We start from the raw sequence: 144,179 nt of genomic DNA, 5'->3' as shown, positions 1-144,179 counted from the left end.
TCAGCAGTGGATTTTACCCTTCTTTAAAAAAATTACTAAATAACACCTGCTCTTTAACCCACTTGGAATTCTAATGATTGCAGTCACATTTTCTGTAATGTCAGAAAAAAAAAAAGCCTCTTCCTGCAAAAAAATCTTCATCTTGAAAGATTCCTTGTTCTTGGTCGTCATTGTCCCCAAGAGATTGAAAGCCCTAAGTTAAATTCTTTGAGGGTGGGACTCACCTGACCAAAGCATATCTCCTTCTTCTCAACCAATGGAATCCAACATCTACTACTCTTCCCACCTTATTACAAAACCAGAGTATGGGTGAGGTTGAAATGGACTGCAGGTGGGTCATCTGGTCCAACCTCCCTAGAGCTCATTGCACAGGACCGTGTCTGGACAGTTCTTGAGTATCTCCAGCGCGGGAGACCCCACGACCTCTCTGGGCAACCCCTTCCAGTGCACAGTCATTCGCACTCATGGAAAGTAGGTAGGTAAAATGGCCTGGATACTTCCTTGGAGGTACCTCTTTCTCCACATTAACTATGAAAATAAATAGATAAACTACCATGGATGTGATTGTCCAAAGTACAGACATCCAACATGAAATGTATCTCATCCTTAGCGCTGGAAAAGCCTCTGACCTCACCAGTCACACACAAACCATTTTAAGGAGAGCATCAGAAAAATTTATGTCAGGCCTGTTTCCTTCAAATATGATTCTCAGGAAAGCAGTAAGTGATTTCTTGGAATGTAACGAGTGGAAATAAAAACGAATAAACAAACAAAAAGCATTGTTCTACCAAAATGTATCTCAGAAGAAATCCCTTGACAGAAAGAAGAATTGAGCTATGCTGTTCAGCACATTTATTCCCTATTCTGTAAAACAAATAATTCACTGCACTGGACACATTCTTTGCCTGGAGCTTTCCATCCATAAGGTTTAAGATGACTGTATGGAAAGCATTAAAAAGCACTATCATTTATCCCTATACTCCTTGCACAAATTGCCTCTCAGCCTCAAGAAATGAGGGCAAAGAGCCACAATGGTTTCAGATCCACTATGGAAAGAATATATACAATATATCATCAAGCCAAAGCCTTCCAGCTTTGGCTGGAGAAATTGAAGTGGATGAGTACAACAGCATTTTCCATTACAGCCATCTGGATAGAGGTTGTTGGCTCAATCATTTGAGGGAAAGAATTAAGAACACTCCTATTTCTCCACACATACCCTAAAAGAGAGAGAAAGGGCCCCAAAATACTACAGTACTGGCTGGGCACCGCCCAAAGTACTGGTTGGGCTGTATCCATGTGAAGGATACAAGCTCACTTGCTCCTCTGTACAGTTCTCTAGTACCTCAAAAGCAACATGGACACTGCCTCATGTTCAAGCCAGTCAGAATGGGTAAAGCCTGTTTCTTAAACTGCAGGTAGACACATAAACTCAGGAAGAAATAAAGCCTCCCCTTTTACAGTTCCTGTTAGTTATCTGGAACATCTTCTCTTTTATCCTACTGTTACCAACCTAAGTAGCTGTTGTAAACCAAATCTCAGTCCTTTTTGTTAGGTGTTCTGTGAACATCAATGTCTAAGACCAGCTGATGAATGCTGTCCTGTGTTCTTTTCACTGGGAAAGGCAGAAAAACAATAACTGTTAATAATGTCCATGAATTAATTCTACAAAAGCAAGAAAAGAAAGATGAGGTCAAGGTCTTTCCAATTAAAAAAAAATAAATCAGCATTTAAAAGGGGATTATTAAAATGGGACATGACAAAAGGCCAAAAATGGACACATTCCGTATCTGACATTGGGTATGTGAATGCCAGCTATGGTACTGTGCCCAGTTCCACGTGTACCCGCTGGAGGCAGCCCTTTTCCTGGGAATGTATCCTCTTCAGCCACATGCTTTTCCATTTTCCAAACACAAAATAAGAGAAGGTTTTAAAGTATTTCCTTTGCCCAAATTTGTTACTGCTCTACTCCATGGGGCTCTAATGGTTTCTCAATTTAAGCCTTTTAAAAGAAAAACAATCACAGAGGCTTAGAAATTAACTTCTTCATGCCTCCAAAAATTTCAAGTCCATATTAGACATACATTGTCATTCCTATGGCCCCCCAAAAGGCTATTTTTTTCAATAGCTGAGAGGCAGCATTTGTTCACCATCCTGCAAAGAATTTTTGCTTTCATTACAGTAACATAGGCGGTGGATGAAAAAGAAGTTAAATAAAGCCCCTTCTGTGCAATCATACATGTTTATTACAATACAAACCCACTAAAATCAAATTAAATTATACTAAATTGCTCAATTAAACTAAACTACAAATAAAGAGCTTCATGGTGTACAGTTTTATGGTTAGGAAAAGTAATTCAAAATCTAGTCCTCTTTACAGGGACTTGAAAAGAATATCAAGATAAGGAAAACGAGCTTTCACAGTGAAGAGCACACCACTTGAACAAAATCATGAGATACTACATGAATTCAAGCAAATTTTATTTCTCAGTCACAAACATTTGAATGTAACACTGGGTTGTGAAAATAATCAAGAACGACAAACCTTAAAATGCATGATGCTCTGCTAAACTGAACTGATTAGAAGTCTTGATTTAGTCAGCAAAATAAGGCCATTGGGACAAGAGGGATTTATCATTTCTGAGGACAGAGCCTCAAACGCTCAAAGTGAAGTCTGAAAAGAAGCTCCAAAAATGATCAGTTTTGCATAACAATGTCTTCATGGTTTAGTATTTTAATTGGGATGAACATTAGGAAGAAAATACTTCTGGCAAACAGAAGGAAATGACCAACCATCCGTTGTGTCCTGAATAAGCAAAGAACTGAAGTTCACTGTTGTGTTTGAGTACAAGTAAGTTTGTGATGCCCATAAGTCCTCCATTGAAGATGGAGTGTCCAAGCACACAGCTAGGGAAGACCTATCCACTCGACATGTACAAACAAAAAAGAAAAAAAAAAGGGTTTTTAATAAGACTTTAATATATTTTTTTTCTGAGAACAAGACTCAAAGTTTTTTACTGAACTGCAGTACAGGCCAGGCATTGAATTGAGTACAGAGTCCCCTTTGCCTTCAAAGGGCTCTGGATCAGCCCTTCATGCATCACTGCAAATTTTCAGTTGAAATTCATCAGTAAGTCAAAGCACAGAGGTCTGCTGCCAATGTGTGACAGGCTTCCATTTGTCAGTGGGTCCAGAAATGAGTAAAGCCAATTGCAAATCGTAAATGTAAGAAGAAAAAAAAAGTCAAAAAAAAAAATCCCAAGCAACAACCCACCAGGTTTTATATAGCAGTATTCAAATGTTAGGAATTATATAGAAGAGAAAAACTGAGGGGAAGGAAGGAAATAAGCTTTCAAAGGAATTTTATGTAAGTGGAAGTTAGGCATAGCTCTGGAATCTTAGATGTAAATTCCAGTGAGAATAAGACTTGAAAGCAAGAAATGAAGCCTCAAAGATGAAAAGTCAGTTCATTTTAACATATGCCTACAGAATTCAGTACCAGATTTTTTAAACCAAAGGAATGTATCACATGAATAGAAACAGTCTCTCTTTTATATTTCTTTTCATTGTAACCATTATTAAATTAGTAGTAGTGAAACTTGGACATTTTCTCATTGAAGTATTTTCCATTGCAAACCTGATCCATAGAAACATACAGTTTTCATGGGACCATACAGCTCTTCCTTGGCAGGAAAGATTTCCCCTGTTACATGTGGATTTACTTACCACAGACCAGAATGGTCTGAAGCTCAGTGTCGAGGTGTCCAGCAAGAGCCAGTCTGTTCCCTGCCTGATCAAAAACCCAGGCTTGAATCCCTCTGACCACTATGGTGCTGAATACTATGGGAAGGGGTCTGTGCACCACTTTCTATGAATAGCAAAATATCTACTGAAGCAATGAATTTAATATGGGGTCCTATACTGCAAATGAGCTCACTGGCTGTTAGAATATAGATTCCATCTAATTCTCTCCTGTTGGGCCTGCTAAGTTTTGTGATAATTAGACATTCAGGGAGATAGTGTGTGCAAAATATTTTGATATTTACTGTATTGGGAAGCTTTACTAATGCCCATCTATCACAGCAATATCTGAGAACATGGTCTGAGAACATGTCTGAAGGCAGTGCAGTACTGATTCCCTTCTGACAGATGAGTTACTAACTATTGTCACCTAAAACACTCCTGTGCAGTGTGAGCTTAGGTGAGACAGTGGTAGATCCAAACTGGAGGTACTCAAAGGAGACACAGACACAGAGTGCTGTCCCATCCTGCAACCAGGAACCAATCTACCTTTTCCCTTAACATACAGTTAAATTACTTCTTGCCACAGGAACACATACGACTGAGTGATAGCTTGCAACACTTTATAACACTGTAAGAATAAACATTGGCAGCATGATACAGAATACCACTCCGTGTGTAAAAATATAAAATAATCAGAAAAATAATCAGAAAAATTTACTATACTATATGCTCATCTTAAGCATCCTTACTTCTGCTGATGAAAAATGTCAGTGCCATTAAGATAAATTATTTTTATGTGCTTATTTTGCAGTGCCCTGTGTTAGCTGAAGTACAAAATATATATATACTATATTCTGTTTTGCTGTGGTAGGCACCCAATATTATACAAATGTGTAATATAGTATTCACCCACTTTTAACCAGCAAGATTCTACTTAAGTATGTTTGACACAAACATTACGAAATACTGTTTGGTTACCTTTGCAGGCTTTGTTTAAAATAATAAGAGACAGAAAATCATAAGGAAAAATAGAATTTGATGATCATTACTGAAATATTGCAAGAGAATTCCTGTTTCTTCAGATTTCCAGATTCAGATTCCTGTCCTAAAGAATGTCTTCAAGTAGGTGCTACTCCAAGATTAGGAAATATATTCCCAACATCCAAGCTATTAATGACAATGTTGAACAGAACCAGGTGTGAAACGATACATCCCACTTTTCTCCCACCAACACAACACAAGTGACTAACTCCCTTTCAAATACAAATGTTCACTGACTTAAATCTTAAAATGATTCACTGTAGAACTTTTTTTCCTGATTTCTTCAGAAATCTGAGACAATGTATTGTGCAGGAAAAAAGTAAAATTCATATTTAAAGTGAAAGTGAATATGTGCTGCATTACCCACTCAGATACTTTGTCTAAATATCAGGGAAGTGTTTTTTGCATGGAGCACTGATGCATTTTGCTATAAACTCCTGAAATTTAAACCCTGACCAAAACAACAATAAAGTGTCCAACTCCACCGATTTGCTTGAAGAAATATTTACATTAAGTGATGAAACATATTTTATAACTACACTCTGAATCTCACTAAACACTTTGAAAATCACTATCTTAATTCAATATGAGGATCCTACAAGGAAATAAAAGCACTTACCTCTTGATCACACACTGATGTAAAAGCAGCCGTGTACTCTGCCAGGGTTATGTCATTCACCAAGTTTTTCACCTCTTCATCAAATGCAAAGTTAAAAATTCCATGCCTGTGGAATTCACCATGCATCCTCATAATGAAACTGTTCCTTTCCTGGCACTTTCGGGTGAGGCAAGCCAGCTTAGCCTGTGTGGCATGAACACATATACATTTTATGATTCTATGATTTCACTCCCTGTTGAGACTGCAAGATTATATTTTGTGTCTGATCTGTAATTTCACATGTTTTGACCAAAAGCTATAGACTGCATTCCTATGTTTCTACGCCATCAGGTGCCTCTGAACCTTGCCAGAGCAAAATGTGTGCACAGATAAACCAAAAAGAGATGTTCCCTTTCCATGTGCAAGGCCCCCCTTTCGACAGGCTGAAGAATACCCATCACAATAATGTCAGCAAGCCCTTGCCTAGACCTGAAGCCCAGAAGCACACAGCTAAGTTAGGGGCAACTGCAGAAGGAGGCACAGGCACAGAAACTTGTGAGCAAACCTTTGTGTAGGTCCTGCACTGGTGTTCAGTAAAACACAGTACCTTCAGAGGAGCTAATGTCAACTTCACTTCAGACTTTCTCTTCTCAAGTTCTTTTTCCTGAAAGGTTGAAATATATCCTGCATTAATTTATTCAAGCATCACTTTAAGACATTCTGGCCATTTTTTGATATTTGTTTTAGACCTGACTCTGAGGTCTACACTTTGTGCATTTGTGTGACCCTGTATCACAAACAAGATGAAGCAGTGTAAGGAGTTGGTGGTACATAGATAGACTCTGGCACACAAACACTGCCCTACTCATATTAACATAGGTCTTATGAATTAAAAAAGCTTTTGGATGTTCTGGGTTGGAACCTTATTTCAGTGAGGTTATTTCATCAAAGCAGCATCACATTAAAGACTTGATATCCTTCATTATGCACTCGTGTTCCTATTTGTGAATCTTTCAAAACACTCTTTGGGGAAAATTTTCTCTTTTCTTATCAATACTATGACATAAAATTAGAGAAGTGAGGAGGGATTTTTCACATGTGTATTCCACTCTGAAAAGTGAACAGCAACAACTTTCTACTCTAACACAGCTGATGTAGGTCCTTTCTTAGGAGGTGAACCAGGCTGAGCCAGATGACCTTGTCTTACCATGTACTTAAAAGTATTCACGGTAAACCTGCTTTCTGATTCTGCAGTAAAAACACAATACCTTGCCAAGTAAAATCCACTTCCATTATGAATCTATACAGTACTATTTGACAATAAAATACAGATTCCTCTGCATTTATTTTGCCTGACAATTTGTATTTCTATAAAGTCTACATTAAATATATTATGTGCATCATAAAAAACTCCTTTATGAGAACTCATTTATGCTGAAAGAGATCATATGGTTCTCAGCTAATAAATTGTGGTTGGGAGAATCTGAGTAGGCAGAACAGGAGAGACATGTCTACATTGCACTAGCACTGAGAGAATAAAAGAACTGGCAGTAGGTCCCTGCACTGGAGACATTCAATTCTTGATGAGGCAGGGAACCACACATTTTGCTGATGCAATAAAACAATTAAGACTTGTCCATTTATACGGATAGTACATGTCACCTTTTACTCACCTACTATCTGACATGCACCATCCATCACTATAGACATCAGACACAACAAAACAATTTCATTTTACCACCCTTGTTCTTCTAAGAGGCATCCTAATCAATGCCTGAGGGAAGCCACTAACCCTCTGTACAGGGCTGGTTTAAAGTAAATCACAGCACATGACCAGGTTAGGAAAAACAAAACAAAACAAAACAAACAAAGCACCAGCAAACAAACAAAAAAGAACAAAACAAAACACAAAATTGTAGAACAGTTGGATTAATGTGGAGAAAGTAGGATGAAAATTGTTCCCAGTAGGGAGAAGACAATAATCTCTTGTGTTTCAGAGTACATACGGAGGAGAAGCATCAGGATATGAAGAACAAAGAACATTATTGAGAAAATGCCATTTATGAGCTGTTTCAGAGTATAGTGGGCAATTCCACTTTGACTCACAAGGCAACTCTCATCCCTTTTCAAAATATAGTTTCCAAGAAAATAGGAAAAAATCTAAGGAAAAAAAAGTCCTAGCAGGAATTTGTTTCCACTCAAGAGTTCAGTAGCTGTAATCAGACTTACAGCAGTAGCTTTAGTTTCACATAGTAAGGCAGCTGCTTTACAAATGTTAATGTACCTTCTCTGGTTTGCCAGGTGAAATATAATGTAAAAGTGTAAAAACTGCTTGGGTAAGTGTAATTGTGTATACATGGGGTTGCTCATCAGAATAACTATATCAATTACCAAAAATCCTACTCATACACCTAATTGAAATGTTAATGAAACCCTTAATATATAACCCTAGCAGCTGGAACAAGAAAAGTTAGGGAAAACTCTATCAAAATTCTATTACTAGCTCACTGTTTCATAATCTGATATAGTGCAAGAAGAGACTTGAGAATGTTAAAAGTCATGACAATTTAAGCCAAGGAAGTGGCTCTGTAAAACAATTTCAGCATCACTGCTTGCATTACACTACAGGGATTAGAGCAGAGACTGAATTTTTATGATAGTCTATCATCTTTCCATAATATCGACCACCCAGGCAGTTTATATCTTTTCCTTATTTCTCTGAAGTTAGGGGTACTTTCATATGCCTGGAAACCATTTAATTATCATCAGACTCATTCCCAGGACAGAAGACTATTTTGGTTCTCGCTTTTGAAAAGAAAGAGGTAGAATCTGAAGTCTAAACTGACGTTTAAGCACACAGAAAACAACTCTCTGATACCTTTTCACATAGCTGAGCCTGAAGGAGTTCCACTTCATTCTGCAGGTTGTAAAACTGATTTTCTAATGCAGCCTGGTCCCTGAGCTGAGCTTTCAAGGTCAGCACTTGCTGCTGTAATCTCATACTGGCTATTTTATTCACCTCTTTTTCCTGGATATCTTTCATGCTGTATTCAGGCTAGAGAGAAAATACACAAATTTTCAAATTAGATGTATAAAATAAAGAAAATATTCTCAATCATGTTTTAGAGTACACACCTTCTCAATTAATATATGTACATACCTTGCACCTCAAAAACAAGAAAGCTGATAAAAAATGTCTGATTTCAAACCTTCATAGACGTATAAGCCCTAATATCTTGCACTAATCTTAAAACTCTTTATAAGCAATGAGTACTTGGCCCCTGTGAGGGTAGATGTTGGACTGGGATTTCACAACATTCCTTCAAGTTAAGTATTGTATTATAATAATATAATAATATGGGGAAACTGGGGCCCAGACAGATTAAGTGACCAATCTATTGTCACACGAGTAAAAAGAGAATTCAGAAGTTACCAGTGTCCTGCTCCAACAAGAAGCTACATCCCTTGTTTTTCTACATATATTTATCTCAGTAAATTCCACTCTTACAGCTACATTTTTGTTCTGGAAGATTATTAGTAAAACTAATCAGATTTTAAGTACAAATTTCCAAAATATTTTAAAATAAAATACTTGTTATATTAAAATGTAATAACAGAGGTACACATTATGTGGAAACAGAAGCTTCTGAAATTAACTCCTCCTCCCCCACCCTCCAATTCTTTTTCTGCCCAATTTCATGCACTTAGATTGAAAGGATTACTGAGAGCTTTAGATTGATGGTCAGCATCATAAGGTCAGCTTCTAGAAGTGACACTGCCAGATTAAACATATATATTTAGAATGAGGAAAATTAGAGGGTGAAGAAAGTCTCCTGACAAACATTTATGCTACTGCAACCTTATATTAAAGAAAACACTGAGGTGATACACATAACTGGTCAAGATTTCTGATAACACAGTATATAAGCAAGTCTAAAAGATTAAGCTAAAAATTCCAGTCAGGCCCATGATACGCTGTGATAAAACCATATAACTTTCTGACCAAACCTGCAGGAAGATGGTTTGATTTTAATGGTTACAAACATTGATACAACTGAGAGAGGAGCTAATACTCAGCCCTGATGCACAGCACCACAGTGAAATTTTCCCTGGCTTCCTGACAGTCTTTCCAGTTTTGACACCCTTGGTGACTAAAACACGCTGAAGGCACAGTTTCATAGGGAACAGCAAACTGAAGTGATAGATCACATCACTCTGCCTGCAACATGCCACTGTAAACACAGATAGAAACAGAAACATGGCATTTTCACACTGCCTTTCCTAATGAAGCAAGTTCTCTATGCATGGCATTCGAGCAGGTCGAGCATGCTTTGTACCAAACTTTTTGGCTCCCTCTTGTGTCAAGAGAACAATAGGAACTGCTGGACACATCAAGATGGATTAGACCAGGGCTGCAGTGACAAAAGCCCGAAGATGAGTCCATGACATGGTATTTACCTCATCTTCTTTCCCACACCAAAAGTATGTTAAATACAAAATGGAAACATTCCCTAATTGAAGATGACTTATGGAAAAAAAAAGAGTGGTAAGTAATAGAAAACAAAAACAGGATTACCAGTCTATAAAACTGCCCCCAGGAAATAAAATTATGCTAGAAAAGTAGACTATGACCTTTTTTTGTGCCAAAAAGTCTTGGTCATTTTTTTTTAATTTAAAAAACTCAGGTCATATTTTAACAACTTCACACAAACTCCCAATCAACACCTTGGTGTACATTAAAAAATTTATTTTACAAGAGAATTATTGAAATAAAGTCACAACCTTTGCTAAAATATATCTGGTCTATTTTCTATCGTACTATTTGCTAAATTGAGCCAATAAAATCAATATCCTTTGGTTAAGACATAATGGATCTGAGTCATGCAGATAATTAGTTCTGCCATCAAATAGTGCAACTGAGGGATAAACCCAGTTCTGTGATGTACATATACTGCATCTTTGACCCTGGAATGAGACACATATTCAACAACTTGACATTAGTCCTATAAAGAAGTCAAATCCAAACCAAACAACATCACAATATTGCGCAAATATATACTACTGATCAATAAACACTAACTTGAAAACTTTATTCAAGGCATTTAGAAGTACCAGGTTTTTTCAGAGAAAGGCTATCCTGCACTTTTTCCAGTGTAAAAACAATCTGTCAAGGTTAATGAATTTTATTCCCATGTGATTAATAGAAATAATTAACAGTTTACTTCATTGACCAAGAGAATAAACGATAATTTCCCCAAACTCTCACCAAACAAAATTATTAAAGCTCCATTGGCCAAAAACGCCCCCAAAATCTTAATTGCTAGTTTAAACAGAACATCATGATACATTTCTTTTTATTTTCAAACAATTTGGGAGTTTCTTCTTGCTTGAAATAGATTCCATTGTTTCAATATTCTATATGCCAATACATCACAATGATATGAAAAATCTGTGCTTCCTTTTCAATTAACAGCCAAAATTCAGTTGTTTAAACATCAGCCTCCAGTGCCACATAGGGTGTACAAGTTAACATGAAATAACTGCACAGGACTTCCAGGAGGACAACTACACCCTCAGCCAGGATGCCTTGAGGTCTTTAACTGGGATAAACAGCAACCTTTAGGCAACTGATCCAATCCCAGAATCGTTACATTTTCCAGAATTTATTTTTATTTGCTTCCAAAGCCATATCTATCTAACCTATTCAAACAGAATTTGCAAATATTGTAGGTTGCTAGGAATGTACTTTTCCAGCTGGTAGAAGTTGCATATTTCTTTTTCACAGCTTTCCAGTTAAGGAGGACAGATTTAACTTCAGGGTTAGCTGAAAAGTCTTTATGAAAGCTGCTTCCAGAAGATTACTCAGTAATTAAAAATCTTTCCATAAAACACTTTATTCTAGTGGAAACCATAAACCCATATCAGGACAGAGAACCACCTGAAAATTAAACCAGCTCTCATTTACAGAAAACCAGAATTTCTGTGATATAAGCACATTCCAATGAGACTTTCCTCCATGTGACAGAAAGATTTCCTGGATTTTGGGGATACATACTTGGGCCACATGCATCTGTTAAAGACTTTGGCTCCCCATTAATCCACACCATCTGTTCACTGGCAGTGGAAGTTACACGACAAAGTGCCTGGCATCACGGATTCATTTTGCCTGTCCAAATCTAACAATCAGGGCTAGAAGGCCTGAAATCAGGGCAGAAAGTCCAAACACTGGAAACACTGGAGACTCCTCCACCACCGCTCATTAAGGTCACCTGAAAATGACTTTGGCTAAAGATAGCATATCAAGAGTGCTATAAAAAAAATGTGAGGTGTTTACAATACTCATGCAGAGCCCAGACCCTGGACTACCCTGTAGACAGATGGTCTACCCTGTATAATATCTTTCAAATTTATAGCTCCAATGGCTCTAGAGGATCTACATTTGCTTCCAGTCTATTCCCAATAACAATAATGAGTGGTTCTCCCAAGGAATATGCTTTCCTCCATTTCATTTGCATACGTACCATTAATTTGCAGTGCTGCTTTCCCAGCATTTTGTCCCCAGCTTCTTGTTTAAGGCGGTCTAATTCTGTGAGAACCTGCATCAAACGAGTCTTGATTTCTTCGTACCTTGTTTCAGCAAAACCAAGTTCTCTGTACCACTTCTGAGCCTAACAGGAAGAACAAAAAAGTAAAAAATTACTGAGTATAATTAGTCCAGCAGCAGTATCATTTTTCAATACCAGCTTACAGCCATGGATTTGAGGCTGATCTCCCCATCACAGTGTTTGAATTGTTATAAATTGATTTAAAAAATGGAATTACACAATACACTACAATCTTATAAGAAATTAATATGATTCTAGAAATAAGTCCTGTGGAATCATATCTCACTAGAGCTATGCAGAAAATACTAATTAAATTTATTTCTGAACTTGAAGGTACTGTGAGTATTCTGAAAAAAGTTAAAAGAATCAGTGCTGTATGCACACATGATTTCAGAGATTACATCTTTCAAAGCCCTCAGAGAAAAATGAAAATAAAGATTTTATCAGCTGAGGGGGAAAACATCTTCCTGAGAAATATGTCCTGGTTTCAGCTGGGAAAGAGTTAATTTTCTCCTTAGGAGATGGCAGAGTGTTGAGTTTTTGTTTCAGCATGAGAATGAAGACAAAAATGTCAAAAATGAAAAATGCAAAGAAGGGGAAAAAAAGCCCTTATCTTCACCTTTTAATTTTCTCCAGGGTGCTTTCATTCAATCAATACACATTAACTGTAGTTTTGAAAAAAAACCAAACAAAAAAACCCTAACAAACAACCAAAACCCATAAACAAACACCTCAGTAGCTCAGCTGGATTCCTGACAGCAAGCTCTTTCCCTCATATGATAAATCATTTCTCCTCCTGAAAGTGAAGACTTCACATTATTTTAACTAAACTGAGGCAAGTACTGCAATACACAATTTCCTTATAGTAAGGAATGCACAAAAGGATTAGAAGGACCCAAGATAATTACAAAATAAATAATAATAAAATTATCCATTCATGTTCAAATTGCAAGGTCAGAAATCCTTTCCTTAACCATCCATTGCTCATCCAAATCTTCCCCTTCATTTTAGTTGCCTTACCTGAATGCTGGGAAGTCTTATAAAGCAGCTATCAAAGGCCAATCATTTTGTACACCCACCATGGTAACCCTACTGCTCTTTAGCATACTCAACACACCTCTGGCTGCCAGTGGTTTGTCCACAGGGAGTCTGGGCAATGACTGTTATTGCATGAAACAGTCCCACAAATATACACTTGCCATAAAAGCAATACATCTTTCTTAGATATGCATAGGGTGGAGATTGATTAATAAAAAATAGGAATGTGAAAGCCAGTGCATTCGAAAAGGTACAACACTGAAAGTTTCCTCAGCTGGTGTTCAAACTGCAGATTTACTTCACTCAAGCACAGGACTAACCATCCAAACAAGTCTCCATGTAGGTGATCTTGGACTCAGTGTTTACTACACAGCTGTCGAGAGAAGGAGCAGCATAAATGCCCTGAAATGCCACTGGAAGTAGCAAAACCCCTTGACAGTGTCAGATTTTATATGATTTAGCTTCTCATTCAAAAAAACTACTTTGAATTTAGGTTTGCAGTAATTCTCAGTGCTTCTACTGGCTTCTGCTCCTCCATATTCCCAGTGATGGGGCGGGCTGCCCAGACATGGGAACAGCAGGTAGTTTGCTCTGTGTGCCTTTATTAAGCACTCAGCTTCTGTCAAAGTGTGCTGCAGTAATGCTTCACTTGAATGTTCTGGCCAATCAAGAGTGGTTGTGCAGTTCATCACTTAAAGATCAAAGAAGTACATTTTGGTTCTGCAGATCAGAGACTTTTGTGTTTCGTAAAAGAAAGAAGAACACCCGTGAAAGAAAACATGAGGTAAAACAAATCTGGTCCTCAGAAGTACAATAGAGTAGAATGTTACCTCTTTTTTTGATTTTTCTAATTCCTTTTGCTGTATTTTTAGTTCTTCTTTTGCCTTTTCAACTTGCTCTTTCATTGTACTGTAGCTTTCAAACATGCTGCCCTGGAAAGACAACAGAAAGACGTGACTTCTCTCCCCCGTACAGAATGGTACATAGATGTTTATAGAGCAATAGATGGTTTCCTCCTAAATTACTAAAAAATATTTGCATAAAATCAAGTTATTAGACATAAATATTTCCCTGTTGTTTATTCTCAACTGAAGTAATAATTCTGCATTTGCAAGAACATAGTAATCTCCACAGAAATTCGCTGTGGTATAAGATACATGACTACATAGGAAAAACGTGCATGAGAAATCCAACATGAGTAAAAATGCTGTCTTTAGGTATGTGTTTCATATGTATCAAAACAATAAAAAAATCAGACCCTATTAGAATACCAGTTAGTAAATGAACATATGTGCACTTTTCATTAAGATATGATGTTTTCACCATTATAACAGAAGTTTTCTTCTTCTGGTAGGAGAAGTTCTGGTTAGAAGTAAAAGCTTCTCATAAAAGCTTTTACTTTTACAATAAGATAAATAATTTTTAAAATGTCATAACAATGTATTCTTATGAGCATTATTTTTAAATTTCTAGTTTGCTGTATCACTTTAAAATTCTCTAACACAATATTCAGAAAAATATTCTCTGGCATTTTGCCTTCTATTTCAGAGTTGCCTTTAGCACCTCTCCAGCATGTGGGAGGCTAGGACATTTTCTGCATTAAAAATTAATTCAGCTTTGTCCTCCAAATGACTTTTATATCTCCCCCTTTCTTTAGAAGACACTGCTTCACAACACTCCTTCCTGTTATTATTTACCTCCTTCCCAGGGAAATAGTTTGAAGGATTTATAACCAGAACTACTTCTTCTTCAGTTTGTGTTACACTACACACTGTTTCAAATTTCTTTGGCTTAAGACCATGTTGCTGACTTTCTTCTTTTACTTTTACTATCTTTTTCTTTGTTCCCAAACTTTTCTCTTTTCTCAGCTCTTCATAGGTGAAACCCAAAGAAGACACTAATTCTTTCAATTTTTTATTTTCTAAAATAAAGTTTGTATTTGCTTTCTGAAATTCATCTAGCCGCTCTGAAGTTTCTTTCTTGATTTTGTCTATCTCTCTTTTCAGCACATATTTTTCCTCCTGTAAATCAGAAATTCTTTTATAACAGCTGGTTTTGCAGTCTTGGAGTTCTGAAACCAAGGTCTTGTATTTGTCTTGCTCACACTTTATCTCTGCTAAATGTCCCAACAAAGTTTCTTTTTCACGCTCTGAAAGAGCTATTCTTTGTAAATTTTCCTCTCTCTCCTGTATTAATTCATTGTATTTTGCTACACAGTTCTCCTTGTCTTGTAATAATTTAGCTATTTCTTTGAAGCATCTGCTTCTTTCTTCTTTTAGGTCAGAAAGTAGCTGGAAATACCTCATTTTCCTTCCCTTCAGGGATAGAACACTCCTGGAAAGTTTATTTGATGCAATTGTCGATGAGTCTTTTTCAGAATTCCTATTTTTCTCTTCAATACATGGGAGGTTCTTAGAGAAAGTTTTAACTAAAAATGTTCCTGGGGTCATGGTGTTTTCTCCTGATAAGTTACTGTAACATCCACCAGAAACCTCTTTCTCATTAAGTAAGTTTTGGAATGAAACAATGTTAGCTTCATCTGCTGCTAAAATGTACTGAAAATATGCATCCATCTCCTCTTCCAGGGCACACATCATCTGAGCATATCTCTCATTCTCCTGTTTTAATATACAGACTTTTTTGGAATAATTTTCATTTTCTTGCATGAGTAGAAATATCCTGTGAGAACACACAGTCACTGCTTTTTCCAGTACAGATATTTTCACATTACATTCATTACAGGCTTCAAGTGGTGACAGATGACAGAAACACTCATAAAAACTGCTCTCTGGCAGGAATAGTTTGCCTAGGCACACAACACTCTCCTGCACAGGAAACAGCAATTTTAGTGGATACCTCTCTTCATCTGACCAAAAGAAATTCTGAGAGTATGCATATTGCACGTTTTCAGCAGCTATTTTTTCATATGAGAAATTCTTCTCATATGGTTCACATAGTCCCAAGGTCTGGCCTTTCTTTTCTTTCATGCCAATATTGCTGGAGGGGTTGGTTTGGTGAGTTGGTTTCTGAGCCTGCACTCCTTTCTCTTCCATTTCAATTATATCTTCTCCATTATATCTCCTATTCACATCAGAGATGCAGTTCTCTGAGATGTTTTCTTCTTTCTCCATTAGTCCAAGACTCCCTTCAAAACACTTCTTTAAAATCAAGTCTTTAAAATCAAGAGACAAACTTCGGACATCCTGTATGCTACTTAGTCTCTCTTTGGCTTCCATTCCTTGCTTCTCAGGACTGATAAATTCAATTTTATGTAAAACTTTAGAACTTTCCTCAAGAACGCAGGTCACCAGTTGTGGCTGGGATTTCTCAGTCTGTATTTCTTCTCCTTTAGCTCTCCCTCTAGAGATTTTTTGGTGATACTTTTCATCATCAACAATTTTATCCAGACATCTATTTTCACTTAGGCTTTTTGGCAGAATTTGCTTGTTTTCCCAATGTCTTTCCATGTTGTATTTTTCTAGACATGCTGTGAAAATTTCAGTCACAGTGGAAGGCAACTTTCCACAAAGTACAGGAACTTTGTCATAAAATCCCCCTTCTGCAACAATGCAGAGGCCAGCAGACCAAAGATTAGTATTTGCCTCACAGAAACTCGCACTCCTCACTTTCTCCACAGTGGTGACAGCTGATGAGTGGCAGCTTTCAGGTTTGAACCAAGTAAGCTGGAGCTTCTTCCTCATCAAGTGTTCAACCACAGAAGCAGGGAATGTTTTTGTTGGTAGAGTTATAGCTTGTTCCTTCAAGAGAAAAATGGTTTCTTCACCTTTGGTTTTCTTACTTGTCTCATCATCAGATAACTTCTCAGAATAAGGGGAAAGCAGTCCTGCTGCATGATAAATTGGGGGACACCCAAACAAAGTGAAACTATCTTCTAGAGTTCCTGCCCTCTCTGTTCCAAGGGTGACCTGGTGACAGCAAATGAGAAATGTTTCAAGTTGAAATATACAGGTTAAAGTATGTTGCTAATCATAATATATTCTTTATTTCATCCATAAAATACTTGATTACACACAGATCAGAAACAAATATTTCCATACAAAGAGTTTCAAATTATTTAAAGATTTGTAATGAGAGTAATGATACAAATAAAGTTTAAGTAAGTCATTCATTTTCTTACTGCACATCTGTATTCATACTGTATAGCATCTGTAGCAGCTTTCGGGTAAAGCTACTTCACCTTTAAATGCACCAGCTCTTCACTCCATCTCAAATTTCCTTTTTTCTCACCTGCTCAGCCTCAGCTAGACCAGCAACTTTCACAAAGACACTGGAATTGCCTTCCCAAACTGGTACAGATTCTTCTGGTAGCTCCTCCTTTAGTCCATCATGACTACATCCTGGTGTTTCTGTTATGGAAAAGCACTGGAAAAATGTAACCTCACTCCCAGATAGTTGCATAAAAAACAAACTTGAAAACATCTGAGAAGATGTTTTGAACAGAGAAATATTTTAGTGATAGCATGCTCAAAATTACCTTCTTTACCAGCAGTATACACCACCAAAATTACCTTCTTTACCAGCAGTATACACCACCAATGATACAGACAAAAGCACAACATTTAATAAAAAAACAAACTTCACAAGAAAACACAAATATTGAGCTCTAAAATAAAGTCTATTTGGGGGTTGCCCTTTCCAGTTCTCAAAGTATTTAAAAATGGAAAATACATCTCATTACAGTGGGCAGGTGAAAACTTATTGGGTTAAACCTAGAGGCTGAAATTATTCAGTGCACATCTGCATTTGCATATACTGAAATTTGCTATAAAATTCCCATTAATTTATGTTGGAAGAATTTACCTGATACAATTTATCAAGATCAGAGTTTTCTCATTGAAAAGTAAATCTGCTGCACATCATTCCTGAACACTATACTTCATCCAGGACATGCAAATTGTTTCACCTTCCCAAGACACAGGTTACAAATTAGGAGGTTTTTTGAAGGTTTTACACCTTCTAAGTCATGCACACCTCATGAATGAAATCATCTTCACTTTAATTGCACATAAATGAAAGCAAAACCTCCATTTTGTTTGCATACCAGACTCTTCAGCATGTAGCAGCACAGCTGGAGTTTGAGTAGCTCTGCTTCTGAGTGAATCCAAGACTGGTCTCCATTTAAGATTTTGAACTTCATCCTGAATTAGGTCTCCATTCTTAACGGGAAAATGAGGAGGACAAGAAAAAAAACCACACGGATTATACACATATGGTGTTTGGGATATGAAAAACAGGCACATAAGCTTCCTTTGCTATTTTACATTCAAAAGGCCCATTGTTTCATTATAATTGCTATTGTTTCAGACAATTTTCTCATTCCAACATTTTCTAGTAAATGTCATGGATGTAAACTTTCCCCTAGTGTTTCCTCCATACTTTAAAAAGAGTTAAGGAAGAAAACCTGAGTCATAAGCATGTAATTCATCAGATAACAGGTGGAACACTATGACTAATTTATATCCTCATGAACAAAGAGAAAAGGTCCAATCAAGTAGGGAATGAGACTAACAGTTCAGTGCCCAGCTGCAAAGACAAATGTTTCTAGGCTGGAAGAATTCAAAGTTGAATAATCATTCTTAACAGATTTTTTTCCCATTGATAATTTAATTGTAAATTTCATATTCTGTTCTTGACATTTATCTTGACTCCCTGATTGAATTTGGAAATTGCGACACTTCCTGATGAAAAGCAGATACTCCTACTTCTTGACACACAAACCACATTTCACAGGCACTGTGCTCATTTTCAGTGAACGGAAGACTCAGTTTTGATTGTCTCAACAAAACACTTAATCAAGATGGTAACCAAAACAGCAACAGCACAGAAAGCAAGCCAACAAAGGCACTTTTGTCCTCCTGCACTGCTCTACATCAAATGCCAGCAGAAAACAAGTCTGATCCCTTTTGACTGAGCTGCAGCTTTAAAATTACATGTGGATGGGAAAGGCAATGACTTCCAAGTATTTGTAGTGAGTCAGAAAAAGCCACTGATTTTCCAGAGGATCACCAATGAGAATAATTTTTACTTCAACCCAAGTCAGCTACTTCATTATTGCACTCTGTTATGAGATCTTGACTGGGAGGCATCACTTAAAACCACAACACTTCCAAGATTTATTCCTTTATTTTCTCAGTAATATTGAGTCATAAAATGGTTTAGGTTGAAAGGTACCTTAAAGATCATCTAGTTCCAACCCCTCTGTCATGGGTAGGGACACCTTCATCTAGACCAGGTTGCACAGTCCCCATCCAACCCAGCCTTGAACACTCCCAGGGATAGGGCATCCACAGCGTCTCTTGGAAACCCATTTGAAACTAATGCCAATTAACTGAAACACTGATTCCTTTCCTGGAAGTTTCCTTTTATTTCTTCACAGATATCAATTCATTATTATTATGTGGGTACTGTCAAAAGAAAACTACACATAATGATGTAAAAGATACAACACTTGGATGGCCAAACATCACACTGTGAAATCAAGACCTCAGCAGTTATGTGAAAGCAGTAGGAAGATGCACTGCTTGGTGTTTCATACTTATCCTTCATTTCAACAGACCCCTAATGCTCACATCTAGAAACTGTCTGATAAGTCAAGGAACAGCCACGTGGAACCAGCTGCCTTTTTTTGTTTGTTTGGTGCATTTTTCGTGCAGGCATAGGCTGCAGTTGGAATACTGCAGACAGGATTCTGATACTAAGCTTGGAAATTCAAATTTTTGACAAGATTTATGTGCCTACACCCCTCCATGAGATTTAGTTCACCTTTTGGTGCTCAATTTAATTGGATATTGTATTATTGAATGAAGATCCAGTAATGACTAAGGCTAGTCTTCAAGAATAACTGATGTGGTCAGCATTGAATGACATGGTATTTATTGAGAAATCTCACACCATGTGTATTTCACAGGAGTCTGATAAGCCTGCTTTTTTCCCTGGCTGTGAAATAGGCAAATGATCCCATTCACTCATTCATTGAACAATGTCATACAAGCAGTTTTCTAGGAAAGTAACACCACAAAAATCTTTCCTGTGTTGCACAAGATTTCTCATTTTTAGAGCTGTTGATGGAGTATGATGAGCTCAAATAGGAGTTTTCTTCTAACTATTTTGACTTAAATGCTAAAAGATCAAAGTGATGAGATTAAGAAATTCTATTTTATTAGGTGCTAGTAAAATTACAGATAATGGGGAAAAGCCCTCTTCAGTTTTACAGAAAAACACCAGATGTCTCCCTCCTCCTTTTATCATAGATATTGAATTTTTTTTTCCCTGCTATCTCAAGTCATTTTCTACTAGAAAAAGCCAAGTATATTAGTAGCACTAGAAGAGGAGGAAAAGACAAATAGAAATGCAGAAGGTACAAGATTTGCTGCTGCTGCTACACACAGCATTCAAGGAACACTACCTATTCTACAGCAGACCAGAGTAAACACAAATTATGGCATATTCATTTATACCAAAGACTGGGTAACTGAGACACTGTAACCTCCTATGGCAACACAGATGTAAATTGAAAAGTACTTAGAAAAGAAGTGGTTAGAAAACTTTGGGTACAGGAAAAAAATAACCTTTTATTAGAGTACAGCACAGAAAGAAAGACATTTGATCCTTTGTCTTGAAGACTTTTTAGATTAGTCTCAGACAATTAGTCAGTTGATATATCGTGCTTTCACACCTTCAAATATCCCCACACTTATTTTCTCCTTTTCTCAATTCTATCAACCAAATAGTAATTCTTCACTACTTTTCAGGCTCTGAAAGGCCTCACTCCTCTTGATTTTAGCTGTGCAGTCCCCTCATAATGCATTTGCTTGTTGCACCTGTTTACAACTCAGTGCAAGTCCCTCTAGAAGTATCTTAAAATATTTTTAAATGGTATTCTTCCTTCCCAAGAAAAAGTGAATACACTAGTTAAAGGAACTACAGCAATGGTTCAGAGTAAGTGGTTGGTCTTTTTGCCACCTTGAGGCAGCTACAGAGACAGGTGCAGTGAGATGCAGCTTCCGAGCTCTCCACAAAGGTCACCCATGTGCTCCTGGTCTCTGCAGGATGATCTTACCACCCTTTCTCTCTCACCCAAAGGGAACCTCCTGGAGCTCACTGCTTTGGGGCTGTAGAACCACTAAATCACCATGCCTGCAAAAGTGCATTCAACTACCAGGTTAAAAAAATTGTCTTTATTTCCTCTAGCTTTTACAGACTAAAGATCCTCTCTAGCTTCTCCCAGTTCTGAAAGTACTCAAGTACAGTCAAATTGTCCTATTGTCCTCCTATATGAAAGGGATTTGTTCATGCCCATTACCTCTTGGTTAAATGTAGTTAAAATCAGGAGAGTTCTTGGGATATCAGGTCACAATCTGAATGAAGTAAGCTGAGTGTGAGGCTTAGCCGATTCAATTCAAATTCTCAGAATAAAAATACCCTTCACCTCAGTGGATAAAGAATAAAACTTTGTTTGAGTCCACTCTGTGAAAAGAATTGTTCCTTGTCAGCAAAATGAATTGGCAGAAGCTCAATGCCATATTACAGCATTTCCAGAGCTTTCCCATGCAGTGCTGGGGTGAAGTGCTTGAAGCAAACAAGTCTATTCAGTGTATTCAGGGCATATCACAATGTTACAGAGCTGCAAACCATTGAATATCTCAGCTCTCTCCCGGTCATGAACACTGTATCCATCTTCCCTTGTTTACCATTATCCAGAAAATCTCATAGAGAAGATTTATTGTCAACTGTGCTTTTTGCTTCAGCATTTGGGCATGAATAAAATGCAAAAACTCACCCAACCATACCTGTACTCCTCCATTGACTGGTATCCACAAGACAGAGGTCTCAGAAGTTCTTCTGGGTTCTACTTCTGTTGCCAACTGAGACCTTTTGCCAGGGGCATATCACTTAAACACTTAAGGAAAAAGGGTTTGTTAAGTGCCCTCAATGTGCACCTAATAAAAAGACTGATGCAATGAAGCTCCAACTACTGATTCCAGTGGGTGTGAATGAGACAGTTTGAAGTACGAATGCATAAACAGATATAAACAAAAAAAATTCAGGAAAGATAAAAGTCTCATACTTCCATCTTGATTGCACATCTAATGACAAGTGTAATTCAAGGTGATATAAAGAAAAACAAACAATTATATTTTGTCTTATTTTTACTTACCAGTTGACATACCAGGTCAACACTGTTGTCTCCATTCTCCAATCTTGCAAGTTGTGAGTCTTTTTCTTTTTTCTTTTTCAACATCATTGTACTGTGATCTTTTAAAGCTCTGTTTTCATCCAAAAGCTCTTCCATTTTTTCCTGTAGTTTGATTTCAGATAATTTCAAACTATAGACATGACAGGAAGATTCTTCCAATTTTGTTCTGAGGAAGTCTTCATTGTCCTGAGAGCACTGCAGTTCAGTCAGCAGGTCTCCCTGTTCTCTTCTGTTGTCCTCCTCTTTTTCCCTTAAGAACTTCAGATTTTGCTGAAATGCCTGAAGGTGGCTTTTCACATCATGCTCCACATTTTCAAAACAAGTTTTCCATTCCACTACTTCCATGTCAGGGTGTTTATAACCCCGAGTCCCACTGAACGTTGATTCCAGCACCTGCTGGAGATGCTGCACCATTCCCTCTTCTATCTCGGATGTCAAAACAGCAACATGGGAGCTAAGATCTAGGACTTGCTTTTCCAGCCTAGATACCTCACCCCGAAGGTAACATTCCCTCTTTCTCAATACTGCTGTTTGTTGTCTCTGTCTTTGTTTGTAGTGCTCAAAATATTCTGATTGGTTTTTTATTTCTTCTTCTTTTGTCTTCAGCTGCTCCTGAAGCCAACACAATTTTTCCTTTTGCTTCTTCTCTGACTTTTTTTGGTTTTCAACCTACAATTTCATTGAGTTGTATGGTTAGCATATTAATACTAAATCTCTTCTTCCCTTATTTATTTTAATTTACCAATAATTCTGCCCTTATTTTCTGAAAACTCAGGAATGACATAAATAGAATTTTTTCTAAAGCTAGTAAAATCCTGCCTTTAGAGCAAAACTAAACTGTTTTGTCATTTCAGCCATCACAGAAAACCTCAGTAGGAAACAAAACACAAGCTCACCCCCATCTACTACTACAAAAAGTAAAAAAAGTTTTAAAACGCATTTTTTTGCATGTTCTACAGTACATATTAAATCAAAATAAACCTTAGAATTGGAATTCATACATTCAGCTCTGATCTACAACAAACCCTTAATGCTGACAGTATTGAAGCACTGAGGTGCTACAGGCAGGGAAGCTGTGGCTCTGTTTTAGAAAACAGGACACACACTTTCCAGAGACCAAGCTTTTGTCCTTTGCCCTTCACTATAGGTGTCATCTGTCAGCTCCTCTTATGAACCTCCTGAAAAAGGAGGAAGGAATAGATGACTTTTGAAACGGCTTGAAAACAGGCTTTGGTATTTTCATTTGCACTATAGTGTGTTTGAACAGCGACATACAGAGGTGAAAGATGAAAGGCAGAGAGGATTTCATGAGTCCCGCGCTGCCCTTGCTTTCAGCAGACTAAAAGCCACCAGTATCACAGGGACATTGCAGCAACTTTGAAGTAAGACTTGAGAGTCTTGCCACACAGTACTATTGTCCCGTGAGAGTATTCAACTCTAAAATGCTGAGAAAATGAAAGTATATCTTATGATAAACAGAATCAAAACACATTGTTTCACTGAAGACTGTCCCTGAAAAACTTTCATTCTTCCTCCACTTTCATGGATCCATCCAATGAGCTGTGTAAACTAGGTAAAAATGCCTTTTGTATGGGCTTAGAAAGATAAAGTCTGACCTAAGGAGAAGGAGTACACTGAGTGGCTTCTGGGGAGAAAGCAAGAAATGTGAGTATATATTTCAAAGCTCAAGGGCCTGAATGAAAGAAACAATGGCAGTGCTGTCAAAAACAACAGAGAAATAGAAAGGGGAAGAAAAAAAAATCCAAAAGTTCTTCTGATTCCTATGTTTGTAGAAAAAGATAAAGGCTGAGATGATTTATTGCTTAAAAACAGAGAGATCACTGGAAATGAGATTGACTTATAAATTACTACCACAAAGAGAAAATAAACTAGGTAATTTGAAACAATATCCTCCTCACCAAGTTGATCAGATCCTCCTGAATGTCTCGCAATTTCCCTTTAACACGTACATTGGTATTTTCAACCTTTTGCAACTTCACATTGAGCTGATCAATCATCACAAGAAGTTTTTTGTGTGACAGTTCCAGCTCTTTCATCCTGTGATGGTGAGAATGAAGATTTTTGCTAAGTAAATTCCACAGTACACTTCCAGATAGATAAGCAGTCATCAGCAATGCATAAATTTATCTTTATTTTTTCCATTTGTCTCCCAAACATAAAATAGTAACAGTTTGTGGATTACTAGTAACACTTCATTAACAAGTCTGAGGTCTGGACATTACACTGGAAAGTCTCAAAACTATTAAAGACAACACTCATGTTCAGTCCCTCTCTGCTGGCTTAATATGAAAGCCATAATCAAACACATTTACAAGATTTTTGTTCAATGAAGCTTGGCATGCTATATGAAGTAACAACTTAGCATAAAGGCAACCACAACACCTCAGTCTCTGCATGTATCTGATCACAGAATTATGCTAGGCTCACAGTTAACAAGTTCAAATTTTATGATGATAGTAATTGCTTCCCATCAAAATTAATGTTACAGGTAACCTAGAAGTACCTGTATTTTATCTTACTTGTAACATACCTTCAGTGGGTACTGAAACCTATAATGTATGACTGTATTGACTATGTCCACAAGGCTGGATTTTGACAAAATACAGGTTTTGCTTTGCCTGTTTCTATTAAAATGGTAGTCTAAGATGAGATAGTGTGATCATAGAATCACAGAATCATCTGGGTTGGAAGAGACCTCTGAGATCATCAAGTCCAACCCTTGATCCAACACTGCCATGGTTACTAGACCACAGCATTAAATGCCACATCTAGTCTCATCTTAAAAACCTCCAGGGACGGAGAATCCACCACCTCCCTGGGCAGCCCATTCCAATGCCTGATTATCCTCTCTGTAAAGAATTTCTTCCTAATATCCAACCTAAACCTCCCCTGGCACAGCTGAAGACCATGCCCTCTTGTCTTGCTGATAGCTGCCTGGGAGAAGAGACCAACCTCCATCTGGCTCCAACCTCCTTTCAGGGAGTTGCAGAGAGTGATGAGGTCTCCCCTGAGCCTCCTCTTCTCCAGGCTGAACAACCCCAGCTCCCTCAGCCTCTCCTCATAGGACTTGTGCTCAAGATATGATATGTTGGGGTTCCTCTACACAGGAGGAATAATCTAAAATAATCTTACAAGAGCAAGCTTCATGTTTTCCTTAAGACTTTCCTTCCCTTTTCAGCCTACACATCAAAATTTTCTCAGTGCTTTAAGCAGCTGTGAATTCCAAAATAACCCTTACTTATTAAGGAGAAAGTTTAGAAGTCTTTCATCTCATGAGGCAGGTACTAGAGCCACCTCTTTTCTCATCTCAGAGAGGCACGCTTTACCCCCAATGTCTCTCAGGACCCTGCTAGTTCTTCTTTTAATTTCTTGATTCAACTTTTAACAGTCCTTCAATGAGTCCTTCAACAAACCTTCAGTGAGCTCCCCTGCTCATTTCTAACTTAAAGCTTTGACTTACTTCCCCTTGCCAAAATTTCCTGCTACCTACATCCCCACAACATTACCTTTACTCAAAAATCTCACATAAAGAAAATATTTCTGAAGAAACAGGATCAAGATAGAAAACACACAGTTAAATAAGTGCTCATTCGTGTATCAAAGTAAACCTGATGAGGTCCTCCCCTCTGCAGGCACTGACTGCATCATCTGACACTGGTATCAAAGGAAACAGGGCCACGTCAGCCCAGAACTCTGCCTTGGCTGAGTTCTGCTTCTCTCTTTTTCCTGGTAGTTCTGCCTTCTGCATCATTCCTTGTGCCATCTCTCTGTGCTTCAGCCACAAGGACTCCAGGTATAGGATTCCTTTTCTTTTTACTGGCTACCCAAGGTCCCTGAAAATGGGCTTTCGGTCAAGTTTCAGCTGTTCATTTGCTCTCCCTCGAATTGTTCCCTCACACTGTCTTTGTTTTGGTTTGAAATAAAGTTCTCAATATCTTCTGCTCCCCAATATGCTTGTTACAATAGGTTTATTCCTATGAAAGTTTTTTAAAAAAGATTCATTATTATTTTGAAAAAAAAAAGCCCATTATTAAAACATTTCTGGACAAATCTTTGATAAATCAAAGTAATTTAAAAATTATACAAATAATTATTTTAATGCCATTTCCATTTTCTTACTTTTGAAATCTTTGACTTTCTTTAAAACAGTGCCTTTGCTGATTATCAAAAACTAATTATTCTAGTCAAATGTATAATTAATGAGTAATGGCACCTTTATCTACTTTAGTGATTAGCATTAACATACTAAACTGAATGAAGCTTTCTGAAGCAATAAACTGTTTTTAAAACACAAAATTCCTAATTAACTCTTACTTTAAAAGGAAAGGGATAAACTTTACAAACAGAATTTACACCTTATGAATATTTAAGAATGCAGTATCCTGAGAAAGGTGTCTGGTTATTTGTAACAACATTTTAGACCATGCTGAAACCCTTATTTAAATAATAATTCTTAAAAAAATGAATATTGCATTTCTGTTCTGACAGCTACACAAAGCACTTATACATGCATCTTCTCAGGCACTCTAAAAACACATAAAGTTGATGTTTTTGTTGCTTTTGCATTATCATGTAATGATAATCATATAATGTAATTATCATGTACATAGGGCAAAGGGAAGAGTACATTTGTTACATCACAATGAATTTTAATGCAAAATCCCCTTTTATTTACCTATGTCTTAGGACAGAATCTGACTCCACGTAGTCCTCTAGAACACCTCTCAGGTTTTGCTCTGACTTTTCCAGCTCTTTTATTCTGAGATTTAAGTTCTCTTCTCCAGCACTGTTTACTTTTCCATCAGGTGTGCTTGCATCTTCTAATTCCTGGAAAATCCAGGAAGTAGCAATTTTAACATTGAAATTCAGGATACCAAATCCTTCATTGCTGGGCATTTTAACAGAGTAACAAAATTCTTGCTCTTTTCCAGATGAAGGATCCATGATGAAAAAAACCCCCAAATTATTAGGTTCAGAACATACTGCACTCTAAGCATGCAATAACAGAGTCTAAGCCTCTGATGATCAAATGAACAGTCCTTCTTGATTCTGAACACATTTATTATTTATGAGAAAGTCTCATTTCATTAGCCCCATTAGCATGTATGAAAGGAGTTGCTGTTCATGAGATCCTCATAAAAGATTTAGTTAGACTAATTAATAAATGAATTAGGCATCAAAGTTTTGAAAAGAGAATAATTTTTTACTATTTGAAAGTTCATAAAACTGAGCATGTTTATTTTGGATAAATGTATTATATTATTATTGTTCCAAGACAGAAGATTAAAAAAGGATATTTCCTATTCAAAAGGCATTCTATGACTACTTCAAAGAAAACATTCAGTATATTTAACTTGTATTTTGGAATTCTCCATGCAGTATTTTACTTATATCTACTTCACCTCTGATAGGTTATGAAACTATGCCTAAAAGGAATGTTCAAATTGGGGCCTGAGAAGGCAAGCTAAGTTTGGTTCTTTTCTTTCACCTCTTTTAGCTATAGATCTAAAAATTCTTCAGCCTGAGTTCACCTTTATTTACAGAAACTCGCTTGTTTCCTGGTTTCAGCTGGGACAGGGTTCATTTTCTTCTTAGTAGCAGGTACAGTGCTGTATTTTGGATTTAGTATGAGAATAATGTTGATAACAAAGCAATGTTTTGGCTGTTGCTGAGTAGTGTTTACCCTGCATCAAGGACTTTTCAGTGTCTCATGCTCTGCCAGTGAGGAGCTGCACAAGAAGCTGTGAGAGATCATGGCTGTGACAGCTGATCCAAACTGTCCAAAGGGATATTCCACACCTTAGAAACTGTACAGTGCAGCGCACTTGTTTCTCTTGGGTCCTGTTACTTTCTCTCCATCTCCTTATAATTACTATTGTTATTTTTATTATTATTACTACTGCTACTCGTATTTTAGCATATTTATATTAGCATTAGTATACTAATATAGTAATATTTTGTTACAATTATGAAACTGTTTATATCTCAAACCGGGAGGTTTACCTTTTCTTTCTGTTTCTCCTCCCTACCGGTGGGAGTGAGTGAGAGGCTGCATGATGCTTAGTTGTCAGCTGGGTTAAACTACAACCAGCGGCATCTGTGAACTGCCTTTGATTTTGCTACATTTGTATTGATTTGGAATTGGACCTGTAATTGGAATTCAACCACGGAGTTTGGATCTATTCTCCAGGAAATAATGCAATTACTTTTTTTTTTTGGTTGACAAATGCAGAATATACAGGAAGAAGATAAAAGTAACATTTTTGACGCTGAGGAGCAGAAAATGGCACAAAATCATTACAACACTGATTTCTACTCTCCTATTTCTAGTACGTGTTCTTGTTTAAAGGTGCTCTTTTATTCACTCATAAAATGAAAGTTAATACAACAATTTCTAAAGCTGACCTCACACCTCATGGTCCATCAGGCTCTATGCTTCTGCTGCTTCATCCTGAAAACTATTGAGTACTGCAGCATAAAACCAGGAAAGCTGTTAGAACTGACAACAACAATGAGAAACACAGTTTCTTTCTTCACTTACACAGCTGGGACTGATGATTTAAAAGCTGTGTCACAGAAAGTGAAAATCAGGCCCACCATATTGTATGGATTGAATAATAGAATTATAGAAACATTAAGGTTGGAAAAGACCTCTAAAAGCATCAAGACCAACCACTAACCCAGCATGGCCAAGTCCAGTACTAAACCATGTCCCCAAGTGCCACATCCACATGCTTTTGAACACTTCCAGGGATGGTGATCCCATCACTTCCCTGGACAGCCTATTCCAATGCCCTGTTAATACACTGTTCCCAGCTCTATAATAAATACCAGCATACAGTGGATAGAAAGACTGTAATGATATACTCTGTTTTACAAAACTATGAATCCTGCTAGCTCAGCACAGAAAAAAACCATCATGAATGCAATGGAAAATATCACCCCAATCAGCCAGATTCTTTAACTGACATCAACAAAACTGTCACATATCAATTACAGTGTAACTAAACACATCACAAAATAAGAAAATGAAATTGCTCATACCTTTTCTGCTTTGTGAGAAGATCCTCTCCTGTCTGTGCAGTGTGCTTACCGTGGCAGCCACGTGCTCTGACCATCCCATGTTTGTGCTTATAGTTTCATATCCAAAGTAGTGATGAGCAAAACTGTGCCTATAAGAAAAGGGTTTCTTTGCCAAGTGAATCACACTTTCCAATTTCTGTTCCTTCATCATCACTGGGTTTGATTATCTCAAGCTCTGTTTATCTCCTGTTTTGGTCCTTTTCTTCAGAGTGATGCCAGAATTCTGCCTTTTGCAGTGAAAACCTCATTTTTCCACTCTGTCATCACACTGCTAACAGCCTTAACTAAAACATGAAAAATCTCTATATGAAAACACATTCTCTAAAAGCTTGTTCCTTTTGAACAACACATTGCGAGCAACACATTCTTTTGGAGAACAAGATTCCAGACTTCTGCATGGTCCTTGTTTCCAAGGTAAACTGTGCTTTTTACCAGGAAACAGTGTTATTCAGACCCTCACATCAGCCACAGTTTGCTGCATTTGACTAAATTAATCTTCAGTGTCTCAGCACCTTCTGCAGGTAAATGCTGTTGTCTGGTGATTCTTTGTGGAGGGTACACCTCTGATCTTCAAAGACTGATGATTATCTGAGAAAACTGGCTGCTCCTGAGGCTGATTCTTGCACCTTTAGCAGTGAGAAAATCAGTTGTTGTGACAAAATTTTCCCTCAGCCTTCTTTGTCCTTCCTTAATTGTTCATTGCCTTATGTTATTTTTGTCAATCGTAATTTCTACTTCATGTGTTGTGTTATTGTAACCATCTAATTCCACTCTGTGTTCATGTTGGAGTTCATTGTGTCCATGGGAGTAGACTTGTTTCTCTGTGGCTTTCTACACAAATATGATTTCCAAAAAGATGTGAGGAAGGAGAAAGTTATCTTCTAATATTGTGCTCTTAATATTTTCAGCTTATCTCAACATTTCAGAAATAATTAAAATTATCTGTTTCTTCATATTGCCTTTCCAGTTCTGAAACTTCAATTTGCTTTTCCCTGTTTGAAAGAGTAATCTTTATTAATTTTGTAACCATTCTCTCTCTTGAAAAGCTCTTTTCAACTTTCATTATATCAGCCTGTGCTTCACCCAGAAGTTTTCTTGCAGTTCAGGTGGTCAATGTCCATGAGTGTTTATCTGCCTCTGCTGGTTGAGGTTGTGCCATTTTTGCTTCCTGGTAGCTAATGTCAACATTTTTTTATTTCATCTGAGAGGATGCCATGATTTCTAAATATTTATATCCAACTATGTCTCTGCTTATTGTATTCATCAACGTGCCCATCTGTTCAAGCCCCTCTTCTTTCTTGAAGAGATAACTGAGCACAGTATATCACTCATTCTCTTTTCCTGACCCCTCAGGCCACCTTGGAATCTTCCATTTTCCCAGTGCTGTTTTTTACAAGTTTGCCTTACTTTACAAGAAACATTCAAGAAATCATATCTCCCACAAAGTTCTTGCCCACTTTAAAGTTCTCTTAGTTCAATCCATCACCTTGCCTTTCACCAAAACACTTCCTTTCTCCCTCGTGGATTTCCAACTTAAGAATTTAATATGAATTTTACCACTGCAGGGTCGTAAATCTTTATTTGTTTCCAACTTTGAACAGTTTGCTTCCTGTCAGCTATTTACTATAGACAACTTAATGTCAAACACTTAGCTTTTTTTATATAGATATTAAAAGGAGATCCTGTGTTTCCTGGGTGAAATGCAAACCACATTTGTTGAAAGCATGCAGTATGGAGACAAAAATCTCAGTACTGTAAGAAAACCATTTGGTAGATAACAGTTCACATAGCAGCCAGTAATTGCACTTGTATTATTTTCTGCTGTTTGGTTGGTGTGAGAGTGTAAATTCTATTTAGATTTTTTTTTCTGTGTTTATGATGTGCTGGTCCTTATTTGATTATGAAATCATTCCAGCTTGAAGCTACATCTTTAAAAAATCTCTAATTTTAAATTCAAATTCTTTGCAGCTTGAAGTACTATGCAAACTGCTTTATGAAAAAATGCACCAATTTAAAGCTGCTTAAATATTTTCTGTATTTTTGCAAGTGGACTCAGCTGTTCACTCCATACGCTCTCTTAATAGCCTGTAAATACAACAAAAACCAAAACAGAAAACAAAAACAACAAAGAAAAGAAAAAGTCTGCTGAGCTTTAGATAAATAACATTACTTTAGAAATAAGTGTTGGCATCCAACCTTAAATTCATTTTATATTACCTTCAAAATAACAAGAACGTAATCAAAATTACGATCAGTAAATCACATGGTTTGCCTTGAAATAATTAACAGTGTTCAAGAATCCAACTACAGCTAAGTATCTTAAAATTGGCTTTTTTGTGTTACATTAATCAGAGGCAGAGTCACCTCTGGCAAAATGAATTAAAGGACGCTGCCCTTCACATTAGCAACACAATGTGATGTGCACTCCTACAGATGTCAAGAGCAGAGTAGCTATGTGGCTACGAGGTCACTATTCCTGTGTTATTCCCTCAAAATGCTTATCACCAAGTTTGAATTTAACTACTGAAATACTTTTGACAGGAAGAATAGCAGGTTATAGCAGCACAATGCATTTTCTGGAGATTAATAATACTTGTAAATTTTTTTTCAGGTTTTTTTTCTCTTTTATCCAAGGGGGGACCCATAATACTATCAGTTATATCAGCATGGAAGCCTATGGATCCCTCGAATGCACAGTATTTCAAAATATTTCAAATGGAATTTTAAAAATGCTGGTAATTTCACTAAGTTTATGGAATGTTTATAAAGTTTCTCTAGACTTGGCCAGTATACTTTTCACAATATTTAAAAGCAAATATATTCATCCAGATGTTAGCACCTCTAACCAGGACTGGTACAAAAAACCTGGATGAAACTTCAAAGATAATAGTTTGGTGATTCCTTTAACATTACTCTTTCAAGCTTATATGAACCAAAACAGCATCTGTCCTATCTGATTTCCTCAGAACAAAAAATTCATCTCAAACTGTGGAAAGGTGAATAGTGTACCAAAAGGCTTCACCTTTCTTCAAACACCTCTCTATATGCACATGCTCAATTTTTGACAAATCAGAGGAAATTTCAGAAGGAATGCTGAAAATGCTGAGAAATGTTGTTCAATTTCCACCACTTTTCAACACCCATCTAACAATCAAAAGAAAGCTACTGCTTTTTTTGTTACAAAGCAATAACACCCTTGAATTGCATTCTACCCATCTGTTTCTATCACCATTTTATTGAAAAATAAAAAACATATGCAGCAATGCTCATAATGAAAGTCCAGAGCCAGTTCCAAAGAGCATCAACAGAAAGATGATAACTGAAGGTACTGGGACCTGAATAAACCCTCAAAAGAGCCTATAATACAGGTCTGATTTCGCAAAAGTACTTGTGATTTGGGCAGAAGAAAATACTGTTTCAAGCTTAATGTAAGGTAAATATAATAGTTTTTTGGAGTAACTATTGTCATCATGCTTCTTCATCATACAGAAGTGTATAGCAGTTTCAAAGGTGTTGATTGAATGCATGTCCTAGTCTAAGGAGATTCCATGAGCATAATTCACAACAGATTTAAAAGAAGAAAAAACTTGGAAAAATTGTAAAGGTAAAAGCATTGTGTATTATCAGTTAAAAACAAAACAAAAAAACCCCCAACAACAGTAACAACACAAACACTGTATAATATTCAATAGTTTTAAACCACAGCTTAATTCTCTGACAGATTGTTGAGTTACCATCCTTACTGAAAGGCAGTGTGCAACTTGTATTGCTCCAGGGAAGAGGACTGGGACTTATTTTCTAAATTGTGTTTCCCTCTTGTTCTCTGTGAAAGGTGAGCACTGCCACTATGGCTCCTGCTATAGCTGAAGAAATTCACTCTGTCCTTTGCACTGAGCTGAAAGGATCAGGATGCTGTGGAAAGGACAGCAAGAATGATGGTAGAGTTGCAAAGGAGAGGCACAGAGGTTTTTGGGTAAAAAAACCCTTCCATGTTACGCTGGCACACAGGGGGTAGTCACATTGTAACCTTCACATCCACTCATAGAAGGGAAAATAGGTCATTATTTCCTAAGTGATTTCATGGCCTCAAAGATCTTGAGGAAGTAAAATGAACTCCTTTTTTTTTGCATGGGTGGTGATGCTCACAGGACTTTTTAGGAAAAAAAATTGAAAACCAATGTTTTGCCGCTTCTCCATCCAGCGTGACAGAAGGCAGGATCCTACAGCAATACCTGAATTTTGAGACAAAATGTACCTGTGTTGCAGAAATGAAAAGCACCCACTGCAGTTACAGCAGTCAGCATCTTAGAATGCAAAATCATTTTTCATTGAAAACCCAATGACTTTCTGCAGAAGTCTAGGATGGAAAGCATCCAAGTTGGATTTTATAGAGGACTCTTCCTCTCTGTGCAACCAAAACCAGTATGCTCTTCCCTATGGTTTCAGAGTCTTACAAACAATTCTCAAAATATGGCAAAATCTAAGAGCTAAAAATTGACTATGAAGAAATATAAAGAATACCAACCACACATCTTGGCTCGGTTGTGTCATCAAGGCCACAGAATGAATGCTAGTGAAAAAAACAAAAAAAGGAACAAAAACTATAACATAAGATCAAAAGAAAATGAGGAAAAAAGAAAAGAAAGAAGATGTAAGATATGTAATATGAAATCCAATGACATTACAGCAGTTAGTCTTATATCATTAATTAAGTTGATCTGAAAGAAAGATAAAGTATACCGAACTTACTCTAAAAGGGGCACAAAATTCAGCATTTGAGCAGTTCTACAATGGTAACATCTGTGGACTATTCAACTCGAGAAATACTAGGCTTGGCTTTGTGCATCACTTAGGGAAGTACCTATAATTACACATGTGAAAACTGTCCTAAACCAAGACTCACCAGGATACAAACTAAGTGCAGCTAAAATGGTAAAGGATCGCTTATGAGAAAAGTATGATGTGTTTAAACACCACTTGTTCCTCATATTTCAACTCATAGACTAAAATCGAGATTTTACATTTTTCTTCTGTATATCCTTTAGAAACAAGACAGTTTGCTGAAGAATCTATAGGGCAGAAATACTGCCATCCTTGTGTTCTGATTTGACATAAAACTTAAAAATTGAAGTCATTCCTAAAGGAAAATAAAAAGTCATACTCGTGACACCATAAATGGTGCATTGCCCTTAGCTACCCCCAGTGATGAGGCTCAGATATTGTGCTCAGTATCAGTAGCTTGTAGGTGTCAGTCTGTGCTCTTTGACACATTAAACCTTAAGAAGAACAATAAGGTAAAAGTGTATCATTCACTGATTCCCTGGCAACATAATTTTCCTTTGGTCAATCAAATTCAGAATGGGATTTAATCCCAAGGAAAAAAAATAATTCAAATGTAATACAGATAAAAAGAAGTGCTCCACCCATTCAGAAGTTGAAGGTTAATAGAAAAAGATGAAGCTTTTCTCAGGTCTCTTGCTAATGCAACATTAAGGCAAAGAGGATGTTAATCATTTTAACTCATTACCAGCTTTCTGCTAAGCTTGTGATTAAGCTGTTTCTTTTCTAATGCTTTTTCCATCCATCCAGCTGGTGAACCAGTAGAGATAATGCTATCTTCCATTTTCAAAATTATCAGCCTGTCTAATCCAATACCTAATTTGTAAACTGTAATGGCAATGACTTAAAGGCTTATATTTGGGCAATAGCAACATCCAGAGATGTTGATGTTTTAAAGTAGGTGGATAAACACTAATATTTGAAGTAATTAACATGTGGAAGTATCATCTATCCCTCAGCATTTCTCTGCTTTGATATGAGACATCACTGGCTGCTAGACAGGAACAGCTTCAGCTATACAAGCAGTTGGGGGCAGAAAAGGGCAAAGGCAGCAAAAGAGCCCTTCTAGCAGTGGATGATTCCTGTGCTTCTCTGCTACTGAAAACAGCAGCACCCAGCACAGTTTCTCCTGGCTCTTCTCCTGGCTCTTCCACAAACACAGTTGGATATCACAGTTTGAAAAGTGCAGGACAAGGTACAGCAAAGGGGAGTCAACTAATGTGGTAGCATAAGGGACCAAGGAAGATGCTGAGGGAATTGGATTAGTTGCTAGAAGTGCAATAGCCCCAGAGGGTGACACTGGGAGGACAGATGATGGGACACTGGGACTGAAGGGTGAGGAAGAAACCTTTCAACATCCAGTGAGCTGGTTGCCAAAGACTCTCTCAGTTCTGCAAGACCCACTGACCTCTTTCAACTCTCATCTTTCACCACATTCTCATCCCAAAAGAAAAAAAATTATTGAAAACTCCACTAACTTCTTTATTCAGCCTACCAGTGTGTTTATGTAGGATTAGGTATCCATAAATGCTGGAGAAAATTAACCTGAGACGATGTAACTCGTGTTGGGATCTAGGCACTGATTCAGCAAAAGTAACAAGCTAAAACATTTTCCTGGGGCCTAGAGAAAGACCCATGGTCATCCCATGCCCTGCAGAGCAGTCTAAACTTCACAGACCTGGGAAACTCCTGAGCTGATAGCCCACGAACCTTGGGCCATCCCTTGCTTGGGAACAACAGTGACACAAATACATTTGCTGTCTCAAGCTTTGATCAGAGCTTTTTCAAAAGACAAGAAAATTTGGACCCAGGATATTAATTTGTTTCTATCTTAAAGTAAGAAATATTCTCGATTGTAAATTATGTCATAGGCATCTTATTAATTTTGTTTTAATTTTCAGTACTTGAAAGTTTGGCAGAGCAATGATACCCAAACAGGGCTGAGCTAAACAAATCTGTCAGAGACAAATCTGTATGTTCTTTTTTGATCTAAACATCATCAAATCCTCCCCCTACTAGCCTAGTGTCTCTCCAGACCCCTTGATGCCTTCCTGTAATTGACAGAAAGTCTGGATAGGAAATGGTTTTGAGCAGATTAGAGAAAAACCATCATTTCACACAGCAATGTTTTGAACTCCAATTTTATCTTGCTTTAAAAATAGATTTAATGATACTAGGTTAAGGAGTACTAACATCAATGCAACAGAGAAAAATAAATTTGTAGAGAAGAAATCCATTGGTGCTGCCCAGAATTTTATTTACCTTTTCCTCAATTTCTTTGAGTTGCCTCTTTTGAAGCTCTATTTTATCTTCTAGATCTCGAATTCGCTGGAACAGAAGAAGCAAAATAGACATTATTATATCTAATTTGAAAAGTATATGAATCAAAAAGATAAGAAATAGGTTAAAAATAAAGAGAACAAGTGCCCATTATTAATGTAACACTATCTATACAGTTATATTAGGCGTGTCCCTGGCAGGATTGCTCCGTGTCTCCATGAAACCATGGCATTTCAAGCAAGCTGCGTGTTCAGAACATCATGTTTACTCATTACCACTCATTAATCATAATTTTAACATATATACACGATTCCAATTAGCACCAAATTCTTAGAAGTACAACATTACTTTCTCTGCAACTGCCAGACAGTCAGCAGATTACTTTCTCTGCAACTTACCTAGACAGTCAGCAGATTACACTATTATATATCCTTTTAACTCCCTATTTTCTTTTCCTATAAAACATACCATGCTTCTGGCATAGTCATGCTATACCAGAAAAAACCAGAACACTCAGATTTTCAGTTCATCACTAAGGCACCATTCAAAGATTCAGCTGTGTCCCATCACCTGTTACCTCCCACAGAGCCAGAGGGAATGTTTTCTTCAGTATAGCTCCCCATATTTTTAAGGATTTTTCTTGTTCGGTTTCACAAAGATTCTTCTAAAGTATGACTCCTGTTGAGTGCACATATCTTACTTCCTTTCTGTATCACATATCCCCTTGTTTGCTTTATATAAGTTATGAGTATTTTTTATTTTTCCTTTAATTTTGGGTGGCTTCTACAATTCAGACGCATTTTATTACACTTTTAGTACCATTTACTTGTTGCGGTAGGTTTATTATTTATTAAAGTAGGACTCTCCTACTAACAGTCACTGGATATCAAAGAGCAACTTTATACAATCAGCTTTTATTCAGGATTAACTGTTCAATCTCAGCCCGGCCTACAACAGCTAAGGTTGTTAACAGTTCCCGAACTTGGGAAGACAAATTATCTCCTCCTCTATTGTGAATGCCATAGGCCAATAAAATTAATGTAGCTGCTGCTGCACCACACACAAGTTATTTTATAACTCCCAAATTGAATTGAACAATTAATATCTCTTTCAAAACAATATCCGGCCATTACTTATAAACCTGTGCATATCACCTGATGTTGGTAGTTGCTTACCTGCATTCAGTTCAAAGACCTCAAATAGAGGTAAGTGCCCCACACTCGTGGTAGCCCAGGATAGCTGCAGCAAGGTAGCAGCTGATCCAATGACCAAACTGGTTTGGAGAACCTCAGAGCTTGGCTTGAAAATTTCAAATCTAACCTGGAACTACTCCAAAAATGAGGTACACACAACCCTGGAGTTCACTTTTCCTAGGATATACTCCTCCACACAAATATTGAAGAGAGGCCACAAGCAAAATAGTTTTGTTATTGTTGCTGCTATTTCAAAATGAAAGATTTTGCTTAAATGACTGATTTGGATATTACACAGTCAGAGTACGTGAATCAAAATCTCTGCTACATCATACTGCAGTGGTCAAAGATTTCCTCAGTAAATACACAAACCAACACAAACCAGATTACCCTTGTGTGACATAATGCATGCAGTTCTCCTGACAGTAACAAATGCCCCGAGCACAGCTGTATTAATTTCACTTTTCCTCTATTACATTTGAATTGATTTATACTTCATCTACTCCCTGCTCAAGGCAAGCCTATCTCTCAAGTGATCATTTTTATAGATGGTGTGTAACAGGAATGTTACAATCACTGTAAAAAACCATGGGATGAGAAGCAGGCAGATTTAATCACCTCTGAGATCTCTAGTTCATGAGGTTAGACTCCTGTTTCTCTCATCGTCATTTCAGTTATGCTGATTCCTTCTTACAACCACATCCCAGAGCTGAGTGACAGACTTCAATTCTCTGGGGGTTGTGCTATGCTCTGTGGCAAAATTTAACTGTAGTGAGATAAGTGGCTGGAAGTAACATTTTAAATATCATTTTCATCTTCAAGATTTATCATGTGAGATATTTTTTCAATAACTGCTGAGAGTTTGCCTTCAGAAAAAAAGGAAAAAAAAGAAGCCATCAAACATCTGGTGGCTTTCTCACCTCAGGGTTTACAGCAAGGGTTCCTTTATAAAAGAACAAGTTAATTAGGATAAGATGACATTTTTAAGATTTAGGAATTCTGTTAATTAAGTAAAAATTGAGATGTTATTATTCCCTTATGAATTTTTAATCTTTTCAAAAGATTACAGCTATTCAGCTGTTCTCTAAAACTATTCAGAATGGTTCTAAAAAAGGTCTGAGGCTTCTATTCTCCAATTCCCACCCATAACCCATAAAAATAGTTAAATTTTGGGAGATGAAAGATAGAGAATAGTTTTAAGTTGAAGAAATATACGCTTTCCTAAAAATCAGTTTAAATACAAAAACAACCTACCAACTGAAAGGTAAAACTCAAAGGGTTGAATTTCTTAGCAGTGAAAAATCTACAAAATAACCTCAAACCAACTAGATTGATATCAGTAAGGCAGATTGTGCTGGTTTTGGCTGAAGTAGAGTTAATTTTCTTCATATTTACTAGTATGGGCCTATGTTTTGGATCTGTGCTGAACACAGCGTTGATTACATTAATTTTGTTATTGCTGAGCAGGGCTTACACAGAGCCAAGGCCTTTTCTACTTTCCGTATTGCCACGCTGGCAAGGAAGTTGAGGGTGCTGGGAAGCTGGGAGGAGACACAGCTGGGACAGGTGACCCAAACTGACCAAAGGGATATTCCAGACCGTATGACATCATGCTCAGTATATAAACTGAGGGGAAGAAGGAGGAAAGGAGGGATGTTTGGAGTGATGGTGTTTGTCTTCTCAAGTCACTGTTATGTGTGACGGGACCTTGGTCTCCTGGAGATGGCTGAACACCTGCCTGTCCGTGGGAAGTGGTGAATTAATTCCTTGTTTTGTTTTGCTTGTGTGGGTGGTTTTTGCTCTTCCTATTAAGCTGTCTTTATCTCAACTACAAGTTTTCCAGCTTCCAATTCTCTCCCCGATCCACTGGTGGGGGAGTGAGTGAGTGGGAGCGGGGCTTGGTTGCTGGCTGGGGTTAAACCACCACAGTCCTTTTTGGTGCTCAACACTGGGCTTGAGGGGTTCGAGGTAACAGTGGGTTTGATTGGAATGTACTAGATTGAATTTATTGCTGTTAGTGATGTTTACCTAGTACTCAGCAGGCTCCTGTGTTTGCTATGAGGTTTGCTTTCCTGACTCTGTATTAGAGCCTACTGCTCGTTGGTGGCCGCTTTTTGCTTTCTCTGCCTGCTGTAGCACTGTACTGCTTATCACCTTACTGAATTGGGCCTGGGAACGTTCTGATAACAGCCATGGCTGTGGGCATGGCCTGGCAGGTGGCCAGGGCATCGCTGCTGTTTCTGTGCTGCTGTAGTGGACACAGTGGATATAGTCAGTAGAGCAGACTATTTACAGGTATACATGTGTATCTGAAGAACTGTTCTGGACTTGCAGCACAAGGATAATATGCTGAAGGCAGGTGGCTGCTGCTTAAACAGCTTGTATTCCTCTTCTATGAGTGGAAATCACAATGACAGAATATTTACACTGCAAATGAGTAAGATTTTGTAACTAACTTCTTTACTACAGAAATTAAAAATTCAAACCTAGACAGGTTCTAAAACACGACCTTGGGCTGGAATTTTTCATTGAGTATCAAAGCTTGGAGTTGTTTGCTCCTAGTTGTTTACTTGCTTCCCCCAGGAGGATGAAGTGGGCATAGCTATTCCCATCAATATCCTCTGATTGCTCAGGGACAGCACTGGAAGATAACCAGCCTGGTTCAGCTATTTATATATCCTGAAAAGTCTGATTTAACTAATTTATTTCCATTTAACTGCAGAGATGGCCTTAAAAATATATAAAAGTTTATGCAATGTATTGGCTGGAAAAATACCATATTTACACCTGCATAGAGTATTTAACACATAAAAATAACAATTTCCCCTTATTGTACCTTTCTACATTTACAGCATTATCTTGATCACGAAGATAATGATTTCCAAAACATGACTTTTAAAAGTACATGTAAAATATATGCAGCAATCGGAGTTGTAACAAAAGAAGTATCTTCTAGAGGTAGCAAGAGATGTTTATCAGTCAAAGATTATATTAAACTACCAAGAAGGAAATTACACAAAAGTTACAGATACTAATTAAGACCAAAGGCAAAACTGCTTGAGGCTCTGTCCAATAAATAGTCTTTACATCTTTATCTACTGTTCCTTTTATTTGCAAGAATTACAAATCAAGAAGCTGTGGACTTTCAGATTTTCAACACTTGATTAGATGCTTTCAGAGAATTCTGATTTGTTTATGTCATAGCGTGACTGTGACAACAAATCACGTATAAGTATTTCATTGTTATCAAGAAATTCTACCTGCTTTCATGCTTCAGGGTATAAACTGATGATCAGTAAGTCGAGCTTTTCCTTCTGTGTCATATAGAGTTATAACAATTGCGATATTAAAAATGCATTCACCTCTAGGCTCGCAGGAACCTTGCAGTGTAAATCCAGTACCTTTTCAACAGGACAAAAAAAAAATATTAGGAAGCAACAAAATTGACTCTATCTTGCTCTCAAAACTTTGATAAGTCTCAGTTGAAAAAAAAGCCACAGGTTGTTCTTATGTTTATTTTCTTTTTAAAAAAGAAAGGGATAGAAGATATGGATAGTGGCCACAGTCAAAGTAAGGATTAGGGATGATGGACTCTGCTGGGTTCTAGCAATTCCCATGTTCCTACAGTTAACAGCTGCCCCTCAGTCACGCAAGTGCACTTTTTGGGACTGACAGGATTTATGAGAATAATGCTGTTTTGTCAAATCATGGGGCCATACAATGGAATTACTGTAGGCAGACAAAGAGCCACAGTCAGGCAAAAGCAGGTAATGGGAATGTAACCATGGAAGAGAGCAGTGCAAACATAAGGGACAGTTTCTTAACACTGCCCACCTCACCCACATTCAGAACCAACCTGCCAAAATAATGAACACTAATTTGTCATTGATTTTATTACAATGGCAAATGAAATCTCATCACAAAACTTCTGGATGATGGATGTTACATTTGCAAATACTCCCTGTAACTGCCCTCACTCACATGGAGCTCCCCCGAGTTTCAAAAGAGGGTTGGGCAAGCATCCATTTCAGTATGGCAAGCACCTACTAGATAAAAAAATCATTCTTCTACTGGCAATGAAGTTTGCTGGCACTTCTGAGTAAGTGCTCACAAGCAGCCAGAGCACAGCAGGGGCTGAGGGCCGTTCCCTGTGCAGAGCTATCAGCAGATGGCTCTGCTGGCCAGGCTATGCTGAACAGCGGCAGCTCCAGCTCTGCCAGGAGAGGGGCTCAGCTCAAGAAATCCACTTGCACCGCCATACAGCCACAGAACAAAGATGCTAAAGATGCTTTACTTATTACTTAATTGTAATTTGAACAGACTTTTAAGTTCAGTTATAAAATTTTTCTCAATGGCAGTTACATATGAACCTATACAAAGGCAGGTGGCAGAGCTATAACCCTGAAGTACAGCCTAAAAATGGTAACAGTTAGGTAAGAGAGAGCACTTCCAGAAAATTCAGGCAACTAATGCACACTTTTCCTTTGGAAGTCTGTAACACAAAGGCAGGCAAAGACTGCCCCTAACGTGGCACTACAAATGACATTACTGAATAGTCATAAAAGGGAGGTTTACCATCAGTCAGCCACAGTTGTATAAATTATACCTTCTCTGACTGCAGTTCTCTCCAATCACTAACTCTTGGAGAGATCCCAAACACAAAGGGCAGCCAAACTGCCCCAAAAATGAGAAATTAGACATTATTCTCAGCAAAAGATTCCTAACGTGAAGAAGATTCCTCCTAAATGCTTATAACCCTCCATTTCCTTTCAGCTCATGATGGAAAGTTCATCTTTCTGGGAAACAGGATACACTTTTTGAAGTGCAATTATTCACTTAAGCAACTCTCTTTGGTAAACGTGGATGGCAAGTGCCTTCCAGTACTGTGAGGGAAATTAAGACAAGTCAGCTCTTCTTTTCTCAAGTAGCAGAGGGCTGACACACCAAGATGAGACTAAAAATTCCTACTCCCAGCTGTTCTGACCTTCCTAAAGAGTGTGAGTCTTTAAGTTTGCATGAAGTATGGTACCTGAACTGGCCTCAGTAGGACCAATTCAGGTGTCTCTTCACCTACAGGTCCATTTTCCCCATAGCTGGAAAATTTCCCTATAGATTTTTGTTTTCCAAATGCATCCAAACTCAGCAAAAGGCTAGACAACCTTAGATGCAGATTCATTATTTTCATTACTCCCTTGTACAAGGTGCAAATAAAAAGGAAAAATTCAGTATTTAAAACTGAATTGAAGGCAAAGAGTTCAATGAAATCATATTAATACATTGCCAGTGGAGAATCAGACAGGTACTGATTTCAAAAGGGAAATTTCAATAATTTTTGCATGGTTTGCCTCCTGTGGCTATACTGCAACCTCAAGGTTGCAAGCCACATGTCTGGGAGATCTGAGGAATCAAAGTTTAGGTGAAATGTAAGCAGCATGATGGTGGATGTGTGCTTGGAAATATTAATCTACTTTCACTAGCAGAAATATTCCAATAACGCAGGCTTAGAACACTCAGCTTGCTGTTTAGCCAAAATGAAAATATCGCTCTATTGAAAAAAAAAAAAAGGTTAACGGCATTCCAATATAAAATACATGAAGTATGTGTGCCCAGCTTGTGTTATAATAGCAATCTATCTACATTAAGTACCATTGCCATTAATATAGTGCACTGGAATTAATGGAATTCCTGCTGCTGAGCTCAGTGAGCCCTGGGTTGCAGTCTCAGGGCTATCATTTTTATGCTGGAGGCAATATATCAGCCCAACAGTGATTTGTCATCGTTTTGAGAGTCAGACATGGGAGGAACTTCAGCATTACGAAGGAAAAAAATTGATCTGAGATGTACTGAAGTGCCTCACTACTTTAAAATGCTAGGTACAGATTTCCTCCATCAGGCAACCAAAATGTGCACATTTCCTCATTTGGTTAAGCTTATCTTCCATGCTACCACAAATTCGGATGAGAAAGGGACTGTGTCACTCTACAATTATATGGTGCCTCATGCACATTCTGGGTTTTCTTTGACCTGATCTGCCAGCTCAGATAATTTTTTTTAGTATCAAATACAGACTCTAGGAATTTTTGTTTTCCATTTACTGGACTGTGATGCAAGCTAGATGAAGTAGGCTTCTTCATCCAAGCCTTTTGTTCTCTCCAATTCACCCACAGTACTAGCCAGCCATTTACAGTCCTGAACCAACATCTTGTATGGCTTCAAATCCTCAAGGAGCTTTGTCAAATGGGGAAAAATCTATCAGGAAAGAAATTTGTGTGACATGACCACATGATCCTTCACATAGGTGTCAAACTGCGGAACTGATGTTCTTGTTTCCCAGATAAGTGTGTAAGTAAAGAGCCCATCTGTACAAATGTTTTACACACAACAATATCAAGATCAATTTACCTACCTGCAAAATATGCTCTTTGCCATGCTACTGTACTTGTGAAAACACAGGAATGTACTAAACAGGGGGTTTAGAAATTACCTTAACAGTTCCTGTGACACGCTCTTATTGGATTTACATTCACCAGCAAATCCAAGAAAACAATTTGATAATTTTAGCACAAAGCAGACCAAGAAGGATTTGCTAAGCTGCTTAGAGCCTCGGCTCTGAAATGTTGCAAAGGTTCAGGTTAATGTACGTTCACAGCATAGGCACCATTGGTGGACTGTATCTGACATGAACCAGGTTTTGACTCTCTGAAGCCATTTTATGATCAAGAACATATCTCATTCTGCAGCAAAATTTAGCATGGGAAATATTTTATCAATTTGACAAGGGGAAGAATCAGTAATTTTTCATTATATCATTATTTTAAGCAGATTCTCATCACTATTAAGACACAGGTATGTAAGATCTTTAATAATGTGAACAGCATAACTATGTTACATGTATGAATTTAAACAAAGATGAATGTAAACTGACCTGCCTTTAGCTATTATTCAAATCACTAAAGTGGTGGATAGAATTCCTTAATGAAAATATTTCTTGGGCGTTTTTAAATCTAATGTATTTTAACAGATGTTTAAAAGCCTGTACTGTTTTAACAATTCAATTTGCATAGGAAATTGTCACATGAGTTTACTTAAGCTGTTGAATCTGCTACTGTAAGGGGTTTGGATTCGGGAATCCAAATGTTCCCTTTAGTTCTATGTTCCTAGAATGTGATTTTGCATAGTGGTCATAAGAAAACAAAAAAGCCCACTGTAACAGAATTATCTTAAGTTATGTTTGTTGCCATCTTGCTTTACTTTATGAATGAAAACCTAATGTAAATTTTAGCCAGTTGAATACGATAATAAGAGATTATTTTGGATGTACTGTATCTCTCTCTGATCCTCACCAAGATTTCCTTTACACAGCAGGTAAAAATTTTATTCTTTTCTATGTTCTGTAGTCTCAACCATAATAATCCAATTAATAGTTACTGACGTAGAAGAATTGTTCTTGTTAATCTTTATTATGCATTTGTAGCTTCTTTATTTGCCTTCCTGAGGAGAATGAACCTTTTAGCAGCTGCACTCATGCACTGCATTTCTCAGCATATATATTCAATCACATTGATCTTGATAGTAAATTACTGAATTTTATAAGTACATTTAGACCAAAATAACTATCTGTTCTAATCTGGTACCAAAATGACTCTATGTATGTAATATTTACTAGTAAACTCAATTTTTTTTTTAACACAAAGAGTCTTTTAATTTATGTTACAACATACATTGATATCTAAAAGAGGAGTATCAGCAGTCCTATTGTTTTCATTGGGGAAAAACAATAATTTAAGACATACTAGACTTCTATCTACACAGAATAGCTATGCTAAGTCTGTGTAAACTCAGAAGACAAAATACATTCAACATCTTAAAACTGACTTCATGACCGCCTAGGCAGATTATCAGACAGGAAAAAAACCCAAAAAAACCCTCAATCACACTTTGTTTAGGACAAAGGGAGCAGACCTTTCAGATATATTTTGTAGGTATCACACCAGTCCTGCTATCACCACTTATTCAGACAAGTAGCAGCACTAAGGCAGTTGGCAAAGCAGACACGGTTGAAGATATACAGAAAACATGCACAAGGAAACACTGTAAGATACATGTAGAGCAACTATTAAAGTTAACTCTCATCTGCCATGCAGATCTGTGAGAAATTACAGTTTATTGTGCCATTGTCATTATAGCAGCAATGATGCCCTGAAAGACTCAGTGTTCACTCCTGCATGACAAATCAATACCACAGGTCAACTATGATTAGCCCAGTCATGATGTGCTTGATGAATATTGATGACAGTTATACAGCTGTGATATCAGATGCCTTTAAGAGCAATTCATGAATATAAAAAATGCTTTATCAACAGTAATGTATTAAATTTTGAACAGCAAAGCACAGACCATTAATACTAAGCAAGCACTAGTAACAGCAAAAGAAAAGAAAAAATCAGTGGTTGCCCTACGTGGTCCTCTTCACATATAGTTGCACACAAATAGCTGGGAATTAACTTCTAGAACTTTAACACTTCAGATTTAAAATAAAAACATTACACCATTGAATCTATGTAGATTTGGAGATAAAATGATCTGAGACTCCCCAATTATTATTATGTAAGTAAGCTTACTAGTAATACTTCTACCTGCTTTCTAAACTGTGTGACACAGCTGTGGGTTTTTGATCAAGGCAACTTGCCAGAGAAGTGGTTGTCTTTAATTTGTTCTCTCTGTCACAAAGCATTGTGCCAAACAGGACAAATTTAAGACAACTCCTCCTCATGCCTATTAATGAGGTACACTGAGCAGAGCATCCTCCCTCGCTCTCTCCCTCCCTCAAGTGCCTTCCCAGTCAAACATTAAACCTTAATAACTCTCCTTGGGTAAAAAAAATAGATGGTCTATCAAGCATAACAAATTACACAGCAAAGGGGAGCAGAACAACTGCTGGATTTATCCAAGCTTTGCCTGAATATCTGTAGTATATCAAGTGGCAAATCTCAGGTTCCTACTTCACTCTGGCAATTACCTTATTAACAATTCTTTTTCAAACAAAGATTTAAAAAAAAAAAACCAAACAAAACCACCAAATATGTATTCTAAATGGCTGAGTCAATATGATTTTATAGATATGGTGACATCCAACCCTATGGATATATAAACAAGCTACTCTCTCAGTGTGAAAAAGTTGTCCTACCTATGAGACAACAGAAGAATTCATGGAGAAATGCCATGGGCTTCAGTTTTGTTTGATTTTTAAGCAGTCAGAACTTCACTCTTCAGGTCAGAAAAAAATTAACTAAGAAACTTAATGAAGTAAATTAGTTTGTTATTTCTCAATTTCAAGCTATATTTTGACATTTCAGGATGAAAAAAGACACTACTACTTCTGACTTTTCCTTGGTGTCCATGAAAGCAGTGCCTGAGGCATCACATCTGCAGTGAATCCTTCTCCATGGCAGTGACACAGAGAGGTCAGTTCTTATTTAAACCTCCTGTCTCCTAAAGGTATGCCTTCTTCTAGTAAAACATGCAAGTAAAGTGGTAGTTTCTGCTTTTACTACTGATGAATAATCTGGTCATGGGAGTAAATGATCTAGTTTAAAGAAAACATAGCTAAAATATTTACAGCTATATTCCACCCATTTAAAGTTGGAATTTTGTTGACTTCATCAGTCCAAAATGTTATATTCAGGTCTGGAACTGAAGCAATTGGGTTTTTTAGTTTGTAAAAGTGAGTTTCACCCAAGAATATTCTAACTCAAGTTAGAATAAAACACCCTCATCTTAGTACAGTACTATGGTGCAACTCAGAGAAAAAAGTTTCACACTTTCTGATGACACAATGAACTAATATATCTTTTTTTTTCCTTACAATTTTATACAAAGATAAGACTACTGTGGGAAATTACTGGATTATATTAATAAAATCTATCTCTCATATCCTTTCTGACTGGCAGCAACCATTTTTGGAACTGAGTGTGTGTCAGTCTGCTGTTCTTCAAGGATTTTCTAGCTTCTCTTTGGATTTAAAATAACTTCAGATGAAATCAGAATAAATTATATTTCTCTTATAAATTTTCTTCATGTTTGAATACTGCCAACAGTGCAATTTGAATTAATCTATCCTAATTTAAAGCCTGCTTCTGATGACTTTTGACAGTTTCATACTCCAGAAGCAGCTACAGTAAAACTAACAGGAATATATTTAGGTTTTTACTTTATTTGTTTTACGTAAAACATAATTTGACCTTTAAATATTTACTAGTTTCAGCAGATAAGATAATTGCAATATAATTTTAAGGTGTACTAACCATTATGCTGTGTGGATTTTTTGTGCTAGGTTTTTTGGGGCTGTTTGTTTGTTTGTTTGTTTTTTATATTTGAGTTTACTTCATTAGGAAGTTGATACCACTGCTTCAGAAACATGTTGTATTGCTCCCTTTGAAATATCTTCTCTCAGAAATGGATTTTTTCTCTCCCTCTAGAAATTACTTAGCATCGTAAGTCAGGCACAAAAGTCAGGCCACTGCACTGAATAGAGCATAAGTGTTACTTTTAAATGAAGTCCTGCTAAAAATAAACCAGACATTGATTTATAAAAGCTTATAACAATGTAGAACAGTGAGACATTTTAGATGGCAATATACACAGGAATGGTGGTTGAACTGCACATACCCTATTGCTAGAAGCAAATATCACAAGCTGCTCATGACAGATTTTTAATTAACATATATTACCTCCTCCAAATAGAGAGGATGCTGTAAAACAAAACACCTTCTCTGACTTAGGGAGTACTGCCAATATGCTTCATCTGAGGATCTGTCCCTCAGACCTGCAAGCTGCACTCTGGGTTTAATAAAAGCATTTTGTGCCTTAGCAAGCAGATCTAGTCACACAGTCTGCCTAATTTGGCTCCACAGAGGCCTGGTTTCCTTAATCCACCATGGGTATACATAAATGGTTCCATTTATATACTAATGAACAATAATAATGTGGGGCCATACATGCACCCAAGATAAACAGACGTACCAATGCAATACAGAGCCTTATATCCTAAAATATATTTATTTCACTGGAACAAAGTCAATACCAAGTGGGTAAGAACTCAGGCTTTCCACATGGACAAAGAAGCTCCCATAAAGCAGCACAGGCTCACACTTGGGCAACTGTTTACCCATTTTCTTATGCACTTCCCTGCCCCTTTCAGATGATACATTCCCCAGGAAGTACATTTACTAGCTCTGTAAAACCAGCATCTCACACGCTAAATCCTCAAAGTCCCTGCATGAAGCAATTAATTATTAATAAACCCTGCAGACCAACCTGCAGCATTCATCATGTGCCTTACCATTTCTGCACTCTGCAAGTACAGCCAAGGATCATTTACAGGCAGAAGGTGGAAATTCCTCCTTCTCCATCATCAGAATTTCTTGAACCCCCACTCTATGTCTGACACAGAAACTCTGACTCAGAGAAGGTTTCTGCCAGCCTACCAGGATAAGCAGTTGTTCCTTTGGAGCCCTTCTATCAGACAGACCAGAAGGTAATGGAAGCAAAGAAAAAGACCTTCTGGAAGTGGTCAAAATTCCAAAATTTCAGAGAATTTGGAGTCTTTAGTACATGATTTCTATTTCAGGGAAAGTTTGAGAGTATTTAGAACAAGAAGATTCTTTATTAAGCTTTTCAGGTCCATCATGCTGTCCTATAATTCTCTGTAGCCTCATCTTCTGCAGAGCAAGAGGTATGCTGTGTACTGTAAAGCCACTGAAGAGTGTAAAATACGACCAGATCTAGGCTATAGTTTTGAAGTATAAAGTGTGATGGGTGTTTGCTGATGTCACAATGTCAGGAAAACTTCTCATGGCCATAAATACATGAGGAAAGGAGTGGATTCATTTAACAAAGCATCAGGGATGTACTATCCTTCATGTAGCTTCATCCATTCATGAGGATTCTGCCAGCACAAGTATGGTTTCATTTGTGAAATACATGCAGCTTCTGTCATTTGCTAGTGTAGATGAAAGTAATGCTGTGAGAATTAGCCCTCCCATAATCCAGGCAAATTAACTAGCATCTTTGCCTTTCTTTTTCCTGTTTAATAGGGGATGCGTGTGCTAAAAGTAGATTACTGAAATACTTAACTCCTTAGTAAGTAGTAGAATTCAGTTCAATGTTCCTTGCAGGGCTGTAACATTAGCATGTCTAGTGAGATGGGCACAACATGAAACTCCAATGGCACACTATAAAATAGATCTGAAGGCAGGTACATAAACATCCATGGTTATGCTAGCATTTTTGTTTTCTTCTATGCTCATGATATTTACCTTTATGTTGTGAAGCCATCTATGAATACATGAACTGGACTCAAACAGAAGATGTGCTCCAGATGTGCACACTAAATGCTCCAACTGATAGTGAGCAGGCCATGGAACAAATTGGAACTGAGTCCAAGTTACACTCTAGATATGCACATAGTATGGATTTTGAGTTCTCAGGAACAACTGTTTCACTCTACAAATTTAATCCTACTTTTTCCTTTCTATTTGCCAATATTATACAAGCTTAACTTGGAAGCTCTGCCTAGGTTCCCCAAAAATGCACTCCAGCAGCAGGCGACAGAAAGGCCCTAGCCAATGGCAATCCTTCAGTGTCAAAGTACACGCCTAGTGAAAGCAGAGACCAAACTGTATCTAGTCTGATGTTAAAATCTGAAACTGTATATTATTTAGGTGTGGAGGCATCCTCAAGACACAATGTCATTCATACCCACTAAATGTCATTTGCAAATAATGTTTACCCAACTGGAAAGCAATGCATTATTGTTCTGAATAAAATACCAGCAGTCTGGCTAGGAAATTGTACTGCCTAAGAAACTGCCAAAAACCTCTAGTCTCACTAAATTTCAGCTACACTAATAACATTAAACTAATAACTTCTGGCTCCATTCTCATTTACCATATTTAACATGTTTGCTCTCTCTTTCTGATGCTTCTAATGTCACCTGGTACCTACCTTCTCCAGCTTTCTGTACACCATCACTGATGACTGAAAATAGATGATACCCATTAAATAAGTTCATCTCTTGGTCTCAGTGTTACACATTCATCAAGGAGTAAGAGAAAGGAAACTTCTAGGAAGTTAGAGCTCAGATCTAACACTGACACTATAAGCACTTCTCATCATTGCAGGATGACAGGAGATGATCACAGCAGTGCTGGGTCACATTACATCACTTTCATCTATTTACATCTACAAAGCCAACCTGAACAGAGAGGGGCTTGAACTAAACTAAAAGCAGTTCTTAACCCCAGCACCTGAAATAGCAACAATGTTCTGGACACATCTGCATAGCACATTTTAGCATTTACAATATATGATTCCAGATTTGCACAAAAAGTAGCAGCACAACTGGAGAGCAGTCCTCAGAATTTAAGACATCTGCATGCAACTTTCAGAGGTTACTATAGTGAGGAACAAAAATCCTCAGGAACAATTATTTCTGCTGTAGTAATTAACACCTTGAGACATGCAGCTCTCTTCTGCCCCTGAATATTTGCACAGAAAAACTACCAATTCTACCAACAGTAAGTAATTACCACACTTCTATAGGCCAGGACCTTGCCAAATTCAAGTTGTCAATACTTGTCCTTAATGAAGTAGTTTGGACAGACAAGGTTTTTCTAAACTAACATAAGGGTGCAAAAGCTTTTAAATGGCCTCTTAAAAGGCTTCCTATGACTTTCTCTTTTTTATTTATTTAAAAAAATTTCACAAATAGCTAAAGTAATTGAGAAGGGGAAGAAAATTAAAAACTTGGATTGCTGTAACTGCTGCTTCTGCCTTTCCTCTTTTCATAGCGTTATACTCTTGCAACCCTCCATTATGCCTTTTTCTAATTTAGGCCTTAAACTTGCAACACGCTCCCCTCAGAGTCCTGTGGAAGACTGTGTGGTTGTACACACATGAAACAGGCTGTGCAACAGGACCTCGTGGTGAGACAGTGACTTGTTTTGTGTGTGTACCATGCCCAGCGCAACCAGGTCCTAACACCACATCGCTCCTTGGCACGGGAGCTGTACAGGGAATAGACTAAACAGAACTCCACGAGGTGAGGGTGAAGCGATGCTGTTTATGGGCAGTGGCGGCAACCACAGAGATAACACCAACGACAGGGAGGAGAGAGAACCGGGATTACCTGCTGTGCCTGCTGCAGCAGCTCCATTCGCTCGTGCAAGATCTGGCTGTCAAACTCACGGCTCTGCCTCAGGATCTGCCGCCGCACCTTCTCCACTGCAGCTCGCAAATCCTCCCTCTGGGCTTCTGTCAGAGACTCGCTCGCCCGCCTTCCTGGATCCTGCTGCAGGGCATTATACAGCGTGGCTTCCAGCTCCTGGATTTTCTAATGCAACCCAAATCACACACAGACAGGCTGACGTTTGAATCCAGCAAGCAAACGACCCACCAACAGCTAGAGGAGAAGGCCAGCAAGCAAAGCTTTAGGCAATAGGGAAGGACAGACACAGACAGGTGGACAGAAAGCGGCAGTCGTGAGCAGTGAGGAGCATTCCACACAGAGTGCACGCAGCCTCCTGGCACTGATTTACACCCAAGCGATGGTTTCCATTCTAGTAAATGATTGATTCGTCCGTTTAAGAAAGATTGAGATGATAGGTCTGCACTCAACACCTGAGAAAACTCCAAATCCTGATGCTGAACATAACAAATTCAATGCAAACTAACAGATTTCCTTCAACTGCAACTGAATTGTTAAACCATCCTACGAAATAAAAAGACCACATGAGAAACTGTGAATAGAAATCTCACTCTCTCTCTCTCTGGCCCTACTATCCTGGCCCCAGGTCTACGTCAGTGGCTTAGTTTCAAGTTGCCATAAGCAATGGAGAGAGGAACACTTGTATACTTGTATATACTAATCCCTCATCCATCCCTTGCTGTTTGCCAGATTCCTAACATGATTCTCATGCACTGGCCAAAACTGCAGTACTTTGCAAAGCAGAAAATACAGGAGAACTTCACATTCACATGGAGAACCTTATTCCCAAGAGGAAAGAAGGGAATCATGGCAGTGTTTCCCTGATTACTGGGGTTAGTATGATCCTATTAAAAACCAGCATTCAGACTGACAATATTTGGATCAAGAGCATCTGACCACATCCCTTTAGCCCTCATGACACCTTTGTGAGGTAGGTAATTCCATCCATATTAGTGATGCATAAACAACTGCACAGAGAGGTTAAATGGCTTGCCCAAGGTCACAGTGCTAGAAATAGAGCCTGCTTGCTTTTATCTCTGTTATCTGCTCTGAGCACTAGACCTTGCTTCTTTTCTGAAAACATTTTCCCCGTAAGAAACTTTTACAATGTATAAATAATGCTTCAGAACATTGTATGTTGATTTGCTAAAGTCTCACTATTAACAAAGTTGGGTATGCAGTTTTATCAATTCTTAGATAATTCCTAATTGTTGCTCAGCCTGAGAAAAGGCAAAGTTGCAGCTTCCCTTTTGAAAACTAGGAAGGGTAAGGTTGGATGGGACCACGCAGAAAGGAATCCCATAGGAAGAACAGGCATTCCTGATTTAGGATCGGTTAGCAGCAGTAATACTTACAAATGCTTCAGGAAAAGAAATATTAGAAAAGTAATTTCTGGTGTATTCTACTAGTCACAGTTTTTTCCATACATAAACAAGCTCTTCTCATTCAAGAGGTACTAACAAGATGTTTATATACCACAGAATAAAAAATGCAATGCAAAAACATTACACTTGTAAGTACTATAAACCGTTTCCTAAGTTTTCATTTAAGTAATAGTTGATTTCTAGTCTGGTAGAAAAAGAGATATAAAGAAAAAAAGAACCCTATTTATAATTAAAAGAAACAAAAACAAAACCCCTGCATTTTATCAAATCTGTTCAAACAGAAAAATTTAATGACTCTTCTTTTCCTACCATGTAAGCCTGGTCCAGAGCTTGCTTCCTGTAGTCGAGTTCTTCCTCTAAATAACCCTTCTGTTTACTGAACAGGTCCTGAGCAATAATAAAAACAAGGGAGTGTTTGTTCTTTATCCTAATTCATGAAGAATCATAAATGCCATCATTTTTACACAAGCTTTCCATTTGAAAGTAAATGAAAACCTACAGCAAATGACCACATTCATCCTAAGGATAACTGGAATATCAAATTAACAATATTAGTACTTCAAATACATGTATTATATTAACAAGTTGTACCTAGAAATTACTGACCTCTACACCAGCGTACAAACCTGCCTGGACCTGACAGAAGTGCACAGAGCAGCAAGAGGTGAATGGGGATGTGCATGCATGTGGTCAATAGCCATAACTTGCACAGGGCAGGACAAGGTAGAGAAAAGAGAAACACAAGTGAGGGCACTTTATGGCTTTTCTGAAAATGTCCCATGCATATCCTTAAGGAAATCATGGGGCAAACCCTAATTTCTGTTGTCTAGCCTGTTCTTCTTGGGAGGAAACATGAACATGCAGGTCTGCAGCTGGGTTCTGCAGCACCATTCTGTGCTGTGCTACTGAAGCAGAAGTAACAACTCGGTCTTCAAGCCAATTTGAAATGGGCAAAGTGATGCCCAGAGAGGTTGAGTGACTAGCTGAAGAGCTGAGAAGTTTTCAAGATGCCTAGGATTTACAGGAATTTTTTACTTTTGTTTTTAAAAATCAAACTACTCAACTTCCATAGTTATTTCATATATATAAAAATATAAACTCCAAAGACTGGGATTTAACTGGAACTCGGTATCCAAAAGCATGATGTTGCAAGCAAGTTGTGGACATTCAAATGGTTGTCTGAATAGTCAAGCCTTTAGAGTGTTTTGGATCATGGACTCATAGGATGGTTTGGGTTGGAAGGGACCTCAAAGACCCTCTCATTCCAACCCTCACGCCATGGGCAGGGACACCTTCCCCTAGACCAGGATGGGTGATAGTAAGTAGAACATAAAACAGTTATTCAATTTTATTAGCTTTTCTTTCGAGACATGTTTTCACACTCAAAAAAATTAGTAGTAGACCAGAAAGCAGAGAAGCCCTTTGACTGAATTCAACATTTTCCATCATTCTTTTTTCTATTCAACAAATTTTTTAATTTCAACATATAGAATAAATGCCAAATTAAATACATAGGGTTCTTCAGATGATTAACTGCAGCCTTTACTAAAAGTATCAAAAAAATCAAACATTGCTGGTCCAGTTAGTTTTATTGGATATGGGATTGCCCCAAAGTCACTTATTTGGCCAAATTTTGCCTTTACACATACATGTGGACTTCTGACAACTTTGCTGTCAGCTACCAGCATAGCACTGACACTGAGTTTGCCTAAGCATGAACCATGATGATGAATCCTCAGTCCAAACATCTACTTTAAAACAAATCTGTTCTAATCACCAAATTAATGTTTTGGAGGGGCTCAGAGCATAAAGTAACTACAGATGACCTCCTACATGTTAAGAGCAACCCAAAACTGGTGACAGTAGAAACATATAAGACCAATATTAAAGGACTCAGAGGAATAAGGTGCTATTTGTTCTCTGTATAAGAAGCATAATATTTATTATTAATTTGTTTTGTAAACTTGCAGTTCTTTTAATTACCTATTAATAAATACTGAAGGAAAAGCCAAGGTCTAAGAAAGGCCTTGATCTTGGGGCTGGAATTTGATTACACACAGATGGGCATCTATAGCTATGATACCCATTTTAGAATATGTTGCTTCAGCTACTGGTCCAGAAGGGCAGGGATCTCCACCAAGTCCCATAGGACATATTTGTCAGCCCCTTGTGGACATCTCCAGAACTCTGAAGAATATAATGTGGCATTAGACACCATGCTTATGCAACTGAATCCCACCTTGACTACCCAAGTGGCATAATTTTCTGATGGGGATGGATTACAGCAACAGCTGGTGGCTGTTGTACAAGATGCAACACCACCGTGAACTGTATAGTAAAGGACAGGCCTGGTCCTGACATGCTTACAAGTGTCTGACACCAGAGAACTAGACTGACTTGCCTGAGACTATAGAGAGGGTCAGATCAGCTCAGTTGAGTTCACCACCAGATCCCAGAAAAGCAACGCAGCTGCCCTGATCATGTTACTTCTCAAAAAGGTATGGTAAAAGCTGCCCACAAAAAGTAAGAGGGAAGGAAACAAGAATAGGACCTCAAATCCTTAACATGGGTTCCAAAGATGACTAAACAAGTGCTCAGCCGTTCTGAAAGCACCATGTTAGAATGTTATTTCTCAACTCATTTCATGATTGAGTCAATCATTAGTGATGCAGATTCTCAGATTGCTGTGCTAAACAAATAGATGCAAGGGATACCCAAAGTAAGAGTTGAAAACATCACAGATAGTAAGTGGGAAGATAATAAACCAAGTTATATAGAAATTATGTTTTTCCAATTCTTTTTACAAAAGAACTTAGTATTTGAGGGCACTTTCCCTTCCCAAAACTTTTGCATTTTTCCATAACAAGAGTTAAAAAATAAAGAAATACTAAATTTGGGAAGGATCATGTCTACATTACATTACAATCAGCATGAAAGGCTACACTCAATAGGGCACTTCCTTTTTGTTTGTGGCTCAAAGACACACTTCTTCAGTGGCCGTGGGCAAATCACTTAATCTCCCTGTCTCATTGTCCCATTCTTTAGGATGAATGTAATGCTAATTATTTATCTACCAGTAAAAGGTGTGGTGAGGATTAATCAGTGTTTGGAAAACCATTTGAAGATGCGAAGCACAGCATGCATGGTAAACCAATAAAAATCAACACCTTCTAAAATGATTTGTTCAACATATGGAAAAATAAGGTCAGTTTGTCCTGCAAGACAGAATTGCTTTTGAGAAAACATTCTGTCTTTAGGCATGAAGACCATGGGACAAGAAAGGTCATCTGGAGTAAGAGGTCTTGACAGCTTGTCCAGAAGCTGAGTACCAGAGAGCAAAGAAATACCCTTGACAATTCTAGCAACATGACCTCAAGATTCAAAAGACAATGGTGTTGCCAGACAAATTAATACACAGAGAAAGCACAGACAATTTCATACTGTTTGGTCAATATGCTCTGTTATTATGCATTTGTGCCCTAATTTGTATATAATATGCTATTTTTGTTCTATATAGATTTGACATTTCCCTCTCACCCCAAAGAATAAAAGCAATAGATTGTTCTAGAAACCTCTTGCCTATTTTACCATGAAGCAATCTCTGTTAAGCAGAGAAAGGCAGCAAATCAACCTGGGATGAAGTTTATACACATTCCCTCGAAATGAGTTTTAGCTAAATGAATTATACTTTTAGCTACTGTTCCTTACCTTTTCATTCTCCAGGTCTAACATCTTCTGTGTCAGTGCAGCTTCTGTCCCCTCTATCTGTTTCAACCACTACAAGAACATAGCAGTGTGAAGGGGAAAAAACAGAAAATGAAAGAAAAATAGAGCTTTTGCAAAAGTTGGTACCAAACAGTTTTCAAGCTGGTTGCCAACACTTCCAGGCACATGAATAAACAAGTTGTGAGAACACAGGCAGAATGGAAGACTGCAAGAACATACTAAGGACTAGCAAATGGAGGTTGCTTTCCTACAGTAAAACAATTTTTTTTTTCCCTGTAAAGTTCAAGATACAAAATAGACTTGGGTCAAAATGCAAAATCAATCCATTTCTGACGTGATATACCAACAAGCACAATGCTTGTTGGCCTGATTTGCAAAACTATCATCTGACTTCAGGCATCCACTCCTTCATTTTTTCAGAGGGCAGTTTAAACAAAAGACAAAGTGGAAAATTCAATCCTTGATTTTGCACAGTTTGCTGCACTCTTCATGGGAAGAGGTTCACTTCTAAAATATCAGTAATGTAGAGGGAAAAGCAAAACAAACAGACAGACAGACAGACAGATGGAGGTTCTTGTAATTGCTACAATGAATCCCTCACCACTCTGGTGACCAAAAAACCAATAACAATTAAGAAGAATGGCATTCTTTGCTTTCTAAAGAAAAAATCACATATTGTAATAGTTAAATGCATGGATACAAGTTTCTTACTTAATCACTCATCATCATTGGGATTATATTAATATTTCACATTTAAGTTTATTGGAATGGATGGGCAAGTTCAGTTCTGAATTAATTGTTTTATTTCATTTCCCTGCTGGTCTACAATAAGGATCAATGACTAGCTTACAGAGAGCACAGTTTAGACTAATGCTTCCTTTTATAGCACCAGCTCCCATTAAAACCAGATGTAACTTTGCCATTGATAATTATCACTTTCCTCAAATGCCTTGCTTACTAACATTGGACTACTCATATTTGCTTCAATTCTTTTAGTAAGCATTTTTAGTAAGCTTTTAGTAAGCTTTTTTAATTTAGAGTTTTGGTGAATTTATCAGGGTTCAGACTCAAAGGAATTAATGACACACCAGGATTTTTCCCCAAAGATTTAGATACGAAATTTCAAACATAAGTTTACAAATACACAAAAATGTAAATTCATTATTTCATCATTTTGGATCTTCCACTTTTTAAGAGACCGGTGAATAAAAAAGGGAAAATTATTTTACCTACTTAACTTTCTACAGGAAAAAAAAAATTAATAGGAACCTTATATTCCCCAGGTATTCTATTTTCACCATCTTTGTTTTCTTCATTTTGAAGGTGACAAGCTGAAGATATTCCTAAGGGAAGCCTCACCTCTGATATTCAGCAAGACCATGAGCATTCTGAACCCTTGAAATTAATAGAAATGGGCATCTCTCACAGCTACCCTCAATCAAGTGAAGGGCTATTTGCAAAAATTAGAGGTCTCAATTTTTTGAAGGTATGAATGATATGCAAAACTAAATGTTGGTTCTGACCTTCCTATGCCTGTAAGCCTTTCTGGAACCAAGGGAGACATTTAGGAGTCTCTATCTTAACCTTTTATACTGAGGTTCTTCCCATTTCATTTTTGGATTTAAGGGGCTAAAATCATCCCCTTTCCTTTTAATGCCACAAAGAAAAATATATGGATTTTAGAACTTTTCCTCATTTTTACTTTGCTTATAGCAATCACTCACTCAAATTAATGATTTTTAAATTATCTAATGTAGATTATCTACTTCAAGATATTTAGATAAGTAGATTATCAAAATTATACCAAATAAAGTAATTATTGCAAAATGCTCGAATTTTAATTTCAAAGCTCTGATTCTGAATTTCAAGAATGCATCTAGGAAAGATTTAACAAGAACATATGAAAAGGATGACAGAGGTTTCTTTAGAGAAATATGCAAGTCTTGCTTAGTTCTAAATATCACCCCTATTCATATACAGATTATATTCCCTCTGTAACTGAGAAGAAAAGAACTAGTCATGCAGAAATGAGTGACCTGACTGAACACTTACCTTGCCCAAACTGCTTTTTCTCTATGTCCACTACTTTACAGAGGAAAGGACCACTGACTACTCTGAGCTTTTTCAGTCATCCACAGAAATGAGCCTGAGATGGACCATGGGCACCTCACCAAGGATGTCACAGCAACGTGTTCCCAGAGCACTGAGGACATCGGCACTTCTGAGAATGAAACCTCTTGTGTTAAGTGGCTTTTTAGTACTTCATGGGGAATATCTCTAAAACAGGTCTTTATTTTTAAACTGGGGGGTTTTTGTAAGATTGATTTTACCTCAAGACATCACAATTCCAACATTCATGTAAGGATGAATTCATGCACAACTCCAGATGATCCAAACAGAAAAATCATGCTTCCCTGGCATGTGATATCGTAGAAGGCATGTTCAATTTTCAGCAGAGAAAAACATTTACAGAATTCTACCTTTTCACAGAGGGAAAGCACAGTCCCAGCTTGGATTATTGCAACCTGCTCTTCATTTCTCAAATTCTAAAATACAAAAATATGCATTTTAAATTGGGTCAAAAATTCATCCTTTAACACAAGAAATAACATTACTTCAAAAAATAAATAATTTATAACATTTAGAATTATAGAAATGACCAAAAAAGTATCCCATTATTAAAAGTATTAAAAGTTAAACCAGGAGTGCTTAGTTTCCACTCAATTTCAGAACAATACCTCCCCAACACTTTCGCAACAATTTATTATTTGATGAAAATTAAGTGGTTTCTGTCAGCAATTTTGAATTTTTTTTTCCCTTAGGCCTGTTAATTGGACTATGGCCCTACAGCAAGTGAATCTCCCCTTCGTGCACTTTCAGAGCTAGACTTCCCATTAATGAAAACAATGCAAAGATCAAGTACCACAGAAACCTCCATAGAATTTTCAACATAATATGTAAATCTAGAACTTAAAACTAGCATTGTAAAGACCTCAATATCTTAAAGCTAGCTATAAACTGGACCCAGGTCCCTGGATGTTTGTGCCACAACTGCATGACCGAGATTTTATTCTATATTTGGCACTGTAGAAGAAGAAAGGGACACAGTTATCCTTGCCTTGTCTTTCTCCCAGAAAATCCACTCCTGGCGGAAAACAGTCTTCACAGTAGTAGGTGCTACTATTACTACTCAAAAGAAAAAACTTCGCAAATAACTTGGTCTGGCTTTCATTTGTGTTTTAATCTGTTTTTATTTCCTTTTATATCTAGTCTGGGTATTATCTTTTCCCTCTGCCTACTTCAGTGCCTTTTTCTACATCATCAAGATCAAAACCTAGCTTAAAAAAATACACTTTTCACTGGTATCAGTTTAACTGAAAGATTTCAAGTTTGTAAAAGCAGTACCTAACCATTCATATTCTTCATACAAATACATATAGGCATATAAAAATCACCCTCTGTATTTTCTTGGATGTTATTATCTGCTGTGGAGAAAAAAAATGCATTAAATTAACCATAAAACTGAAGGTATATTTAAAATTAAAAATTTGTTACCCCATTATCTCCAAGAATATCTAATTTCTTCATAAGTTCAGATATGTTCACATCCTGAAAAAGATGTTCAACACTTATTTTTTTTAAAGTAGATGAGAAATAGATTATATATGCTACATTTTATGTACTGTTTATTCACTTCTGCATGCAAAAAGAGTACAAATAAGTGAAACATTAGTTTTGTATCACAATTACAAAAGTGTTATTAATACTTTCAAAGACAAAACAAAATGACACTTTTGATTACAGCAAGCAACCTGAATGCCTGTGCATGAGGGCAGAATGTTCCTGCACCACTCACATTTATCATCCTGCTAATGCATGTAGAGGAACGACCAAAACTGATAAACAGGCTTAAAAGAGTGTTTAAAGACTAAAGGTTTAAAAACCATTTTTTTTGTTTGTTTGGAGTGGAGCATCAACCACATCAACCTACAGAAGTTAAAAGGACAGAGAGCATGAACAAAACAATTGCTAAGAAGGTTCACTGGGTGATTTGCTGTTTGCTTTTTATTTTCGTTGTTAAACAAAACTATGGAGTTTTGAATCAGCCTTACAATGCCAGAAGGGAACGTGTGCAGAGGGCTGAACATGCTCCTCCAAACACCATCAGTTCATAACCTTTGTGAGTAGAAAGTTATGTTTCTCTGCCAGTCAGCTCTCAGATCCACAACTTTTTGTGGATCTGAACAACTGAACAACCCCTCCTTATTAAGGCCCAGCCACTGAAATAAAGAGAAACACTGCTCTGATCAAAAAAAAAAAAAAAAGAGAGAGAGAGAAAGGAATAAATTCACATGATGTTTTTATTTTGCACTGTGCCAGGGTCCATTCTGAGGTCCCAGAACTCTATTTTCTACTTTAAAAAATTGTTGGAAGGGGTCATGGAACTGTCTAACCAGCCCTAATCACATTCTCCTGAATTATTCCAAGTATGGGCCACAAGTTCACGTGGACCAGGGATCATTTCCGTTGACAGGTTGTATGCAACTATGTTATTAAAAAGTAGGAAGGTTTGACAACATGGGAAAACATCAGTTCGTGTGAGCCCGAAATGCTTAATACACATACATAAAGCAAATCAGCCTTGTTAAACGCTGCCACCCTCAACTTCTACTCATATTTAGCACTGCTTAGAAGAGGCCAGTATTTCACAAGGATCTCGGCTCACTTATTTCATTGCTTCCAGTACATAACATGCTGCTTTGCATTTATGCTTTGGGCAACTGCATTATGTCGGTAGTCAGGATAATCAATCTTTAACACTTTTTAAAGCTAAACCAGCTATGCTTGCAAATTACATAGCTACATCAGAATATATTAGCTCATGATTCTATAATCAACAGACTCCAGTGAGGAAGGCTCAAAATGAAATGAAAGATTTCCTGAAGACTAGACACAGATGTGGGAGAGAACATACAAATAAGTCCAGTAAAGTGTTGTGTTCAAGTTGTTTGATCCTGAGAAGTTCCCTCCCTCCCTTTCATCTCTTCCCAAACACTTCGCTGGTGTTCCCAAATGTTATCTTAGTTATTTAACACCGCACATCACTAACTCTAGAGTGGTGCACATCTTAATACACTTGTGTTTGGAACGATGTTAAAAACAAAATATTGATTATGATCAGCAATGACAATGTTGAATGGAAACTTCTTTAGCCAAACAGTAATGCTAGTGAGAAATTGAATTCACTAAGACATACAAAGTTTTGCATCTATTGAGCCAGAAATAATCATTCTAATTCATTTATTTCCATATGAAGCATAAAGGATGAATTAGAAACCAAACCAGATTTTGCATCATTTTGGAATCTACCGTGCTACCGATAGCTAACAACTTTGAAAACCACTAAAAGCAGATAAAAGGTCAGCAGTGTCAGTATGCTCATGTTAGGTGACTGCCTCTCCTTACAGGTAAGTAAACTGAAGGTCAGCCTGAAAAGAACATTGCTGTTAATGACTGTCACAGTAGACAATGGGGAAAAATAGGAATTCTAGATTCTGGTACACTGTTCCCGCTTACAGCCAATATGCGAGTTAGAATAATGGATAAGCTAAAAGCAGGTCTGGCATCCCATGGAGGTTCTATTTGAAAGGTAATACACTAACTGATGACTCTTGATGTGGTTAGGGAGATGAGTATCCAACCAAACCTGTAGGTAAGAATGAGGTTTTAACGTTTTTTTTTTTTAGACTACTGAGCTTCCTAAAAATACGCAGCCTACAATTTCAGTTCATTTCCTCTAGAGATCGTACTGTGCTCATTAAGGCACTAAATAGGAGCAAGCCTCTTATAAGAGGACTTGTAAACACAATTAAAAATATTAGCACAAATCACTATGGCACTAAGATTATGCCACAGTTACTTGTAGAAAAGTTACCCTGGCCTGTTGTGCAATATTACTGACAGCACAAGTCTGAATTCAATCTTAGCTGAAGCAGCATGCAAATCAAGTGTCACAGCTAGCCTATTCATGGGGGAACAGAACTGAAAAGAGTAATCCTTGCTTCCTCTTAGCAAAAGTTAACCAAGGGAGGTCCTGATGTTTGTCTTGTGCTTGATCTAAAATGATAGAGTTCCAGCTATCTACATTTGGATCAAGCAGCTCATGCTTCAAGGCCCTGGCCTAGGCAAATAACTTAAGCATATTCATTCAAAAAACAAAATGCTTCACTAAATTGGGTATAAAATAATAGCTGAATGTCATATTTCTGAACTTAGATGAAAACATTTAATATCAAGAACAATGTAGTGTAGCAAGTCTGACAATGAATCACATCAACTTCCACATTCTTCCCCAGACCAAATGTAAATTACTTTGATGGATCAGCCTTCATTTTCATTGAGGAACTCCTGATTGACTACTCAAACAGATTCTTATGAAATCCTTTCCCCGGTTAAAAATACCTTTTCTTACTAAATTTATTTTTTCATGTTTTCTTCCCTGGCAAATGCCAAACAATTTGTTTGGATATTAGGTTGGTCATTCCAAAAAAGTTCCTAGCCATCCAATTGTTTCTAATGCTCTGCATATACCTTTATTCCTTCCTGATGACAGAACAGTTGAAGTGCACTTCCATTGTTTTCAGGGAAGGTGGTTATATGAAGGTTAAATGCTGGCGACCTTCGCTCTCTCTCCTGAGGAAAGATTTATTTAAAAACAACATGTGTGATTATCTGTAAACATTTATTCCCCACCTTTACAAAACATACTTGCACATTAAAAAGGCAGATTCCTGTTCACATTCCAAATATATGATATTTCCTCATATTTTTACCATATTTGAAGAATTTTGGCTTTAGCTAAACACAAAAATGGCATTAGCTGCCAACTGACTCCATGCACACTTAGTTTCTGCAAAGTTACCAGACACTCCTCAGCTGCAGGAACCCTTGCAACAGTGACCCTAATTGACAGAAGATCTAAAATACTCTGTAGGTTTTTATGTTGATTATAACCTTATTTAACTATTGCTTTCTTTCGTGGAACAAAAAAACAATTTAAAAGAAGAAACTGCAGAAAAAGAATTTAAATTCCATCATGGAATAGCATTATCACCAAAGATTTTCTCACTAAAACTAAAGCTGTGTATCAGCAGCTCCCTGTTTATTCTACAGTCAGTCTTCCTATTAGAGCATTTAAAATCTCAATTTATATTTACTGTACAACCCAGGATGTTAGAAGATGTTGAAAGGCAGTGCTATTCTACAGTTACGATGTTCTTTGTGCCTAAACCAAAAATTATAAATTCCCATTTATCTAAAACTATAGTATTTCTAAAACTTATCCAGTCCATCTACTTGAGTTTTATGCATTTCTTCAAAATATCAGTCTATTATTTCTTCAAAGGTAGAATTCGAATAAAGCAATAAACAAGCAATTTTACTTAAATTAAATTTTAATGTGCTTGTGAAAATGACTGGATTGAAGGCTCTGGGCAACCAAGGCACCGGGTCTTACTCTGACTTCTCTCTGGTCATGGGAACACAAGTGAGGAACACCAGATTCCATCTCCATGTTACAAGAGGAGGCTTTGGCATCAACAGTTTCATTTTCTGAGAGAGAGCACTACTGCAAATATTTTAGTTTTTATGACCATGTGTAGCTCCATTTTCTAAACTACAAAACGAGGCACTTTAATTGATATGGCAGGCGGGCTGCATCCATTCACTTAAGCAAGTTACAAAGCATGGCAAATCTTGTTCACGAACTAGATTAAACCTAATTTGAAACTACAATGTAGAGAGGAAAATCTCCACAGTCTATACATTTTCCCCCTCACAGGCTTTATTTTAAATAATATTTACATTAACAGCCTAATTCTGAAATGCTCTTAAATGACTTAGCTGTCATAACCCAAAACCAGAAGCTTAATTCTTGTCCAAATTGTTATCATTTTCTACATTGTTAAAAATTAATCAGTTGCGATTGCATTAAACTCACTTAAATTTGCTTGCATTAAATTTTAAACAAATGATTGTGTTTTCTACTTTAGCCTAATTTTCATCTGAAATAATTTAATTGCTTTAAAAAATATTGTCCTGATTATCAGAAGCATTGATGGTTTTCCTAAAGTGTTGCATTGTCAGTCACATTTGTGCCTACATGCTCGACTACTAGGGAAAAAAATCTTTTCTTGTAATCATACAAAAATACCTCCATTATTATTCTGTGAAACAAGGTTTTAAAGCTTTGGCACATGACAAAATTCAACAAGACACACTGAGCTTTTTCTGATGTGATTCTTCCATGTGAAAAATACACTAATGAAGGATGTACTGAAGAACATTTGTTTTTTTCCTAAGAATTTTTTTTCAACGGTTTTACTTCTAAGAACACTGACATTTTAGGAAGCAGTTTCTAGTGTAACTGCCAATTCAAATACTAAATTGTTCTGTATTTTACTTTACAGTTCTTTTAATAAAATATAAAGATATATATTAGAAAGCATATTTATTCTTCTGAACATCTACTGAAATTCTAATAACCTAAATTCATAACTTTGAATATAATGGGCTACGACATCAAAACATATGGTTGAAAAAGGATGAGAAAAAGATTAAGAAATGTCAAAGACAAAAAGAACGTCTGCATAACAGGAAGACATGACATTTCCATCTTTATCAGAGAAGCTACACATGCCGAGATTTTTGGTGAAACGTGCTGGGTGATAAAAATTATGGAGGAGTGACAATGACAGGTTTCTTGGGGAGTTTATTCTAAGTGGTGTTAAGAATGCTGATGATCTTTGAATGATGTGTCATCAGGCAACACAACTGTGTGACAACTGTGCATCACACACACCAGTTTAGTGTTACTAAATTCAACCTGAGCCCAATTTATCAGGTGATGAGAACCATTGTTTTCTATTGTAATCACAACCTACATGTTCAAATTGTTATTAACAAATAATTTTGTAATTTTTATTTCATTTATGCAAAGTATAGAATTTGTTTGCTATGGGCAACATATTAGTTTGACATACACAGAAGTTGTACTTGTGCTTCACTACTTTACTTTGACTTTGTCAGAGGGTTTTTTGTTTTCATTTTTCATTGGCCAATTATTTCCAGTCCATGACCAGTTTAAACCATCAGAAAATGGATTTCAGGTAAGAGAAATTCTTTCAAAGCATCTATCAAAATGTATTATTTTTAAGATAAATTTATTTTGTATGAATGTGGTCAATCAAATCAGTGTAATTTAAAGCAATTATAATTGTAATTTAAAGCAATTGATGTGATGAATGTGTCAGATCTTTAGTCAGATCACTGCATGCAAGATGTGAGAAGGTGTGTTAATGTAATCAATGCCAAACAAGGCTATAGTATACATACCAAGTGATTTTACATGCAGGAAAGGAGCAGTTATGGAAATGAAACAAATAAAAAAGGCAAAATATTGCAAAACAAAATATTTTATTAGATGAAAACCAAACTATATGCAATTTATATTAGCTATATTACATCTTTATAAACATTAGTGAGCATTCTCTCCAAAACACATTAAGGCAGTGGCATCAAATCTCATTATCCCAAGATACAATATTTAAAAAATAGATACCTAAGTGACTTCCCTTAAACATGCACCAGACACCAGTAATCTTTACAGGAATTTCAGCTTGGGTTCAAACATAATTTCTGCTCCATTTGAGAGTTTGCAACAGAGAGAATCTCTTACTTCAAGCTCTAGCACTCTGAATTCTAACAGCTCATTCTGGTCTTTTGCATCTTGCATCTCATTCTTCAGCTGATGTTCTTCTTGTTCCATTCTGTAAATCTATGAGACGAACACAACACAGTAACACCCTGTAGAAAAGATACTGCACCAAGTTTAGACAAAACCTAATTATTTCAGTTTCTCGTTACACGTTGGGCCATGTCTTGCAGCTAAAGAAGGAACACCACATCAGAAAGTACTTTTGAGAACTGCCAGCAGCAAATGGTCAATGTTCTCTCAGAATAGTAATCTGGAAGTTGCATGAAAATTGATGTGAATACTATATCTGAATAAGTTAAGCAATACAAGTTTTCTTTTAAAATCAAGCAAATGAATCTGAATTACATTAACATTTGGGTAGACTGTTCTCATTGTATTTGCCTAACTAGACATCTATTATTTATAGTATATGAAAGACAATAATGGAGGGGTTTTAATGCCCACTTTTTAATTTTCCAGAATTGTGCTTTGGGGCACTAACAATGACAAAACAGAACTTCAAAACTGAATATTAATTATGCTGACTAATAGCCTTGGTCCACTGTCTAGTTTAACTGGGTGATCCTTTCTTTGTATGAAACTAAACAGAAGGGTAACATCTGCAATAATGCACTGCAACATTTATAATGCCCATGTAAGTGTCTGAATAAATTAAATCTGGCTTGGCTCTAGCTACTTTTAGACATGATTTTTCCTTTAGTTATTTTTATATTAAGTTACTAACTAATAAAATTAATCTTTGATTTCCTGAGTACTAGCTAACTTTCCCACTATTATCAAGGAAGAACAATGCAGATGCTCAGCTCTGAGTATCCCAGACTGTAAATACAATAAGTCTTAAATCAATCAGTATTACTTAAAGTGTAGAAAACCTGTAAAAAGTGGAAGGTTGAAGGGAACAGGCAATTTTGTTAATGATCAGGACAACAATAATCTTTGTGTAACTGTGTTTTGCTGGACATGAGAAACATCAGCCAGCTTGGGATCTACTGTTGGCCACAATAAAGAGCAACTTCAATTCCTGAAGAGTACAAAGGCATATTCGTACTTTAATCAAAGACTTTCATTTAAATTTCTGTTTCTGCCTAGAAATAAAGTAAGCAATTTCATGTTGATGTTCCAGTACTCAGTGCATTCAATGTCTTTTATAATAAAGGGCAGTAATGGTGAAAATATTCCCACATACCTTCTCTAGTAACTCCTGATTTGTTCTAATTAACAGCTGCTTTTCTTCTACCCATTTTGAATCCTATGAGGAAGAAGAGGATTAAATATATACATGTATATTTTGTTAAACAAGACAAATTAATGACCACAATAATTACAGGATTTCAGACATCATTGTAGATTCAAGTATAAAATGGTCACACATTGAAAAATAAAGCTATCATAAATATTTCAAGGATATATGGCATTTTATCCTACAGTAAAAATAAAAGTTTCTTCTGTTTGCTGTTGCAGAGTCTGTTTTTTTTCCTAATAAGCATATAATTATAATCTTTACATGTAGCAATTGTGGGAGACCACAGTTATACAATATTTTATGTCATTTTAAAAACATTTACTCAGCTGAACTCTAAACTATTTCCATTGCAAAGGTTTGGGAACTTTCTTGCAAAATCATCCCATTTTGAGTGGTGAAATGCAAATACTAAGGGAGAAAGGAAAGAAAAACATTAATTACCCCAAATGACTGAAAATAAGTTTCAGCAATATACAGATAATTACCCTCTGCCAAAAATGTGAGAATCTGGCTAATACATAGTGTTTGTGACAAGGAATTCAAAGCTGTGGAGGAAGGGAAGTGATATAAGATATTCTGTACTCCATTTAAAAAACCGTATTTCTAATTGATCCCTTGTTCCAAAGCTGATCTTTCCTTTTAGGTTTTCCCGTGGCTTTAAAAGGCCTCATCAAATATCTCTTTAAAAACTCAAGCTACAAAACCTCACTGCCATCCACATCTGGACATTCAGATTTAATGGATTATAACAGCCAAACTAGCTTTTTTTTGCCTGTAAAGAAAACTATTCACATAACCTTTCTCATGCTGCTTTAAGATGTTTAATAAAACAATATTCAACACATAAAATGCCATAGTAACTCTAGATTGAATTACCTCCTAGGTTCAAGGGACAATTTATTTAAAATCTAAATGCATTTACTTAAATATTAAGGATGATACCTTCTTTGTCAGCAAGGTATTTGTACATCGATGTTGCACAAGAAATCAATGAAATCTGGATATCTCAGCCCATGAAATAGCCTTGAAATGTCAACTAAAAAATCTGAAACATTATGATATATTTACTCCAATTAACTTTTTTAAAAAAAGTTTAAAGTTGATTTTTCTACTTATTGTCTAATATAGTTTCATATTCTACCATTTTTCTCCTTTTTCCACTCATAAGCAAGAATGCACAAGTGCTTTTTAATTTTCGTGGGATAAACAAGCTCTTCAGGGTTGTGGTGCTATAAGAATAACATACTGAAATGGGAACCAAAAAGGTATTGCATTTCTCAAGAATTTTTGAAGCCAATTAAAAAAACTGTTGAGAATAAAATCCAATATCTGCTTTAACATTTAACTGGCATTTTACTAAGGTCAAGAGTTGAACAAAGAGTTGCACACACAGGCTTAGGGTGAATATCTCAATGCATGGATATGGTAAAAGGCAGGTTCAACAGTTGCACCAGACCTGCAGGTTCAACACAAGTAGAAAAAACAGATTAATTTGCCCTATTGAAAATTAACTTTTGTTTCTTTCTTGATGAAGTCCAACTCGACTTTTTGAAAAAACCTAAACTCTGGAGGAATTCTACTTACACACCAGATCACAGAGAGTTGAACATTCATCCATCTGGCACATTACATACTCCAATAGTTTTAGATTTATTATTTACCACTATTAATATTTCATAAGAATGTTTTTCACTTAATATAATTTTTCTTATGTATGCACATCAATGTACCTTGCAGAAATGGATTATTAGTTTTGTTTTACTTCTGAGGAAATACTGACAGATCCAGTAGAAGAGGAATTAACAAGGGCTTTTGACAGCTACTTTGAAATTACACACAAATTGTTTTATAAACCAAGCTTCATATAATTTTTTAACAATAAGATTCTAATCTCCTGCTCCGAATTTGACTTCAGGAAAATTGTGAAGGACTTTTCTGCTTCTGTTCCCTAAAGGGGTAAAATAAGACTAAAATTTTCTGGGATAATACACTTGGAACTTCTGATTCATTGTTTCCTTTAAAAAGCACTTTAGGGACTGATTTCCCAGATGAACACTTCACAATTATTATTAAATCATCATCCCTACCATGACCATCTAAATGACAAAATAATAATAAAATAAATTAAAAAAAAAATCACATAGTGCACAAGGAATTCAGTTTATCATCACAACCATTTATTTTGTTGAATGTAAATACTAAGAGGTCAGGAGAACCAAGCAGGTGCTAGAGCTCCCAGGAACACACTGTAAACCCCTCTGTGCAAAGCTAATGCTCAGAGTACAAACCAGCCCACTAAAGACACCATCATGCTGCTCCCTGTCACATCCCTGTTCACCTTCTCAGAATTACTGAGAGATACAATGTTGAAAATGTGGTTCTGAATCTCAAAGTGATAAGTAATTAAATTCTAATTTCCAGGTATACCTTTCTGACATAACACTCTTGAATTAAAAAATCATGGAATTTCCTACACATGTATCCGAGTTCATTTATCTTACTTACATACACAGTACTTACATTATACACTGGAATAGTCAACTCTTTTGTTAACATTTTTGAGTACACAGCAATTGGCCCACAACACCTTTCTTGTCAACACACCAAAATGTCAGCAGCAGATCCTCAAGATGTTTTCTGTCTCATTCTTCCAGAAGCTCAGTGAGCCATTGGTTTTAGATTGACAACATATTCCCTACTTGTAGTAATATTGTATTTACATGGAATACACTAAGAAAATTGCAATTGGTGTGGAAGCTAGCATAAATTACTTTTGCCCTTAATTTGAATATGGTCCCCAAACCTTTGCATTTATACAGAATCTTACAGAAAATTTTTCTTACAAAGAATAAACCATAAAAATAGAGACATTATTCACTTAGCACTATTTGTAGATTGTTTTTGTTCAATGCTACAGGATTGAACAAATGTATCTATAGATAGCTATATCTTATTATCATAAGCAACCTGCAATTTTTAAATTCTTATTTCAAACAATAAAGTATAAAATAAATCTCCCCAACTTCTTCAGTGAATTCTAGCAGTTATGCAACTGAACGATTCACAAATGCATGCTCATAACTCTTAATCAGACTTTCTGAAGATACTAGACATTATTAAATATGCATCAGTAGTCACATCTTTGTCAAGTATTTACATACATTATATATACTGAAGCATAAGGCTTGCTTTTACTTTGTATGATAGTTTGGGAATTTGAAAGCAGTTGGGTTCTCCAGTAATTTAAACCCAGGAGAGTAACACCATGAGTGGCTTCCAGTAACCTGACACGCTCAGTGGTATATTTCTCTAGCATGTCTACAAGCTTGGGGTTTTTTAATTTTTCTGTGCTACTCATCAAAAATATTCTCCAGTACAAATATAGAGCATTTATTTTATTGGATTTTATAACAAATATTAACAAAATGGAAAACAGGAGAAAGGCCTTCGCCAAATGACAATGGGAACAGAATTTACAATGCATGTAGACTTTTTTTGATACTATGCTTTAGTACATTATGTGTTAGAAAATTAATCTATAATGACATTTTCTTAGGCTGTAAAATACTTCCCTTTACTTAAGCAATCTATTGCTGCAGTCGCAATTAAGCCGCATCATTCACACTAACACACCAGTAAGCAATGAAGATGGCAAGGGCACCACTGCAGGCAGCAGAGAAAATGATGTGGTAGAGGACATTAAGAGAGCCTTTTACCTGTCCTTTCTCGACTAGAGCTTTCTCCAGGTCCTCAATTTTTGCCTGACACCTGAGAAGATCAGCTTGCAGTTGTTCGCGAGTCTGGGGGGGAAAAAAATCAAAAAATGCGTGTGTGTGTGCAGGCACATGCAGGTAGACAGGTAGATTTAATTACACACAGAATCAAAGTAAAGATACTTTATACTGCTTTATGGGCTGTCCAGTCAGCTTTTAATGCTTTTCATTAAAATAACTGCTTTTGTGTTTATGTTACAAAATATTTAAAGCTGTCAGATTAACAGGATTTTTCCTTCCTAGCTTAGAAAGATGTTATCATCACACATTCAGTGACAAAGCTCTTCCCAGGGGGGAAACAAAAACTTAGGAAATGAAAAAGCTCTAAGAAGCTATTCATAAGCTTTAGTAATTCAAGGCATTGGGGAAAAAAGGGACAAGGGAGTAAGAGATCTGTATTAAGAACTGAAAAACGCCTTTAGGTAAATAAAATATATTGATGCCAAATAATTTATATATCCCATACATAAGCATACACTGGTCAGTTCTCCTTGTTCTACTTAATTATTACATTAACTATTACACTACAGTAGGTATTACTCGCTGAGTCCAGTGATGCCTTATAAGGAACTGGATCATAAAAGGTACCAAACAAAACAGATATAAAACAACCTGTTTCCAGAGACCCTCAGTCACTGAGGTTCTTTGAGCTACTGCAAGTACTTTTCCCACCCTATTTCAGGTAGTTTTTCACCCAAACAGTTAAAAAATTCCCACGAGGATTTCCTTCTACGTCTTTGCATCTTTGGGTCCTTGTTGTTCACCTTAAGCCTCATCTAAAAATAACAGGAAATGTTCATCCCACAAGAACACTGGGTCCTACAAAATAAATCACACAAAAAGCTACTTTCTGACTCACTCAAAAGATGGATTTGGAAGGATATGACAAAAAAGACCAAAACATCACTAAAAAGAAATAACAATAATTTCCAAGTCTACAAAAGGGACAATTTGCATATGCCTACAAAACAAAATTTTAAAAAAGCCCATGAAGGCAAAGGAAATACATAATGGCCTCTCCTAAGTGTCAAATACATGACTGTCCCTGAAATTGTACTTTAATAATAAATGGAATTACGTCCTCCATCCCTATTTTATCTTGAGAAGTGATCTCCAAAGTCCTTATTGCTTTCCTTGGCTAAGTGTCCTACTTAAAAAGAAAGTGTCATAAGTGACTAGGCATTTGTAAGATGCTGAGAACTCTAACAAATAAAGCAATAATTTTACTATTATAAGAACTATATTTCACAGGGGAAATAAAAAAAGGAAAGAACTTTAGAGCCATTACAAAGAACCTTGAAAAAAAAAAAACACAGAAAAGCTGACATATTTTAAAGTAAACCCTGAATCTTCTAAATTCAGGCTCTGAGGGTAATAGGCTAACATTTATAGCTGTAAACAACTCCAGATAATGTCAAGTAGTCTACATTCTTCTGTAATTTTACCTTGAAAGCTTTGCTTATTAACACAGAAATTCTGTTCCCACAAGCATATTGTTTCTACGCATGAAAATATTCAGTAAGTGGATTTTAAAATGTTCGCAAGAGAAAAGGATGTGGATAATACAGTGCATATGTATGCCTAATAACTATTAATACAGAATTTTGTGAATATTTTATTAATTGTTTTTAGCAGTGGAACAATTAAGCTAGTGGCAACTCCTACCATTAAATTGTTCTTTCCCACCAGTAACTTTTAAACCACATTAAAATGCCTTTCTGCATTATTAGCAACATGTTGCAGTGGTACAGTACAGTGTAGGCCACATGTGGCAAGTCAGTAACATGTAATAATTCATAGTATTTCACACATTTCTCATTTTGGGGGTTCGAGGAAGTTGTAGGGGGAAGGAGGTTAGTGGTTTTTTAATGCTTAAACATTTTTTAGAATTACACTCTCATTGAGGTTCGATCACCTGGCCAATCTCTGTGCTCAAAGCTGGTTCCATCTTCTTTACTCCCTCCCTCAGGCATTTACCCCTGAGCTTTCTTTTACCCAGACTGAATAGTCCCAGCCCTTTCAGCCTTGTGTATCAGGTTCTCCAAGCCCTTAATCATCTTTGTGATTCAGCACTCCAGACATCACTCAATCATGAGTAGAGAGGAAGGGTCACCTCCATTGGTCTGCTGGGGACTTTCTTCCTCATGCAGCCCAGGAGGCTGCTGGCCCTCACTGCTGCAAGAGCACACTGCCAGCTCATGTTCAACTTGGTGTCCACCAGAAGCTCCCACTTTATTTTGTGCAAAACTTCTTCCCAGAAAGCCAGCCCCAAGTCTGTGCTGGCACATGGAGTTATTCTTCCCCACAGTTTTCCTTCTCTTGGTTGAATTTAATGAGATTCCTCTTCACACATTTCTTCAGGCAGTTAAATGGTTCCTCTGAATGGCAGCACAACCATCTCATGTACCAACCACTCCTTTCAATTTTGTATCATCTGCAAACTTGGAGGTGAAACACCTCGAGCTGAACTTTCTGCCACTGACCACAACCCTCTAAGCTATTTCAGTCAATATTCAGTCCATCTCACTGTCCACTTGTCTCCTGTTGCCTTTCTTGAAGACAAGAGTGACATTTGCTTTCTTACAGTCCTCGAGAACCTCACACAATTGCCATGACCCTTCAAAGATAACTGAGCCTCACTCTGTAAGAGTGGCCTTGCAATAACATCAGTCAACTCTCTCAGTAGTCACTAATCTACAATTTCATGCTGTACTTCATGCAGAATGAAGGACATCAGGTGAAGATGATGAAGTTTCCAGCTCTATAGCTATTTATTGCCCATTTGGATTTTATAAGTTCTTTAGTCATTGATCACAATAGTTATTCAAGCAGAGGGTGACTTGCAAACATGCCACAATTCTAGACATGCTGCTATCTGCAAGGAGTTGAAATAAAGTAGAAGTTTTGCTGCTAGTTAACTCAGTTATTTTTTTTGATGCCACTTCTGTTCACTGAATAGATCTGGGGACTGAGATAAAGCTCACCAGCTCATTATGAAGTTATTTTGCTCATCTCCAGTTTGGAAAAAAAAGAACGGAAACTGCTAGCATGACTTCTGCTGACCTCACCTCTGCACCACTAAATGGTAAAACACAGTGGTGGCAGAAGGGCAAATACTCTCTCACACCTATAATGCCTACAGTACAGAGATTAGTGCAAAAGTAAAAACATTTATTTCAGAGAGAGTAAACACACATGCTGATCCAATAGCAGACATAGTTAGCTAGGTACTTTCTGGTGAAAGAATACTCTCAATCTAAGACTTTAAAAAACAAATTATGATTTCATATATTCAAAAAAACACTTCAGTAAAAACTATCTTTTTCAGATTTGGGTCATATTTTTAATATATGATGGAAGTACCTAAGTACTTATAACAACCTCTCCTGCAATTCATTTAAAACCATCATGTCACTATCCAAATTGCGGGTTCAACCAGGATATCACTCTCAATAACACTGTCTTACTACTGAAATCTGTAATAGATTATCCATGCAAGAATAAAATATGACATCTTTATTCTGATTACACCAGATTACTCTAAATTTTTGCCTTAGTGATGATATCCTCTAATCCTCAAAAACATTGTGCTTTGCATTTCAGTGACCTGCAAAAATACCTCCTGCTGTTACAAGTTGTTTCAGCTTTTTTGATTATTTCAGAGTTAAAGGAAATTCAGTTAAAAAATTACCCTTGCTTCTCTCTCTGCATCCAGGGTTCCGCCAACTTGCTCTTGAAGCAATGCATATGCTCGTTGCAAAGCTTGATACTCTCTTGTTAGCTGGCAGAACCTTAGTTCAGCTTCTTCTTTAGGTGTGCTCTTAATGAACAGGGGGAAAAAAAGTGGGTTTGTATAAATATATATAATGGGTTTGTCTATATAGACAGATAGACTCACAAACATAACAAGCAACATAACTCATACTGAGTCTCAGTTTGATAAGGGTTTGAAATCCTGAAAAATGCGGAAAAGAAAAGAAGGAAGGATGATGAGTAATTGTCTTTACACACAATTTCAGGACACTGTACGTTACTATATAAGGCAGCAATGTATAAAAATGGGAAAAAACTGTCTGGGGAAAGATGAGAGAAAACAGTTTTATTCACCACTCTCTTCAGCAACTCCAGAACCACAGGAGTTTCACAAGGGACTCATGCAGTCCATCCCTCCCTCCTTACACTTTTTCTCTGCAGTGCCAGGGTAAAGCACACTAACACAGAAGTTACATTTTAAAAGCCATGTTTCCTTAAATTTATTTTTTTAATGTGAAGTATTTTTAAAATCTTGATCTCCTTTGGATTTTGAGCAACTGACTTGAACACTTACAAGGTCTTTCCTATAATGTTGAGGACAAGAAATGTCCTTCCCTTTAATTAATTTTTACTCCAGAAACTTGAGTTCCAAGGAAAAGAGATTACAATATTATTAAATATTAAATCTAGAAAAAAAGGAAGCTCCTTTTGACTGAGGAGCATTAGGCACACAAGTTAGGTTTATAAGTTAGTGAACAAGAAAGAAGGATGAAAAAGAGTATCTAATTCATGCTTTGTCCTCATGCCCGCAATCTTCTAAAGTAGGCCAGCAGCACTGTATATCCCAGAGCTGAGATAAAACATGTCAGTGGGTATTTACTACCTATGATCATTTAAGTCTTCATGAATTGCAAAAGCCTCTCTGAGCATTATGAGCAAAGAAAGAAACTCCTGGTTGTATCAAAACAGTCAAATAAATTATAAGGTTGAAAAGCAAACTATTGTCTAAGAACTATTGACTTTTGGCAAAGCAGTTTGCCTATTCATTTTCTTTTGACTAATAACAAAGAGTTTGAGAAAAACAATTTTATTTCTCAGCACAATATCTGCCAAATCTGTCAGGCAGAATATTATCTTATTAATTCTATTGTGAAGTGTATATGTTACTGGACTTGAAAAAAACCAAAGGATTTCTCTGCCAAATCTTTCACAGTTCCTGTGGAACAACAACTGTAAAAAAGTTTACATTTATAGTTGTGTCTATTTTTTATAGAACTTAAGAACAAATCAGTACTACTTACATCTTCCAAATCTTCTTCTGGTGTTGCTGGTGTCCTGTCTGTTTTATCTGTGTTGTATGAAGTTACAGATGACGTTTCCGAATCAACAGATTCTTCATCAAATCCAAAAAATGTCTCCACAACATGCCTCTGAAAAATTAGTTTTTTTCAGTTACTAGCAAAACAGCTGGAAAATCCCAATGATTCAAGGTCTTCTTTTTTAGTATTTAGGAGGAAAAAAAACTCCATTGTAAACTCTTGTTCTCTGATTGAACGAGCTACGTCTTCAACATCATTTGTGTAAGAACCTCCAAGAACTGAACTGCATGTAGTACTGGGTAATTGCCAATAGAATAATGCTTTAGGAAAGCCATAAAAGCTAGTTATCAAAACAGGTCTTACAAGATTCACAGTAGAGGAATGCAATATCTATTCAGAAGAAAGCAAGTCAGTACGATGTAACATATAAGACATGTAACCAAAAGGAAAAAAATATTCTGGGGATCAATGTGGAACAAATTTAATTGTTCATACTAACGGTAAAAAGAGAAGACAGATTAACTTATAATATCTGTTTTGCAAACTCCTACTTAAAAGTATAAACTACTGCTTACCATTTATTTTTTCAATACCATCATTCTCAATTCTTTCAAAGAGTTTGCTCCAGTATTAAGACTAATCAAAAAGACATGCCTGGGGAAAAACAGCATTTCACTGGAGATTTTAAGAATTTTACACATTGTTATCAATTACATGCATGCTTACAGAAAATTAAAGAAAATGAGTAGTCAGTGGAAGTGAATAGTACAATATTAACTGTGAAAATGTGATATTTTATATAAAACGTCACTATTTTAGGAGTTTCCCTTTCTGTCAATTTCCTAACATGTTCAGAAAGCAGAAAAGTTCCATGGAAACGCCACTGGTCAAAAAAAAATTTACTTATACATTTAATTAGAAAAAACCAGGTTTTCAAGTATTTTTCCTTTCAAAATAGGAAACATTAAATGTTATTAGAAAGTACAACTTTTTACACCACATAAGAATTCTAATGATCCAACACAATTTCAGAGTAGCAAGAAAATTAAGAAAATTTTTTAAAAGAGTGTTGCTGGAAAAATGGAGTCAGGTTATGAAGCATCCTAGACAGGATGCTAGTGGAGAGAGGTGGTTGTAAGAAGATGAAGAAAGATCTGTCTATCCATCTCTATATTTTTTGCCACTGCTTGATGCTGAGTCACATATCTTGATGTTCCAGTTTGTTATTTGTTTTTTTTTTAAAACATACAGGTTGTATGTAAGAAGAGAATACTTTGTTCATTAAAAATGCCTAAAGGGTGAAAAATGTTATCAGTTGTTTTTCCAAACATCATGAATCCTACACTTCAGCAAAGCCAAATTCACTGAGTGGAATTCTGAGCTATAAATTTAATTCAAGGTTCTGAAAGTTTTTATCTGTAATGCTGTATCTCATGATAAATTCCAAATATTTACTCTTGCCTACCACCTTCTAGACTTATCTAACTTTAGAGACTTTTCTAGTATGTCTACATAAATACTGTCTTCACAAAGCCCTGTAATGCTTACTGTATTCTTTTAGCTCAGCACAGGTCTCATCAACAGCCAAAATACTCTATATTGATTTAAGTAGTACCATAAAATCAAGCTTATAGGTGTGACTTTGTGCCAGCATGCATGACACCATGTGCTCCATTTACAGTCTGCAGCCCTGGTCACCACGGTCCACCAGGTCACAGCCTCATTACTCATAAGCTGAACAACCCCATAATAGTTTCACAGCACAGCTTATTCCACTCCAACTGCCACGGACAGCTCCAAGACCCTGTTCTGAATCACTTAATTGCTTCACTTAAGATGAGCTCTTCTATCAGTATTTTAAAAATTTCATTCAGACCATGTACTTAAATGAACCAGTTCTAATAAAATCTCCTCTTGAAAAGATGTTATGCACTCAAAAAACGCACAAAAACCCCAAAAGCCACAACTTTTCTAAAGAGACTATGCTTATCCATATGCATGCATACAAAAATGATGCGGCACAAAAGGCAAAGAGCTTCCCAACAACCTTTAGAAACAGCAAGCTGCTAGATGACTACTTTGTGCACTCAGAAGAAAAGGATTGTAGTTATAGTGCTACAGTGCTGCAAAGACAAATTATCCTTTTCTCAGTTGTTTAGGAAGCACTGTGATCCTTTCAACAGGCTATGTCTAAGATGCTTAAGACAAACAGTTCCCTGGGATAATTCAATCCTTTCCTCCAGCATTCATCAGTTTACCTTTCTGTCCTACTTAACAAAACAAAGGACACAGGGAATAGGTTTAAGCCATATTCTAAAAATATAAAGACTTATCCAGAAAGTTAATGTGTTCTCTCACACTTGAATTACAAACATTTCAGACTCCTCTTTCGTAAGTACAAAGGTTTGCCACAAAAACAGAGGTGCAATTAGTCCCTGAGAGATGGCCCATACAAAATTTCTCCTGCACTGAATACTGGTTGCAGCCCACAACCATCTAAGAGTAACACTACAAATAAATACTGAAAGTTGAAAATAGGGGTAAAGAAATGGTGCTATCTTCAAGTTGTAAGGAAGACAAATTTACAATACAAGTTGCAAGCTCAACTCACTTTTTTGACTCCAAACTGATCCGCACATACAGTTTCATAGAGATGAAGCTAGATTTTATGAAGGTAAAGAAGATGGTGGAAGGTAAACAAAACCCCAGAGATTTCAATGAAAACCACATCCTCACTTTGCAGTGCAGATACGCTTTACTCAAAGATATTGAAAGCAAACCCGGAACAAAGCTTCATACAGACTCTTACGCTGACTCTTCTACATCCTGCTCTTCTGCCCACATCTGCTTGCCTGTGGATGGAGCTCAGAACCACCATGTGCTTTGGAGGAACCCAGCCAAGGACAAACAACTCAGACAACAGAAGAACAGCTGACCCTGCTCATGCCTCCTGCTTCAAGGGTGTTTGGCCTCAAAAATGACAAAACTCCAATTTATTGTCATATATATGGCACAGAGAACCCAGTACCATGATGGTCAGGAGCAGCTCAGTTAAAACTGACAATTAGACCTACCATACCTGTGGGGTATTCTTGCTATACCTCTGCTATACAGTCACTTAGGTAACTCAGGTTAACTATATGTCTTCCTTTCATCCTGCAGGCACACATATGCTGTTCCAAGGAGTGAAAATAAAATAGCAAAACAAAAGTGGCTTTGATTTTATATAAAGGTATACAGGTTTGAGAAGATGCTGAAAACAATGACATTGCTGTGACAACAGATACTTACCTGTCTTTAAACATTTCACTAGTAGCAAAAGGAGGGGGAAATAATTTGCATATATAAATAAATAAATCACTTGATCATTAGATGTGAGGGAATTATGAAAGAAAATTTGTATTTCCCATCACACTAAAAAACCTCAACACTCAAAGGAGAGTTAAAAGTCAAAACCTGTTAAATGCTATACAGACTGCCTATAATATTTGGAGTTACGAGTGAACCACTTTATTTATTTTTAATGATTCCTTCCTTTTTAGAGATTCTATACATTTATCACTTTTTGGAGCAGACACTTTCCATGGCATTAGAGATAAGGTATTCAGCCATTGTATATTTCTTGCACGTGTATGAATTGCTTCTTAACACAATTACAAAAAAGCAGTGCTTATTGTTGATCGTCTAGTATCTGAAGTAACTAGTTACAAGAACTGATTTACAGCAAAACCAGAAATTAAGCAAAACCTTGCCAAATTAACTGGCAAGGGAACAGCTGCAGAGAGAGAAAAAACGGGAAAAAAAGACGTCTGAGTCATACAGTTGTTGACAAACACTGTAATAAATACTAAGGCATCAATAAATACACCAACTCCAAGGTATATTTCACACATGGTTCAAAAGCTTAATCACAATAATCTTTGAAAAGTATATAGAAACGCACTATACTTGGATTTTTGTAACTATAAACTATGTAAATTCAGGTTTCATTCAAACTTTTCTTAAAAGTTTCTCAACGACTTAGAGATTCTTTTATATTGATTTGTTATATACATTTGTTACTTCTAAATCATAAGTTCTTAACTGAGAAAATAGTCATGTAAATTACTGAAAAATTCTGATTTGAATTCTAGTTTCCACCGACTACTGCCATGCATTTAATAGCAAGTATTTTTCATGTAGATTTATATCAGTGCTTTCACATAATTTTAAAGTAAAATTATGCATTAGGCTTTTTAACTCAAGTATTAATGCTTCTACTGAAGTATGGTGCTCAGTAAACATCAAAGTTTACAATGCTATAAATCAATAGTGACACATAGACTGCACTATATGCAAATTTCAATATAATCTGATTTCTCTGTTGCTAAAGTAGTTTCATTTTACATTTAAATATCTCATTTTCGAGTACTTAATTGAACATGATAAAAACGATCTGAGATATATTTCCTTGCAATGCAACCAGATTTGCTACTCAGTAACTTCTTACCTTCATGCTTATATGTCATTTCTTGGCAGCCAGAAAAATACAGGCACACCAAAGCACAGAGGCAGAGAAAAAAAGAAAAATATAAAACAAGAAATATGAACCCCATCACACTAGTGTGCAGGCTTTCCACTACCATGAATACAGTTTATTTATTAAAGTTTAAACAAAGACATAAATCCGTAGAGTCCTGCACTTTCCAAACAAGCTGGGCAAATATGTCTTATTTTAAATGCATGACTCCATCAGTCATGAAATCACTGTAACTCCATTCTACATGTCAAAAATAAACAAAACATAAAAAAATACTGTTTCTGAAGTTTCTTAGTTATTTCACCACAAAAAAAATGGGAAAAAAAGAAGCTCCTTGAAAAAAAATCGTGCTTTAAACAGCAAAAGATTCACCTGGTGAATCACAATTTTTTTCCTAGCAAGTCCAATGGCCCATTAGTATAAAAAAAAACAAATAAGCCTCCACCAGTTTAGGCTGCTTCACCTCAGAAAAAACTGTCCTTCAGTACCTGACTATACAGAGTTGCTACATTACTCCTCTAAACACCCTGCAAGCACAGAGGTTATAAAGCCCATCCCACCTGGCTGCTCCTTTCCTCAGGGAACCAGAGCCAGTTGCCAGCACTGTTGCATGGACTCCTATGCCCCATTGGGAATTAGAAGAGTGCTCAGTCAAAGCTACACTAGCAACAGTAACCTAGTGCGCCTACAGAGCTCCAGAAATAACACAGACATCTAATTACAAGAGCAAAAAACGAAACAAAAGCATAAAATTAAAATTTTCAAAATCTTTTCAGCTGAACTGATGTTCAGGGCTGTAAAGGCTACTGGACTGGCCTGGCAGATCATTCACTCAAGCTGTCTCAAGGATGGAGAAAGACATGCCATGGATCCTGTTCCAGGTAACAGGAATCACTGTCAGGAAAATACTCATATTAGGAACAACCACAGCACTGTGCAGTCAGAGCACCTCAGAGATGAAAGAAGTGGAGTGTAGAAGTATCTGTTTAGGAGAAGCTGCAACAGTAGATGAGTGCAAATCTTCACCCTGTGTGCCAAGTTCCTGGTTATTAGAACAAAAAATGAATCTTTCTATACCTTCCAGTTTGAGCTTATCTGACCACTTTCATGAAATCTTATTCTCATGAGTTATTTCATCTCTCAATTTGCCAAGGCAAGTGGGACACATCTGGAAATAGATACAACTCCACAGTCCAACTTGATAATTCACTGTTAATGCTAATTTTGCATTTCACCATCCTTAGAAAAGCAAAGCCAAAGATTTAGATCAGTAATTTCTTATTCCAAGTGTTTGGCTGGGACAGATACATCCATAATTTCGCTACTATTCTATACAGGTTATATCATCTTATGTTATAAAGATATTACACAGACCATAGAAAGAAATACACTTATGCTGTGCATGTCTATATATAGAGCAACTCATCTTAGACTGCTTTTATAATCCATGGAGAGAAACAGGCAATTTTAGGACAAAATTCACACGGCCTGTTTACATATCTACTTCCAACCATTTAATGCTAACATTCTGCCCAGAGTGAGGTGTCTGTATCTCACGTCCGTTAATGACATATAACAAACATTTGCAATGCTTGGTTAAATGAATTCTACCATTTTCATCTGGATTCTTGAAAGAGGCTACAACAATGGAGAAGATGATGGTACAATCTCAACAGCTCATCTGAGTAAGAGATGAGCTCATTCTACAGAGATTGTTTAAAGAAAAAACTGTAGGAAGATTGTGGTACTGATTAATTCATTCTTTCTGAAGTATCTATCATATCCTAAATAAGAAGCACACCCCCACTAACTCTGCTGCTCATTCTGCAGTAAACTCTGCAGAATTCCCCCAATTATAGTACTCTCAGCACAAAAAGAACAGCACTGCCACAATTTTTTTAATGGTATCATGCACATTCTCTCCAATCCTCATGTTGTTCAACTCTTGTTTTGTTCAATAAGGAAAAGAAGACACAACAAAAGCATCAGGTTACTCAAGACAAAAAGGTAAAAGGAAAGGGTACAGAGTCTATGTCAGCTGAAGTTCTATTAACACAGATTTTTAAGATATAAATGCATAGTTACTGAAGTTTCAGCCTATAGAAATCAGCACCACCAGTTATCAATGTCTAAAAATTAAATTAATGAGTTCATTTAATTAGGAACTTCACAATTTACCAAAAGATCCTACACATTTAACTTAAAGTCAGATAAAAGCTAACTATTGGAGAGGACTATAAAAAGTACAGCATAAGTTACATACATATATATAAATGATTTAACATACTTTTTTTAAAATTGATCTCAACACACAAATTTACAGTTATACTACACCAAGAAAGAATGGTTTATGGTTGCTGCAAGTATATTTGGCAAGATCTGTGGTTACTTTTGAATTTTTCTTTTTTACCATCTAAAAGACACACCATTATTAGAAGAAAAATTTCAAGACATTACCAGTGGAACAGAGAATCCCAAAGAATGCATTTTTCAGAGTACAGGCATTAAGAGAATGCAGAGCAATAAAAAAGCACCACCTGGACATTACCAGGAATAGACTGTGCAGAACACACTGACAACAGGCACCCATTTATGACATGTAAGCTACCATATAAACTATAATGATATCTCCACTCTTCACTTCCATTTTTTCCCTCTTAACCCCATTTCCCTCCCCTCACATGCTCCAGGTTGCTAATGTTCAACTTCACAAAAAAAATTATTCAGCAAATTAATTACTTTAAGTACATGTTACAATAAACATTGAAGGTACATTCCAAAGCAAAACTTTCCTGTTTCTACAATCTAAATTTTTCTCTTGTACTTTGTAATCTAGAGTAGAGTCGTTGGAATCTTCTTACTATTTATATATCACATACAAAAATATGAGTTCAGTAACATCCCTAGCATGAGTCAAAGTTTTCCACTGTGATTAAGCACTATGTTGGTAGTTTAAAGGGTGTATGTTCTTGTAAAAGGACTGAGCATTTGTCCTTTGAAATGTTTGTTGTTTCAAGTCGTTGAGTCATTTAGGCCTTAAGCCACTTGAATATTCAGGCCACAGTGGCTAAAAGGGTAATTTTACTGTTTGCTTAAAACAAACCCCAAAACAACATCACTTGTGTGCAGTACAACACTTGCAGCTCCTGAATTATCCTAAAAAAATTAAGCACTCACCAGAGAAAACAGAAGAATTATATGGTTTTTTCCCATTAAGTAGAGCTTTAAATTCAGGCGGTATTTGAAACAGGTGTTGTTCACAACAACAGAAATGCATTAATAACCGAAGGTTTGCTCACCTTTGGAGGCTTCAGACTTTTCCTCCTCTGTTTTTTAGACCGCAATAACCGTTCTCTTTCCTAGAAGGAAAGAGAACATTTTGGTATGGGTTTGTTTTAAAACTATACTTAGATATGTCTAACACAAAGAAATGTCATTAACATTTTCTTAAAGCCTATGGTAAAGCTAACGCAATGTCTTTATCCTTTTGAATAACTCCGTGTTGATAGAACACCACCCTGTACTGCAGCTTTATCCCTGTAGCAAACAAACCTTCAGCCATATCCTTCAAGCATTTGATGGGAAGTTGGCCAGAAAAGGCTTTGTTAAATACTGGGCACAGATTTCTGAAAGTTCCTTTGACTCTTTTACCAAGAAGCTCACTATGGAAACAGAATTCACAGTCTCACTCCAGTGTTCAATCATCCTGAAGAAGCAGGTCTGTAGCCAAAAATTAGTCCAGTCTTAGTAATTACAAGTCATTGTATCAGGCATACTCTGATATTCGAGCACACATAAGCAGTGTTATATGTGACTTATCCTTGTAGGGCAAAAGTCTCAAATCCAAAGACATTCTCAGTCTGTCAACTTAGTGTCTTTTTTCTGGCGAGACTTTGGCGCAAGTTCACAATTAACTATACCATAACACGAGGAGGTTGTGACTGGAAATGCAAGACTTATGTATATCTAAATCCAAGAATACTGCCTTGAATTCCAAAGAAGAGGAAGAAGAGAAGGTAAAAAAAATGCAAAGGAGCAAGCAAAAAACCCCCAAAACACAGGAGGCAGGTGCTCTGTCTTCTTGGTTTTTTCCTGATTCTTTCCTTAGCTCTGCATCTTTGTTTGCAGCACCTCTGTTTTTGAAAGACTGATTGCAGTTCCAAGTGCTTTGCTAGCAGTTATTGCTCACTACATGGTATTTTTCTATTCAGAGTTATTTGCTTCACATTCAGTTCAGAAACTGGACAAATAAGAAGCTCCCAGTGGAAAATACAATACAATTAATTATCAGCACATTGTTCCAGGAATTAAGTTTTGGGAAAAAAAAATAATTGAGAAAAGCACAGCAACTTATATAGTATCTTGAATACATGTGGTTTGAAAAATAGGAAAAGTAATGATTACTAAGGTAGAATGGTGCAGGTATATCATGCTGTAGAATAATATAACAATTTAAGCTAAAGTCGAAATCAGACAGTTGAATTTTATACTGTTGAACAAAAATCCTGTCTTCTCAGGTACCTAGTTAAGGCATGTTAACTAGGGTCTCCTGCCTCCCAAGCAGGTGTCCAAACAGATGGATTTTCCTCTCATCTCACTTCAGTGCAGAATGAACAAACACTTCCAAAACTCCAGTCCTTCCTGTTTCTAATCTTGTTTGTAAGAAGACTGATTAGTTTACTATCTCAATAATACATCAAGCTACCAGAACAATAATAATGCCAATTAAAAGCCACCCGCATATTTTGCAGTCATCTAAGTTTCCCTTGATAGCTTTCCTTTTAAGAATTAACCAGAACACCACTATTGTGGGAGAACTCAAGTTGGCATGGTTTCAACAGCATCAAAAGTATCCGACAGAGGACACTGTTAATCAGTTCAGACAACCCTATTGCCTAAGACTAATGTTCTTATTTCTCTGTATCATATTGGTCTCAGCTGGAGTTAAGCTGATGATTTTTATACTAATCAGGTATGGGACATTTGAGTCATTCTTGATAACTATGATACATTCGTATTCTGTAGAGGCGCAGTTTGGGTCAGAAATGATAGCTCAAAAGCATAATGAAGTGCAGAATTCCACTGCATTCACATAGAAGGCAAAACCTCAATTAGTTCGTACTGCCAACCAAAGCAGTACCCTAGTTAATAATTTTACTTATTTCTGCCAGTGGAATAATATCTGTAAATAGGAAAAACAGCAAAAATGAAACCATAGTTTAAAATATTTATTTATTTTACTTTCACACTAAACACAAGTTAATACTATTTGACCAGTCAGGATACATTATATTTCCTCACATCACTATCTGAGACAGTAAAAAGAGAGTCCTTTCATATCCACTTTACACTGAAATATAAGAGAGGTTATATCTGCCATATACTGCACATTTAATATCATATCATGGTCCCTGCCTGTACAGTTGTATTTGGAAGGCAAAGCAGCACTGCTTTGTGAACTAGACCCTACATCAGAGCTTCTGAGTAACATCCTACTGCTTGGAACACTGTGCCACTGGAGAATGAACTCAGACATCAACTTTTGGCACTGATTTCAGAGAAAAATCCTGGGTCAAAATCTCAGGGAACTGCCAAGAATAGAGACAATGTTCCAGATACAGCAATAACACATCTTGTTGTTTTATCTTTTTGGATCCTCTATTTTTATCTTCAAAGCTGCATCCAATTGTTTCATTTTCTATTTAGATAGAATGCTCTTAAATTCTTTTTATCATTTTGTAACTGCCAGAAGTGCCATTTGAGATGTCTGAGTCTGCCTGAGTTCCAGATGCTGCTCCAGAAGGGCAAAGGTCTCAGAGATGATATAGAATTTCTGCCAGCACCAGAAAGGGATATCATAAATTGCACTTAATAGCACTAGACACCTCTAACACAACTTGAAACATTCCCGATCAAATAGTGCAAACATCTATGAGCATCACCTTAAGAAACCTTCAGAGTCAGAAGGCAGCAGCTGTGCAACTCTAACGCTAAATTGTGCCGCTACCTTTGGTTTGATGAACAGTGCATATTTCTCCCCATTTGTTATAAGGACAGCCAGTGTGGCCAGCTCAGTTAGAGATGCTTAGCCAGGGGAAATTATTGCCATCATGCATGCTCCTTTCTTTTAGGAGAAGTTCTAGTGCTTGGGTTTGCATCAGGATTTATATCCAAGACATTTTAGTCATTAAGTTTTGGAAAGTGTCCTTTCCTCAAGTTTCTCAGTTGTTGGCACCCAATTTGGCAAGTAAATAATGGAATGATGATGCACTTTCTTCATGAGCAGCTCATAATAAGTAAATACTTTATAATACAAAAATTCATACACATTCCAAAGAAATTCATTCACTACCTGAGAAATAACAAGAACCCTTTGACACCAAAAAACTATTTCTGTATTACTACTACAACTGGACTTAAGACATTCATCTCACATCTTTAGCTTGCCTATAGATGTGTGTGCATGCACATGTGTATACCAGTCATGAACATTACCACTGTGAGATCATCAATAACATGCTGTTGTTCTTTGACTTGCAGTCTAAGGAACTCAATTTCTTGTTCCTCTCGTGTGCTGCTGAGATCATTCAAAGATGTGTGCCTCTTCAGCGCTGGTTGTGCAGATAACTTCTCTTTCTACAAAAAAAAAAAAAAAAGTAAAAGAATATTTTAAAGTGTCTTGCTGTAACTAGAGAAAAATTCTCAGGTGTGATGTAGCAATCAAGAATTCTTTGGATTAATCAGTGCATACTCCATTACAACACAAGGCCTCTTTCAACCAAAAAAAATACACATTCTGTATGCCTTAGTGTTAATCTCTCACATAAAATATTTTAAAACAGAATCAAAGTACACAGAAAAATTAGCAGAGAAGTGAACTCAATGATCTAGCATAGTACATGCACTCAAATTCAGTTCTGATCATAAAAGCTTCTAATCATAAAAGCAGTATTTATTAAAGCAGATTTTTAGTCATAACTTTTTATAGCCTGCAAAATATTTTATCTATCTGTGATCCTTTTCCTTAATCACTGTGAATTTATACAACACAAAGCACATGCCACTCTGAATTTAGAATATGAATATTCAGCTCCATTGTCTGTATTTGACAGTTGCACCATCCCACTGTGGAGACTGATCTGTTTGAGTTGGAATAAAAGCCTCACAGGCACTTCCACCTCAAAGTAGATGTGTGCAATGTGTTCTTATAACATGACATCAGAGACAATCACTTACCAGTTCTACATTTTCCCTTGATAGATTTTTTATTTTTTCTTCCATTCTCTGGATACTTTGCAACATATCATCATTTTTTTTGCTCATCCTCTTATTTTTTTCTACCAAAGGCTTCAGCTGACTTTCTGTCTCCCGAGAACGTTTCAGCTGTACATGGCAAAGGAACAAAGTTAGCTGAGCTTTAGTTTACCATTGCAGGAAAGAAGAAATAGCTGTGGTTTCACTTGCCTTTCTTCATTCGGAAAGTTTAGCACTTTTGCTAAGTGGCATCTGATATAGACTACTGCTGAACTAGGAACTACAGGAGTCCAAACTAATAAGGCATGGCCTTTTTTTACAGTCTACCAAAACACTAGATCTGGTCACTGAATTTTTCTCTTGGCAGACACTTATGATGATCCGTAACAGTGATTTCTTTACAAACTAATCTCAATGTATATAAGCTTCTTGTGACCAACTAGGTCTCTAAGCAAGTTGTTCCCACCAATTATCCCTCAGTAGAAGGACACTCTTCCTTCTCTTCTTTAAAAAAACCTTCACCTAATGTGTAATTAGAGCAATGAGAAAGTCAGCCAGAGGGCACAGATTCAATCTCAGCATTCTGCTGACATTTTCAAGCTGCTCAATTTTGCTCCTGTGGTTTTACGATGTTAGACAATTACACAAAGCAAATTGCTGCTCTTTCTTGTATTTGTGTGTATTCAATATTTCACTCTATTTAATGAGCTGCTTTGTTTGGAAAAAAAAATCTATTTTTTTCCCAATCAAAAGATTTTTGAATTTACTGAGTTTTAACTGGAAATGAGAAAAAGACAGTCTTTTTGCTGAGATAATTCCACTGAGTACTTGCTTGTCTATTTCATTCTCAAAAGACAATTAGTTTTCACAGTGCTTAATCACGTGGCCTTACTGATATTACTGATATTATTTTAAGTAATATTGTCTCACAATATGATAAAACCTACTCCATACCTCTTCCAAAATATATTTCTTACATCTCTAAATCAAGAATCAAGAAGAGCACTTGACTGAGTCATAGAGGGACACTGTCTAGAGGGACACTATCTGAAGGATACAGATTTCTTCAGGGATGTTTTGAATTACTTATGCTCACAGAGAGGACTAGGAGGCTGAATTATCTTGAAAAAAAGGCAAGATGTTCTTGAGAGTACAGAGCAGAGAAAAGCAACTGTACCAGGAAAACTGAGGTGAAAAAACCCAAAACAACAAACACCAAGGCTAAGTAGGAAAAATGGCAAAGTATACCCAGGCTAAAACATATGTTCTTCTTATGCCAAGAAACTTAAATTGTTAACCAGGAATCAATTTTTGGCCTGTGAATGGGCTGTTTAGACTATAAAACTATTTAAAGATGAAAAGTTTAATGAAAAAGACACAATTATGTTCTAAATTCATTCAAATTTAGCCTAGCATTGTTCAGTTGTTCAACCTTTATTAAGATAGATTCGGGCAAGATGTTGGACAAGAAAATTTCAAGAATTAGATTTTCTGATAATCACTGAGATGTCATAACTAAATCAAGTCGCTTTATTGTAAAGCAAAGCCTTCTCATCTCAACATGAAGAGCTAAGTCTGACAAAGCAAGGAGGAAGATGTCAATGTTTCACAAAGATGTCAATGTTTCACAAAGATGTCAGTGTTTCACTCATCTATAGGACCGACATATGGCACCACTTCAGCCCTCACCATACATAATAGAATTATTTTACAATCAGATACATAGGCTCCATCTGTTTAGAATGAAAAATCTTTTCTACCACCACTAAAATTAGGGCATTATAGGACATGTGTAAAAATTCCTGTTGTGAAACTCACCTCCCAGTGCAGTCAATGGGAGTTTTACCATTAACCTCAGTACGAGCAATTAAGTAGCAAGCTGATAAAATTCATTCTTAAAATTCATGTCATATCCTTTCTTTTGTAAGTTACTATCCCTCTCCTAGGATAATTTCACCTACTTAAGAGATTTCCCTTGAGTAATGGCAGATATTTCATCATTAACACAAGAAAGCTTTTTTAACTCCTGGCTAATATAAGCTTGTCATAAAAACAATGTCAAATTTCAAAAATATTAATACAGTAATTTAAGTGCATAGATTATGCATGTTTTACACAACATCCTTACACAGTGCCACAGGCAAGATACCAGTCAATTTGATTACAATGACCTTAAAATAAATTTGTACATTTTTATTTTTGAGGAACAAGAAAGATTCCATCCATGTCTTCTATGATCACAAGATGAATTTCTGTAGAAATCTGTTATATTTAGATATAATTGATTGAAACCAACAGGACTAATTTGTAAATTATTTATAATACTGACTTTCCAACATTAAATCTTTTGCTATACAGATGCCCTCCCAGTCACCATCTGTGTTATTACTAATTAATTTACCAGTTCATTTCTTTCATCTGCTAAGAGAGTATTTCTGTCTTCCAGCTTCCTTATTACAGCATTCAGTTCAGCGATTTTTAACTGAAATCTCCGCACATCTCGTTCATCCAAATGCTGCTCCTTTACATCAAAAACATAGAGACATATAAAATCATCTTTAAAAAAATATTTTACTATCCTTAATTTAATATCATGGTTTAGCAAGTAGATTGTGTAAATTTAAAATACACTCATACATCAGTGTCTGGAAAACCTACTTTAATTAACTGAAACACTAAACAATAACATCCTGTGAATATGCTACCTGAACAGTGTCTGCTTGTGAAATGTATGTAAAGGTCTAACAATTAAAAAAAAAAGGAAAAAAAAAACAAAACACCAAAACCAAACAGTAGACAAATAATATTTCATGTATAACAGGTTACTTCTCACCAGATTCCTTACTCTGAGCTAAAACAATTCTAGTGTATAGGACACAGATTAAAATCACATGAGTCAAGTTTTGAGAAGCAGAGTACCTATTTGCCAATGGTTAAAATATTCCTAGATTAATGAAATAGTAAGGAAATACTGGGGTTCACAGCTGGAGATCACAATGTAAATTCTACAAGTTCTATATCCACATATTTTTCAACATTCTTTGCAATTTAAGAGGTCCAAGGAGTTTCTAAATTATCAGTGAAACAGTACAGTGCAGTGCAGGGCCATTTACCATTAATTGGTCCTTGCAGTATTTTAAAAGTAACCACAAACCCAACGTGAACACCCAGGCAGCAATTACCCTGTGTCAAACATCTGAAGAAAAAACAATTTTCTTACCGGACTTCCCATGAGTTCAGTGATATCTCCTACTCCTGCAGGAAGCTCTCTCTTAGGACTACTATGGTATCGTTCTGCCTCCTTCACTTGGACAAGTTGTTCATCCAAAGCTTCTTTCTGAAGGAGCAGTTTCTGTGTATGGCCTGCCTGGACACCAAGGTCTTTCTCCAGAGCTAGAATCACCCTGTCTTTGCCTTTTATCTCGTCCATCTGGAAAGAAAAAATGCAAGAAGGAAGTTTCTGTAACATCCCCAACTGCTCACTGATTGCACACCTACAAACTTGCAAAAACAAAGTTCTGTTTCTGTGAGAATTTTATCAGCACCCAAACTGTGAGTGCCAAAAAAAGAAAATACATCTTTTCTGAAGCCTTTTCCTCTCTCCTTAAACAAGTTTCAGCTTTCACTTAATCATGAGTTTGCTTGGTAAGGTTTCAACTCAAGAGACAAATGAAATCAGATGCAAAGATACAGTGAAACAGAATACATAAGCACTGAAAACATCCACTTCATCTGAGGATACATACTTCTGTAAGAAGAAAAATCTCCCTTCACTATGTTTCAGAAGGAAAAGGACTAGTACAAGATAACACACAAACACACCTTTTAAAACTTACCCGGGCTTTGTTTTAAAGCTTGAGCCATAAACATTTGCCCCATATTGACTCTCTCTTTATTAGTGAAAATCACATGTGGTAAATCTCTTCACAAGTATTTAAAAATTAGTAGTGTATACATACACAATATTAAAACTGAAAATCTTAAGCATACCTATGTATTTTATGTGCCCTTGTTATAAGATCAAACGAGGACTAGTCTTTGTGCAGAAGGAAAAAAGTAAAAGCACACAGAGCATTGGAATAAAGGGTAGGAAGAAATAGTTCTTAAACACCCTCTATGGTTACTGAACTGTGTGTTCATACATCTCCATAACAAATAAAGCACACTGCTCGCAGTGATCTACTGAAGCTCTCATAGGATTTGTCCCTCACAGCATCAGTGTTAAATTCACTTTGGTACTATTCCAAATCCTAGAGGAAGTGACAATCTGCAGCAGTTACTATAGTAACAGATTTCTTAAAAAGAATGTTAACCATTTACAATATATTTGTTGGAACTGTGCTGTATTACCTTCAGTTTACAAAACTATTTTCTTGGCCAACAGAAACCCATAGAATTTTGAAAATAAAACTATTATAACCTTATTTGAAAAAATAAAATGAAATCATGAACTTGTTAAATCATACACTTGTTTATTATAGTCCTACATCCATAGTAGTCCTTTATTTCAAGTTACATCAAAACAAAAAGAAGATTTAAAAAAAAAGGAAGTGTTGGAAGTAATTTATAGTTCAGTCTAAGTGATGTACAGGATTAACACAATGAGATTACATGATTGGATGCAATTTGCTTCTTCAGGATTCTTTCCTTAATCCTTTCACAGTCTACAAAGCACGTGAAATGCATTTGTGTAAGGAATCTGAGTGGCAGGAGATGGCCTGGTTGAACCATGATAAAAGATAAAAAGGTCAGATTTGAAGTGAGTAATCTGGTCTAGACTACTTTTAAGTTCTCACTGGAACTGATGAAGATTGGTTCTGATGGAGATTTCTTTCCTGATGTGGAAAAGTTGCTAGGTCCCAACTCCTCACACAGTAAATAAAAACAATACTTCCCAGTATGTGAATTCTCATTTGTGAGACTTCAAAGTCTCACAAGACTGTCAAAAAGGACTTGCAGGAAAAGAATGCAGTTTTTATTAATGGAAGAATTTGCAACATGCAGGATTTCAGAGGGACTGTGCAGTGAACAATGACAAAAATTAAGCAGCTGCTTCATTTACTGAGTGCTATCTGTCATGTACACCGATCTATCAGAGAGCCATTGGGAGGAAAAATGTCATGTAACTAAATACTGTGGAGAGTTTCACTTTCAGTTACACAGGTGTTTGCACTGAACATCCATATAACTGACACAGGAATTTTTCCATGCAAGGCACACATTTCATAAGAAGACCCAAGTTTACATTGGCAGCTGTAATTTCAGTTACCCAATTAGTAGCATATTTCATACTCTATAAAGTTCCACAACTGAAATGGTAAATGCAATGACATATGTTTTAAGTTGGAAGAAAAAAGAAAGCACAATCTCCATGTGTCTGCTGAACTGATTGTTTGAAACAGGTGTGACCAGTGCAGTCACACCCGTGTCACCCTCCTCGCACACTTCCATTGATCACACGAGCTCACACAGATTAAGAGAGAAATGCCAGGAAAGAGCATGGCTCTGGGTGGAGGTTAGGGAAGAGAGAATTCTCCTCTGCTCTTCTTACTAGTCTTTCTCCCACCATAAAATCTACACATAGGGAAACTTTCAGAAAAAAACCCCCAAACACCCCATGTTCCAATCAAATAGAAAAATCTTTGAGACGCTGAAAATAATTAAAAATTGCAATATAATTGTAATGACTACAAATCTATTCTATTTTAAGTTGCAGGTAAACACTAGAGAACCTCTTACTCCTGTAAACATTTGTATGTGCACACACACAAATATACAAAACATTGCAACAGCACTTTTTTATAAGCACAAACTACCAGAACAAAGAATTTCTAATCAACTCAACTTACCACGAACCGATAAAGACGAATAGAACTGCATCAAGAACACCTCTAAGTTCTGTTTCAGAAGCCTTGGGATCAATACAATTCTCCTATCTTCAAGGGAACAGGTACATATCCAGTGTAACTACATCAACCTAGTTAATGTCTCAATTTTCTTAAATTTACCCCAATTCCTGACCAAAAGAACTGACTACTTTTACAGACTTGCACAGTACAGAGCGAATTTGTTCATCCTCCCTGCCTACTTTCTCAACAGAGAATACAAATTGCTCCAGAGCACAGAAAAAAGGAAGAGAAATATTTTACAGCAATGCAACATCCCTCAGTTCCACGTGGGAGAGATAGCAGGTCAAGGGCCCAGAAGGTAATGAAAGAGGAGGTACATGTCTAGGAAAAGGATGGTTTAGGTTTAAACTGAACAAAAGCTGCCATAGAAGAAAGGTCCACTTCCAACATAAAGGAAAACAGCCTAATATAATTAGGTATGCATTAGGTATGTATATTATACTATGTATTACATACCTCTGTTTTAGTGGGGAGAAGAGTATCTTCCATTAGGCAAATGAAAATCCAAATGGATTAGTAAAGGTTTCCTACTGCTTGCTATTTTGATCAAGCACATATTATGGAAGCAACACTATCATAGCCAAGATTGTCTAAGAATCTACATGGTCTAAGAGAGAAGTAATATTTTTTATTAGACTAAGTGACAGAGTTGGAAAGAAAGCTTTCAGGTACAGAAACACTTCAGTTGATCAAACTAAGAAGCATTTTCATGTTTCCCTCCATGGCACTGTTCCTACTTGAAGGAACAACATGTGGCAACTGGAACCTGACTGCACTAATCTCCTACCACTGCTTTTGTGTGATCCTGCTTGTACTACAACTCGTTTGAGACCTCTCACTAAGATACCATCTTTTCTTCCAACATATTTAGCACAATGAGATCCCAATCCATGCACTGGACTCACAGGTATTGTGTTAAATCAAATATATTATTCCAGAAATTCCTTCCAACTGGTTTCTTTGTTTTCAAATTTGTTCTCCGTTTAAGACAAATTTGCCCACTGTTTGCAGCTACAAAGTACAACAAGGTCACATGAACTCTTTACATTCTGTTTTGTATAGATTTTAAACGCCTTTAGAATTGTGATTTTTTTTTTTACACACGGTACAATTCAGTACAAAAAGTCTGTGATAGGAAGACAGTGGAGCAACATGAGGTCAGAACACGTTTTCAATTACATGTTTCGAGAAGAAAAGTAGCAGAAATATCCCCTGAAAGACTATTTTAAAGAAAATAAGATCATTCACAAGCACACGCAGAGGGAAATTACTGAGAAATCACCCTGAGTAGCATAGGTAACTCTGGAGCTCTTGGTTAAAATTAGAGCTTTCTAAAGTATCAATTCTTAAAGGGTTTTGTGCTATCATATGTTAGGTGCTGAACACAGACACTACACACATTATGCCAAGAAGAGCTAGCGTTTATAGCCTGTGTCAAAATTACCCAGGTTCCTAAGAGCAGGTATCTAACTGCCTCCTAACAACTGAGAGAAATGAGCAGAAATGAGTCTTTTAATAATATTTATCAAACATGAAAGAAAACCAAGCCGATTGTTGGAAAAAGTATCCTCTGCCAATTATTCCACACTTCAATAGCTACAGTGAATGAAAAGTCAGAGACCTTTGGGGGAACTTTAGCCTCACACAAAGTTGAAAGAGAAATTCCCAGGGAATTAAAAACCACATCTATCAAGGCAGTGACATACTCAGTTTCCAAAGTGGAAAAAGCCAGCTGCTGCATTGCCAAGTGTAAGACTTTCCTCTTTAACCATCCTTGTCAAATTTATCTCCTGGCCAACTGCAGAAAAAATTTCTACAGTGCTCTTCTCCAGAAGTTTAATTAATCTTCATACTAAATGCCTGACATTGAAAATAGGGCTATCTTGACAGAAGAGGTATTGCTGGTTACTAGAGAAATTGCTGGTTACTAGGAAGAACAAAAAGGAGATGCTACTCAAAAAAGCAGGTAAAGATTAAACCAAATGGAATTAACACCTTTTACATTTATAAAGGGACACTAAGATCTAACAAAAATATCCCAAGCTGAAAGCCCACCTGGAGGGAGGAATTGTAATATTCCAGTGTTATGCATAGCATTCTCTACACCAGACAGGGTCAACTAGTTAAATAAATGTTTGCTGCTTATTTAGGAATCTTAGGGGGAAAAGGGACAAAACATGACAGCCATTCAGTGGAGTATTGAGGTTCACAGACACAGGTAGATATGACTTATTCTTAATTTAATGTGTAATTTTTCTAAACCAAAGTCAATATTTTCTTCCCCTAGCTTTTTCCATAATTTTTTTAAAGTATTTTAATTTTATAGGCAAGGCATATATTAAAAGTTTTGATAAATTATACAAGAAATGCCACATGGGCAGAAAATTCCAGAACTTACTGATAGCAGGTTTCTCACATCTTTCTCAAAAGTCATTATTGTAGTCAGTTACAATCTCTATACTGGATTTCTCCTGTTACCTATCCCAAGTGTTCATTAACAGAGCTATAACGAACAAGTAGTTGTAAACATGAAAAATGTAGCAGAACTAAGTAATACAAACTTTAGAATATTTTTGTCCAGGTGCCACATCACAGGCAACTTTTGTGGATTTTTAATACTGTTCCATGTTTTTCACAGAGATATAAAAGTCAAATTTGTGACCTACTTACCCTAATAGACTTTTTAGAAAATACTAAGAACAAACATAAAATGCTGAGCCTGCACTGTAAAAAAAGGTTTTATTATATCTGCTTGGTTCAGGCTAAAACAAGGTCTGGTTGGAATGCTGTCCTGTTAGCTCCTGAGAGGACAAGCATAAATCTTCAGAGGACAGAAAGCCAAGTATTATTTGCAGTCCTACAGTGCTGGAAGTGATGGAAGGGTCCTTGAAGGAGATTAGCTCAGCCTTGGAATGCAGCTGAAACGTGCATCTCAAACAGATGGCAAAATCCAGGGAAGCAGCTACTATTTGGTATCAGCAACTGTGTGTGAAATACATGCGGGTTTAAGTGGCTGAGAAGAAGCAGGAGGCTACAGCAGGCTCTACCCAACCAGGCACAACTGCACTGGATGATTCAAAGCTCAGCCTTCCAAATTTGAGACTTTGGTTAGGAATCAGAACTCCTATGTATGTGCCACTGCACAAGTGAAGTGAGTAAAGCCAAGCTCCACCCTTCTCCTCAGGCCAGCGAAGGGTCAGGTAGTGCCCTGACAACAGCCAAGTGTCCTTCTGTTCCAGAATTTTTGGAGACAAAAGGTCTCTGCATTGCCCCCAGAGCTGTATGTAACATAAAGATACGAATTTCACTGCCTTAAAATGGCAAAATCCTAGTAATGGGAATGCGGGAGAATGTGAATGTTGTTAGAAAATTGTTGCTACCACTGCAAAGTATATAATTTTGGTTTTTGGTGGAGTGTTAAACCTCTGCTTCTGCTATTTTTCAGGTTTTACTGAAAAAGAGTTGCTGAATCTCTTACAACGTAGAAGTTTTGGTTTTTTTTGGTCTTCTAAATTTTATCCTTTGAAAATGAAAGGGAATAACACATTTCAACAGCTTCACCAAATGCCCAGATGAAGAAGTGGAATGCATCTTCCTCAAATTTGTGGATGATACCAAATTTGGGAGAGCTGTTACTACACTAGAGGACAGGAACACCATTAGAGGGACTTAGACACGTTGGAGAAACGAGCCAAAAAACCTAAGACAGATACAATGTCCTGTCCCTGGGAGAGTTCAATTGCCTGCAACAGAAAAGGTTGGATGCCAATTGAAGTTGCCAGTTCTGCAATGGGAATAAAGACAAAGAAAGAAAAAAGGAGAGACTTTGGTGTCCTGTAGGGCAAGTTGGATATGGGTCAGTGGTGAGAGCTTGCACTGATTGAAGTTAACTTTACACTGTGCCAAACCAGGAGGAGCGTAGCCAGAAGAACAGAGAAGCAATTTAGCCTTTTATTAAGCACTTATGAAACCACACTACTTTGGGGCTCACCAGCACAAAAAAATGTATTGACAAACTGGCATAAGTGCCATATAACTGGAGGAAGGCCAGTAAGACCATTACGGGGCTGCAGCACACAGCATTCAAGGAATGGGTGAAGGTGCCAGGCTCGCTCAGCCAGCCAAGGGAAGAAGGCAGGATGCATTACAAGTGCAGATACCCCTTCAGCTATCTCAAGGGGGACACAGGGATGAACAAAGCAGACATTTCTCCAAGACGCACAGCAAAAGGATTGGAGTGACAATCAAAGTTACAGAAAGAGGAAGAAAGAAATTTCACAGTGACTGGGCACTGGGGCAGGCTGTCACAGAGACTGTCTAATTCCATCTTGGGAGATTTTCAAATTGAACTGGAGGAGGCCCAGATCAACCTGATCCAACTTTCAAGGCAGCACTGTTTTCAGCAGAACATTGGACCAGCTGACCTTTAGAGGACGCTCACCAGCTAAATTTTTCCATGATTGTATGATACAGTTCACATACGGAATGTCAATGCTACATAATACACTAGGGACTTACAAACAACACATTAAGAGCTGTGCAAGGTTAGAAAATAGGATTTGTGAAAGACATGACTTGACATTTTGTTTTGTCCTGAATGGGAATAGCTAATCCTTAATTCTGAAAAGATGTTACCCTCAGTCTTTCAGAAGCTTTCATTTAAATCATGAGATGAAGGGTTATACATACACAAAACTGAAATTATAATATTTAAAAATATCAATATAAATGGTATATAAGCTTATTCCATAAGGGGTTTTTTCCCTTGAATTTTCAGTCAAACTGTGTTGATTTCTATCTTTAAAAACTGCTTAATCTATTAGTTTGAATCATATTTTTCCATGTACTGCATTATATATATATTTGGCAAACACCAAACAGAAGAAAGATTTCACATTGGAAGGAGTTTTTAATTTATGCAGCAAGATAATTTGGACTAAGGAGACTAAGGATACTTAAATAGTGCATCTGTCTCCATAAATCACGGCTGAGCAGGAACTTCTGAAAATCACTAGTGAAAACAATTTCTTTTACTTTGATTCTATTAACAGCAAAAGGATTTTTTGCCTTGCAACTATGAATCTGCAGTACTGTCACATTACCCTTCAGACAATTTTTATGAGGCTATTTGAAAATACAATTGAAATATGTAAATTTAATTCATCTGGTGTACTGTGTGCTCTCTTAAACAAGGACCTTATTGTGCATGTAATAAGACCAGTGGAATCCTTTATAATGATTCTGCGGTTAAGAAAACTGGGACTATTTTACATTGAAGTGAGATAAGTCTTTCAATTAATTTCAAGATAAGATGTTTAAGAATATTTAGGAAGACTGCATGTGTAAAGATTTTAACAGTGCACAATGGTATTTAGCTGTTGAAAATGGTATTTAGCTGTTGCATAGTTTTGATGTTAAAGACATTTCTAATAGAAGAAATAATATGTACTAAAACCATACACCACAAAATGCAGGATGTAAGTGTCATCTAATTATTCCAAAGTTTAAATATTATGTTTATATTAACAGTGTTCACAAAATAAACATTCAGTTTCTTTCTTATTCAGGAAATACTATAAACGAGTAGATCAGTGATGCCATAATTCAATGACTGGGCTTTTGCATGTATTTTCCAAGGCAAGCTCTGTAAAATGTCCATTATTCTTATCTCTGCAAAAACAGTACCTAGGAAAATATGCCTTGCAAAGTAAGGGCCTTCTTAAAAATAGTGTGCCAGTAGTCCCAGAATAAATGTAACCTCTAACTAATATGATACAGTTAATAGCCACGCCTTCCTTCCCAGCTGTGCTGATAACAGAGTAAGGTTGGTCCGTTTCCAACAATGTGAACATGCTATTTCAACAATGTCAGGCAAAAGAGAGAGACTTTACTCACCCCTGAAAACTAACTTTACTCCTGACATCAAAACCAAGTAAGTCAGTTAAATGACAAGCTTAATCAAGGCCTAGGAAAAACTGGCTGAAATAAACTGTTATTTTGCATACTTTTCTAAATTTAAATTAAAACATTAAATGCCTTGGTAGCACAGTTCTGCTCTTCAACCTACTTTGTAAACACAACTTAATAAACTCAACTTTTTGTGACCATTAATCAGGTCTATAGTAAACTTACCTTAGACCAGACCTCAGAAGGGAAGCAGACATACCTATTACAAGGATGTCATTAAAAGAGAAGGCTGTTGACACAGTGTTATTTAGGTATGTACATGTTTGCATATGCAGCCCTCAGTGGGATGTATGCTTTGAGTCTGTTGATATTGAAACTACATGAACAAAAAATTCAACTATGATTTTGTATACCTTTTAAAAAAAAAAAAACTGATCCATAAAAACAGGTTTTAACATTTTTCCTTCATGCAGATTATTTTTCAGTTTGCTATTTCTGATTTTTTCCTTTACTTTCATTTGCTGTTTTTTAATGTTAATTCTATTTATAAGTATCTGAATCTGTATCAACATAGTTTTCATTCTATAGAACAATACAACTGTTCAAACTCAAAATATGGGCTGAAAAAATAAAGTAATATCTGTTCTTGCTTTCTTTTCTGATTTCCCAAGATCTCTCTTTATTTTTAAGACATCTATTTCATTTGTTTCTCCAGTTTGTTGCTAGCTATTTATATTTCTGGCTTCTTAGCTGACAACACATTGTGTTTATGCATATATACAAATGAGAATATATTTTCTTGGGGGGTGGGGGAATAAAATCCACATCAATTAGAATTTCTTAAATTAATGAAAACATTTATATCACTGCTATATTGCCAGCTGCAGGAACTGACAAATTCCAATATAGTTTCATACTGCACAGAGAAAAAGCGGTTATTATTTTTTGACAAATAGCTATTTTCCTTTCCCCTATTATTCCCCATTCAGTCTTGTGTCTATTGAGATTTATTGGGTATTTTTCATTGCTCAATTCAAAACTATGAAGACAATCTCATAATTGATTAATCATATTTCTAAAATACTGACATTTGTACAATAATAGCATACCAGTTCATGTACTCAATACAATTGTATCCATACATGCATAGACAATGGATTTTGTTATTTTCCTTTCTCAATACTTATTTTTTGATAACAGCCAAGAATTGCAAGATTTTATTCAAATTAGTCATGGGTATTTCAATTAATGGCAAAAATACTGATTTTTTTTTCCAGTTGCATTATCTATAAGAAATACATTTGCAAAAGTAACTTGTGATCTGAAATGCAAAATAAAGCAGCCACGTCTGACAAGACAATCAGACTGCATCCTGAATTACTCTATTTGAATTTGAATTACAGTATGACCAGCCCATTTAGGCTGTTAATCTCAAAGATGCTGGTTTCTTAATAGTGCCATAACACACTACAGACATACCAAAGAGCACATTAATTGAAGCTCAGTTACAGAACTGTGCTAATATTAATGACACTGACTGTCACATCCTTGCCATTTCATCCCACTAGAGTAGGAACCAACTGAGAACCCCAAATCCAGACCTGACAGGGTTAAATTGAAATTGAAGGCAAGCATCCCTTGAACTAATTAAAATGGAAGGGAAAGGAGAGAGGGAAATATCCTGATGATCAGATTCTATAATCCCACTTGCTCTCTCAAAGGAACAGAGCAGCATCCAGGAACCCTGCAATTTTTTTTACCTCGCCCCAGATTTAAAGACTGCCCTACACAATAACAACTGCCTAAATTGCTACCTAGAAGAAACACTTCTCAAAAAAAATAAACCAAATCATACAATTTAATGCAAAAATTGAAATTCATTATATGAAAGGAGTTGAGGCACTACAAGGCAGCACCAGACTCCTGAAGGAAGATATGAATATTTCCCATGAAAGCCCCTGGGACCAACATCAGGCTTCCTCTGGTGCTGGGAATAGGAAACCACAGTATTCTACACACTACTCCAACACATTCACCTTTTTAGATGTACTGAAAAACAGAGGCCCTGTAAGGCTCCAATTAAAATTCTGAATGACTTGACAGGATTTTTTTGTGCTACACAGAAAACAGAGTACCCTTCTTCATCAATCTTACACTGCAAAGTCTGAAAGATTTTACTCTTGAAGAAGAAGAATTAGGTGTTTCCTTTAAAATAGCACTCAAAGGCATGGCAAAGGTGTGTTTACTGGGGCAATTTGGCATGATAGAATTTGGGGTACACTGCTATGTGCCTTACCTCACCATTTCTTACTGAGAAAACCCTCTTTGAGAAGGTTAAATTCATTTAGAAAATTTTCTTCAGAAAAACACATACCAGAATGTACCAACTTTCTCTCCTCATTAACACTTTTTAAAATTGCCTGTACTTCATAGTCATGATTTTAGAATCCTACATTATAATATAGAACAAAATATGAAAGAAACTATGTTTGCAGAAACTCCACATTGTCAGTCTTTGCAGTGGTCTTTAATTAATGAAGGAAATAATACCCGTGAGACTTGATCAAAATCTAATTCATTTAAAGCATAAATATTAATTGCATTAAAAGCTTTCATTGTCTCAGACAGAAAATCACCACCATTAAACTGATATTACATGTTTGTAGCTTGCCCTCACCATAATTTTTCCTAAGGAATACAAGAAATAGGAGGTCATATCTGTGCAAATACAAACTGACAATATATTTTCTTAAGGAAACTGATGTTTCATTCTATTTCAAGTCTGTATTTCTTGACATAAGATAAATATTATGCTTATTACAATTTTAGATTTTATTTGCATAGCTATTGTACTGCTAGTTTGTGCAGATTAATGATTAGATATATACATACATATGGAAAATATCATGGTACCAAACAGAAGTATCATTTGATTAGGACGTCCCTAAATGCACTACTGTGTACAGCACGTCTTAGATTCTTTACATTTTACAAAACTGAATAATTTGAAATATTTGGGGCACCCACTGTCAGGAAATGTTGCCTGGTTTTCCATGTTATACAAACAGCATAGTCTGCCATCTGTGCTGAAGTCCTAGGGTTTATGAAGTGTGAAAAAAAAGCCTGCTGTCCCAGGCCCTAACTTTTCTGCTGCTATAGAAAAAACTCAGAAAATTTGAAACTTAAAAAAGGGCAACAATTATTAAAATTGAATGACCTGGATAAAGATGCAGAAGAAGCAAAGACACTGCCTTGTTTTGGCTCAATTAGTTCCTCCAATTTAAATATAAAAGCTCTATGAGGAGTTAGTTTTGCCATCTCACAGAGGTGTTCTTGCATTGTCAAATGAGCAATGCCTGACTTGTTGGGGTCACTGGGAGCACAGTTGAGCAAGTAGGAAAGGGAAAATCTCTCTCTTTAATCTGTTGAGAAAATTCATCCTGGAAAGAATTGGTTGGCTCATTTCCATTTGGTGGGACATAAAGCTTTGGACTGCGTTGGGTAAGACATAGAGTCAAGGTTCATTTTTGCTCTAAGGAGGAAAAAGTAGTGGAAATGGTGGCCCATTGTATCAATCAGCACTAATGAAAGATGTTACTGCCAAAGACTGCTTTGGTATTTATGGCCACATATAGCCATATACTAATACCTGCTATAAACTGAAATAAACAGCATTCCTTAATGAACTTACCAGCCTGCGGATCTCTCTCTCACATTCCCGCTTTATTCTGTGGATCTCATCCTGGTGAGACTGATAAGCCGTGCGCAGGTCCGCAGCCTTCATTTTATCCGCCTGCATAATGTTGTTCAAAGCTTCCTCGAGCTGCTTTTTGCCAGATTTCAGCTCCAAGATCTCTTGTTGCAACTTCATTCGTTCACCGTCGAACGCCTTGCGAGCCTCCTCCTTTGCTTCGCTCAGCAGCGCCGTCTTCACTTTGTCAGCCGCCCCGTCCCGCAGGACATTGACTGTTGACTGCAAACGCTGAATTTCACCATCTTTGATTTTCACCATTCTTGCCACCTCCTGCTCGTGCTGCCGGATCAGTAGTTCTCTGACACTCTGAAGCTCTTTCATTTTCTCCTCGTGGAGCTTGGCTTTCAGCTCAGAAACATAGGCGGTGTGCTTGTGCTGCTCCTGCTCCCTTTCCTGTTTAACCTCTTGGATTTTTTCTCTCAGTTTTCCCACCTGGAACAACAAAAAAATACTTATTAACTAGCACTACCACTCTTTTAAAAGTCACCAAGGAAGCTTTTTCTGAAAGGTTATTAAAAACCTGTCCTCAATATTCAAAAACAAGGACTGCACATCTTACACCTCTCTATCCCATAAATAGCTAGAGAACCACGACTGGGAAAAAGCCATGTGCATGTTCAGGAATATGCTAGGGGTATGTGCAATTGGCAATGAGTTCTCACAGGTTTAGGAATAAAACAAAACTGACCAACATACAATCTAGTTATCTCCTTATTTCCTACACCAACCACCCCAGACTACTCTCACCCATAACCCCTCTATTGCACTCTGTAAATAAATGGAAAATGAATGAAACACAGAGAAAAGAGTTTGTGTTTATGCTGGAAATACTTTTATTTTGTATTTCTTAATTTCTTAGGTTTTTTAATGGCAAAGTCAATTATTAGATAAGCAAAAAGAATTGGTCTTCTGAAAAATCAAGTCTATTCAATGGACCTCAAACCTCACTCCAAAACTGAGACTACTCATGTCCCCAGATATTTCAAAAAATATAGGCCAGTGACTCTAAGGGCTGGGGAGGGAGTAGGAGAAAAATCTTAAAGCCTCATATAATAATACCCACTGTGATGAAACTTCATTATAAAATGATGCTCAGAAGGCTGCATGGAAAGTAATGCTCCTTCCAATTGGGATATTAAATTAGAAGAAAAAAAACTAAATAAAAGAAGCTCGCTGGTCTATGGCAGTATACCAGAAAGGCTATAATGCATTTCATCAGGCATAGTACCATCGCTACCACAGTGACTGCCGAAACGTGGGCTCCATCCGTGTATTTCTCATCTAAAGCAAAGTCAGAGGCAGAGGTTTCAAAGACTTGTGTTTTAACCTTGAGTGGCAATACAAACATACACACCAAACAGTGATTCAGGGAAGAAGAAGCTACTGAGCAGCAGGATGTCAGTCAATGTCACATCTGCTTGTACCTATGCTACACAAAGGTGGGATCTGTAATCATGTCATGCATTTAATTTACACTAAACTAAGCCAAAATTGCAACTTGCCTCAGATATTGCAGAAAGTATGGGGGATTTCTATTAATATTCAGATGATCATTTACTGTGAAAGTTTAATTAAAACAAATAATATTTTGCACGGTTCTGGATTATACAGCTAAAACAAAAGCAAAGGGTTTATTAAACACCAAAGGGGCAGAAATCTGCGTTGTTTATAGAGAGCTAAACAGGTACTTTTGTGGGCTTGCTTTAGGAAAAATGGGACATTTTAACTCAAAAGTCTCAGATAAAACATATTAAGTGAATCCAAGATTACTACTTAGTCTAAGAGTGACCATAAAATAAGTCCAACATGTTACTCTTCAAATGCACCACATCGACCACAGAATTTCCAGAGTCTGAACTAATGTATTGGATTTATGTGGCAAGGTTTTGGTAGGCTACAGGGCTGCAGAGGTGGCCTCTGTGAGGAGTTGCCAGACCTTTCCCCCATTTTGAGAGAGCCAATGCTGTCTGGCTCCAAGATGGACCTGCTGGCCAAGGCCAAGCCAATCAGCAACAGTGGTAGAACCTCTAGAATAACACAGTTAAGAGGAAAAAAGCTTGTGTAACTGCAGCTGGAGAGAGAAGAGACAACATGTGAGAGTCACAGCTCTGCACCGAGGTCAGGGCAGAAGGAGGGGGAAGAGGTGCTCCAGGCATCGGAGCCAAGATTCCCCTGTAACCCGCGGTGCAGATCATGGTGAGTCAGCTGTGTCCCTGAAGCCTGTGGATGTCCACAGATATCAACCTGCAATCCCATGGAGGATACTTCATGGGAACAGGTGGATGTGCCCAAAGGAGGCTGAGACCTTGCAGGAAGTCCATGCTGGAGCAGGCTCCTGGCAGGACCTGGGGACCCATGGAGAGAGGAGCCCACACTAGAGCAGGTTTGTTGGCAGGACTTGTGTCCCATGAGATCACTTCCCTCCCTGTGGGAGGGACCATGCTGGAACAGTTTGTGAAGAACTACAGCCCCTGGGAACGACTCACCTAGGAGAAGTTCATGGAGGACTGTCTCCCATGAGAGGGACTCCATGCTGGAGCAGGGAAAGAGTGTGAGCAGTCCTCACCTGAGGAGGAAGGAGTGGCAGACATTGTGCGACAAACTGACCACAGCCTCCATTCTTTGTCCCCCTGCACTACTGGCTGGGAGAAGGTAAAGAATTTGTGACTAAAGTTGAAAGAAGGAAGGGGTGGGGGGAAGGTGATTTAGATTTATATTTAGTTTCATCTCTCACTACCTTACTCTGTTATTTCTTGGAAATAAATTAATCTTCTCCAAGTCAAGTTTCTTATGCCTAGTTAGTAATCTCTCATTGTCCTTATCTCAACCCACGAGCCTTTCATTCTACTTTCTCTCCCCTGTCCAGATGAGGAGGGCAGGCATAGAGCAGCTTTGGTGGGCGTCTGGTGCCCAGCCAGGATCAACCCACCACAACTTGACCTGAAGTCTTCAGACAGCAGAGACAGCAGACCTTCCCCTGTGCAGAAGGTGTTATTTTGAACAGTAACTTTGAGAATTAACCAACTCAAACTTACCCTTGATTAAAAAAAAAAATATATACAAACACACACATACACATACATATATGTATATATAAACCAAAAAAAGGAAATAGACTGGAGCAGGAGCAGAAGGAAAGGTATCTACATTTTTATGAAAGTTGCCTGGATGCAGCATGGACTAAAACGAGCTGGAAGAACACTATAATTACATCCGTGGAAAAGGTAACAGCTCTGAAACAGATATTGGTAGAAGCAGATTTTATTGCACAGATATTGTTACTCTATTCCAAGATGATTCTGATAACATATCTTTATTAAGAGAGATAGAGGTGGGGGAGGTTTCCCAAAATGGTAAGTCTGGTGTCTGGCTATTGGAAATTATCTGCACAATGTAACCATGTGTTATTTCTTCTGGTTCCAAGCCTACAGCGGATAGCACTGATTTTCAGTGCTTGCATTCCATAGGAGAATCCCTGGCAAGGAGGTTAGAATAGATGATCTTTAAAGGTCCCTTCCAAGCCAAACTATTCCATGATGCTATAACAAAGCTAAGTCATTTACTCACCTATTTACCATCAGAAGTGGATGAGTTTATAAATAAATTTGCAAATGAAACAACACTCATTATTCACGTATTGCCTTACTGATGAGCAAAGAAAATTGAAATGAAACTGAGCTATGAAACCTACTAATGACAACATGGGGAAATGGCATATATAAACATGTTTAATATACCTCCAGAACTACAGTAATTTTAAATTAGTCATACTGTACATAAAGTATGCAACTGAAAGGCAGTTTTCAATACAACACATTCATGGGTGTAACTTCTTAAAAGTATTTTTAATATATGAGAAATGTATTTTGAAAATTTGGAGGAGCGCTGAGTTACACAAAATGACATATTTGCCCCATTTTTCTTGTCTTTCACTGAATGAAGGCAATATCTATATGCATTATTGCTGTCTGTGAGAACACATAATAAACCATTCAGAGTAAGAGAGATTATCATATATCACTACTAATTTTACCTAAAAGCTTCAGCAAGAGCAATTTAAACAAGAAGAATTGGAATCCTTCTAAAAATCTTAGATGTCTACCCAGCATCTTAAATGCTTATCACACCTCACGACCCAGAAAAAAAGATGCATCCTTATTCTGAAGGTCTTTAAAAAGTCTTTTCTTGTTACTGCTTCTTATCAGAGAAGATGGAAACTTAAATCTGTCTGTTAGATCCTCCCTGAAAGCCATAAGCTGTCCTTACCGTTTTCCTCCATCCCTCTCTCCTGTACACTATGCAGTTCTGTACGTCTGGCTTCCAGAGCAGCCGACTGAATGAAAATAGTAGTGTGGCATTTTCCCATATGCCTCAGTTTCAAAATGAACTTAAACTTTAAAGCAATTTCTCTTTTTTTTAATTTCCGGCACTTTTTTTTTTTTTTTAAATGAAGAAAAGTATTCTACCCAAGAAATTAAGTGAGTAAGGAAACAGTTAGGTAGGATATCATGGCACCAATAAACCAGCTATTTTCTACCTTTCTAAATTAAATCTTTAATAATTAGTGCACATTGATACAATGCTGTTGCCATAGCAGAAGCTAACTTCTTAAAAAAATAATGCTAAACATCATTGCTTCTTCTTTCTTATGTCTGAAAAGTGCCTGAAAGCAGGATTTTCTTTAAAACAATATGATTATATTTTCATAGGGTATTTGCATGCGGTATTATTTTCCATGACAAGGTGCTTTGTGAACTTGAGACAGAAAAATAACAGTTCAGCTATAAGACTGGAGTCAATGGCATAATTTTAAAATTATGTATTTCTAAAAGGCAATACTCTATTAAATCATATGTGTTTCTCAGTGCTACCGAACCATTTCCCCAATAAAAATGGATAAAATTACCTCATTTTTTTTCTCATGGATTTAAATGCAATTTTTTTTTATTTGTGGCACAATAGTCAATCACATGAGGAATACTCTCCACACCGCTTTTTGGCAGGAACTGCAAGCTTGTGTGTAAAAGAAAAGAAGGTCATTGGAAGTAGTGGTAGTATGGATTCACCAAGGGAAGATCATGCATGACCAATGTGATAGCCCTCTGTGATGGTCTGGCAGGGTGGGTTGACCAGGGTAGAGTAGTGAATGTTGTCTACCTTGACTTCAGCAAGGCTTGTGACACTGTCTTTCATAACATCCTTCTGGGTAAGCTCAGGAAATGTGGGTTAGATGAAAGGACAGTGAGGTGGACCAAGAACTCGCTGAATTGCAGAGCTCAGAGGGTCATAATCAGCAGATTAGAATCCAATTGGAGGCCTGTAGTCAGTTCATTCTCCAGGGATAAGGAGGATGGGTTGAATGTTATTGAACTTGCTTGTCAATGACCTGGACTAAGTGATAGAATGTACCCTCAGTAAGTTTGCTGATGATACAAAACTGTGTGGGGCGGCTGATACACCTGAAGGCTGTGCTGCCATTCAGGTGGACCTTGACAGGCTGGAGAGTTCAGCGGAGAGAAACCTAATGAGGTTCAACAAGGGCGAGTGTAGTAGGGTCATGCACCTGAGGAGGAATAACCCCAAGTACTGCTACAGGTTGGGGGCTGACTCGCTGGAGAGCAGCTCTGAAAGAAGGACTTGGGAGTCTGGGTGGATGACAAGGTGACTATGAGCTGGCAGTGTGCCCTAGTGGCCAGGAGGACCAATGGTATCCCAGAGTGCATAAGGAAGAGTGTGGTCAGCAGGTCAAGGGAGGTGGCTGTAATGAGGCCACATCTGGAGTATTGTGCTCAGTTCTGGCCTCCACAGTTCAAGAAAGACAAGGAGCTACTGGAGAGGGCCCAGTAAGGAGCCACAAAGATGACTGAAGGACTGGAGCATCTCTTTTATAAGGAGAGACTATGGGAGCTGGGCCTGTTTAGTCCAGAGAAGAGAGGGGATCTCATCAATATATACAAATATGTCAAAGATGGCTGTTAAGAGGATGGTGACAGACTCTTTTCAGTGATACTCAGTGATAGGACGAGGAACAGCGGCCATAAACTAAAACACGAGAAGTGCTGCCTCAACATGAGGAAGAACTTCTTTACATTGAGGGTGGCAGAGCCCTAGAACAGGCTCCCAAGGGAGGCTGTAGAGTCTCCCTCTCTGAAGACATTCAAAACCCATCTGGGCATGTTCCTGTGTAACCTGCTCTAGATGACCCTGCTTTGGCAGGGGGATGGACTGGATGATCTCCAGAAGTTTCTTTCGACCCTAACAGTTCTGTGATTCTGTGAACTCACATTATGGTAGGCAATTTATTGCCAACTGTCACAAAGGCAAGTTATTAGGGTTGAGGCTGACAGGCAAAGATGCTACTGTTTATTTTAAAAAAAACATATGTAAGAGTAACTTTCTTTCAAAAAAAACAAAAGCCCACATTTTCTGCTTTTTCTAAAACATATGTAAACTCTACTCCTGTTCAAGCACACTTCTAGTGTAATCTAGTGTTCAGCTAACAGCCTTTCTACTACAATTTAAGCCTGCACTGGATCATACCATTAAAATTAGTCACTTAGGTAAGACTTCTGTGGCATGAGCAACAAAAGATGTCACTATGAAAAAGGCAGATCTAACACCAGTTCCATTTTTATCAACACAACAGACAAATATTGAGGGGGGACAGCAACGTATTTGTAATAGCAACCCAAGATACAAGACAGATTCTTAGCTTCTTCAACAACTAAGAAAATCTTCAAGTTTTCTGTTTGGTTGAGTTTGGGTTTGTTTGTGTTAAGTAACAAGTTTCCTTTCCTGACGAAGTTCTCTATTTGCCTACCTATCTTCAATCCCCCCAGTCTGTTCCTCATGGATTTCAAGAAGAAATACACAGATTATCCAGCACAATGAAAATGACATGCTAGGAAGAAAAATCATCCATGATGTCTTAGGACCCTCTGCTATTTAAATTACCCTAAAGCGATTTACCTTTCAAATACTTGCAAGCTTCAAGGGAAAGGAAAAAAGGTACATGTTTACTGGTCTTCCATTTAAAAATATTCATGCATCTGAACTAGCTTTTTAAAAATTGAACTGTACTTAGATAGCTTGTGTATGGATTTAGGAATATAGAGTCATAGAATAGCTGAGGTTGCAGAGAATCTCCAGAGGTCATCTAGTACAGCCCTGGTCAAAGCAGGGTCAACCAGAGCAAGATGGTCTAGGCAATGTCCAGTCAGACACGACTCCACCATATCAGACATTGTCTAAATGAATTTGTACTCACTGTTCAGTTATGTGGTTTAACCCCAACAGCAACTGAGCAGCACACAGTTGCTTTCTCACTTTGCCCCACTCTGGTGGGGTGAGGGAGAATTGGAAGGATGAAAGTGGTTTGAGGTAAGAAGAATTAAAGAATTAGAGAGAAAAACCTAATACTAGATATAAAATATAATAAAAACATTGTAAGAGAAAAAAATAGAGAGGAAAATAAAGCCCAAAAAAGACCAGTGATGCAAATGAAAACACCGTCCCCAGCTTCCTCTCTGGTAGAGAGGGATGAGAAGCAGAAAAGCCCTCTGTGTAAGCTCTGCTCAGCAATAACTAAGACATTACTGTGTTACCAGCACTGTTCAGCACAAATCCAAAACATAGCTCCATACGAGCTACCATGAAGAAAATTAAATCTATCTCAACTAAAACCAGAACACTCATAATCTGATAAGATACATTAATTTTAAAGGTTCTACTACAGTTGTGAGTAGAATTGCACCATCAAAATTTTTTAGGATCTCTTCCACTGTGTTTTCTGTCAACTTCTTCTAGCAAAATTCCAGCTAAACTAGTGATAATCATTGCTTAACATCTGTTTAGTAATGTCTCACTTCTCTTGACTGTTTTACCTGGGTTAGAAATTGCACTATTATGGCTAGCATATTCACTCATTTAATTATTTCGAATTCTGGTTGAAGTAATGCTGCTACATCTATTCCTAATTACTTTGTTATTTGCTGTCCAATGTTTTTCAGATGTCCAAAACTCTCTTGTTTCAGTGATTTTTTTGTTAAGTATTCAGAATTTACTTTTATATATCAAGTGTAGAGAACAGCTGAATTCAAATGCCCTTCAACTGCTGTCAGGAAACAACCTACCCAAAGGGATGCACCTCCTCTGAATCCCACTCAGTAGTGTCTTGATTCACCAACACTTCAGCCATTTCCCTGCTCCAAGAAGGTTACCATATTTCACTCCCAAACATAATACCATAGTTTCTCCTTGCTATTCAGTACAGTCCTTATAGTTCAGCAAATTAACCGGCTCCTTTCTTAATCCATACATAGCTTATGGGAATAACAATTTATATATACATATATATATATCCAGAATGTCTGGATACTCAAATCAACAGCTGTATTTAGAGTTTTTCCATCCTTACTGCCCGTAACTCTTTTCCATATTACTTTTGTAATCCCCAGTAAATAAAACTGTCTTGATTGTATGACATGCTCTCTTTTTTTTTTTTAAATTTCCCACATTGAAAACAGATTTTTTTTCTGCCTACAACAGATTCAACATCCAACATCAAAGCTCAAAAACCCCAAAGAAATCTGGGAAAAGCATGAGGTTTATGAAAACCATCTAGGCAATTGTGAGGTGATATAGTGGCAACTGAGCTGAAACATCTCATTTATCCTAATTTCCAGATGTTGTGATCTCAAGTATAAAGGTACAGTCACAAGCAGAAAATGGATATTTAAAAACAATAACTAAACTGGGTGAAGATGGAGTAATAGTGACAGCAAACACTACAACACCTTGCTGTCAAGAACAGAGTATTACTTGGGAGTATCAGAAAACTACCTTCTAATTTATGCTAACTATCTCAGTAGGAATAGGTACTTTGTAATACTTTTTCCCAAATATTCATGTATCTCGGTACAAGCATTTAAAAAAACCACTGAGCTGACTGCCAAGACCATGCTCACTCACTGCAGCAACTTGTGCTCACTGTACCAGACTTTAAGATTCAGTCAGAGCAAGTCCTACCTCCACTTATGTTGAAATAAGTATAATTTTTGTGCTTCAGTCAACTCTCTTGGTTACTCAATACCCAAATTTTGGATGTCTTCCAACCAAGTTTTTTCAGTAGCCAAGCAAGGGCAGTATGTGAACCCCTGTTCAGTTCATGCATTTCCTTCTCCAGCATCTCCATAGATGGCAGCAAACCTACAGTCCAGGAGGACATGCTATCTATCAACAGGCTGCCCAAAGCTATCAAACAAGTGTTCCCAAAACAAGAGGCAGTACATAGGAACTAAAGCAGGGCCACTGCTTTTTCTTCACCCATTCTTAAATGAACCCAGCTACTCATATGTCTGATGCCCAAAACACCACCAAGCAAGACCTACGATGATGCACCTTTGAAGATCTGCAAACGCATCAGTTTTGGATCAGGTATTGCATAAGCATGCAGGAAAACAACTTTAGAGAAGAAATTTTTATAAATGGATCAACAAACAGTGAAACAAAATGAACTTGGAAAATATGTACAAAGTTTTGGATGTGTCTGGGGTAAAATTTTATTTCAGAGAAGGCAGTATTTTGCAGGCAGAAGTATGGTAAGACTGATTTCCATTTCTGACATCTCTCATCAATTAGAATGTTCCTTCTCAGATAAAACATTAATATAGGCATATGCATGAGGGACAAAATAATTTAGGAAAATTAAATTAATTTGCCCCAAAAGAGTTTGTTACCTTTCCTGACACAGTTTATGTCCCATGGGCCTCAGTGCTGTCTGTTTAGCAGCTTCAATACTTCTCTCTTACTCCTGTGCCAGTAAAGCTATCTATTTTATTTAGAATTCTCTAAGTACAGTGTTTTTACTTTTCTGATACCAAGACATAATTTCTGTTGGTTTTGTTCCTCATTTTTAAACTACAGTCTAAACCAGAAAAATCCCTATGGCTTTGATTTACTCATCTTGTCAGTCAAGGCATCCTGTATAAATGCTGCACAGACTGAGAGTAGGCTGGGAAATATACTGTGTGGTTCAAATCTACTTAAATGATTTAGAGCAAGCACCACAGCAAAGGTGTGGGAAAGAGGTTGAAGATCTCCTTCCCCACTTGCATCTTCCCAGAAACGCACTCCAACATATTGCAGAATCTACTGCAGACTGCAATGCAATTACTAGTTGTAATTTCCTCTTTCATATCCATCTACAGATTACATATGTGAGTTCTCTCATTTCTCTGCAGATATATGTGCACAATACACAGATGTGTCTCTGATAACAACCTCAATATACTAGAAAATATGACATTCTCAAGCTGCAGAAAGATGAACAAGTAACCAAACTGAAGCAAATCTTACTGCATTGAATACAGGTAAGTAAACAGACTAGTTATAGAAAACATTCCTGCAGCTGTTATGGTTTTGTAATTACACCTCATTCTTAGTTGAATCAAAGTTTAACGTGATGGTATTACAGGTAAAGTATCAAACCTGGAAGTGCATCAGGGTTAAACTCTTCCTAGCGTTCATGTAATGTTTTCGTGGATTTTTTAGAATCCAAGTACTTTAAGAACTCAAAATTAATTCATTCTTCTGTTCAAGGTATATGATAATTTTATAATCATATGTTCTTTTTAATACAATTTAAAAAATTATAATAAAATTCACATCTGTATATAAAAAGTCATACAGAACAAAATAGGAAATAAGAAAAAATAACTAAAAAGAAGAATTTACTAATGTAAATGTAATCTACCATCAGCTAACAAGTCTCCAAATAGGAACAATGAGATGCTAAAAATGACAGTGAAATAACACAATTTGTCACCCAGAAAACTATAGAGGGTATCAGCCACTAGTAAATTCCATGGTGTGTGATTTTAAGAAGCACAAGTAGTTTGTGCCACTTATTTTAAAATTTATTCTCATTATGTCAAAAAAGAGCAGGAGAAGCTGGATGAGGAAGCCAATAGCAAAACCCTTGTCATTTCTGTTCACTCATCAGTACTCCTGATGTATAAGAGATATAACTTGTTGCTTTAGTCTGGAAAGAAGAAAAATTTCCAAGGCAACACAGATTTAGTTGGCTGATATATACTGAACCTATTGCATCAAACAAAAATTAAAGCTTTATTATTTCTTTTTCTTCTGTAAGAAATAAATTCTGAAGATTGCATTTTCAGGTATTTCTTGGTTTGCTTTGTAAATTAAAATATGAAAAATAAGACCATTCAAAGTTGAGTAACACATAAGGCTATTAAAGAAACTGGAACATACAGAAATACTGTTATTCAAGTGTTTCACATTTTACACATATAAAAACCCAAGGCTAGAACAAAGCTATGTTATATAAAGTGGACACATTTTCAGTGCATACTTTTTCCACTGATAAGTCTTTGGACACTTGCAACTACAATATCACCAAAGAAACACAGATAAATCCATTTGCACATGGATTAATCTCCAGAACTGTCTTGTGCAAAGTCAAATGCACTCATTGAGACTAAAAAACTAATAGAATACAAATAAGCTTACTGCCTTGTCCATATTTTCAACTGTCTACAGAGATATATAAAAGTAAATACTAATCTTTATAAATATATATGTACTTCATGAATTAATAATTCTAGGTGTTCTCTTGATTACCAAAACAGCTGTTGAACATGTGCTGGACAGATAAATATTGATGGATCTGTTTCATTAGCAATCAGATGCATCATAACCTCAGCAAAGCAAATCAGAACTCCTACACAGATAATTTCCATAGTGATGCATTTTGAATAAGGTGCCAATGTTTGATTTTGAAAACAAAAGATTTTTCTTTTCACGACATACAGTTTTCAATGCTAAGATAAATGACAAAACTCCCTTGCCTTTAAGTCATAGTAAGCTAATGCCATTTATATTGCTGTGACTGCAAATTTCAGCGACTGGATGTTTGAGGATATTTACTTCCTTTTGCATGTCATTTAGAAGAGTTGGCACCAATTTCAGTTTATCGGTGATTCTTCTGATTTCACTACTTTGTCAAGTTTTTCTTTTAAGGTTAATGCATTTTAGTACGAAACTCTGCTGGTTTCTAACAGTGCTACTGTTAAGAAGAACGATCAGAAAATATAGATAGACAAATACCTTGCTTTTTTCTTGTTGAAATTCTATCTGGATGTTGGTTAGTTTAGTTCGTAGCTCCTCATTAGCAGCCTGCAGGGCTTCAATCTCCATCTCGGACTTCTCTCCCTTGGCACGACTTTTCTTTGACATAATTATTTTTGAAGTTTAAAATAAAATTTTTGCTCCACACTGAGCTACCAGCTAGTGCCTTCTGCTTTTAGCATTTAAGAGTCGTATAGTGTTCAACAAAATCTTTCCCACAAACCTCTGCCATCACGGGAGCAGTCTCTCATGTCCTGGAAGGAACAAAGTAGTGGGAACAGAATTAGGCTACAGCACTGAGCAGAATTAAACATCAGACTTAATATTCAGGTTTTAAAGCACACTGAACTTCTTTGTATTATATACTATATTGCATAGTGCACTAGAGTTTGAAAGAAACAGATAAGAAGTTACACAATATTTCACTGTCTCTAAACCAAATTCACTGTATTCTGATGTCCACAGAAATAAAATTCTTTACATTTATGACAAATACAGTATATAAATAAAAATCATATCTTATTCAAGGTCTGACTAGAACCATGCTCAGGATTCCCAAGAGGTACATAAAAAACCATAAGTTAACTGAGGTTAGTGTTTCAGTGGGAATAGTTTGTTTCCAGTAGTAAGAAGAGAGCATTTCTCACCCTTTTGTATCAGTTATAATGCATAACTGTATTATGCAAGTCTCACAGCATCAGTATCTATGATACTGTATCTGTGATACCTAAAAAGGTATCACAAAATGGGAAAATAATTTTAGAAATGTTTCTTAAAATATCATATATGTAAACTGCTTATGTTCAGGGCTGATACTGTTTGAAAAGCCATAATCAAGACGCAAAAGTATTTAGCTTCATTTTAATTTCCCAGCATGCTCTAAGCTTAAAAAGTATTCAATTATTTAAATCAGCTTTATGTAATATTCAAGGAGAATATCAATAGGAGACAAAGAACCCTAATTCCAATAATTAGGAAATCCCATGATTAGTCTGCTTCATAAGTAGTTATAGAAGCTTAATCTGCGACTTTTTTTCCTCTCTGCTCTCATCTAAGAATAACCTGATGCTCTACAAGAACAAACTGAGGAACAAATGCTATCAATGCTGAATTGGTTTCCAAACCGACATCCTCTGCTCATTCTAAATATCCACATAATTTTGTAATTAAACTGTCGACAAAGCAGAAGACTTCCTACTTTAATACTGAACGACATTCCTGGAGTATTATATTTCAAAAAAAATTGCTATCAAATTACCTTCAAATAATAAGTTGCTCTTTCCAATCTACTTCTGCCTGGAAGTTATTTTAGAAATTGTATTAGAATGAAAATCCCATACATTCCTTAGCACTTGCTTTCTAAAGGGTTGTGTACAGACAAAAAAAAAACATTAAGTTTTATTCTCCTCTTCAAGGACTGGTAAACAGGCAGTCAGTTAAATATCTTGCCCAAAATGACAAGGCAAATCACATGAAAAGCAAACAGAACTCAGGACAAAAAGTCTCAATCTGTTTGACAATATTCCCATTGAATTCTTTCCTTCATGAAAAGCTGTTGAAAAAAGACCAATTTTACCAATTATTTGCTAAAGTAATTTGAGTGAAGTAGCTGTTTTGCTCTGTAATATCAGATGTATTTCCTTTGAAATATAATAATCTATCAGTTTATCCTATTCAATAAAATTTAATCTGTTCCTTATATTCTTTATATTTAGCATTTTTAACAATTTATGAAAAAACAGGAAACAGAAATGCATTTTAACTTTATTTATGTATCAGACCTACTTTACAAAACAAATAAACACTGGTGCTATCGTGATTTTACACGTAATAGTTTATTCAAGAAAAATAAATCAGAAATATTCTTACACTAACTTAAAACAAGGAACTCTTCAGTGAGTAGAAGAAATGTGAGGAATTGTTGTTCTTAATAAAGAAATTTCATGCTACTAATCTATGGAGTTTCTATGATGCTAAAGGCTAAAACTAAGCACTATTAAACCAGTATATTTCATCCAAAATCCTTAACTATATGAAAAAATTGGATTAAAAATCAGTTGCTTGTGTTATTTCCCTGGACTATTTGTAAAGAAAATCTAAAATAACATAGATATGCAAATCCAACCTATAATAATTCCACAGTATCTACAATGGTGCAAAGGGAAATGAGTTGTTCCTTATCTCAAAGGGTATCTGGGGTATTCAGCTTCTATCAAGGAATTAATCCTGAAATCTTTACACAAAATTCTTGATGCAGTCAAATTATATATTATTTAATTCAGTAGATTATTAATTTAGTTAAGGAAACCAAAACCATACCTCACTGGCCTGACTGCATGATTTTTAACCTCATTAGATCCCCCCAGTCCCCTTTCCAATTAGTTTGGAAAATAATTTGTGTTTGCTTCTCCATCAGTAAAATGAGGAAAGTGAAGTAACTGCTCTGTGTGGATATACACAACATCCAGAGAACAGAAAAAGAGGTTTGAAATGTGGAGCATTTTGAAATTGCCACATATATTTTGCTCAGTAATAACAACCTCTCCTGACCATATCATGTTCCCAGGCATATTATGAATATACTAAGCAATTCAATATGAACATTTAAAGTTATAATTATGTACAGCAGAAGATGGCCTGTCACTGAAGTCCTGGTCAGGCATAACTCTCAATGTCTGCAGAGTTTATATTCTATCAGAGTCATCATCACTCAGAGCTCTTAATAAATAAGGTCTTACAATCAGGTACCAGGATCATACTGTTGTCTGCTTTTGAAAATGTGCAGGTCTAAATATAATATGCATTATTTAAAGCAGTTCAAATTGCATTTAGCACTTAAATTAGCCTTAAAAATAAACAATTCAGCACTACACTTTGAAGTACTCTTTAGAATTTAAAAAATTCTCAAAGCATTGTTCTCAGTCTTTTTCCTATAACTCACAATAGTTGAAAATTGTATCTTTCAAGTAAAATAAAAACATAGACACAGAACCTGAAGAAAATCACCTGCTTCTCTTATGGTTCTCTTATGCTTCTCTTATGAAAGGGCGGAGTGAGATCAAACCCTTCACCTCCAAACCTAACAACTAAGCATAACAAGCCCTCAAAACTACAAAACAAAACAAAAAGAAGGAACAAAAAACACCCACAAAAAACAAAACACCAACAAAATAAACAAACAAAAAAACCCAAATAATAAAAACAAACAAACAAACAGGAAACTCCCACCATCATCACCATCAAGCTGCATTGGTGAGCATAGAAAAGTTTCTCCCTTTTTAATCTTCCCTAGATACATCTTCCAGCCCTACTTATTTCAAAAGCAGGAACTACGGCAACGCAAAGCCTCTCTATATACACAGAGAGGCACATACCCCAGGCACACCAGGGCTACAGCAGAAGAGGGTGGATCTCCATTCCCAAATAAAAGGGTTAGAACCAGTGAGTGCCTACATTCCCTGCTAGCTGAGTACCCACACTTAATGTTCAGATAAAGGTTAGGATAAAAAAACCCTACCAGGCAGCTTGTAAACACAGGGAGAAAAACAGAAGGAAAAATATCCTACTCTAACAAAATATTATTTTACTGACGTAGAAGCTGCAACCAACAACCTATTTATTAACTCACCATATGTCAACTGAGAGGCAAACTCATGATGCCACCATGATACAGTCCCACAATCCCTTGTGAACAAAAATAGCCACTTCCTGCACTGTGAGTTCTACACACTTCTTGCAAACCTTAGGATCATTTGAATGTATTTTATATCTGACCAAAAAAAAAGGATAGGAAGAATAATGGATTCTCAAACACAAGTCATATTGACAGCAGTCTCTGGAACGTATCAAGTTTCTCACTTTACTTGATAAGTATAGGGGTATTTGTAATTCAAGAAAAACGATAACAACAAATTATATAAACTTGATTGGATTTGAATCAACTGTTCAGTAGTTTGGGGGACTGGTGTGTAAAAGATCAAAATATTTAACATGATTTTTGCTGGATGTTTGGGGAAATCCAAATTCTTAATGTACCTAGAAAACCAACCATCTGAACAATGTTCCATTCCTGACTTCCAATTTCTCTTCTATTTGCTAAAGAGATTTAAAGGATATTTTTATCACTACTTCAATCTCTTCCCTGGTTTTATCAAAAAAACCCTCAGACTAAGTAATGAAGTGCTATATGGTCCTTCTAGATGTTAAATATCAATAAAACCTAATAGCAAAAAAAAAGAAAAATTAATTACTACAAAAATGTGGAAGCGTAGCATGAAAAATCAGAGAAAAAAAGAGGGAGCCCAGTATTTTCTAGTGAAACACAACTCCATTTAAAGAAATGCAAGTCTTAAAGCATGATTCTGTACTGAATACACAAAAATAAAGGAAGGGTTATATCTGTAGACAGTGAGTTTTTCAGTAACAAACAGTAATCAACAAGAAAAGTACATCTATAAAATCAAGTAATAAATAGGGATAAGATAATATGATAAGAAGAAAATGTCAACCAAAATTCAGCATTCCAGTCTTAATTCAGATCTGAACAACATTACTCAGCTGCAACATAATTTTTAGAAGGTGAAGTTGTGAATGAGTCATCTCAGCTGAAACACCAAGCCATAACTCAGGTACTGGAGAGAAATAAAAAGCTTCTTCATCTAGACACTTCCACATAAATAGTGGGTTTTCCATTTTACTTCAACCTTTCTCTTATAATACTGCAGAGCTTACTACCGGCTACCCAAAACTCTTACTTTGCTTGTGAATATGAGATTTAAGTACATTCTTAGTATAGCACAACTCTGAATATTCAAGAAATTTAAAATAGATTTTATAATCCTAGAACCCGACAATAGTAAATGCAGTGGACACAGGTACAGTGTTAACTTCAGAAGTAACTGCCAGTTTCACCAATGTTATAGTTTAAAAAACCAGTGATAATCAAGCAGTGACTGTATGGGAAAGACAATGTTCAGAGCTGCTGATGCCCAAGGCACATTTCTCACAGGTTCAGATGACCTACATCTACTACTTCAATTCTCAGTTCTATGTAATAAAACATGACTGAATTGATAAAAGCAAAAGCACCTCTACAGGATTGTAAAATAATACTCTTCTCAGGCAAAAAAAATGTGAATACAAATTATAAGAATAATTTTCTAAGTATATTGTAGACTAGTCACATTTTAAATACCCATTTGTTAGCTACCTACAGAGATAGATCTATTTCTGTAACAGTAGAACCTTTGAAGGTTATTTTAAATCCTATCCCACTTAGGGAAATACAGAGTTTCCTTACTGTGAAACACTTCTGTAAGTATCACTTGTGATTTTTTGGCAGATAAAACCAAAAACATCTTTATTGTTATCTGACAGCTCCCCATTCCTTTTTGCAGATTCACAGCCCACAGTCCTGAGTCATTTTTGCATCAATAACAATACACCTATAGGGCCATACTACATGGAAAGCAATCACTAAGAAACTCTAAGCATTTTTGCATTGTTTTTTTCCCAAAAAAGTTCACAGTAACGCAATCCTGCTGATATCAAACTCATTTAGACCCTATGCACACACTCAACTGTATTTGTACCTACTACTAACAACCACATAACACTGAATTATTGTTTTTGATTGGTACTACTGAGTAACCCTGGTTAGCATCCAGTACATTAATGGCTTCATTCTAGTGGAAGACATAAGCATCCTACAAAAAAAAAAAAAAAAAAAAAAAACAAACCAAAAAACCCCAAAACTAGTTCTTCATTTACAAGGAATTTTCACAAGTAAAAGGGAATGTCTAAGCTGAAGAGGACAAGCCAGGAGGAAGGCAAGGAATCCTGCACCTCCATTCTCTGCACTACACAACACTTCAATACACTAGTAGTTAGTGAAAACTTAACCTGGATCACTTCTCAAAAATTTATGAGCTTGATGCCCTGACTTTAAAGTAAAATATTCACTGTCTTCAATGAATATAAATTCTTTATTAATATTTACCCAATTTCATTTACAGAACTGTTTTGAGGATTCATTAAATCATTAAAATCGCTCCACTAACCATATTAAAAGACAAAATGCTACGAACAGCAGTCCTGTGACACATATAAAATTAAAAAGACACTAGCACAAAAAGGTAAAGTTCAAATGTAACTAAAAATAATAAAACAATGTCCTCCCTCCACAACCTTCAAAACTCGGCTCTGTTACACGGCAAGAGAGCTTTAGAGTGCTGGGTTCACTGCAACTCCAGAGAGGCAGCTGTGGGCAGAGCTGTTCCTCTCATCTCTGTGCCAATTCCGTTCTTTCAAGTACAGGCAGGACACCTGACAAGATGCCTGCTGTCCAGCACAATGTGTGCCCAGCCTCCAGCTCTTCTCATTGTGCCCTGGATGTGATGCAGGGAGATCCCTGGGCTTTCACTGAGGAGCAGCACTCCATTTAAAGCATAAAATTTAAGAACTAGAATGTGGAGTTTTAGCATTTCTATATTAGACCTAGATAAATGGCAACTAGAGAGGCAGATTCTAATATCTTTACTGACTGTCACTGACAACCCACAGATTAATCATTATGCCAAATTTAGGATTTTGAATTATACTGGACCACTTTTGTTTAGCTATTCACCTGATTTTTGCAGGAAGCTTCCTTTAGATGTTTTCTAAACCCATCATTATCATTATTATTATTTTTATTGTAAAGGGTGAGAATAGTTGAAACCTGAAACGAGAAAAATGAAAAATTCAGGGAGGACAGCTGTGTAGAAAATGTGCAAGACAGGCTTGTGGGGAGAGGTTCAGATTCCCAATTTGATGACTCAAGAGAGAGGTGGAATTCAATGAGAGAAAACCTAGAGTTGTCTAACACTTTATTCCATCTTGAATATTTATTATTTTGTAAATCAATAGGACAGACTAAAGAGGTCAGGTAGGTGAAAGGATGAGAAAAGGTGTATCTGGATGTGATATTAGTTACCAACTGAGCAATGAGGCAAATAGAGGTGGCATGATTTCATTGCACTATCTCTGATTTCAATAATTATTATGTGCTATTCTCTACCTTCATTAAACCTGCAAGCTACCTCACACTGTGCCAGACAGCTCACATTCCCACCTCACTGCTCCAGCACAGAAGAATCACACAGCTGTGTGCAGAGCAGCATGAACACATCAGTCAGCACCATAAAGGAAGTTATAATGCTGAGCAGGTTAATGACAAAACTACTTCACCTACCAAGGGCCGGCTCAACTTCGACACATCTCATTAAAACCAGAACTCTTAGCCAAAATGAAGATATCAGCCTATTCCAGTAATACAGGAAGACTGGTAAAAGAACATGCTTTATTTTATCCAAAGTTTCCATTGTGCTCCACTTTTAAAGCCAAGTTCCTTAATTCCTGAACTGGCAGTTCAGGAAGAGTCACAGAATCCCCAAAAAGTATCTACCTGTGTTCAGGAATTTAGGACCTCAACCTTATGTTTGATTACTGTATCAAGGACTTCTGCTTAACTTCAATGTTCCTAAAGTAAGACACCCCACATTTAAATCTAGTTTCAAATCTAGCTGGATGATAACAATAATTATCACTAGTTTATGGGTAACACATAGGCTAAGGTTTGATGGATTTTGGTTATGAGAAATTAAGCTTATGAGAACTAGAAAGACTTTGCAACTGCTTTTGTCAGGAATCACCAAATTTAGTGTTCCACAAAGCTGCAAATCCCTCAGAAGATCTGTTAACTTTCTCACAACAGTGCTCTGATAATCAGCCAGCTAACATTGGTATTTCAAGGGCTGTAATTTGAGAGAATGTTCATTGCAGTGAAGAGTTTAATTCACTCTGGCTGATAGAACTGCATCACCTGGAATAAAATATTTAAACTGGGTATTTCAGCCAGACAGTAGCCTCTTTGCTCTCTCAACTCTAAATTTTGAAAGGGAGCAGTGCAGCAGCTTAAAATGACAGGCAGTAAAAAGCACAGCTAGAAACTAACACAGCAAGAGCCTGGAGACAAACTTTCGTTTCTCTCCCTGGTTAAACAGGACAGAGACAAGCATGACAAAGCATAAGAAAAGCACAGAAGAGAAACTGTGATCTAAAGGCTTCCTTTGTGTAACAATCTTCCCATGTTCACAAACAGAAAATGCTTCACCACCGTGAGAAGACTACCAATAAAATACCCTTCTGATAACTGCCAGCAAATTTGATTCAAACCATTCCAGACTTGTTGGCAATAGTGTTGGCAAATTGGCCACCAGAAGTAGGAAAGTGCTTTCTGAAGATGCTTAGAGTTGAATGTGGTGGCCATGAAGACTTGCAAAAAATATATTTATCCAGATACATGTATCAACATCATAATTTTAAGGATAGCATCCCTCAGAATGTTAAAAAACAATGACACATTCAGTCATAGTTCAGCTTAAAAAGAGAGAAACAGGCAACTAGATATAAATATAAACCCCCAGAATTACTCTGTGACACACCACTATAGACTGTGAGACTGCCTGCTGTCCAGATTAGACTGTCCAAAAGTATTTTGAAGTAAAGAAATTAAATTAATCCACACACAAAAATATATATATACATGCATATATATACAGAAATAAAGCTTCCTGAATTTGAAAGAGTGTTGGACAGAACAGAAGTTACTTGCACATGCAACTTGGAGCTATCTGGTATGCAAGTTGCACATGCAACTTAAGGGGATTATGCAATTTATGAGGGCACAATACTGCTAGCACTGTATCCTAAATCACTGAATGCTGTCATAGTCAGGCTGTTTTGGACATTTAGGGGAATTAAAAAGTAACTTATTGTTCAGCCTCACGAAAACATCCTTATCTCTCTTCACCTATATAATATCTTTTCCTTCATTAAGAAATCAAGATTTCATTTCACTATACTACTTCAGAGAGCAGACCATGAAGATGGTACAGTGTTTTACACAAGGTGAAGCCAAGACATGTCACCTAAAGCTTACAGAAGTCCCAGTGCTCGAATGAAAGATGTTTATGCTTCGTTGCTTATGAACACAACCTCCTTCTTCCCATGGTGCCTGCAAAGAAGGCTGTTCTCTGCAAGGTCTAAATGGTTCTGTAAATCATCTCTGACCATGGACAAAAATCTTTATTCAAGTTGCATTATCATGTAAACTGGACACAGTAGCAATCCTAACTTTGCACCCAATTGTGTAAAATATGTTCATATTCATATAATTTCTGCTATGAATTGATCTTAGTGTTTAGTTCTGTTCCTCTTCCCACTTCATCCCCTAAAAGAGGTGGTAGAGGGAAGCCTCAAAAGCTAGGGTGCTGGTAGTGACTTTACAGGCACACTTAGTCTGAATGAAGACTCAGTGGAAAAATATGGAAATAGGTATTGCCGAAAGAACTATTCTTTCTACATCACACACCATCTCCCTAAACTTTAGATGAAACTGTGAATAAGATTCTGCTTTAAGATATGGCACTAACACCACAGTTTTTCACCTCTTACATAACAAAGCTATACTACCAAAATTTTAACTATTTGTTTCCAAAGCAGGGGAAAAAAAAAAGAAGAGGTGGTGTGGGTGGTGGATGGCATATACACTGGGGAATGGACTACCAGAATGGAGTCTGCTTTAGAAGGCTCTAATAGAGGAAGAAAGAGAACTAATCTTCTCAGTGATGCAGCCCACTTGTTATCACTAACTTGAGAGTCCTATCCTCTCTTTGTCTGCTCTTTCCCCACAACCACCAGTCCTCAAATATAGAAGAAAGGAAAGAAAGAGGAGTGTATAACAGAAAAGCAAGAAATAAAATTTAAGGGTGAGATGTAAGCTTAAAGTTACATGTAAATCTAGACTTAGTTGTTACCTGCATACTCTGCCCTTGTACCAGAAAGGGGAAATATTGAAATGATCCCTGTTTCAAAGAACAATGTGAAAACTGGGAGCTCTTAAGTGTAAACACGTTCATTTCCCTCCCCAAGAATATCAATTCAAATGGCTATTCTACAAACATATACTACTTACTATTTTTTTATCAGTAGGAATCTAGAAACATCAAGTTACAAAAATCTTCACTAACTTCCAAATTTTGCAAGGAATTAAGGATAGGAAATCTCTACATGTTTCCTTTGAGATATGCAGGTCTTTACCAGTAAATAACTAAGTTATGTGTTTCCTTTCACTGTGCACTTCTAAATCTTGCATTGGCTGCTGCAAGTTAATTGAAATGCCCAAGTACTCTCCCCCTCCCTTCTACTACAAAATCTCTTTTTTTTTCTTGGGTTGTAATAACATCCACCATACCTGGAAAATGCTTTCCACAATCCTTTTCCCTGCTCCACCCTCCCATTGACTTTTATTAACTTGAAAAAAACCACAAACATTCATAATCTTCTTACATCACTAAATGTAAGGCAGGGGAAATATAAAATTATGCTTGTGCAGGAAATTGTTACAACTGCACTATTGCAAGCAGTTTAACACAAGTTGTTTTACCCGAGAAAGATGGGAAGTCAGCTTTCCACAGTTTCCTGAAAAGCACAGAAATATTAAACCACCACAGTTGAACAGATGGAATAAAGTGCAACTGATCCCAAAGGCAAAACAATACCAGGTTAACTCTCACAAGCATACTAAAGTACTTTAATCCTTTTGCATCCCTTTCCACCTCTTGTCTGAAACAACCTGAAGGCAATACAGTATTTCCTCAATACAGAAATGCAAGTTCCCCAATGAAGCAATAGAAATGCCTCTGCCACAGATCGGAGACTTGTCATTTACATCATCGTATGTTCCCTCACCTGGTTCCCCTTTGCATTACTTAATATAAAGTTAAATTTCACACAAGGCAACCAGAATTTCTCCCCCCCCCCAAACTTTTACTCTGATTTTTCATAGCAAGTAGTGCACAGGCTAACAGGGTTGTTGTGCAAAGGTGCTTATCAAGCCCGCACAGCACTCCATTCAGGGGTTGCCAAATAAACAAATCTAAACTTTTTTACTATGCAAGTAATTTAATTGTCTCTTATCCCCTCCACTCCTCAACATTTTCCATCCTGGTCATCTTCAGGACTATACACAGATTTACATCCCTGCCGGTCCTGACTTCAGAGGAAGGACCAAAACCCATCATTGTGTCTACATAGGAATCCCTCTCAGACTCACTAGTCTGTCACACTCTTTAACAAACTTTAGTTGTCAGTTCCTCTTATCCCCCTTTTCTAAGATGTAAATAGAGAGAATTCATCCTGGATCATAAACCACTACTGGCCCCAAGGCAGGGCACTGTAATCATATAATCATGTAATTGCTAAAGTTAAACAAGACTTTTAAGTCCAACCATTAACCCAACATTGCCATGATCACCACTAAGCCATGTCCCCAAGTGCCACATCCACATTTTTTTGGAACATTCCACCACTTCCCTGAGCAGCCTGTTTCGATGCCTGAACCCTTTCAACAAAGAAATATTTCCTAATATACAATTTATAACTCCCCTAGTGCAACTTGAGGCCATTTTCTCTGGTCCTGTCACTTGTTATCTGGAAGAAGAGACAAACTCTCACCTCACTACAATCTGCTTTCAGGTAGTTGTGGAGAGTTCCTCACTGTGATCTCCAATCTAAACACTCCCAGCTCCCCAGCCACTCCACATAAAACTTGTGCTCCAGACCCTTCTGAAGCTTTGTTGACCTTCCCTGGACTCGCTCCAGCATCTCAATGCCTTTCTAGCAGTGATGGGTTTAAAGCTGAATGCAGTTCTCAAGGTGCAGCCTCCTCAGTGCCGAGTACAGGGGGACAATCACTGTCCTGGTCCTCCTGACCACACTACTTCTGATACAAGCCAGGATGGCATTAGCCTTCTTGGCCACCTGGGAACTCTGCTGGTTCATGTTCAGCCACTGTCGACCAGCACTCCCAGGTCCTTTTCCACTGGGTTGCTTTCCAGCCTCTCACCCTCAAGCTTGTAGTGCTGCACAGAGATGTTGTGACCAAAGTCCAAGTTCCCTCTTGTTGAACCTCAAAAACTTGGTCTTGGCCCATCAATCCAGCCTGTCCAGATCCCTGTGCAGAGCCTTCCTGCCCTCCAGCAGATCAACACACCCACACAGCTTAGTGTTATCTGTGAACTGACAGAGGGTCCCCACATCCAGGTCATTGATAGAGATACTAAACAGGATACTAACCCCCAGTACTGAGCCCTGGGGGACACCACTGGTGACCAGCCACCAGCTGGATTTAACTCCATTCTCCACCACTCTCTGGGCCTGGACATCTGACAGTTTTTTGCCCAGCAAATAGTACAGATGTCCAAACCATGAGCAGACAGTTTCTCCAGGAGAATGCTGTGGGAAGTGGTGTCCAATACTTTACTGAAGTCCAGGTAGAGACATCCACAGCCTTACCCTCATCCACTAAGTGGTCACCCTGTCTTAGAAGGAGATCAGGTTGGTCAAGCAGGACCTGCCTTTCATGAACCCATGCTGGCTGGGCTTGGTCCCTGGGTTGTCCTAATGATAAACATGTGATAAATTTCAATATCCAGTAAAACTTCTAGTTTTAATAATGTGGTGTTTTTTCTATTAAATTCTTAATGCATCTTTCTTTCATTTGGATACAATCTCTAACCAGAGTCTCAACATCTAAAAATAATTCAGGTAAAGAGGATTAAAAAGATTCAATCAGTGAAATAGGTTTCAGACTTTGCAGCTGACAAAACTTATTTTTCAATACCAAAATACTCTCAGGAAGTAAGACAGAACCTAGGAGAATATCTGAAAAATGCTACCATCTAGTATCCTACACTAATACTGTATCTTCACATTAATATCTCTGATGAGCAAGCAATTTTTCAGCACAAATCAGAACTCAGCTGGTCAATTCTGCAGTCATGAAGTATATTTATGCTACTCCACCCCACTCAGACCCAAAAGAGTGTATTCACTGGAACGAGTTTTTTACCTTCCTTGTGGTGGGTTGTGTTTGCTGACTAACATTGCTAAGCTGATGTTCTGCTTTATTCAACTCAGTTTCTAAACTCACATGTATGGTCCTATGAGATATTCATTCCTCTCCATATTTTGCTGACCTCATTTCTGTTTCCTGCTATAACCAACACACATGAAAGATACTAATACATTTTTCAAAAGGAAATGTTAATAAATGTGATTCTACTACTTTTCAAACAAACTTTAGGTAGACTTTCTGGTTTGTATTAAAGTTTATTTTCTGACACAAACAAAGATCACAGTCCACACTAAATAAAAAGTGAACTCAGCTGGGAAATGGAACTTTTTTAGCATGTAATATTTTTCAGGCACACTGACCCCAAATTTTAAGTAAAATATAAGGTATGCAAAAACATCACACAAGGTAGAGAAAGATTAAACAAAGGTCTGATAGAAAGAAGTTTCCTCAAAATAACACATTATGCCACCCTAGAGTACTTGATTGCAGAACTGCAGCACTGAGTTACTGAGCAAGAACATGACATTGATTCTTATTGTCCAAGTTCATTACGATATGGCAACACATAATAGCACATTTTAAAATACAGTTTTGCATAAGACTACTTGTAATACAAAGATCCTCATACTGAACATATGTAAGTATAAATATAGTATGAGCATATGTGCACATGATGGGTTTCCTTCAGAAAGGGTAAGTTGCAGGTAATTTAGTATCCTACAAAATTATTCTGGAAATCAACATTTACACAATGCTATGCATAAAACAGGCCTTTCCCCCCCCACACACATATATTGCTATCAAATCACACTATCAAAGGTATTTAATATTCATAACACATTCAAAACTATTGATGTTAAAAATTAACTGAAGAGCAAACAAAAAAGCTAGAAAGGCCACCATAACCATGAGAGAGCCTATTTCTTGAGAAAAACATACCAAAAATGGTATATCCTAAGGAATTGTCAGAACTGTCAACTTTATGGCCTCTCACTACTATTTACTGAATGCACACCACAGAGGCTGTAGTTTTCTCATGGTTCATACCTTCTTTTTCCATTCATACTCATTTATGAATATACAAGGAGCTTCATAAAAGACTGAAGATCCGTTATGCTTAATACTGGATGCAAGTTTTATATATTTGAGAGACCTTACCAAGTTGTCAGAAAAGTTTGCTTAATTTTCTTTTTAAGACCTCTTGGAAACACTCAACACATAGAGGATTAGTTTTAGATGACTAAGTGAAATGATACCTATCTTATCTCAACACGACCATTACCAGCCACAGGCTTATCTAATGGCAAAACCTGTGTGGGAATTCTGCCAGCAGCTGTACAGCTATCAGCTACCCAAATGTATTACCTTCTTATATTTGCAAGTGAGAAAAACTTTTCAGACACAAACATATTACAGTACTTGTTTTCTGTGTTTGGAGAATAATGGATCTGTAATAACGTGGCAGTGAATATAAGTTATATTTGTCAGAGGATTAGTCAGCACAGATGGATTGTTCAAAGGATGTTAAGAAAAAAATGGAAACATGAGAATAATACTAAAGTTTATCTCATTTTAATGTCTATCAATTCAAAGAAAGGGGGAAAATACCAGTTTTTGGTAGATTTCATGATCAGTCAGCAAAAGAAAGAAAGAGCCATTTTAAAAAAATGTGCCTGGCCCTATTTAAGGACCAGGCATGCTACAGCAGTGCTAAATTTTCACAGAAGCAGCCAGTCATTCTCTAAAGCAAAGTGCCAGCACACAGCTGCATGATGTAGCAGCACCATTTCTGCATGAATGCTTGGGAGAACACCACCATTCTGAGGACACAGGTTGGAGAGATCAGAAATAGTCTAAACAAATAAAAAGACATTGACATGCAAGAAATATGAGTAATCAAATAAGACAAACAGGAGCCAGATATGTAGGGGGAGGTTTCTGTAGCATTAGGCAAATATGCATAAGCAATCCAGAGAATGAAAACCCACATAAGCTAGTTCCAAGTACTAGGAAGCCTCCTTATAGGTAATTTGCATAAGACAAAATCATTTTACAAAATACATTAGCTGTCGAAGACTCTCTATATTTGGAATTTTTCATTTTCATAAAGCAGAGTCAGCTAAATAAAATATGTCTAAATCATTTTTTTAATTTATGTTCAACTGTTTGGATGTACAGGAATAAACAGTCTAAAGTCCAACAGGAGGAAAATAACTTTCAAATGGTATTCCTTTGAAATTTAAAAATCAAAATGCATTCACCTTCAAAGAAAGCCAAGTTATAATATTTATCAGCTGGGTTTAGAACTCAGTATTTTAATTCTTTTCAAAATCAGCATCATCTACTTTCTGATATTATTACTTAGATGTAAAGATCATTTTTTGGATACATCTATGACTGAAGTTTCTCATTCTTTTTGCATTACGGTTTTCTGGCAAACTTCAACTATATTCTTGATATCTTTCTAGATAAAAATATCATTTCTAGGGACTCACTGCAGCATTTTGCTGCAGAAACAACAGTTATAGAAAGTGTGGGTTGCTTATTTCCTAATATTTCTAATTCTAATAACTCTATCATCACTGCGGTTCCACTGCAGGACTACCACAAGATGAAAAACCCCCAAATTAGTCACTGCATTAAGCTGTCATCCTTACCATACTTCTCTAATAGGAAGAATTGGATAATTTTCCCCATATAGTAGATGATCCTTGAAGCAGACAAAATATTGTGATGGGTTTTATGCATGGCATATATAGCTGCCTGCTGAACACCCAGACATATGCACATTATAAACACATATAAGTCAACAGGAAGTTGGGAAAGTCTGTCAAAGGAGCTTAGCATCTGACTGAGACCAAAGCAATCAAAGCCTTTCTTCTTTATAATGGTGACAGATACAGCTGAAGTAAAAGAGTGGTCAAGTTAGTAAGCATATGACAAACATAAGACACTAAGCACCCTTCTGTACTGCACGCTTTAGATGCCACAGGTAGTGGTGCTGGTGAGGAAATTACTTACAAAATTTATTTAAAAAAAAACACAAGTAAGAAAATGTTCATAATATCAAGAAATCTATTCAGTGAATCCAGGAAGCCTCTATGTGAAGAGAACCAAAGCACCTCAAGCAAAGACAAAAGCTTCATATAGATTCAGTTTATTTTACTGCCTGCAAAATCTGGTTGGGTTTAAAGTCTTTCTCAATACAAAAAAGAACTTCAAACTTGAAGCTTCGAATTATGTTGTCTCTAATAAATCGATAACATTTTATCTGTATTGCAGATTTGTTCTCTTCCTACCCACCCAATATGCTGGCAATGCACAGTACCTTTCTCTTTTCCACAGGTTTCTGAGGCAATTGTGTTCAATTTTAACATAAAGAGGTGAAGACTGAGTAGCACCAGTAGCTGAGTCACTAGATATGTTTGTTCTTTCCAAACTGCAACTCCTACTCCTGTTGGCACATTCTCTTCTTCATCATCAAGGGGGGATTCCTGAGCAATACTGGTGACATCATCTGTTAAACCAAAAAGAAGAGATTTAATACAAATCAGATTTGATTGACAGCTTTGATGGTAGCAATACAATGGAAAAATATTTACACAGGGTAACAAAATGAAGCAGAATAGGATATTGCAGAAATTACAAGTGTGGCATCTTATTTCCTTTAAAACACATGTGCAGTGGTGGCCTTTACTAGATGATCTTCAATGAAAGCATAATGGAAGCTGCTAAACTACTTGGAAATTAGACCAGGTCAATCCAGACTGTTAACTCAGCCTAGCTAATACTAAGTTTGTATTCCATTTCAACACAAGCTACTGGATTTTGGACTACAGGCCTAAATTCCCATCTCACATACAGACTGGCCATTGCCATAAATCTTGTACCAAAATATATCAACATAAGGAAGTTATCATGTGTCCTTTGAAAATAGGTAAAGATTGAATTTTCAAAAATCTGAATTCTGTTCTCCTGTGCAGCAAAGACAATGATCACAATTTCCTCTCTGAAAACAAAAAACTGAAAGAGAGGTACAAAGCCTTAATATTGCCTTACTTCACATTTCTTTATAACATTTCAACATACTTTTATCTTAAGAGGAAACAACAGAAGTATTCAAACTTTTGCTGATGTTCACTACATGTTAGTTTGGATTCATATTTACCATGCACAGAAAAATATATTTACAGAAATAAAATTATCATTATGGAGATATCTTTATGGAAAACAGCAGGTTGAAAGATTAAAGAAAGTCAAGTTCCTTAACGAGTATCATCTACCTCAGTTTTCCTAGAGTCTCTAAACACCTTTAACAGCATTTTTATTTACACTGTGGAGTACAGAAAAGAAAGTAAAGTCTCCTCAGTAATAAATCTTCTCATGGTATACCCTTTATGTTAAAGATTGAGGGCAAGTGAACTGAACAAGTCAAACAGATTTCAGCAATTTCTTAAGCAGGTATGGCCATACAGGATCTCCAAAGCAGAGGGCTGGCAGATAGGACACAGAACAGGTCAAACTCTTGCCTTTTGGGCAAGAGAGCTGGAAGTCAGACAGAATACCCTGTCTGAACTTCAATGAAACATGATGGATATGTCCACTATCATGTCTACTTTTCAAGTCTTCACAAATAGCTGCACTTCACATAAAATACTTTAGGATTCCATCCAATGACACCAGTCCCAAAAACATAACTCCTAAACAATTTCCTTTGCTGGGAAATATTGCACTTATCTCTAGGGCTTTGTTTAAGGTTACCAAGTAGATTCTGTTGTTAGTGGATTGAAAAATAAATCCTTGGGGAATTATTTACCAGCTTATTTGTTCAATAAAGACAGCCATCTAGGTAGTATTTAATGGAGAAAGAAAGGAAATCTACACACTCATTTCCTTAGGGCCAAATTCATAGCTGTGAGAGAATACTTTTGAAGAGGATGAAAGTACAGCTGGGGCCAGATCATGGCAGAAGATCAAAGTGCTGAAACAGCTTAGTCAGCATATTTAAGTAGCACAGAACATTGGAAAGAGGAATTCAATTTATTTATATAGTAACAAACCTCCTCAGGCAGAGACAGAGGCCAAGAACCTCTATTTTTTAATTACGTCAGATATGTCTCGCTTCATCCTATGTTCATCATCCTTTTTGAGTTACCCTGTTCTTTAATATTCCAATATTGTTTTTCCACATAAAACAACATTTTTTTGCTTTCTTCTGGCTTTCAGTTAGCAATCTGAATACATTTGAACAAAAGGGAAAGAGAAGGTTTTCCCACATTAACATGTAATGTAGAAACTCCTAAGAGAAAGTAAGAATTTTCTTGTCAAAGACAAGTAAAGACAGCAATCAGGCCAGTAAGATGACAACAAAACAGACCCATACCCACAAGTCTCAAAAGAAAAAAAAAGATAGAAAACCACAACTCCAAATTCCAAAGTTATCCAGACAATTTGTCGACCTTGAAAAATGCACTTATCTTTTAGCAGATGTATTCATTCTGCAATATCAATTCTTCTAAAGGGGAACTTATTAGATTCTAGAAAGCTCATTGTTAAGATTAATAGTTGTATTTAAATTCTTTAGTAAATTTGGAAATAAAAAACATCTTAATAATATTATTGGCCTCACTAAATAAAAAGAATAGTGTTTACAAAAGTTTTGAGGGAAGCATGAAACAGATCTAGAATCTGCAGAAGTTACAGTAATAATAGCATATTAAAAAAATATATTGATGTGACAGTACCTAGTTTTGAAAGTGGATGTTTCAATAGCATAGCATACCAGTGAGATTAAAAAAGAAGACTAATTGGCAATAAGTCTTGCAAAAACTACAGCAAATTTGAAACATCTAATTATGCCAGTCACTACAAGTTGTTAGAGTGCTATTCACAACGAATTACCAGCAACCACTGGAAATTTACAACTCAATAATCCTTCAGTAATCTTCCTATAGCTTCTTAAAAAATATCTTAATACAAAAATAACTTAAAATAATTGGATACTTAATTTCTCACTTCTAGCAAGTGCTAAGCTAAACCTGTTTCTAACAGTGGAAGAGAAGGATAAAGAGGGGAAGCTGTTACTGTGGATATGGATCTGTTAATCTACAAACAAACAGAGCATAAACTATAGCTGCTGAAATTCATTCAAACTCAAAATATACCATGCACACCAAAAGCTGCTCAAAAAACCAACACTATTATAGAAATAATTTGAGAGATGAGCTATGTTTGATAAATTACTAATTTTACTCAACGCAATAAAGTCACCAACATGTTCATATCCTGTAGTTATGGCAGTGTATGCTAAATAAAGAAAGTTGATCCACTTATGTTCTTTATTATATAATAGCTCTCTAGACAAAAGTTCAGGGTTATAAAAATGAAAGGGTTTTTTCTGTTTACATGGCCATGGCTTGCAACATTTGTCAACACTTCCCAAATAGTTAGGAAAGGCTGGAAAGGATTTAAGGTTGTTTGTTCAGGTTCTTTAATCACAAACTGTAATACACAGATTCTTTGGTGAAAATTCTGTTTCTCACACGTTACTCCATCGTGTCAGGTAGTATCGTATCTTGAGAGCAACGTAAGTTTAAAGGTAAGAGAGTAAACACTGATGCCAGCCTCCAGCCCTTCCTTGGGATTCCCAGAATAGGCAAAGCACTCAGATGCTCAGAGATTTTAGTCATATCTGTTCTCATGGGAAATCTTAGACCATTTTAACTCTTAAACATTGAGTGCATTACTTGCAGAAGGTTTAAAAAATAACTACTAAGGTGGACAGATATTTTAGATTTCTTCTTGGATAGTAGAACAGCTGAGGACAATTCCTCTGACAATTGGGGTAATGTTGCATACAGTCCATATATGCAGAATCTTCTATGGACTATAAGGGGTGGAGATCTCAAAACAACATCTTTTTCTGCAGAAGAGAGGTACTAACCCTTCCTCCTGTCCTCCACACCACAAATAGGAAGAGGCTGGGTTTAACCATAATCTTCCAAGCAGGAAAAATAAGATAAACAGCAAACCCATCCTTAGCATGTGGTAATAGCAAAGCAGTTTCCCTGAATATTTTGGAAGTCCTCCCTATTTCCTTGCACAGCTGATCCACATTTTGGAGACCTTTTGGAAACAAGGCTTTTTGGGTTTAAAATGACTAAGCATAAAACAAGGTAGACAGTGATAAGACTGACCCAAATAAAAGGCAATTTCTTTGGAAAAACAGTGCTGAACATATCTCTGAATTCTCTGCAGTAGTTGTGAGGAATTTCACTTGGCAAATGTTTTGTAACAAGACTGTGTGCATTACCACTGTCTTTTTATCAGAAGTTATTCTAATCAACAGAGAAGGGAGGGAAGGGGTTCCTTCTTACTACCAAATGTTCAAGGATTAAAAAAGCCTACTTCTTTCAAAAAAACCATTACATTTTACTACGGTGCCTTGTTTTCCACTCTAAAGCTTTATATCATAATATTAATTTGATTTATAACTTCCCAGTAAGAGATCTATTTGTCAAGCATACAAATTACATGCAAGAAAGCTCCGACTTCCCATTGTTCTCTCCAGTCTTTGATTTTGAAGACTGTGATATTTGCTTCAGTACCAGATTCTCTGGGACTCCCAGTAGAGCAAAGAATTTATTTACACATAAATAACTGTAACACAGATACAGCCCTTCATGAATGAGATTTAACATGTCAGCAACAAACACTTGTGCCCAATATACACGACTTGCTCTTTCCTTTACCCATTTGATCTCTGCCTAATACACAGTATTACAACCAAAAATGTGCTGTCTTGTGCAGTGGTTGCACCAAAAGCAGACTGAGGGCAAAAAAAACTGGGGTACTTAAAGGGATCCCCTGAAAGCAAAGAAAATCTATATGGAGGCTTCAAGGAGAATACATCATGGCCCAAGGCAGAAATCGCACAGATCATGCCACAGAGTCAACCCCTTTCAACACAAAGACTTGTGTCAAAAAGGCAAATACTGTGGCCTGACCTTTATAGACCACTCTACATATTCTCAGCAACATACACTGTGCAAAATGCATAACCACCATCTCCATGCTTTACATAGTGAACAAACTTAGAGAGGGCAGAATGACTTCAGAAACTTTTTGTTATTTCTTATTTTCAGTATCAACTTTGAAGTTGATATAGCAGAAATCAAAGACAGGATAAGCAGCAAGTTCTTGCCTACAAATACTCTTTTGATGACTACCAGGAATCCAGACAGAAACTTTCCTGATCTCTTCTTTTTATTGTAAAATAACTCTTTGGTGGACAAAACACAGAATTTGTATTTGGATACTGGAAACAAGGACAGATATAAAAGTAATCATTCCCTTTCCTCCTCTGTATTACAGTTTTCTGTTTTGGCATCCCCATAATAAGTCACCCTTTATGATCATTTAAACTGTCAGCAATGGTGGATTACCAAAAATAGGTCAACAATTCAAATTTGTTTCTGAGCTGTTCTTTTTGCCTTACTGTAGATTATTATGCCACAATTCCCAGATGGAGAGTTACAAATGACTGGTAGGCAGTGCATCATGAAACAGTGCTTTCATAGGAATTGATATCATTCCTGCCACCTTGCTGTTTTAATTGGATTGTCAATGCAAAGACAAATCTTCCTACTCTTTCTCTTTTTTTCTGAAGTAGGAAGCAATAGGAATTCTTGAGTGTGTGTTTCAGAAGACTTTGAGTGTTACTTACTTGTACAGTGGACTTAACACCATAAAACGCACTTGGAAAATAAGTTAATCACAGTATTTAATATATTTTACATGACAACTGTGGTGTGCAAAGTGGAGGACATAGTTGCTTTTGTGTGCAAAACTAGGTAAATCTAAATTCTCTGTGTTACATAGTGCTTATGTGTAATAAAGTTATACAAAAACTTTCTCAATAATTAAGATGACTGGGATGAAGTAGTAATTGGGTGAGGGAGAGCTATCCATGTGAAATTATGTCCTTTAAGACTACTATAATTAACTAATAAAGTTATGAATTACATTCTGTATTCATTAAATATCAAGCACATTAAAGCTTTTAAAAAACAGATGCAATGAGTTTTCAGTGAGCATGGCCAGAGACCACACAGCCTCACTCACACTAAGAACCAGTCTTCTTATACATTTAAAAAAAAAAAATCACTCAACATAAATATATTCTCTCTGAACAGGATCCGTAAAGAGGGGGTAGAGAAGATGTCAAAGACCAGTTACAGAGACAGTCCACCATCATGCTACTATCTCTGTTTCTATAAGATGTGCATTCCCAAACACAGACATGTATGCAGACAAAAAGTCATTACTAGTCAAATTAAAAGTAACATTAAGTTACTTTATTTGATTTTTAAATTTCATCACTGGCTTTTCTTAATACTCTTTTGGCTTTCTAAAATACAGTCCTCTAATTTTGAATCAGTGTTGGAGGGTTAATCAGCATATACCCTAAAGTCAAAAAAGCCAAAGATAATGTCATTCCACACCCTGTCTACAGACCAGTTATCAATCTTCTGTCACAGATCTCTCCTCTCTGTCCCTTACATATACCCCCATCTTCCTTTTTATTACTGACACACGAAGCCTACCATAAGGTAAATAAAGCATGACACAAAACAAATAATTTACTTCCAACCTGCAGTTTCACAGAACTCCTCATCCAAGAATAACTACGCAGGTCATTGCTAGTGCTCCTCCTTTGCAGTCAGAGCACGCCAAGGGAAGAGGTTTACACAAGGTCACCCAATGACTCAGCAGCAAATTGTGAAAGGGACTTGGGGCAGCCCAGTCGTATGTGCTTGGTGTAACTGCAGCTCAAATGTTAACCCTGCCTCGGCAGAAAACCGCGCTCCCATACCCAAAGGCATCAGTCAGCTCTGTGAAGGTACAAACTGAGCACCCTCTCTGAAGTTAGGTTTGCAGCCTGTTCTTAGTAAAGGCTTCAGTTCTAACAGCAAAGTTACAAATATCCGCATTTTCCCAGAGTTACATGGCAGCTATGAAGCACAGAGTTGCCGTGTGCACAGTGAAGACTTCATTATGATAATAAAATTGACACAAGCTTGTACGTCTGGAAATTCTGTGCTTCTCAGTGCTCTGTTGCAGATTTTGACACAGACTTAACGTTTAATAAGTATCAGAATCCAGTTAGCCTATTATTCCACTTACTCATAAAAGGGATATTTTTTGGTTCAGAGGCAGAATGTTAAAGGGATTCACAGGAGGAGACAGTAAAAGTTTCCTTCTCCTAGAAATGTAAGGAAGTTCAATTAAACAATGACAAGCGTAACAGCTTGAAACAGGCACTGTTTGATACAAAGACACCACTATCTTTCAGTAAAGGACTTCACGCTAGTTTTACATGAACAAAGAGCTGCTTCCAATTAAAATCATAGTAATGGGTTATGGGAGAAAAAAATCCAACACAAATGCTCTTCAGGTACTTGCCGTTATGGAACAATTACCCAGTGATAAAATTACATCCCTCTCCAGCCACTTCACCAAGAGCATTATAAGGGAGTGCTGTAGAGATGCAGTAATGTGTAAGAATGATGGCTGCTGAATTCTAGTTCTCTGTTAATTCCAGCCCAGTTATTTACCAAACTGAATTCTTCAGATATCTTTACCATGAGTCTGATAATGGCACACTTTACAACATATATAATTTTAAAACTATTAAGGAAAATGTATCTACCAGTTAAAAGGTATTTGGGTAACCAGAGAAGCAAAGAAACAGTGGTATTTCTTAAAATAGGCAATCAATATATGTTGATAAGTGCAACTTATCTACTACAGATTTTTCAGTCCCTAAGACTGAACACTGCAAGTCGTCTTTCAGTTACTCCTCTGCACAGAAAGAGCAAAGGCCTTTGACATTTTTGGTTTTTCAGTATATTTAGTTCTTCAATTCAATAGCAGCACCAAAGCCACACCCCACATGTATAAAGGAAAGCCTAAAACTATTGTCACAAAAACTGCCAACTCAATATATGTTTCTTTTAATTTACAATATTATATTCTCACTCTGCCCCTTCTCCTCTTCTCCCATCTTCACATTCTAAAGAGAAGGAACTGTCTCTCTTTTTCCCATTGGAGACAAACACCTCATCACTTCTTTCTATCATCCTCATCAATTAATATCCTCTATATGCCATGAGCACTACATATCTTTTCTTCTAGAGATGTTCTGGCTGATTTACACCTAATAAAGTCAGAATAGGTCTTCTTAGCTCAGTATAAGCTGGCCTTTGAAGGTGGTTTCTTGTGTTTTAGACCCAATTAAAGGCTGCACGCCCAAGACCCTGTCTAACTCTTCCACTGACATCAGCTGGATTTAACAGAAGCTAGGCAAGTGTCACTGCCTGTAAACATTGCCTTGCCAGTACAAAGAGTCACTGACCTTTCCTGAGGAGCAAACATCTACAATCAATATTGAAGAAAGTGTGTTGGAAGGATTTTAGTCAGTAACGAACAGAAAGGTAGGAATCCACTGAGTTATATTTAACAGAGCTTTGCCTTCACTGTTATATCATTAAGTTTTGCTTCTAGCCTCCCTAGCAGGAGATGAAAATACCAGCTGTGAAAATCTGTGTGTCCTAAAAATATGGCTGCCATAGCCTTCTCAAGATACCATTAGAGACACTAGTCATGTCCCACTAAGTAAATTAAAAGTAGAAACACACTTACGAAAGCCTGAGTCTGAAATCCTTTTTTCTTCCTCTCCTAAAACATTTTTATCTTATATATATATAAATTTACATACACGCAATAACACATATGCTATACACCAAAGCAGAATGCTGTCATTAAATGGTGTAGCCAGAAATGCTTGCAGATTTTGGAGGGAAAGTTCATTTCTTGGACCTAATACTCTGGTCTCAGCCTCAGAAGCAATGACCCCACAAAGCATAACACTGGTGTTCACTAGAGTCAGGAGGAACTTGAGCTGGAATGTGCAAAATCCCAGTAAAACAGCCACATTCCACAGCAGTGACATGGGGAGGAGCCAGCCTGAAGGGCACTGTGCATATGAGACATACCCTGGTAGGGTGGGTTTTCCTGTGTCTGTTACACTCCCTTCAGCATTTCAGAGATCTGTTCATACAAATGTGCAAAACATCCACCTCTCAAGAACACAAGTATGGGGACCAGACACAGACACAAACCTGCTTCTAACACTTCCACAAAGGAGTTCCTTGCAGTTCTCATTATCATGACGTGTTGAGCTTAAAATCCTTGCTGGCCTGCCTGTACTAACAGCTCAGCTTATTTTACTTTCCCAGCTCACAAAGTTCAAGCTCAGCATCCTTAACTGCAGCTCAGTGTTGTTCTGTCATTTCCATGCCTGTGCAGAGTGAACCATCCCCTTTCTTTTGCTGGTTCATTCTCTCATATGCACATCTTTTTTTGATTTTAAGTGTTCTGTTGCCCTACAAAATTTGGGGGGGGAGGGGAAAGGAGCAAGCCCAGTTCCGAGAGAAGGGTAAAGCGGCTTTAAACTTGTTTGCTCTATAACAAGCTAATTTTGAAATTAATATTCTAACATTATGTTCAGAAATATCAAGTCAAATTCTTTGCAATACCAAAAACATTGTACCAAATATTTTTTTTTGGAAATCAGTTAAGATGGTTTATCTCAAATAAAATTATCTGCAATACTATCTATGACCACATCTGTTTTCTTGACAGAGTTAAAAGAATTAATTTATTTTTCACTTTCTTTATTACACCATCTTTCATGAAAAACATAAAACTGCCATAGAACACTTTGGTTGGAAGGGAGCTGAAAGATGATGTAGGTCTAACCCCCTCTGCATGGGCAGAGACCTTCAGCTAGACCAAGCTGCCCAAAAAACTTTATGCAGCATTACTATCTATAACTTGAATGCTGAACAGAAACATTCTGAAAAATTCTTTGCCTGGTTTCAGATTTGTTTGTTGGGGATTTTCCCCTTTGTTTTTCCCAGATCTGATAAATCACTTGGCTTTATACCACCCCTTTTTTACTGTGTATTTGTATAAACACCTCCCAGTAAATAAAGTTTCAGATGAAATAGACTGCTGCTTGAGTCAGCAAAGATATGCTAGAAAAAGAGAACTAACATATGCATGCTACTATATCAAAGTATCCATATTTATTAGGCATAATGGAACAGTAAAGTCAAGGAAAGTGCAACCATCAGCAGAAGTGCACATGTTACCGATAAAATATATTGAAGGCATATAAAAGCTGGCTTATACTTAGTCTTTATCTACACAGCAATAATTTATATATTTTTATATATATATATTAAATATACATATACACATCCAAAATGGGGGTTTTTACCAACATGACAGTTCTTATGCATTTTCTCTCTTAAACAGGAAAACGTATCATTTTAATAACATGTCATTTAGAAGTCTTTAAGGAGTCAAAATAGATAGATGTATACTTTGAACTTGCATCTCTGGGATGGATTTCCTCTGTTAAAAGGTAGGCCTATACAGGACTAATGCTCTGGACATTACCATTTATGTGGTAGTGTCCTAATTACCACTCTCTGTGCCAACCAGGGTGTTGGGTTTGCTGGTTTTTGTTCAGTACAGCACAAAGGTTTTTAAGGAAGCTGTTCACTAGGTTGCATGTATCCCTCATAATTTAAAATCTAACAGACATCACAATTCTTCATTTCCACATGTATCACTTTAAGCAAACCTGCAGTAAATTTATTCTATCATACAGCCAACATTCACCCTAGAAGTTCTTTTAAATCCTTATGGGATTCCTCACGGTGCTCTTCAACAAAGACAATTTGTTTGCTGAAAGCATAGCAGCTGCTGTAAAACAAACAAAATTCAATTAAACTTTATACCGAAATATGACTAAGGATGAAATGTCATTGTATTTCAAATTTGATGTGTTCAAAGCTAATTAATTTCAGACCACTGAATACTTAACAAAAAGGAGAAATTGTTTTTAAAAATTTTTAAAATAATTTATATAAGGTTAATTGGATACAATATGTGGGACTTAGTCATCTAATTATTATCAATCTTTAAATACCAAGCCAAGCAGTAACATTTGGGGAAAAATAAAATTTACCTATAAGATAGTTGATATTTTTGGGTACTATTTCACACAGAGGGTTACAGAAAGGAAATCATCACTTTATCCTCTGGCTACTGTACTGCAATAGGATAAATTATCCCTTCCCTTTTGGTTTCAATGTTTTTAAAATATGTCTTAGTACAGATACAAGCAATTCATCAGCATGTTTGCAGAGGGAGGCAAATGATTTACTATTCTCCTATGCATACACTACTTGTTATTCTAAGCTCCAAGAAACTTAGTAATTGTGGAAATTTTAGTGCAATCTGCTCTAATTCCATAGGCTGGAGGTATGGAATAAAAGGAAAACCCCTTAAACCACTCTTTGGGAATGTGTTATTACCTGAAGAATATCTCCAGTTATTCTTGTTAAGGAACAGAATTACTTAAAAAAATTCTAAATACTATTTACATAATCCCAGTAAAAACTATTAATGTTGAGAAAATTGATGATTGACCATTTAGAACTGAGGTTATCATTCACAAGCAGCACCATAGATTTCTAAGATAGAAAACACTTAATGAACCCATAATATGAATGCATTGATCAACAGAAATCCAGGTTAAAAGTTGATACATAATATTCTAATATAGCACAAAAATATATTTACATAACATACTGTATTTATAGCCTTTTTTAAAATCTTTTTAATAATTGGTGGTCTCCAAAATGAGGCCAGAATTAAAACAATATGGGCAAGTAATTTTTTTTTTACAACAAA

At 36.8% G+C, this 144,179-nt stretch overlaps 1 protein-coding gene across 3 annotated transcripts; it reads right to left on the bottom strand.

The window, feature by feature from the left end:
* Positions 1-26,944: 26,944 nt before the first annotated feature.
* Positions 26,945-139,021, bottom strand: JAKMIP1 (janus kinase and microtubule interacting protein 1). Of its 3 annotated transcripts, XM_018089188.1 has the most exons (24): positions 139,003-139,021; positions 132,679-132,867; positions 116,372-116,646; positions 104,180-104,674; positions 91,893-92,102; positions 91,074-91,193; positions 88,655-88,801; positions 87,914-88,054; positions 84,718-84,777; positions 76,882-77,010; positions 75,519-75,647; positions 71,771-71,854; positions 67,998-68,060; positions 66,773-66,871; positions 63,628-63,729; positions 60,592-60,645; positions 59,517-59,582; positions 57,019-57,087; positions 53,620-53,697; positions 51,848-52,051; positions 36,449-36,514; positions 33,873-33,948; positions 29,309-30,339; positions 26,945-27,091 (listed from the first exon to the last, which is right to left on the bottom strand). In XM_018089188.1, exons 3-22 carry the CDS (start codon positions 116,498-116,500, stop codon positions 33,898-33,900), a joined length of 2,496 nt encoding a protein of 831 aa, XP_017944677.1. In that variant the 5' UTR covers positions 116,501-116,646; positions 132,679-132,867; positions 139,003-139,021; the 3' UTR covers positions 26,945-27,091; positions 29,309-30,339; positions 33,873-33,897. The 3 variants fall into 3 exon arrangements, with proteins under 3 accessions (XP_017944677.1, XP_017944686.1, XP_017944692.1); XM_018089197.1 differs by lacking the exons at positions 132,679-132,867; positions 139,003-139,021 and adding an exon at positions 130,290-130,512; XM_018089203.1 differs by lacking the exons at positions 132,679-132,867; positions 139,003-139,021 and adding an exon at positions 130,398-130,512.
* Positions 139,022-144,179: the final 5,158 nt, after the last annotated feature.

Source organism: Manacus vitellinus, unplaced genomic scaffold, assembly GCF_001715985.3.
Source record: "Manacus vitellinus isolate BGI_N305 unplaced genomic scaffold, ASM171598v3 scaffold_0_pilon, whole genome shotgun sequence".
NCBI classification, from domain to species: Eukaryota; Metazoa; Chordata; class Aves; order Passeriformes; family Pipridae; genus Manacus; species Manacus vitellinus.
This window is presented reverse-complemented; position numbering and strand designations above follow the sequence as displayed.

What these genes read in the sequence shown, in the direction of transcription:
- JAKMIP1 (XM_018089188.1), bottom strand. Translation starts at nt 116,500, where the DNA reads ATGTCAAAGAAAAGTCGTGCCAAGGGAGAGAAGTCCGAGATGGAGATT. An exon ending in ATGCAGAGAGAGAAGCAAGG is followed by an intron (nt 71,855 to 75,518) that starts GTAATTTTTTAA and finishes TTTCCCCCCCAG; the next exon opens with ACTCGCGAACAACTGCAAGC. An exon ending in TGCTTTCCCTCTGTGAAAAG is followed by an intron (nt 57,088 to 59,516) that starts GTAGAATTCTGT and finishes ATGTTCTTGTAG; the next exon opens with TGGTTGAAACAGATAGAGGG.